This window comes from Sarcophilus harrisii, chromosome 4 (assembly GCF_902635505.1).
Source record: "Sarcophilus harrisii chromosome 4, mSarHar1.11, whole genome shotgun sequence".
Classification (NCBI taxonomy): Eukaryota; Metazoa; Chordata; class Mammalia; order Dasyuromorphia; family Dasyuridae; genus Sarcophilus; species Sarcophilus harrisii.
Window position 1 is genome coordinate 283,943,548 of NC_045429.1, and position 143,549 is coordinate 284,087,096.

General features: G+C 40.4%; 5 protein-coding genes and 2 pseudogenes across 24 annotated transcripts; 2 read left to right on the forward strand and 5 right to left on the reverse strand.

Moving 5' to 3' along the window:
* Positions 1–10,614: 10,614 nt before the first annotated feature.
* LOC111720618 lies at positions 10,615–11,862 on the reverse strand (annotated as a pseudogene).
* Positions 11,863–18,617: 6,755 nt separating this feature from the next.
* On the forward strand, positions 18,618–19,314 carry LOC100916472 (annotated as a pseudogene).
* Positions 19,315–26,476: 7,162 nt separating this feature from the next.
* ZBTB9 (zinc finger and BTB domain containing 9) lies at positions 26,477–29,003 on the reverse strand. Of its 2 annotated transcripts, none has more exons than XM_031965101.1 (2): positions 28,898–29,003; positions 26,477–28,506 (listed from the first exon to the last, which is right to left on the reverse strand). In XM_031965101.1, the coding sequence occupies exon 2, from the start codon at positions 28,413–28,415 to the stop codon at positions 27,021–27,023; it is 1,395 nt and encodes a 464-aa protein (XP_031820961.1). In that variant the 5' UTR covers positions 28,416–28,506; positions 28,898–29,003; the 3' UTR covers positions 26,477–27,020. The 2 variants fall into 2 exon arrangements, with proteins under 2 accessions (XP_031820961.1, XP_031820962.1); XM_031965102.1 differs by lacking the exon at positions 28,898–29,003 and adding an exon at positions 28,575–28,887.
* Positions 29,004–30,259: 1,256 nt separating this feature from the next.
* On the reverse strand, positions 30,260–63,834 carry SYNGAP1 (synaptic Ras GTPase activating protein 1). 10 transcript variants are annotated; one of them, XR_004233719.1, is made up of 20 exons: positions 63,750–63,834; positions 60,168–60,289; positions 57,812–57,917; positions 51,068–51,159; positions 50,566–50,687; positions 48,553–48,706; positions 48,309–48,407; positions 46,043–46,672; positions 45,702–45,846; positions 45,323–45,467; positions 43,693–43,929; positions 43,319–43,520; positions 42,930–43,108; positions 42,403–42,444; positions 40,927–42,010; positions 40,489–40,662; positions 38,339–38,550; positions 37,120–37,210; positions 36,159–36,238; positions 32,519–32,604 (listed from the first exon to the last, which is right to left on the reverse strand). XR_004233719.1 is itself a non-coding variant. In XM_031965067.1 (19 exons), exons 1-19 carry the CDS (start codon positions 63,814–63,816, stop codon positions 32,458–32,460), a joined length of 4,044 nt encoding a protein of 1,347 aa, XP_031820927.1. In that variant the 5' UTR covers positions 63,817–63,834; the 3' UTR covers positions 30,260–32,457. The 10 variants fall into 10 exon arrangements, 9 of the variants coding, with proteins under 9 accessions (XP_031820927.1, XP_031820926.1, XP_031820929.1 ...); XM_031965067.1 differs by lacking the exon at positions 36,159–36,238 and having other exon boundaries at positions 30,260–32,604; positions 38,339–38,544; XM_031965066.1 differs by lacking the exon at positions 36,159–36,238 and having other exon boundaries at positions 30,260–32,604.
* On the forward strand, positions 55,723–68,465 carry CUTA (cutA divalent cation tolerance homolog). Of its 5 annotated transcripts, none has more exons than XM_031965105.1 (7): positions 55,723–56,298; positions 65,938–66,092; positions 67,526–67,722; positions 67,832–67,891; positions 67,984–68,029; positions 68,118–68,167; positions 68,277–68,465. In XM_031965105.1, exons 3-7 carry the CDS (start codon positions 67,550–67,552, stop codon positions 68,377–68,379), a joined length of 432 nt encoding a protein of 143 aa, XP_031820965.1. In that variant the 5' UTR covers positions 55,723–56,298; positions 65,938–66,092; positions 67,526–67,549; the 3' UTR covers positions 68,380–68,465. The 5 variants fall into 5 exon arrangements, with proteins under 5 accessions (XP_031820965.1, XP_031820964.1, XP_012404435.1 ...); XM_031965104.1 differs by having other exon boundaries at positions 55,724–56,298; positions 67,409–67,722; XM_012548981.3 differs by lacking the exons at positions 55,723–56,298; positions 65,938–66,092 and adding an exon at positions 67,066–67,312 and having other exon boundaries at positions 67,409–67,722.
* Positions 68,466–68,569: 104 nt separating this feature from the next.
* On the reverse strand, positions 68,570–74,525 carry PHF1 (PHD finger protein 1). 4 transcript variants are annotated; one of them, XM_031965096.1, is made up of 15 exons: positions 74,246–74,525; positions 72,911–73,084; positions 72,705–72,786; positions 72,491–72,586; positions 72,201–72,304; positions 71,928–72,076; positions 71,645–71,740; positions 71,277–71,345; positions 70,854–70,977; positions 70,687–70,754; positions 70,415–70,519; positions 70,119–70,305; positions 69,727–69,821; positions 69,413–69,493; positions 68,570–69,207 (listed from the first exon to the last, which is right to left on the reverse strand). In XM_031965096.1, exons 2-15 carry the CDS (start codon positions 73,067–73,069, stop codon positions 68,919–68,921), a joined length of 1,704 nt encoding a protein of 567 aa, XP_031820956.1. In that variant the 5' UTR covers positions 73,070–73,084; positions 74,246–74,525; the 3' UTR covers positions 68,570–68,918. The 4 variants fall into 4 exon arrangements, with proteins under 4 accessions (XP_031820956.1, XP_031820957.1, XP_031820955.1 ...); XM_031965097.1 differs by lacking the exon at positions 74,246–74,525 and adding an exon at positions 73,913–74,155 and having other exon boundaries at positions 69,413–69,490; XM_031965095.1 differs by lacking the exon at positions 74,246–74,525 and adding an exon at positions 73,913–74,154.
* A 733-nt stretch (positions 74,526–75,258) lies between these two features.
* KIFC1 (kinesin family member C1) lies at positions 75,259–85,650 on the reverse strand. 3 transcript variants are annotated; one of them, XM_031965089.1, is made up of 11 exons: positions 85,570–85,650; positions 79,443–79,577; positions 79,070–79,163; positions 78,757–78,810; positions 78,469–78,516; positions 77,863–78,254; positions 76,627–77,394; positions 76,088–76,378; positions 75,922–75,995; positions 75,685–75,760; positions 75,259–75,417 (listed from the first exon to the last, which is right to left on the reverse strand). In XM_031965089.1, the coding sequence occupies exons 1-11, from the start codon at positions 85,609–85,611 to the stop codon at positions 75,373–75,375; spliced, it is 2,019 nt and encodes a 672-aa protein (XP_031820949.1). In that variant the 5' UTR covers positions 85,612–85,650; the 3' UTR covers positions 75,259–75,372. The 3 variants fall into 3 exon arrangements, with proteins under 3 accessions (XP_031820949.1, XP_031820948.1, XP_003769017.3); XM_031965088.1 differs by having other exon boundaries at positions 77,863–78,257; positions 85,570–85,646; XM_003768969.4 differs by lacking the exon at positions 85,570–85,650 and adding an exon at positions 83,272–83,465 and having other exon boundaries at positions 77,863–78,257.
* Positions 85,651–143,549: the final 57,899 nt, after the last annotated feature.

The window sequence follows — 143,549 nt, forward strand, 5'->3', positions numbered from 1 at the left end:
GGAGAAAATCTTGAGATTAGAATGGTATGCTAGTAAATGTTTAACATTCAGATTTCTAGAGGCAAAGGGAATATGCATATAACACACTTTTAAATTTAATCTGAAGACATGGCTAATATGGAAATATGTTTTTCATGTCCTTATATGAATTATCAATATCATATTGGTTGCCTTCTTGAAGAGAAGAAAAGGGAGGGAGGGAAGAAATTTGGAAACCAGAATTTTCAAAAATGAATGTTAAAAAATTTACATGTAACTGGGAAAAATTTGATGAAATAAATAAAAATACATTTTTAAAAAGTTGACTCTGCTTACATGACCAATGTGGAAATGTTTTTCATAACTTCATATATAATCAATATCATATTGGTTGGCTTCTCAAGAATGGGAAAGAGAGGGGAAAAGGGAGAGAACTTGGAAATCAGAATTTTTTAAAAATGAATGTGAAAAAAATTTACATGTAACTGGGAAAGAGTTAATGAAATACAAATGAATGAAAAAAAGTTTAATCTGCATTATTAACATTTTCTCCATCACTTTTTAAAGTCTAGACAATCAATAAAATAATAAATTAAGTTTGAGTTATAGTGAAGTATAAATGTTCACACTGACATTTAATTAATTATCTCTAGGTGAGTTGGCTTGTGCTTATTTCAATACATTTTTAGGAAAGATGAAGATTCCTTTCTTGCTATTTCCAGTCAGATGTCTCACATTGAGGAATGGGGGCAGAGCCTCATTCAACCCACTCAAAATTTCCTATTCAAATCCATGCTTCAGAGAAGGAGCCCCACCCTAATTTTGAAAGAGATATAGAAACTAGAGCAAAATTAAGTCCAAATCCTCCTTTCTGGATGCCCTCTCTTCTCCATTAGCATACTGGATTTGTGATTCCCTGGCCTTTGCTGCCCTCTACTGTTGATATGAATATATGCAGAAATAGAAGCTAGAAGAAACTTCTTCCAAAACCCTTTTTTATAGATTAGGAAAAAAAAGTGACTTGCTCAGAGTTACTAGAGAAATAAGTAGCAGAGGTAGGACTGGCACCCAGAATGCCTTGCTCCAATTCCTTTGTTATTTACCATGCTTTAATCCTTTCTTCAAGTCATCTTCATCAGAAATTATGTTCTATCTGTGAATTCTTGGGAGTGTGATCTGATCTCCCTCCAACATTGCAGATTGCAATATATTTATGTTTGTCCATTCTATGCAACTTTTATGTCTTCTTGTCTATCTGAAATAAATTATCTATCCAACATACTGGAATCCCTTCTCTTGTTTTCCTGTCACTTACATGCATAGTGAGAGGATTATCTGCTCACTGAATTCCTCCCCTCCCTTCCCATAGGTAAATGATGTGAGCATTGATGGTATACATATGATGGAAGAAATATCTTCCAGATCCTTCTTTTTTTTTTTAATAAATGAGGAAACTGAGGTCTAAAGAAGTGACTTGCTCAAAGTCACCATGGTCTTTGGTATGGATGGGCTAACAAAGTCATTCTTAAAAAAGAAAGTTCTTTGATTGAATTGGAAGGGTGTAGTGTACTTTCTAGAGCACCCAAATTGGGGGGCCAAAATGTACTGTCCGGAATAGTTCTCTGGAGGAGCTCAGTACCAGCCCGAGTCCTTGGTCTTAATGGAGCAGTGATGAAGCAGGAGATCACGAGGATGGTCAGAAATGGAGTCCATTTATTTCAAGTCCTCTCAGCCTCTAAATACCTAAGTACAATTACATCACTACAGCACACTGAACATGTGCTAACTATAGTAGCATTACCTCATCACAGCACACTGCACAAGTGTTAGCTATAAGCACCCTGCTATTGATATCTAAATGCCTCTTTACTGTAAGTATCTCTTACTTCAAGTAGAACAAAGGTGCTCATGCCCTTCTTGACTTCTCAGGAAGGGTGAGATGCATCAAAGAGAGATGGGGAGCTGAACCAGACATTGTCAGCAGGTTCCCTCTGGGCCGAAAGGTCTTATACTTTACCCAGAATTCCTCCACTATCTGTGGCTCTCTACATCTCCTGCTTTCTTTTGTTTTAGTTGAAACAGGTATACATAAATCCTTCAGCATGGGAGGTATCACAAAAGCAAGTAGTAATACAATACAGGCTAGTAGTGATGTAACAAATAATATGAATCAGCATGAGAGGAATCACACAGGAAAGTAGTGATGTAACAAATAATATGAATCAACATGATATTATAAAAGATTTCCATGAGTCCTAGAAAGAGGTTATATAAATAACAATCACACATAACACCTCCTTCAGCAGCCAAGAGATAGTCCAAAACCAATCTACTGTCCATCACTTCATGTGTCAGGAAATCCAATGATTTTCTTCAGGCTTTGAAGTCCTGCATCAATCTTACTCCTGCAGGTTTTGAAGCCCTGTATAAGTCTTATTCCTGCTAGTTTTAAAATCCTTCAACAGTCTTCTTAACAATTTTTGATGTTCATGAATCAAATGCCATACATATTAGATTAACAGCCATGCTCTTTTAGTGGCACATGTAGTCAGAGATGGAACCATCTGATGTTTCTTGGGTCTTCTTCATTTAGAGGGTCTTCTCTTTTTCTGTCTCTCTCTCTCTCTCCAATGGACAAGGTGGATACAGCTCGTTGGAACTCATTTAATTCCTTCTCCATCTGTACATAAAAGCAAACTCTCTCCCCCAAGCAGTTAATCTATCTGGTCCCTTCCATTCACCACTTTCTGAATCTCTCCACATCACCTAGTGATTATATTGGAGCTGCTCGCACTGGACACTGCCCTTCTGGAGGGTTATGAAACCTGTCTGGCAGAGCTAGGGCATCTTCATTAAAAACCAAAAAATTAATAGTATAAAGGGCTAAGTTTAGAAGTTCTCTAAAGTTACCTGTGGCTCCCCCTCTCTTTTGTTTTTGGAGGAGTGTCTTGATCTCTGTTTCTCTTCTCTACTATTGCCTGTCCTTGAGAATTACAAGGTATTCCAGTGGTGTGCAAAATGTTATACTGTACACAAAAGTGTGCAAAATGTTTAGAAGTATATGCAGGTCCATTATCTGTTTTTATTGCTTGTGGCACACCTATAATTGCAAATGCTTGTGTAAGGAATTCAGTGATCCTTGGGTTGACTCTTTTGCTGCTGGTATTGCAAAAGTAAATCCTGAAAATCTACCACAACATGGATAAAAGACAGACGACCAAAAGATTTATAATGGGTCATATACATTTGCCAAATTTCATTGGGTCTCAAACCACAAGGGCTCTTCCCTGGAGGGAGCATAGGAGTGTAGAAAGGAAGACAAGCTGTACAGATGCTCCTAGCTTCTTCTTTTGTTATCCCAAACTGCAGAGGTAAAGTTTGAGCAGCCTGATGATATTTAGAATGAGATTTTTGGGCTGCCCGAAATAAAGGAGTATTGGCTAACATGGTGAGAAGGTGGTCTGCCTTTGAATTTCCATAAAAAATAGTACCTGGAAGTCCACTATGAGAGTCGACATACAAGATAGAAATCTTACCTGGATGCTTTCTCACTTGCTCTTGAAGTTCCTTAAAGAGCTGATATATATTAGAAGCTACAAATTTTATTTGGGCTGTGGAAATTGTACCACACCTACTGAATAGGCTAAATCAGATATTATATTTACATCTCCTGGATAATAAATAAAAGCTAGCATAATTGCATACAATTCATTCTGCTGAATAGACTGAAAGGAAGTTCTGACTTCTCTCTTTATAGTTAAGTGAGAGTATACAGCTCAAATGTTATGTTTGGATGCATCTGTAAAGATAGTTGGTCCTTTAAGAGGAACTTTAGAAACCTTTTCTTCAAGAATTCATGACCAGTTATGTAATAGCCGGGTTACATTTGAAGAAGATCCATGTGTAAAATTTGGAGCCATGGACAATAAAATTTGCCACTCTGGGATGGTTTCACAGCATACATTAATTTGTGCAATAGTATAATTCGAGGGTCTTCTCAGGTCTTATCTTAGATAATTGTACTACTCACTTAATGGCCTTTAATAAGATTCTAGCTACAAGCACTAGGTAAGGAATAAGGCTTTGGTTATTTTGTGCTTGGAAGATCACCCCCCTCTTTCACACTGTCTCCTTGATGAAGGACTGCTGTGGGTGCCTCTTTTGTAACAAAAACTGATATTTCCAAGGGTTTTTGAGTGACTCAACCACATTGGATAAAGCCAGTTCAACCTCTCTCAAAGCCTCTTGAGCTTCTTTTGTAAGCTGGCATGGTGAGTCTAAAGTACAGTCTCCCCTTAAAATGTCATATAATGGTTGAAATTGATAGGTAGTTAAGCCTAACACTGGACACCTCCACTGGATATTTCCTCTCAATTTTTGAAAGTCACTTAAGGTATTAATTTCCTTGTTCTTAAAGCAAGGTTTTGTACTGTAAGTACCTTAGGATATACTTCATATCCTAAATATTAAAAAAAGCGTGCCTTTGAATTTTGGGGGGGCTATATACAATTTGTATTTCCTTAGCATTTTTATGGTCTTTTGTAGACATGCTTCTAACATTTGCTCCTCAGTTGCACATCCTAAGATATCATCCATGTAATGTAATAACATAACTTTTGAAATGCTTTTCTTAAAGGAATAGAGCAGTAGCCACATATATTTGACACATGGTAGGACTATTTTTCATTTCTTGTGGCAAAACTGCCAATTCAAATCTTTTATAAGGCTCAGCTAAATTAATGCTGGGCACTGAAAAGGCAGATCTTTTCATATCCTCCTTATCCAAAGAGATAGAATAGAAACAATCCTTAATGTCTATAACTCAAAGGGCCATTCCCTAGGCAAGTGAGTAGGAGATGGAAACCCAAGTTGAACAGTTCCCATGGTTTCCATCTATTTATTTACTTTTCTCAAATCAGTTATCATCCTCCATTTTCCAGATTTCTTTTTTATAGTAAATACAGGGGAATTCCAAGGACTTGGAGAAGGTTGTAAGTGTCCTTGGTCAAGTTGCTCCTTTACTGTAACTAATAGAGAATTTTTTCAATGGTTAAGGGCCACTGTTACACCCACACTAGTGTATCATTTTTTCATTGAATGGGAACAGATGAAAGTGCTGGCAGGCCTTCAACAGCAACTCTGCCTAAAAACCCGAAGTACTCAATTGTAATCCTAACTTGTAAAATGTCTCTTCCCCAGAGATTGATGGGGATTTTTGTTTTTACTACAAAAGGAGTAAAAAGTCCTGTTTTATCTTCAAATTTCCATCTCAAAGGGGTAGCATTAAGTTCAGCTGCTATTGATGCTCCTATGCCAGACATATGGATGTCTGCTTTAATCTTTGGCCAGTGACTGGGCCAGTTGACACCTCTAATGACTACGATCTGCACTTGTGTCTACCAACCCTTTCAATGGAATACCATTTACACAGATAGTGAGCATAGGATGGTCAGCTGTAACAGCTGCAGTCCAGTATATTCCTGGATTCTGTTGTTGGGAATCAAAATCTGGAAAAATATCACCAAATTGCATATCAGGAGTGTATATCAGGAGGCCTGATACTACTACTTTTCCTGGGTGATAGATCATTGTTTATCTATATTAGTGACTGGAATATTAGCTACACATTCTCCAGTTTCCCAAATCAGTGTATGGATGGACACTGTTTTGTAAGCACTCTCAGGAGGTGAAATGGTCAAGCCTACTGTATGTGGAGGCAAAGGATCTATAGGCCAGACAGCGGCAGGTTTCAACTCTTTAGGAGATATCTTGACAGTCCCGTGGCATACAACTCTATTCTTCCTAATTGCAATCCCCTTTCCCTCTTGGTTTGCTTAAAGACTATCTGGGTATAACAGCAGTTGCCATCAAGCCCCAAGTGTTTTTTGCCTGGGGCCCTGGAGTCCAGCTCTTCATTTTGTAATGAGGACATAGGGGGTGGTCAAAACTGCTGCATGGGTGGTGCTGATAGTGTCATTGCCCCTCCCACTCCTCCCCCCACAAAGGGGAAATTGAAAGAGGAGGGTCAGGAAATGGGGAATATCCTAAGAGTATGCTCCATGTGTAAGCAGAATTGAAACTCAGTCTTGAAAGTGAAAAATACCACATCCCTTCTCATCAGCAAATACTTAAGCTACTGTTTGGTGGCCCAAATTAAAATCTTTCCTAGTTTTAAAACTTGTGGGATTCCTTAAAACCAATGTTAATCCATTGTATTCACTAGATTGCCCTCAAAAATATACATAAGATACATTTAAAAATTTAATTTATATTATTATAATTTCCTTTATCATTCTCTTTAGATAATAAGTCTTAAAGTTTGTCAATTTCCCTCACATTTAAAATTTTAAATCTGACTCTGGGTTAGAGCTGGTTCCAGTAAATCTTTGCCTGAAAGCCTTTATAAAATTAAATCTACTAAACCCAGGTTAGAAGTTTGAAGTTGTTTCAAAGAAAAACTTTATGGATTATGACTCTCTGCACTTTTACCAAAGAACCTTGTCTTTTCTTCCTTGTTAACTCCAGTTTTCACCACCACCACCCATTGACCATGCCATCCCACAGCAAAACTGCTTATCCAGTGAGAGACACCACTCACAATAGGGAGCAGAAACATACTTTTCAGACACACATAGAAACAGTGAGGCAACATTTAAAGAAATAAACAAAAATCAAGTCTGGCAGCAGAGAAAAGAGCTGAAAATAGATGTACGTAACCATCAGTGTATTCTTGAGTTTATATACTTTTCCCATTGATGCCATATACTCACTATATACTCACCTTATCCTAAGGTCATGGGACTCCTCAGCTAAACTCACCATGTCAGTCAAGCTACACACAGTCTAGGGCCCCATATTTTGGCGCCAAAACGTAGTGTGCTTTCTAGAGCCCCCAAATTAGGGTGCCAAAATGTACTGTGCTATGTTTATTTTGGATAGAGTATTTGTTTTTTAGTTATTTTCCATTCAAGTCCAACTCTTTACAGCCCTTTCTGGGAGTTTTGTATCAAAGATACTGGGGTAATTTGCCATTTCCTTCTCCACCTCACTTTACAGATGAGGAAACTGAAGCAAGCAGGATGAAATGACTTGCCCAATGTCACACAGCTAGCAAGTATTGGATCTGAACTCAGGAAGTTTTCCCGATTCCTAGCCTGGCACTGCTGCTCTCTAGCTGGCCCTGGGGAGAGTATGCCCCAGGTTTATTGGGGGAGTGCTGTTATTGGTACTGTTTTTTACAAGGAATTAATCCTAGTTAATGCTTTTGCTGAGTCCTGGCTATCATGTCTCCTGCCTATCTATTAAAGATAAGTCCACCAGTGAGAAATCCAGGGCTAAAATTTTATGAATGGGGGCTCACAATGTACCTTTTGACCTTGGGATTGAATGGTTTCTTCAGAGGACCCAATATGCAGAGTCAGGTTAGGGGTGATAGCTTTAAGAAGAAGGCACTACCCATGGATACTTCTAGAGCTTGAGGAGTCAGTCAACAAACACTTGAGTTCAAGTTAGAACCAAGCCTTAAACCCAAATCACTCTGGATTTCTACGATTGAGCAACAATAGGTCCTAGGGCAAGCCTCACTTGGTCAATAGTTGCACCCCCTATTGGCTCAGGTCAATGTAAATAGCAATTGTTTCTGTTTTGGCCAGAAACCCTGATATTCTCCCCCTTCCAGACTGATTTTCCCCCTGGGTAGAAGAGGCCATTCTCTGCCTCGTTTCTTAGCTAGCCTTAATCACTGTTTGGGCATTGTTTCAGGTAAACTGAAACCTGTGACATTGCTTAACTTAAAAAGGACAAGGTTTCCCATTTCATCCAGGACCATCTCCAGTTGTCTTGATCTATGGACCCAGATGATTCAAGAGCAGAAAATGAGGCAGGTAACCTTGCCCAGCCCTCCCTCACTTAAATCCAACTCACTTGTATGTCATAGCATCGCCTCCCTGGTGTCAGTGTCGTCTTCAAGAATGAAAGACCAGATGGTGCAGTGGATAGAGTGGACAGAATGAAAAGAATGAAGACCAAAGAATGAAAGTCAGGAGGACCTGAGTTCAAATCCAGCCTCAGACACTCAATACTTTCTAGCTGTGTGAACCTGGGCAAGTCATTTAACCTCAATTGTCTTAGAAAAGAATGAAGGACCAAAATATGGAAATATGTTTGGAAGGATTGTATATCTTTAGCTTACTATATTGGGGATGGGAGAGAAGGGAAGAAGAAAACTTTGGAACATAGGATCATATAAAAAAATGAATATTGGAAAATATTTTTATGCATATTTGGGAAAATAAAATACTATTGAGGGGAAAAACAAAGGAAAGACCAACAATGACAGCTCTGTATCAAGTACATGGGATATATATATATATATATATATATATAAAAGTCAGTCCTCAAGGAATTTACAATCCACACAGAAGGAAGCTAAAAAATGAGAGGGAGAAAAAAGGGAAAGGGAAAGGTACTCAGAATTCTAAAGGAGGGGTCACTAGGTAGGAAACTAGATGGCCAGCCATCCTCAGAACTTTCCTTAAATGAAGGCTTTGGGAGGAACTCCCTGCTCCATCTCCCAGTCAGAGAGGTCCAGGTATGAATAGCAAGAATGATGTATTTTGGAAGATGGTCAGGTTCCTGGGGAATGATGGAGAAATCTAAAAGAGAGAAGCTTGTGGGAAATGAAGAGAGTTCATTGTTGTTTAAACACACTTATTTGCAAAGTGACCTCATCTTTTTCCTATCACATCTCCTTTAAACTGTTTCTTCTATTATTCTTCATTTGTCATAGGTTACAATTGTGTAACATATTTGCATTTTTAGCACAATAAAGTTTTATTGCCATCTACAATGTTTTGAACAAAATAATAATAATATTTACAAAGTTTCTGAGTATTGTTGAAAATTTATTTTAAATTATTTTGAATTTGTTGTTTAAATCTTCCTATACCTTCACTTTCTTTTATTATACCTCGTATATAATGTCTGATCAATTTCAACTTCAATTTACTTAATGAATACTTCAAAAAAATCAGATGAAATAATACATTTTACTCATTATAGTGATGATAGTTAACATTTATATAAAACCTACTATGTCAGATACTGTGCTAGAAGCTTTACAAACATCTTATTTGATTCTCATATAACACTCCGAGACATAGGTACTATTAATATTCCCATTTTACAGATGAGGAAACTGAGGCAAAGAGAGGTTAAGTGATTTACCCAAAAATCAAATAGCTTATAAGTCTCTGAAGCCAAATATGAATTCAGGTCTTCCTCACTGCAGGTCCAGGGCTCTCTCCACCTAGCAGTCCTATATAATAGGATATGAGGGGCTAATTTTAGTAGCTAATAGCCCAGACCACCACTTATGTGTAAGTAAACCTCTTTGACCTATGCCTCTTTATAACATAGAGGTGACCCTGGTTATGTCAATAGAATGTATCTTCTATTTCCTTTTTAGGCAATCAGGGTTAAGTGACTTGCCCAGGGTCACATAGCTAGTAAATGTCAGGTCATATTTGAATTCAAGTTTTCCTGACTCCCGAATGTGCTCTGTCCACTTTGTCACCTAACTGCCCAAATGCTTGTGTACATTTAGTCAAGCATCAAACCTCATTTTAAGCTACTGCACACATCAAAATATAAAAATACAAATCATGAAAAAAAATGCTCAGGGGCTTCCTTACCATAAGGAAATAATTAAAAATGTTAGACTGTCATAAACATTAAACATCATAAATCGCAAAAACAACACAACATTTTATTTTACTAATTTGATTCATTCTGATGAGGTGCAAATGATGAGGTTAATGGGAGCGAAGAGGTGTGAGAATTGAGTGGGAAATCCCCTTTGGTTGGAGGCGAAGATCCTATGCAAAAAGAATTTGAAAATCTGAAATCAATGACAAAAAGGGATTTATTGCCCTGAGAAGCCAGTCTGCTAGGAAGACAGACTTCTTTAGTGGGCAAAAGGTCCTGTTAGAAAGATAGCAACGGTTAATACTGAGAAGAGAATATCTTCACCAGTGGGCATGGTCTTTTAAGATGGATGCACAAAATATCTGTGCATGTAGACCTAGATATATTGGGGCTTGCTTTGATCTTTGGCCTGGAAAAAAGGCCAACTCCTGAGAGATTTTCAACTCAACTTAAAATTGAATGATATTCCTTAACTGGGAGTTTGAATCACTGAGAGTTATTGCTGGCAATTCAATGGACGGTGATTGGCCAAGATCTCCAATTGAATGAAACCACTTAATTGGGCGTTTGCAGACTTTTCCCAGGGAGTTCCCTGAAAAAGGATACACATCCAGTCCCCCAAAAGATTTCAGTTTATGTCATTCCCCCCTTTGGGCCTCTTCCAGAGGAGAGTTTGGACAGTTTCAGGGTCCACCTCCATCAATTGGCTTTTTAAAATGCAACTACTATTCAATATGGGTAGCTAGGTAGTGCAGAGGACAGAGCATTGGACTTGAAATCATCTTCCTGAGTTTAAATCTGACCTCAGATATTTATTAGCTGTATGACCCTGGGCAAGTCACTTAGCCATATTTGCTTCAGTTCCTCGTCTGTAAAATGAACTGGAAATATTATGGCAAACCACTCCAGTAATTTTGCCAAGAAAATCCCCAAATGGGGTCATGAGACAGGACTGAACAACAAAAATATTGAATATTACACCAAAAGCAATAAAAAATAGTATGTTAAGATGATTAAAGTTCTTTACTCATTCACTATTGCATACAAAAGCCAGCATTATAATAGAATATTCACTGGCCCTGATTAACAAATATGATGTAGAATATTGCCTCAAGGAGAATGTTTATTATACATATGAGTTTTTCTTCTCTTTTGAGATGAGTCAAAATCTATCAGTTCTACTTCATCTTTTCTACTTTCTTTCAAGCAGTCACTTTTCCAACAAAGACAGCTTATTTGATTAGCTTATCTTTGGGAAGATTAAATTAAATTATTAGAATCTCTTTTCCAGAAGATCGATGAAAAGTTGGAAAAATTCATTCAGTGCACATTTGGTATCTCCATGTTTGACAATCTCACCAAAATAAGACATAGTGACCTTGGATACTATTGTCAGAAGTTTTTATTAGCTTCTGAAAACCACGCAGTATCACCAACTGGATATCCATATTCACAAAAAAGTCCTCACCTTATTGTATAAATATAGCATTATCCTTTTGATCCAAAACAATAATATCTTCTGGCTCCTAGTCACATTCACCATGGAATATTATTATCTTCTGACCGTTTTTCGTGTCCTTATCAATACAATAAACACTTTTCCTTGCCCATTGCAGCTTTTATATCTACCTTAAGAGATGATTCATTGCTTATGCCCTTGGCATTTGGCATTCCATGTAAACTGATTGAATTTGCTGAACCATTCCAGGTCCTAAAGGATGAATTTTTATTTGCATTCCAGTCCCTCTGCAACAGTTCCTTTCTCATCAACTCATCCTTCATGTTGATGACAATTTATATTCTTTTGCAAAGCCAATTTTCTTGTAGCTTCATTATATGCATTTTCTTTTTCTTCTCTTTCTCTCTCTCTCTCTCTTAGTCACACAGCTAGGAAGTATTAAGTATCTGAGACGGGATTTGAACTGATTTGAACTCACATCCTCCTGACTTCAGGATGGGCACTATCCACTGTGCCATCTAGCTGCCTCTATTATATATATACTTTCTAAGGTGACTGACAACTGATGAACAATATTAAAAATTAGCTTTTTATTTTCAAAATGTGCCAAGATCTTGTGTTCCAAATTTTTCTTCCTCCCTTTTCCCCTAGACAGCAAGTAATCCAATATATGTTAAACATGTGTAATTCTTCTATATATATATTCCCACATTTGTCATAGTGCACAGGAAAAATCAGATCAAAAAAGAAAAAATGAGAAAGAAAACGAAAGGAAGAAACAATAACAAAAAGGTAAAAAATATTATGTTGTGATCCACATCCAATCCTCACAGTCCTGAATCACCTCATTGTTGAAAAGAGCCAAGTCTATCAGAGCTGATCATCATATAATCTTGTTTTCACTGTGTACAATGCTCTCCTGGTTCTACTCACTTCATTTAGCATCAGTTCCTATAAGCCACTCCAGGCGAGGATCCTGTTGTTTGGGATGTTAGAGAGGTAATAGAAGAATAACAAAGGAATAGAATCATCCTAACATATGCACTACTTGCTATTGTTTTTGTGGTAATATTTAAGTATGATTATATTTTTAAAAGGAGGAATGAGAAGGGAAGGGGGAATGGAATGGAGCAAGTTCATGTGCATAAACTTGGGCAAGTAGCCACCGCTTTCTGCTTCTCTGTGAGTATTGTAGAAAATTCCTTGCCATTTTTTTTTTTTAGTGCCTCAGGATAATGTCTATCTGGACCTGGGTTCTTGAATACTAAAAGGATAATTAGGTGCTCTCTGTTTTCTTCCTTATCAAATTTTTTCAACATTTTCAATATTTTCAACAATTCAACATTGAATTTCAATATTTCATTCACCACATTTCATTCATTCAACATTGAATTCAACAACTGAATTCAATATTCAAAAAGAAAGCTATTCTTTCCTGTACAAATATTATACTTTTTAGAAGAAAAACTAGAGATCAAATTAGAGTTGGGTAATTCTGCTTTCTCTTCGTTAATAATTATCATTCCATCATCCCAACCATCTATCCATCTAACCCAATCCATAGTCTTGCCCCATTTTTCATCCTCCTCTTTTCTCCACTATAGCTTTTTTTTTTTTGGCTAAGGCAATTGGGGTTAAGTGACTTGTCTAGGGTCACACAGCAAGGAAGTGTTAAGTGTCTGAGGTCAAATTTGAACTCAGGTCCTCCTGACTTCAGGGCTGGTGCTCTGTCTCCACTGCACCATCTACCTGCCACCTAGCTGTCTCTCCCCCCCACCCCATTCCACCCCACTATAACTTTAAAAAGTCTTGTTCTTAGCTTTTCTCATCAGACCTACCTCAACCTGAGCTATGGAATTCCTGACACTGTCTTCATATAACTTTGCCATACATTTTTGTTAATCCTCTATTAGATACTCTTATTTTATCTTCCTTATATACTCCAAACTAATTCATGAATTCTTTGTGCATCCACATTTATCTTTTTAGGTAATTGCTCCTCATTGGAATACTTTCTCTTTCCCCAAAGGTGACAGCTTTATTTTCAGGATTCTAGTAGTAGCTTTCTGAGTGACTAACCTCCTAACATTAGCTTGTAAGCCCCTACCAGTACATGTCTGTTTAAGAATCAGCCAGTAGACTTAGCCAGTTCTTTTAGCAAAAGCATTTACACAAATGACAAAGCAAAAATAGTATGTACAAAGCATTTCACCTCAAACTACAGGTATACTCTTCTACAAATACAAATGGAGTTTGTCGGGGGAAGCGTGGAAATGCACCTAAAATATTGTGGTGTTGTGGTATCACACCTATAGGGAAGACACATGGCCAAGTAATTCACAATTTCAGAACTACAAGACCTTGAAGTTCTTTCTTTTTCATAAGGGTCCTCATAGAAGTCCATTATAGAGTATGGTATCAGAATTTGGACAAGTCACTCCACTGGTCACTGGTCAGGCTCCTCATGGTGCACAAAATTTTGGTTGGTTGGTGACTTAGCTAGGCTTTTTCCTAATAGGAGGTATTATCTTAGCTGAATAGTTCAGTTCACTACTGGGTTAGGTCAAACAGTTTTTTATCTACTGCTCTGGGTCCTTGGTTAAGCAGAAGGTATTAGCAATTTATTTGAGTTAAGGAAGAGAAAAATAGACTGTTTTCATCTTCAAAATTGGATTTAACCAGTTGGATTATGTCTCATTCTGGGGACACTCAGTTGGTTCCAAAAGCAAGTGAAGAAAGTAATCAAGAGAAATGAATTATCTGGAAGTCTTGATGTACCTAGATGATCTTGTCTTCCAAACACTGGAAAAACATGAGGAGGGGTGTCAAAGCTAGTATTTTATTTCAGAATTGCTATTCATTCAGATACCTGTGCTAAAGTGAAGAAACACAAAACCTAAGGGGGAAAGAAAACACAGAAATGTCTAAATAAAAGAAAGCTCTCAGGAATATCGTAGCCAAAGTCCAGCTCTTCTAAGTCAAAGATAAAACACTGCAAGCAATGATTGTTGAGTTAGTTCAACCCCTTGTGAGCCAGGATATCTAGCGTAGTCATTTCTTTGAATTAGGGAAGAACTATATCCCAGACAATGTATAAAAAGCTCTTTGTGAACCCTAAATAAATCAGGGATTATGTAAGGACTGGCAATAAAAAGACAAAAGTGAAACAATATCTACCTTCAGGAAACTTGCATAAGATTAAGGGATCTAATACATACTCACAAAAGTAAATACAAAGCAACTGGTGGAACATTAAGAGGGTAGGCTATGGTAGAAAAGAATCAAAAGCTTTCTTTTGGAAGTAGTCATTGAGCTGAGCTTTTTTTTTTTTTTTTTTTCCAGAGGCATAGGTATATTCTAGGGTTGGAGAATAGCCAATACAAAAACACAGAGATTAGAGATGGAATGTCCTGTAGGAGGAAAAATAAGCAAATTGCTTTGACTGGAATATAGAGTCCATGAGGGGGAATAATATCTACTAAATCTGGAAAGGTTATCTAGAACCATATTACGATAGACATTGTCACCTATAGAAGTTAAAGACGCAGCTAGGTGGCACTGTAGTGTCTGGCCTTGGAGTCAAGAAGATTCACCTTCCTGAGTTCAAATGTGACCCAAATATGTACCTGGGCAAATCGTTTAATCTTGTTTGCCTCTGTTTCTTCAACTGTAAAATGAGTTGGAGGAAAAAAATGGCAAATCATTCCAGTATCTCTGACAAAAATACTTTGAATGAGATCATGAAGAGTTAGACACAACTGAAAAAAAAAAACAAAAAAACTAAACAATAATAACAAAAGGAACTTGCATTTTATCCTAGAGTTATTAGGAGACCCTGGAGCTTAATGAGCAGGGAAATGACATGGCCAGAACTTCACTTTAAGAATATGCTTTGGGGGCAGCTAGATGGCCTAGTGGATAGAGTGCCAACCCTGAAGTTAGGAGTACCTGAGTTCAAATCTGATCTCAGACATTTAACACATCCTGGCTGTGTGACCCTGGGCAAGTCACTTAACTCCAGTTGCCTCAACCAAAAAAAAAAAAAAAAAAAAAGAATATGCTTTAAAAAAAAGCTAGGTGGTGTCAGATTGGCTAGAATGGCAGGGAAAGATAATGTGGAATGTTGGAGGGGATGTGGGAAAGCAGGGACACTAATACATTGTTGGTGGAGTTGTGAACACATCCAGCCCATTCTGGAGAGCAATCTGGAACTATGTTCAAAAAGGTATCAAACTGTGCATACCCTTTGATCCAGCAGTGTTACTACTGGGCTTATATCCCAAAGAAATACTAAAGAAGGGAAAGGGACCTGTATGTGCCAAAATGTTTGTGGCAGTCCTTTTTGTAGTGGCTAGAAACTGGAAATGAATGGATGCCCATCAATTGGAGAATGGTTGAGTAAATTGTGATATATGAATGTTATGGAATATTATTGTTCTGTAAGAAATGACCAGCAGGATGAATACGGAGAGGCTTGGAGAGACTTACACGAACTGATGCTGAGGGAAATGAGCAGAACCAGGAGATATTATATACTTCAACAACGATACTGAATGAGGATGTATTCTGATGGAAGTGGATTTCTTTGACAAAGAGAAGATCTAACTCAGTTTCAATTGATCAATGATGGACAGAAGCAGCTACATCCAAAGAAAGAACACTGGGAAATGAATGTAAACTGTTTGCATTTTTGTTTTTCTTCCCGGGTTATTTTTACCTTCTGAATCCAATTCTTCCTGTGCAACAAGAGAAATGTTCGGTTCTGCACACATATATTGTATCTAGGATATACTGTGACATATTTAACATATATAGGACTGCTTGACATTTAGGGGATGGGGTGGAGGGAGAGAGGGGAAAAGTCAGAACAGAAGTTAAGTGCAAGGGATAATGTTGTAAAAAATTACCCTGGCATGGGTTCTGTCAATAAAAAGTTAATAAAAATTTAAAAAAATTAAAAAAAAAAGCTAGGTGGACAGTTAGGTGGCACAGTATATTTTGATGTGATTTTACCTTTGGTTTTGAATTCATGTGTGTTTTTATAGTCTGACATGATCCAAAACAGTATACTCACAACCAATTTATATGAATGATCTTGGAGGTGGTAGGAGGGAGAGACCAATAATACACATAAAATATCACTGACTCTGATAGATGTGTACTATATCTATGATGATACACATATAGGAGTACTACATAAATATATATATATATATATATATATGACAAAACTCTAGAAATCTTGCTGATTTGCATTTATATATATTCTAATATATATTGTATATATTACTAATCTACATTATGTAATACTTCCTATATTATACACACAATAAAAGGAGAAATTTGGAATAAAAGGTTGAGGTGGAAGATAATACTTCTAATCCAGTGGTATCAAATTCAAGTAGAAAAAAGAATACTAGAAACTTAGGAAACCATTTAGTAATGTTATCTATATTCAATTATATATTTATTTATTTTGTTACATATTTCTCAATTACATTTTAATCTGGTTGGGCCCATTTTGAGTTGTGACTGCTGGTTCCATATTTGACATCTGTTTATAGCTCTTGTCCTTATTCATCCTTTTATTTTCATGCAAGATTCAAAGAATCTGAAACTTAAGAAAGATTTAAAGAATCTGAAGCTTGGGAAATAACTCCTGTATGGTTTGACAGAACTCTCCATCAAGATGAGCTTGGAATTGCAAGATATCCTTAAAGAATTTAAGCAGCGTTTCCAGACTTTCTAACCCAATGCCAAATAGAGGCTTGGAACAATGATCTTATCACCACTGAGTGGGAAAAGATGCAAAGACAGTTTACATATATATTTACTACTTAGCTACCTGTTCTGTGTTCCAGAATAGCTTGGCCCATGGAGAGAGAGATCCTCTGGAGGAAAGAATCCAACTATAGTTACGGTCCTGGCAGACTTTCTTTTGGGGGTGGAGGGGAGAGAAAAATAGCTGCAGGTTTTTTTCTCTTCTGACTGGGTATGTGAAGACCAGCTAAACTCCTTGATAATAGATGGTAAGGTCCTCCTCTCTTATGGAAAAAGGATAGCATCTCATTTGAAGATTCAACCTGAAGTAAAAAGATGGATGCAGATAGAAATTTCACAACTACAGGCCTAATTAAGCAATGCTTAGCAATGATCAAGACTAGTGCTCAGTTGGGACCCAAGGAACTGCCTGACAGAAACTCTACATTTGCATGAGATTATGTCACCATACTAAAAGGGAATAGGACCAGCAGGAGTAGCCTTATCACATCACTGGGAAACATGGGTGTCCCGAGTTGTCTCTCCATATATGGATCTTGATCTGAAAGATTTGGAAAGAAGAAACATTTTTTATTCCTTCTTAGAATGAGATATCTTCAAATGCTGAAACAAGCTCTAAATGTGGGTTTATTCATTATTTGTTATTTTTAATGGTTTTTTGTATAACCAGTGTTTGGCAGGAAGGGGCCAAACTGGTAGATGTAAGGATTGGAGAAATCCTTCCCCTTTTAAGGAACAATGGCTAGGAAAACAGATTTTTTTTTCCTTTTAAATCAAGAAACTGACATCCTCTAAATTCAGCTTGCGGAAGACATAAATATTTCTGGAATCTTGTCAGTTCCTTATGGAAGGTGATTCATGCCTTGGGGGGAGTAGGAGAAGAGACCATGAGGCTGTCATCTCTCTTCTCTGAGAAAGGGGTACCACACTAAAGTTAAATTCATTTTTCTACCTAAATATTGCTGGTCCAGGCACACAAAAAAAAGGCAAAAAAAATTAGTGAAAAAAGAATTCTTCAATCTGCAATGAAATCAGCAGTTTATTTTTCATTGTAAATCTTTTGAAATTATCTTAAATTATTATATTGATTAGAGTAGCTAAGTCTTTTGTAGTTAATAATCCTTACAATATTGCTGTTACTGTATAGGTTCTCCTGATTGTGCTTACTTCACTTTGCATTAGTATATACTTATCTTAGCATGTAGTAGAAAGTAATAGAAAAACTTATTTTTCCAGGTTTTTCTTAAATTTTCAGGTCTCATCAATTTTTACCTGACATTATTTTTCAAAAAGTGACTACATCATGCTCTCAAATTCATCCTCCTTTATTTTATTTGCACCCATATTCTCTATACAGTTCTTAAAAATCTGAATCATTTCTTGTGCAGCATGACAAATATGGAAATACATTTAGAAGAACTGCACATATTTAACCTATATCAGATTGCTTGCTATTTTGAGGAGGAGGGAAGGAGGAAAAGGGAAAATAATTTGGAACATAAGGGTTTGCAAAGGTGAATGTTGAAAACTATCTTTGTATGTATTTGGAAAAATAAAATACTATTAAAAAATTTTTTTTTAAATCTGAATCAGATTGCAGTACATTGAGCTCCATAGAGACAGCACCAGGACAAGAGCAAGCCAGATAGGCACTGGACTACTTCTGTGTAGCATTGAGGGAAAGTAATAAAAAATGGGCAAAGTTGATCCTAAGAAGCTGAGAAGTAAAATACCTTCATATACCTTCTTTGTGCAAACCTGCCAGGAGATACACAAGAAGTACCCAGATGCTTCTGTGAACTTCTCAAATTTTCTAAAAAATTCTTAGAAAAGTGGAAGACAATGTCTGCTAAAGAGAAAGGAAAATTTGAGAACATGGCAAAAGCTGATAAAATTTGTTATGAAAGAGAAATAAAAACCAACTTACCACCTAAAGGAGAAACAAAAAAGAAGTTTCAGGATCCCAATGCACTGAAAAGGCCTCCTTCGGCATTTTTCTTATTCTGTTCTACTGATATTATTCAAAAATCAAAGGGGAGCATCCTGGTCTTTCTACTGGAGATGTGGCTAAAAAATTGGGAGAAATGTGGAATAATACTGCTTCAGATGATAAGCAACCTTATGAAAAGAAAGCAGCTAAACTGAAGAAAAAATATGAAAAGGATATTGCTGCATCCCGGGCTAAAGGAAAACCTGATGTGGGAAAAAAGGGAATAATTGTCAAGGATGAGAAGAGCAAGAAAAAGGAGGAGGAAGAAGATAAGGAAGGTAAAGAGAAGGAGGCAGATGAAGATGAGGAGGAGGAGGAGGAAGATGATGACAATAAGTTGGTTATAGAGCAATTTTTTTCTTGTCTATATAGCATTTAATCTCACTGTACACAACTCACTTCTTTTAAAGAAAAAAAAATTGAAATATAAGGCTGTGTAAGATTTTTTTAAAACTGTATAGTGTCTGGTTTTTTTGTTTTGCCTTGGTTTCTTTGTTTGTTTTTGTATAATTAACATGCTACTAAATGTCTTTAAATAGTCCTGTCCTTTAGTGGTATTTTCAATGGCTACTAATCTTGCTCAGGACAATATGGGGATTGTAAATTGGCATGGAAATTTAAAGCAGATTCTTGTTGGTGCATAGCACAAATTAGTTATATATGGGGATGTAGTTCATTTTCATCTTCAGTTGTCTTTGATGCAGCATATGAAATAACTGTTGTCCTGTTAATTGAAAACCACTCTGTAATTGTAAAAAAAAAAAAAAAAAAAAAAAAAAAAGTTGCAGCTGTTTTGTTGACATTCTGAATGCTTCTAAGTAAATACAATTTTTTAAAAATTAGTATTGTTGTTCTTTTCATGTTAAGATATAGATCAAATGTCTTTATTTGATCGAATTTCTTTCTTTTACAAAACCAAAGCTAATAGTATATTCACTAAAACAGACCATTTATATATGTTTACCTACTCACCATTTGGAGGACAATTTGGCAGTTTTGTTGTTTTGAAATTATAGTTCTCAAGTGCCAATGTTTTAAAAATAGTATTCTTGTAATTTTACATGCTTTTGTGATGGAGTACTGTTTTGTTATGCAATTTTGACTTTCAGATTCTAATTTCAGTTTTGCATTTGTTTATGTATAATTTCAGGAGGAATACTAAACATCTGAATCCTGAATGATACTAACAAACTAATAATTGCAGAGGTTTTAAATATTTAGTTACATGACTTTCACTTAATAAGATTTAAATATATTTTATTTATTTTGTTTTTCAAAAAATCTGAATCTATTGCATATTCATATTGGTCTCTTCAGATAATTCCTGTTTATACAATTCTTGTTGTATGATCAACTGTGAAAGACCTTTTCTTCCCCAACATGACTAAAATGGAAATATATTTTGCATGATTTCACATATATAATTGTAGTGGTGGTAACATTGCTTGTCTTCATAATCAGTAAGAAAAGAATTCAAAGGAAGAGAATTTGGAATTCAAAAAAAATGTTTAAATTAAGTATGATTATGAAAAAAGAAAAAATGTCATGAGGGGTAAAGTGAAGAATGAGCTGTGGTTGGTAAAGAAAACTAAGGATGACAAAAAGGGCAACCAAGAGTAGGCTTGGTTTCTTCCTTTTTGTTTAAGCTATATTGAGGAAAAGAAGAGGATCAAAAAATTGACAAGGATGAATACTTTAGAGATCAGACAATGTGTGACAATAGAAGGAAGAGCTGCTTAATTCTTATCTTGCTTCTATGAGTTGGCCGTCTTCACAAACTACCAGGAATTGTCTTAACACCACACAAATATCAAACAGCTTCACTGCTCGGTTTTCTAGATCATTGGCTTGTTAAGTCTCTTTTTAAAAAAAAGTTAACAGAAACTCAAGCAAAGATATGATCTGAATATCAATAAATTTTTCGAAACTTTCTCTGTCTCTATCTCTCTATATGTATCTCTCTGGATATCTCTCTGTATTTCTCCAGGTCTCTCTTCTGGCTCAGACCCCCCCACCCCAATCCTTCCAGAAAAATATTGTGGGTTACCTTTCTTATTCTAGATTTCAAAGCATGTATATATAAGCAAATAAAAGGCGTGGCTATATATTTTTGTGGTAGCTCCCAAGAACATAGAAATCCAAATAAGCAGAGGAATAAGGTTTTGAAATTTAGGCTGCAATGACTATAGCTAAAGGGATGTAATTATATATGTGTACATATGTATATACAAATACACACACACACACACATGTATATATATACACATGCACTCATAGTCTCATTGGTCAGAAGGGAAATGGAAAGTGAGATGCTTGCACAGGTAGAGGTTTCCAGAGGTTATAGACTGGTTTCTGGGCATCTCACTGATTATGCAATGTTTCCACCTGTCTTGTTTTCTATTTCTCTAGTTCTACTCAATCAGCATCTGGATCCTCGGTTTTCTCCCTATTGCCATCTCCTTGTGATTATCAGGTGAGCAATAGCTGCAGGTATTTCTTCTCCTTGCTTGGTCTGTCAGATGCAGTCCCAAGGCAATGCTGTCTCCTCCTCCTCCTCCTTCTCCCTTGGGAAAAGTAGTTTTTCCATGGAAATGTCTTTCAAGATGGTACAGTAGCTAGAGCACTAGCCTTGATGTCAGGAAGACACTAGCTAAGTGACCATGGGCAAATCAATTTACCCTTTTTGCCTCAGTTTCCTCAGCTGTAAAAAGAGTTGGAAAAGGAAATGACATACCATTCCAATATCTTTGATAAGAAAATCCCATATGAGTTCACAAAGAGTTGGATATAACTGAAATGACTGAATGACAACAAATCTTTCAAGATCCTAGGGAATCAGAAAAACCGGTAGCTTGGCTTTGGTATACTGTTCAGGTTTCACTGGCATACAACAATGAAGTCAGAACAATGCCTCTGTAGACCTTCATTATGGTAGTCAAATACTTCTCCTATCCCACACTATATTCTTCAGAGCCTCCCAAAGCCTAAACTAGCTCTGGCAATGCATGTGTCAATCTTATTATTAATGTGGATATCCCTGGAAAGTATACTGCCAAAATAAGTGAACTTATCCAAAGTATTCAAAACTTCATTGTAACTTTAATGGTTTCACATATGGTATAATGCTGGCTGATGGAAGACCCATGTTTTCTTGATGTTAATTGTTAGGCCAAAATTACCCATAAGCAGCAGAGAATTGATACTGTCAGACCTTTGATACTGTCAGTCATGAAGGTTTATGGAAAATTGTGTCAAAATTCAGTTGCCCAAAGAAGTTAATAAAGTACATCCATTTCATGATGGCATGCTTGTCTGAGTTCTGAACAATGGGCAGTGCTCTTAAGCACTCCGAAGCAGAGGTGCAACAAAATATTGATCAATTCACTATTCTCCAATATGTCTTTTCCTATTACAATGTAAGCTCTTCAAGGGCAGGGATTATTTTTGTTTTTATAGCTCCTAGACTTAAATTTTCATTCAATCATTCATCACACTTATGTACCACATTTTTCAATGAACATCTTTTGTTGCAGGGTTTTTATTAATATAAAAAAACTGCATTATCTTCTGATGTGGGTCTAGTGATATTTTTCTTTAAATTACTTCATTCTACATTAAGAAATCATTTGAGATTTTAAAAGACAAAAAAGCATCTTTCTTTTCTGGTCCATCTTATAAAAGGAATGATCTTTTGGTACCTTAGCAAAACCCTGGTGTTTCAATACAGCATTATTTGCCTCTTCTTTCTGGGTTACTTTGATCTGGGTGGGAGGTATGTATAAACCTAATAGGTTCAACTGAGCTGAGAATGGAGGTAATAGCTAAAGACAAAAAGAGAGAGAAAAGAACATAAACAGTTGAAAAGTGATCTTCCCAGAGCCCAAAACATACTCAGTAATCTTTCTTGTATCTGCCACATTTCAGCTAAATGAAACTCCAAATCTGGTTGGCTGAGCCAGGTTCATCTGCAACCTCTTATACCTCACCCTTCTCTGCAAGGTCACCCAGTCCACCTAGTATTTCAGTGTCAAGTAATTCTGAAGACCTAATTTGTAAGATACTGTTTTGGTGATCATTGTCTGTGACAAGACCTACCTCCCTCAATTTAATGATTTTCACTAGATCAAAATAGTAGCTGAAATCTACTATGAATAGTAGCTAGATCTGAAATAGTAGCTGGACTTGAGTACTCTAAACTTCTAGTTATCTGGTTATTCCTATGGGGAGGTGTGATAAAACTTTGGCTTGGAAAGTAATTTTGGGCAGTGATCTTAACATTCCTTCTCCAAAACCTAATCAAACAGCTTGTATTACAATATGAGATCAAAGTGATTTCTGTTGACTGATTTCCAATTGGTAGAATGAGTCAAAGTGTTTATTAAATCTTTTGCACCCTAGTAGACTCTAAAAATAATAAGAAAGTGCTTGCAGGAAAGGGCTGGCACATCTCCATTAAATTTAATAAACTGAGAGGCTAAATAGATTTATAAAGATAAATTTAGGTGACACAATGGACAGAGTGCTGGATCTGGAGTAAGGAAATAAGGAAGACCCAAGTTCAAATCCAGTCTCAGACAGTTATGTGATCCAGGCAAGTCACTTCACCTCTACTTCAGTTTCATTTGTAAAATGCTGATAACAAAAGCACTTACATCCTAGGGTTGTTGTGAAGCTCAACAGAGACAATATTTATAAAGTGCTTTGCAGACCTTAAAAGTGCTATGTAAATATTGGATATTATTAGAAACCATTTTAATTGGCTCATTTTACAGATGAGAAAACTGAGGAGGTCACATAGGTAGTAAGAAACAAAAGCAAGAATTTAATCCTGGTCTTCTGAATCCAAATCCAGTGTTTACCACACTATGTCATATAATACTTTTATTCTACAGGATAGTTCCAAAGTAGAATCCAAGACTATTAGCTGGCATTTTTCCCCTGCCAACTAGGTCAGATTTCTAAAGGAAGATGGAAGGGGAGAAAAGATATGATGGTAATACAGAGAAGCCTTCCAAGAAATGCCCCAAATGAAAGAGGTTCCTTGGAACTTGGGGGGAGGGGGGGGAAACGACTCTGGATAGGAAAATAAGCTGTAGAAAGGAAAAAGGAACCCCACCCAGACCAGCTTCCAAGTTCGGACCACCCTTACAATCTCCCTTGACTCATGGGATGATGAAAGGTCATGGCTGCTCCCTGGTCCTATGCCTCTAGTAGCTAAAAGGAAATCAAAGACTGAGTTAGCTACATAACCTAATGGTTTAAGTTTTTCATTGTGACCTGGCTAAAATAACTTTTTTTTTTTCAAAAACTTCATTCCAAAAACAAGACACCCTTTATTAATTAAACCTATACTTGTTTTATACAAATTTGTTGGAAAAAGAGAAGCCCTGATTTTAAGGCTACTATACAATTTCCTCCATCTATCGCCTTCTCTCAAACACTGAATGTTCTTGCTGGGACCATACTTTTGCAGATCTGCAACTTGGGAAGTTGCTAGTACCCAGATTTTGTCTTAGATGGTGTTATTGTTTAGTTCATATACACATCCATTTGTTTTGGGATACTCTTTGTGAGTCTGTTATAATGGAGCTCCCTATTAAATGCTTTGTTTAATGTTGAAAATCATAAATTCTGAGTTGGAAGAGATGTTCGAGGCCATCTGGTTAATCCAACCTGTATTTGTACAAGAGTTCCCTTTGTAGCATCCTGATAAATAGTATTCCAAGCTCTTTTTAAAGACTTTGCTTCACACCCAAGATATTCATCTCCTGATATAGCTCATTGCTGTTTTGGACAGCTCTTTTTAATTCAGAATTAGAAAAACAGAAATAACTCAAAATTGCTTGATGTTGATAAAATGTTATACTTCTTATAGGTCCATACCTGTATTACTTTCAAATATCAAGATTTTTAGGTATCAGATAAATTGTTTTAGAGCTGTAACCAAGTTTTAGATGAAACCTCGTAGAGTGTGTAGAGGCTATACATTGATTTTGTATAGGTTTCATTTATACAGCCATACCTGGGCAGGTGTTTGGCTTTCAGGTTATATTTTCCCTAACTGCTGAAGGGTCCTATTAGTATCGGATTCATCACTGCCTAAGCTGGAAGCACTCTTTATTTCTTACTCCCAGGGTAACCTGCATACTGGTCATCCAGATGTAAACTTAAACCGGGACATAAAAGCACTGGTAGGAGGTTGGGATAAGGGCTTATTAAATGTTTTGTAAATTTCAATTTCTTCTACTAGTAGTTTAACATAGATCATCTGTGGAGCATTTTTGGTTAATGATAGTCAAAATTAACAATGGACAAGTTATGGAAGGCCTACAATATGTATCAGTGGAGTGCCCAAACTTGAATAAGGCATGAATTTTTACAAGCTCCAAAAACAATTTTTATAAAGCATACCTTTACAAAGGATTTTGAATTAAAAGAGAAGAGTAAAAGATGAATAGAATCTGTTGATAAGAATCCAAATTATTTTTATTCTGCTTCCCCTCATTAGGTGATACAATGACAAAATTGAGTGCATCTTGTCTACTCTTCTGGCCTTTGCTCACCTTCTGGTGAAGATGTTAATATAGTCCATCTTTTCACTTTTTAAATTTATCTTTAGACAACTGAAGTGAGTGATAGGACTAAATAGAATTCTCACCTTATTTTCTTTACCTCTTCAGGCAGTGATTCTGGGACTTAATGTTAGAACAAGGGACCTTTGAATTCTGGTAATTCAGTGTGTCCCAAATCAAATTCAGTGACAGAATTTTCTAACAGATTCAGCATAATGATTTCCATGGTTCAGAGTCAAGAACTTGGAGGAATAGATAAGAACAAGAAGAAGGGAGGACTGTTTTTTAAACTTACAAATTTTAAGAGCCCATTGGCAAAAATTTATATACTAGTAAAAAATAATTTTTTAAACTATGGAACCATTTTTCTAATCTGATCTAGTCCAAGCCCTTCATTTTACTGAGAAATAAATATGTCATTTATTTAAATGACATTTTCCTAAGCATTCAGATAGTATAGATGCAGTAGAAGCACATAAGAGTGTTAGTGCATATAATCCCTATGTAAGGCAGGGAAAGCAAGCAGACATAAACACACAATATCTCTACCTCTAAACTATTTAACATTCTTAAATCTCACACACCACTAGTTATCCCAGGTCTACTCTCATATCTAGGCATATGATCAAGTCATATTTACTAGCAGGAGTTCAGAACTATATTTGAAGTAGTAAAAGTTGTGTGAAGATGGGGATAGTGTCACTGTTGTATACTGAGCCTGGGCACTTCTGTCAAATCTTTCTTCAGGGCCAGTCCTGAAGTCTGTCTAAACACAGTCACCTTTTTATGTTCTGTATGCAGTGGTTCGGGACAGGAAAAAATGAGGAATGTGTTCGTGTCCTGGGTCAATGGTTGGCACATTACAGTAAGTGTGACCACTTGTTACTATAACTACATTCTCCAGACTAGTGGAATACACAAGTGTTATAGAAAATAAGCCTTCGGCAATGGAACAACATCATAGATGACATAAGTAGGAACCAGTCCATCTCAGATATAAAAAACTCTAATTTCAAAAGTGGGTCACAGTGTCAAAGAATCATGTAAACATGCAAATCTGCTATAAAATAGTTAGAAGGCAAGCCTTGGTTTTTCTGTACAACAGTCGCCAAACTGGCCTATTAGTTTCTGAGTGCCTGAATTTAATTCCTTCAACAGATCTATCTGTAAAGTAGGAATCTTCTAACATCCAACATAAAAAAACGTTAAACAGATCTTTTAAGACCACTCCTTCATTGTACAAATTTTCTCAACTGAAATTTAGCTTCCTGAGTGGGCATCCTTCTAAGAAAGAATAATTCTTCAATTAAATAGGTATTCTGGTTTGCAAGAGCCAATTTCCCTTGGCCTGGCTTAGATCACCTGCCGGGCAATCTAAGTGGATTGTTTTAAAGATTTGCAAAGTTGAGGGACCATATCCTGGAATAAAGCATATAAGTAACCAACCAAGGCAATCCCCGCTCCTAACACTTAACTCAGCCTCCCACGAGGGAGTCCACTTATTTTAAGGGGAGTCTGTGTCTAACCTTAGCTATCACTTGTATGTCCAATGAGCAGTAGCCCAACCTTGGCCTTTGCAGAGCTCTCGGTGCCGAAGGAAACAGGCATGGACACGGAATCTTCGACCACAGTGGGGACAGGCATGCAGGGCTACAGCATGTGTCTTCATGTGCTCAGTCAGATGGTGCTTGAGTTTGAACCGTTTGTTGCAGATACCACAGCCAAAAGGCCTGAGACTGAAAGTCAGCATTATGTGTCGGTCTCGTTTTGGCTTCACTGCGAACCGCTTCCCACACAGGCAGCCAAATCGCTTGCCATCAGGGGGAGGTGCCCCCCCTAGCTTGACTGGTCCATGCACAGCTTGTCCTGTCCCTCCTGGTCCACCACCCCCTGATAAGATTTCATTCCCATGCAGATCTACTGGTTTCCATGATGGGCTACCTGCACTGGAAGCTCCCCCTGCACCGGGGGGCAGCAGAAATCCAAGATCCCCTCCTCCTGTCCCACCGGAAAATGCTTCTCTGGACTCCTCCAATCCTCTCTCCGGTTGGCCCCCACCCCCCACCACTTCTTCCTCAGGGTCAAGCTTCTCTTGCTTAATGTAAAAAATTTTGGGAGGCATTAGTGTAGAAAGGATGGGAGGTTCGGCTGGAACTCCTTCTCCATCCGGTAGCCTTCGGATAGCGTTAGGTATAGGCAGGGAATTGTGGGCCCGAGGACGAGGGGTCCCCGCTGCCACTCTTGGTGGGACTTGAGGGACAACTGACAAGGCTTTTTGTTCTTCCTCCTCTTCTTCCTCCTCCTCCTCTTCCTCTTCTTCCTCTACCTGAATTTTCAGCACCTCTCCCAGCTCATCCCCCGTTCCTCCCCCAAGGCTCTCGGTTGGTGCCGGGGCTTGCGCAGGAGGCTGAGGAGGAGCTGGGCGGGAGCCCCAGAGCCGGGGAGAAGAGGAAGAGAGGAAGAGGGTGTGGTTGGGAGTCCCTCCCCCGAGCTCCCGGAGGATCTCCGAGCACTGATCCACAACCTGCCACATCTGAAGCCCGCTGGCCACCAGCAGGTGAGACGGCAGCGCCTCTAGCGGCAGGCGGAGGCGCCCCGAGTAGATCAGCTGAAGGAGCCCCTCGAAGGCATCGGCTTCTATGACATTGGGCAGAGTGAGCCTTGGGGCATCTCCCAGCAGTAACTTGTCATGGAAATAGGGAGACGCGGCTGCCAGCACCGCCTTGTGGGCCCGCAGCTCCCGGCCCTGGACTTGGAGGGACACATCGCAGAACTTCCCTTCCAAACGGTGGCGGTTTAGGGCCTCCAGGAGAGAAGAGCTGTGCTGAGGAAACTCAATCTGAACCGTCCGGGGGGTCAAAGCTCCCGAGGGAGCCGGGGCACACCCTGCGGGAGGGGCTACCGCAGCCAAAGGGGCGGGGGGATCCATGGTGTCCGAGGAGGGGCAGGGAGGGGCCGGTAGAGGGGAAGTGGCGCTACAGGAAACCCACGAGGAAAGGCTTTTCACGCCCAGACAGAGGCTGTGGAGGAAAGACAGGGAGTCAGAGATGCCCACGGCCGAGAAAACTCTGCGTCCCCACGGCTTTACCTTGATTTGCCCAACTTTCAGTCCCCCGGACCCTCTCTCTCCCCTCCGCGGCCGCCCACCGGCTTCCTGGGTGTGGCTCTTGGTCTCGGGGTGGGCGGCCGATTCGGACTCCACTCCCGGCAGCGCGTCCTAGCCTCGGACCCCGGCCTCGGCCAGGAATGCCTCGGCCGTCCCCAAGTGGCCGCCCTCCGGTTCCGGAAACGGGAGCCCCACCCGTGCCATCCCGAGCTTGTTCTCAGCTTCCGCGGGGCTCTCTGCCCGCCCCTTCCCCAGCCTCCCGTTACCTGGAGCCTCCAAACCCCTCCTCCCGCTCCCAACTATACCTGCGGGCAAGCACTCCGGCTCTGAGCGAGCCGGAAACGCGCCACCTCCTCCACGCCAGAAAACCAGCTACAACGCGACTGGGCGGGGCCTAGCCCGGCGACCAATCATTAATCAGCTTTTGTAGTGTGTACAAGCCTCTTTAGGATTGGCCACCTTCTGGCAAAGAATTGGAAATCGAGGTGATGCCCATCAATTGGGGAGTGGCTGAACAATTTGCTCCTTGAATGTATTGTGCTTTAAGAAATGATTTCAGAAAAATAATCCTTTTAAAGGCTATGTATATAGGCTGATGCTGAGTGAAGTGAGCAGAACCAGGAGAACATTGTACACTAGCATTATCAGCAACTGTTCCATGATCAATTATGATACTTATCTCTTCTCAGCAATATAATGAGTGACCCATTCCCAATGACTCAGTATGGAAAATGCTATTCACATCCAGAAAAAAAAAAAAAACCCAAAACCATAGGGTCTGAATATGAATCAAACTAAATTTTCACTTGCTTTCCCCCCTCTTTTTCTTCTTTCACAATATTGACTAAGGTGAAAATGTTTTAACATGATTATATATGTATCAAAATTGCATTCTTAGGAAGAAAAATTTGGAACTCCAAATCTCATAAAAATGGATTTTGAAAACATTTATATTGTAATTGGAAAAAATACTGTTAAGGGAATAAATTTTTTAAAAAAAATTAAAAGGCCACCTTTATCAGGCTTCACCAACTGTTAGGGGGAAAAGGACTTTGGCTCGTAGAACCCATTTAAGAGAAGGGACAGTAAGACTTAACCATTGTAGGGGAAGATGAGCTGGGGGGAAGAGAAGAAAGGAGAAAGGAGATGTCCTCTATTATCTTCAGCAGATCAACTCAACCTATTCCAAAGATAGTCAAATTCTGACCCTAAAGCCAAGGCTTTAATTTATCAATCTTTAAATAACTGTAATAAAAATTACCATTATGAATTATATTAGTCTGTCATTAAAGGTATAGGGAACCCATCTTTTGGGAACCTTGGGGATTGCCTTCACAACTACCAACACCAAGATACAAAATGCAAGAGCCTGAGACACACAAAACTGCCAACTACTTGATATTAGTCATGTTTGACTTCATGACCCCATTTGGGGTTTTTTTGGCAAAGATATTGGTTTACTATTTCCTTCTCCAGCTCATTTTGACAGATGAGGAGACAGGTAAACAGGGTAAAGTGATTATTTGTCCAGTCTTAATGACAGTACATGTCCGGGTCACATTTGAACTCAGGAAGATGAGTCTTCCTGACTTCAGATCAGGCACCCTATCCACTTGCCCACCTAGCTGCCCTTACCCAACAATAGAGAAAAAAAAACGTGGGGGTAATAAGTTTTTGAAAAATAAATTTATTGCAGCCCTTTATCCAAATATCAGTCATTCCTAGACCCCTACCTCTTGATCAGTCTGGCCATCCTTGGCATTTGCCCTGATATATACAGGGCAAAGACAAGAAGTTCCATTAGAGGTAAGGCGAGTTTCAAATTTAGGGCAGGGAGACAGCCTAAAAAGAGACTCTTCTGGGTGAAAAGGGAAGATCCTTCTCCCAGAATGCCAGCCCTTAATAACATTAAAATTAATCAAGAGTAGTCAAGTCAGAGAACTTGTGACATTATAGAGGTGAAATAATGTAGCCAATGGCTCCCAGTCTTGCTTTCACTGAGGAGATCTCACTACTACTATGGGGATCCTGCATGGGTTGGGCAGGGAGAAAGTCAGGAGCACAGCAATAAAAGAACAATCTCCTTTTATTAAACATGATTTTCTGCTTCACCACACACTCCAGAAAAAAAGGAAATGGGGCTGGGAGTGGAAAAAATAGGCTAAAGGCAGGGGTGGGGGTGGGTGTGTGTGTGGAGGGGAGGTGGTGAGATGGCTGTGGATGGATTTGGGGCATAGAATGAGAAAAAAAATAACTGGAGGTAGGGCAAGTCTCCCACCCTTAGAAGGGTTAATGGGGAGCACAGGAAATTTTGTACAGAGGAATCACACCCCCCAGCGCGCGCGCACACACACACACACACACACACACACACGCACACACGCACACACCCTGGATATATACAGTACAAACCCTAGATAATTACAACAGCCAGAGGGGACAGGAAAAGGGACACTGAAATGGGGCCTAAAGTAAGGGAAAGCAAAGGAGATAAGGGCACAGGGATAAAATTTCACATATTTACAACTTCTATATACTATAAATTCGGCCCCGGCTTGTTATGTGAGGAGAGTGGAATTGTGGGAGAACTGTCCATACAAAAGAATAATATGGGTAGATGGGGCAGGGCAGTAGAGCAAGGGCCCCAATACCAAACAAAAGAAGAAAAGAGCAAGGCAGGGAGGGGGGATGGCAGTCAGGGGAAGGGGATACCAAAAAGGGGATTCCTCTCCTCCCCCATGGCCCACCTCCCCCAAAACCTCATCCATCCTACCTTTCCCATCCCACCAAAGAGATATGTACAGAGAGAAACACCGAAAAATTGTGGAGCTAGTGATAAGAGAAGGGGAAATGGGGAGGGGAAGAAGGAAGCCGAGCCCTGTCCCACCTCCCAAGGGGACAGAGACTTGGAAGGGGCCCCCCTATGCCACCCTACCCTTGGGGGAGAGAGACATGGCTTTTCCTAGATTAAATTTCCCCCCTCCCCCTGAGAGTAGAGACCAAGGGGAGGGAGACAGAGCAGGAAGGAAGGAGGAGAGGAGAGATTTTAGGGGAGGCAGATAAATTGGTGTCCCCATAAACACACACCACCCTCAGAACCCCCAGACTCTCCCTGTTGCCTCAATTCTCCCACCCACCCACCCACCCACACACCAGGGGAGGCTGGGGCATAAGACCCCTCACCCCGCTCTGGGACCAGCCAAGAGCAGATCAGGTGTAGGAGGAAGGGGAGGAGACACCCATCCCCCCTGCCCAACCCCTCCTTCCCTGCCCCTAGAGGCCCCCTCCTCCCCATCTAGGGTCAAGGCAAGAGGGAGTTAAGTTTAAGAAGAGTGGTGGAAGGAAAGGGAGTTTGTGCGTGCTGAGCCCCCCCCAGGCGCTCCTGAGAAATCAAAGGGGAGTAGGGCCCCCATCTGGGGACCTTTCCCCAAAACAAGGGGGGCAGGGGAGGCCAAATGGGGGGATGGGGGAGTTAGATTGTCGGCTCTGGTACAGCTAAAAAATCACCCTGAAGTTGAGAGTTTGGAGGTGTCACATCCCCCAAGATGGGAGTGGGAACTGTCCCCCAGTGCTCAGGGGAATGGGAATGAGGCAGAAGATGGGGATAGCACCCCAAAGTGGGAAATGAGAGGTGAGGGCCCTCAAAGGAGGGCCTTGGGGAGACATACAAGAGGCATTGCCCCAGCAGAAAGGGAAAAAGAGTTTGAGGGTCCCCAGCCCCCTCTCCAGAAGAATGATAGGTAAGGGTGGAAATCATTCCCACAGAGAAGTCAGTCCCTTGGTCCCTCAGCGACATCTGGTCTCTGTGGTCCAGGGTTGAGGATGACAGCGGTAGGGTTGAGAGATGTCAATGAGGCTGGGTAGACTAGTGGTCCGTGGTGTTTCGGAACTCGCCGTTCTCTGTGATCTGCAGCCGGGGTGGGGGTGGTGGGGGTGGGGGAGCCAGGCCATTCCAGGGGGGAGCCAGCGTCACACGCGGGTTTGCTGGACCCAGGGTGGGAAGCTGCCTCTCCTGCAAGACAACAAAGAAGGAGAGCGCGGACTTATTGAGACGCTTCAAGGGGTTCTCATTTCTGTCCCCACCAACCAACCTGCCCCAACAACTATGTCTTCCATCCCAACCCCAGTACTCACCCTCTATTCCTCCCTCAGCCCTCCCCATGTATCTCATTTCTCACCTTTATCAAAGAAGCTGCATCCTCTGGGGGGTAGAGAGGGGATAGGAAGATTTCCTTTCCCTTTCCTTCAGACCCACATTCCCCTGTGCAAGTTGAGGGCACTTAAACCAAGGAGTCAAGCAAAGAAACTAGCTCAGAGGAATAAAGGACTAATCAAGGACACCCATCTAATGTAAAAAGTTAGGAATCACAGAGTAGCTTATAGAATATTAGATGTAGAGATCAGATAAAACTGAATTTAAATACCACCTCAGATATTTACTAGCTGTGTGACCCTGGGCAAGTCATTTACTCTCTAGGCCTGCCTCAGTTTCCTCATTTGTAAAATATCAATGATAACAGCACCTACTTCCCAAGATAGTTGTGAGAATTAAATATTTGTAAAGCCTTAAAGTACTATATAAAGCTAGCTATTTCTAATCCTACTTCCTTAACAACTAACCTAACCTCCCCATCCTCACCTATTTCTTATATCTTTGCCTGATTACATCCTTAAACTATGATAGGAATTTTGTGACTAGGGAAAAGGGGAAGTATTGGGGGAGAGGAGGTTACATCAAAAAAATCTCATTTATCTGAAATTCTACTGATTTGGAATTTGTGATATGACGAAATCCTGAAGTTTACTTTTTTTCATGAAGAAAGGGTGTGCTGAGCAAATTAATGGTAGAAATGTGACTACAGGAGAGATATTTAACCTATAAAGAAGAATAAACTTTTCTTTCCTGTGTATTCATTAAATCAGGTTTCCCAAGAGCCTTAATCAGTTGTTTTAGTTTTAAAATAATAACTCCATTTCTTTTAAATATTTATCACTCATATATTCCAAAATAGGAAGGGTAGACTACGTGAAAAGAGGGTTTGAGGAGTACAGTTCTATCTGAAAGAAATGGTATTAAAATAACAAGAGGGGCTATTTCCTCCTCATCCTTACATCAGAAATGACTTGGGCCCTGGGTAGTAACTTCTTCCCCTACAATCTCTGTAGTTTCAGAACCTGAATAGACCTTAAACTTTTCAAGCCCATCTTTCCTTCAATAATTCTGCTTAGTCTTAAAATTAAAAAGAGATAGACACATCTAGTGTGATTTCACTAATATAGGGAGGTTCTGAATGAAGAGCCTATCCTTATCTCACTAAGGCATCAAGTGACTTGCCCAGGGTCAGACACTCAGTTGGATGTCAGGTAGGACTTGAACACTAGGCCTTTCTGGCTTCAATGCCTACTCTCTAACTACACTCTCAGTCAAAGAGGGGCTTCTAATTCCCAATCTTGCTTTTATTTCTTTTTGTTCTGAAAGAATGAAAGAACTGTCTCAAATTCTTCCTCTCTGATTCTTCCCTTTTTTTTCCCCTAACTTGAAGTACAAAATGACTCACTTTTATGACAGGGAAAACCATCACAGATAATCCAAACCCTGTGGTCCAAGTTAAATCTCAAATTATTTCTGATTGTCTTTGGTGAGTAAGATTTGGAATGTGAAGCTTATCTGACTATTTCCTGAGGAATCATAAAATTGAAGTGAAGGTATATATTTACCACTGCTTCTACCTGGAGATCAATTTTTCCTTTTTGTACCCTAGGAACAAATAGCCCATCTCTTACAAGGCACCAATCTTTCATTCTAAACTGAGTTATCCTCTTTTCAACTTGCTCTGTGTCTAGCATGCATGTGTCTAGCAGGAGTTGTCAAAAGAAAAGAATAAAATATTTTAGGGAATTCTGGGTGTTTGGGGAATGGGGCAGGGAGGAAGAAGAATTTCAAACCCTATCTTTCCTCTGGAGATTCAGCAGGAAATATCCTAGAGGCATGTCCCCTCTAAACTTCCATACACACAAATTTAGAAAGTAGATAAATGAGGTGGTGATCTGATTATTCACTTGATAAATCACTACAAGTTTTCTTTAAGTAGTGAGATCCTATTACACACTGTTGAATGTGTGTATCATTTAGTAACTACCTGAGAGAAAAGGTGACCTGGCAGATAAAAGTTAAAATAATTTAAGAATTTCACTACCTACTGTAGATAAATAAAAAATTAAAATATCTTAATTATAAGGCCAAAAGTTAACAGAACAAGTTCCCATTTATTTTCATAGAATCATTATTTTAAAGCTGGAAAGAGATCTCAGAAGAGAATTTATAAGTTCCATTTATTTATCTCAACTCCATTTTATAGGTGAGGAACCTGAACTCAGAGAGAAGTGACTGATGCTATCACACAGAAAGTTAAGCAGCAGAGCTGGGATTTGAACCCAAGTCCTCTGACACCAGACCTATCACTCTTTTCACTGGCTTTTCAGGTGCAAAACCCATTTATCTCTTATATAAAATATAGAGAATAGTAATAGGGCTACCAACTACCAACTAAAGGCAGGATGCACTAGGCAAAAGGGAGGTTGGGTTTTTAGATAGTTTTCTCTCCCAGGTATTTCTACCAAGGAATAAATAAGATCTCATAGAGGACCTTCTTCATGTCTACAAATACCTACAAAGTCTATCTTAGCATTCTAGTATCTATGAATAATTTCCTATCTAGACAATTGTCTTGTACCACCCTTTCAAAACAACTTCTAGCAACATTCTATTTTGCTCTTGTATTGCTTGAACACTCCCTGATTTAACTCTTAACTTCTAACACTCCACTTACACTGAGAAATTGAGTTGTAAGTCTCAGATGCTTTCCACCCCTCACATTTAAGGAAGGAAGGAAGAACACGGAGGAAGGAGAGGGAAGGAAGAAGAGAGAGAAGAGAGAGAGAGAGAGAGAGAGAGAGAGAGAGAGAGAGGTTTGGGAAGACACATATAGAAAAGGTAAAGAGAGAAAATATAACCCCCTCCCCATTCACCTACCTGCTGCAATCGACATGGTCCCTATGATGAAGAACCTTCTAACCCTCCAGTACTAGTCCCTATAACATTCTCCCCTCAGTATCTGCACTGGTGAAATGGGGGGTGACAGATGTCAATGGGGGAGGGTAGGCAAGGAAAGGGAATTAGGTTCAGAAATGAGGTGGCAAGGGAAGGGCTACCTTTTGTGTGGGGAAAGGGGATTCTCTCTAGGGTTGTGTAGGGGGAAAAGGGAGAAGATTACTGAATATGTCAAGCAAGTATTTATTGATGTTTTATTTCTGTGAATGCTACTAGAGAATTATCTCTGGGAAAGCATTTTGGAATTTTTTTTTTTTGACTGGATATCTGGATTTATCAATGAGGAATGTGAAGGGCATTCTTTGTAGTATCTCAGGAGGGTTAAGTATCATGAGGAAAAATTTCTGTGGATGTGAACAAATCTAGAGAGAAGGCCCCCTATGTGGAGGGCAGGTATGCTATGTGAGTGAGAAGGGTCTCTGTGGGAGTGGAAAGAAGTGGGCTTCATGACCAACCTGCTGTGGTCCGGAGTCACCTCCCCCTGTGTCCTCCGCCAGTAGCCAAAGGGGAACCAGGAGAATTACCTGATGAGGAGCTGCAGGGGGAGAGAGTGGGGTCATGGGGTCAGGGATTAGGAACCTGAACTGCTGGGCCTGGGGGGGGCAGAGGTATCAGGAATCAGACAGAAGTCAAGTGGGTAGAAAGATGTAAAGTCAGGGAGAATAAGGTAGAAATGGGAGGAGGTAAAAATGTCAAGATGAAAGAAAGATTAGAGGGTAAATGGGGAAAAACTGGAATAGTTTATTTAAAAAGGCCTGGGGAGAGGATGGAGAGGTCAAGGAATAGCAGATAGCTAAGATAGCAAATGCAAAGATGGCAAAGTCCACCAGTAATAAATTAGGGTCAAAGGGATGAAAGATCCCAGAGCATCATTATACTCTCAGAGACTCTGGGAAAGGAGTATGATTATATTTAAATGCTACTTTCAGGGCAACTGAAAGAGAATGTAGACATTGGGAGACATCAGGTAGCCAAGGCAAACAAATTATGAGAGGGATTATTAATCTCATAGAGAACTTCTAACTCCAAAGCGTCATTTGCTACATTCTCTCCTATTACAGGGAATTATAATTTCTATAAAACCCTTTTTCATTAAATAGCTCCGAGAAGGCAGAATTTTCCATCTCTGGTAGGGACAATAATATTAGGGACATGAAAGAGGGGTCTGGGATATAAAAAAGGAATAGGAAAGACAGGAAGGGTCAGAGTACTGATAGTGGATAGATGTTACTGGAAGTGACTAGGGCACAGACAATGGGATGAGAATGGGGTCAACTGGAGAATTCATTAAGAGCACTGGGCACAGATGAAAGTGGGATGACTAGGATGAGTTCACAGGTGGCACTGGGAGCACAGAGGACAGTGGGATGGATGGGGATGGGACACGGAGAAGATAAATGACATTGTAATTTCCACCTGAGCGTCGAGCAGCCTCTTCTTGGGCTCAGGCAGTGGTTCAACCATGGCGGGGTGGTCCCGGCGCAGCTCCTCCTCCACCAGCATCAGCCTGAAGGGACGGGCTTCAGTGGGGTTAATGGGGGGCAGGGTGCTCATATCCCACCTAAATCCCTCCCTCAGAAATATTTATTCCCTCCCACTCCCTTAGAAATATCTACTGCCCTCAATAACATTCAGAAACCATTTATGCAACCTTTACTATTCCTCCCCAAGAACTATAATTATTTGTAAACATTTCACAACCATCTCCTAGTAGCTCCCTGTTAACTATAAACAATCAAAGACTAGATAACTATTCATCTGGGATGTCATAATACTCCTATCAGGCAGAGAAAATGATTTCTTAGGTCCTTCGTAACTCTTGATATGCTATGAAACTATAATCCCTTGCATGTCCCTTCTGGTAATCACGTAAAGATTGTGACTGACTCACTGTCACTCATTCTAGCTTTAGACTACTATCCTCCTCTCAAAGACCCCTTATACTGAAGTCAGCTTCACTACCCCCTGTCCAGAAGCATTTTTCCCCGACATATCCATGTGGGGAAATCATAATACCCTGCCCCAAGAATATCCTCTCCAATTTCTTATCCCTCAGCTCCTACTACTACTCTTCTAGTCTGGCGAGGGTTGCCAAAGATAGGTCTGAGGTTCATAGGGTTCTCTTTACTGAGAGCATCTACTACAGCAAGGTTCAGTGCCTCTAGCCTGAGAATACTTGTTAAGGATAAGAAATCATTGTATGAGGTTTGGGAGAACCTTTCTGAGAGTAGACTGTCTTACTCCCCAGAAACGGGGAAAGGTGGGATTTCTGAGGTTTGAGAATCCTTGCTAAGGCTGGGAGAAGACATTAATGAACAAGTTTTGATTAGGCAGCACTAGGGAACTGTCTAAAGGTATAAAGATAAATTCCATAATACTATAGGGGTTAGAGAAGTTAGGAAACATCTTTTTTCCTGGGAGAACGTTCATCCCTAGGAAGAATTCTTCATTTATGTTCGGTAGTTTTCCCTTAGAAAAGAGAGGTAACTCTTTTCCAAGTGTGAGAGATAACTAGGCTTGGGACATCTCTGTCATCTGGTGTGAACATGACTTTTTGTCCTCTCAAAGGGCTAAATTTGATTCTTTTCTTCAATCACACTCCCTGTGACCCCTCCCTTCCCAGGCCGCCCCTCACCTGCCAATGATGCTCTTAATCTGTGAATCTTTCTCCACTTGCTGCTGCCTCAATCTCTTCTCACTCTGCTCCAGCCTTGCCTGATACTGCAGCAGAATCTTGCTAGTCTGTTCCTCCTGGGACAGCAACCTCCGTTCATACTCTTCCAGCTTTCGGTTGGACATGTGCAGTCGCTCCTTCAGTGAATGGATCTCCTCCTCGTACTCCTTCACCTGCCCGCCGGGCACACCACCCCGCACTGTGAGGGACAGCTCTGACCCTGACCCAACCATGGATTCCTTTTCCCTCCCACTAAATCATTTAAACACTGCTACACTACATTTAGAAAAAAGTCCACACCCACTGTTTTCAGTCCAGAAACTGATTATCCAGAAACAAGGATCTCATTTCTTAATCTGCTAAATACACACATACCCGTTCTTTCTCCTATTAGGGGAAGATCCTGACCACCCTGATGTCACATATCTAGTAAATGAAAATAGATACCCAGCAATGATCTCATAGATGTACATACAGGAACATAAACATGTATACATTCAGACACATATGTATACATACTTAGAGAAACAGAAATGTACCTTTAGATTTATTTGGAATTTTAGAATCTTTCAATCTAATCTAAACTCCTTTTCCAGGAAGTCAAAGACTATTCCCAATTTTTCCTAACATGCCTCACTACCCTAGGCCCAGAATACTTGGAAGATAGGAAAAGATAAAAGTCAAACATAGACTCTCTTATCTGGGCTGTCTCTTTCCCCAGAGGTATCAGGAATTAGGAGTCCATTATTCCTCCATTCAAACAGGTCTGAGACTAGGAAATGAAGCTTTCACATAGCTCAATTTTTCTCAATATTGAAAATCTTTCCTAAATATTGTTTCTCAAGGAGGCCCTTCTTAAACACTGCCCCTCATCTCAGTTCTCCTTAACATCTGAAAATATTTTGGGTTACACTTCTACCATTTGACCTGTCTTTACTGGAAGGAGTTAGAATTGCAAATTGCCCCCTTGGAGACTGCCAAGATTGTTTCAGGGAAACCTTCCTGATTAATTCCTGTTGTTCTGTTCTTGTTCTCCATTCTGCCTCAGTCCACAATCTTCCTTCTAGTTAATCTGCTTTCTTATGAAGTTCTCCCAGCCCTCAGCTTCCCAACCTCACAAGCCTCACTCTTTTGGGCCTTTTTCCTACAGAAGCCTCCCTGATTAGTGTTATCTAATTTTCAACATAATTTTCAACATAATCCTTGACACCCCATCAGCCCTTTAAAATGAAAAATATTTCTGTCATTTATCGTACATCAACTCCATTGTCCATATGAAGTATGGACAAATTATAATGTCCATTATAACATAATATAGAACAAGCTAATTCAAATATATTGCATATTTTGAATGCTTAAAAGATATTAAGAGGTGGGAGAAACTTCCTTCCCTGAGCACAAATTTACTTAAGTTTTAAACTTAGGATTTTAAATTTTAAATTAAACCTAAAATAATCCACAAAATTAATAATTTTCAAGATTAAAAAATTCAAGACTTGATTGTATATTTTCAGTTATTTACACAGATTACCAGTTTAAAGTGGAGATTCCATAGGATAAGGAGTCTAACTTTCTAATTTTACAGATGAAGAAACTGAGGCTGAATAAAATAACATGTCTGTTGTTACACAGATAATAAATGTCAGAAGTAGAATCTGAATGAACCCAGGTCAAACTAAGTTCAGTGCTTCCTCTACCATATTATTCTGCCTACATGTTCTTCCACCTGTCACCTCCTTCCATTCTTTGGCACTCCTCAAAGGTAGGAGATAGGTCCCTTACTAGATTGGGAACTTCCTATATGTAGGGATCATGTTTTATCATCAAATAAGAAACTTCCCAAGTATTAAAACTGTGTCTCTTTAAGCTAGGAATGTCCTGAAAGCAAAAGATTTAATTTTTCTTTACTTAACTCCTAAAACACTTAGTCCAAAACTATCCTTAGGTTACATATAACCTTGTCCTGCCTAAAAATGATAAGTTTCTGATGTGTATAATGGGGTTCAGGAAGACAGCAGCAGCTAAGAGAATAGATAACAAGAAATCCTAGTGGGAAGCTCAAAGAAAGGTCCACAAAAATAGAGAGATCTGAGATGGGGGAGGAGGCGTACCCTATCCAGTCGGCTTTCATCCATAGACTTGGAGTACTCCTTCAGCTTGTACTCTTCTCGCTCAATGTGTGCACTCTCAATATCAGCTGACAGGTGAGGCATATTGGAGACCCAAGCAACTGTCCGTTCTGAGGCTGGCATCGTGGGGTTCAGTGTGGATGGTGTCTGAGAGTGCTGGAGTGTAATGAGAACACCACAAGGGGAAAAATATGGAAGAAACAAAAAAATGAGGAAAAAACAAGAATACATATCAAAAGAAGCACAGCTAATTAGAGGTGAGATAGATATGTAATTTCAAGTACAACCCCAGACTCTCCAAATAATCTACCCTTTTTCAGACCTATACTTTCAGCTCCCACTTCCTGGTCTTAATTGTTTCCTTCCCTCTTTGTCCTTGCCCCACATTTGATTCACCCAATTACCCTTTTGTGCCCTCACCTGTTTAGTGATGGAGGGCTTAAGCCCCCCTCCCCCTCCGCTGCTGCCCCCACTGCCCCCTCCTCCTCCTCCCTCCTTGCTGAGGCTCTGTTGTCGGGAACGGGCAGGACCATAACTGGGTTCTGGTGACTGCAATAAATTTCCACTAGATGGTCGGGGCTTCTGGGCAGCGCTGACTGTCAACTGCTGGGATTTGCCCCTCTGCAGTGGGGGTTGCTGTCCCCCTCCTCCTCCTCCTCCTCCTCCTCCTCCAGAGCCCCCTCCTCCGGGACCTGGAGGGGCTGGCCTCTGAGGACCTATGGTGATCTGGGGTGGGGACAACATGTGCTGGAGGTTGTCCTGGAGTGAGAGCTGCCGTCGAGTGAAATCAGTGCCTGAAGGACCAAACTCATCACTGTAGCTGTGGCTATGCAGGATGGAGGCAGCGGGTGGCTTGGGAGCCCCAGAAGAGAGATCCTCACTCTTGCTGTAGCCATGGAAAGGAGCAAAGGTGTCCCCAGGGGGCTCCCCACCTCGGTGGTGGTGCTGGTGATGATGATGGTGGTGATGATGAGAAGAGGCTGGACCATGGCCACTCCCTCCTCCATGGCCCCCTGGAGGGCCAGGACCATCAGCTGCCATGTGGAAGAGTGGGTTCTGGAAGGACAGTGGGATGCGCAACTGCTGAGCAGGGACACCATCAGTGGTGACACCCATCTGGCTCAGTCGAAGGCCAGCAGCTGTAATAGAGGAGCCACTGCCTTGGGAAAGGCGCCCAGCAGGTGCAGGCCGAAGCCCAAGGGCAGCAGTGAGGGAAGCCTGACTAGAATGCAGAAGGTCTCCAACAGCAGCCAAGTTGGAAACACTGCTGCTATTGAGGCGACCACCTGGTCCATCACCCTGTAGATCCAGCATTGATACACTTTTGTTGACACTTAGCATCTTCTGTTCTGGCTCAGTGATGTCTGAGCTACTTGTGCAGTAGGCTGGGGATGATCGAGCCAAAGGTGGACGGCTCACAAAAAATAGGTCCTTTCCCCCTCCAGGGGCCGGTGGAGGGGGTTTCTCCTTGGTTGGGGAGGGGAGACGGGCCATGTCCATGGAGCTGTAAAAAGATAGGGAAAGGGACGGGGAAAGATCAAGGCAGATAGTGAGTCCAGGGTACCAGAAAGAAACATCCCAAAATGACCCAAGCAAGGATACTCATGGGGAGAAAAGGGAAAATCTAGGGAAAAGAAGTAGAGTTAGGGAAAGGGACATGGGGAAGAGGGGGATGAGGAACTAAAGGAAAAGACACTAGAAGGAGAGAAATGGGGAGAGGATAGGGAGAATAGAACCTGGGAGAGGGGACAGTGGGAAAAAAAAGAAGGAGAAGGGCAGAACTGAGGGAGAGGAAAAGGAGCCAAGGGGTAGATATGGAGGAGATGAGGGGGTTTCAGAAGGAAGGAAAGAGGAAAGGAGAACAGGGACAGGGGAAGGGAGGAGAGAGCCCCTCACCTGTTGAGGCCTCGAACCATGAAGGACTGAAGGTCGATGGAGCTGGAGAGAGATGGATAGAGGAAGACATAGATGGAGAGAGGGAGAGAAGAATGAGCACAGATGTATAGTGGGAGAAGGAATGAAGGGATGGGCATGTATGGTCAGAAGGAAAGTGATGGGTAGAAGGACAAGTATGGATGGACAGAGGGAGAGATAAATCAGAAATAGACTGCTTACTCCTCCCTCCAGTTAGGGTTGATTCCCACCCATGCCCCAGAATTTGATAGTAAGTCTCATAGTGTCTCACATTCTAAGTCTTTGTCACTTAGGATTTCTACCACTGAAAGCTCTTTGTATCAATGAATATATCAGTCTTTATCTTTTTTTCTACCACACAAAGTAGCTCTATCAAGCACAGGAATCTGAGATACAGGGAAGGGGTTCCCTCTCTTCTAGTTGTACATTTAATCAGTACTTCAGAAAGGACCTTGACGGAGGGATCCCTAGAGGATAGAAGGTGAACAACAGAGGATTAAGTTTCTCACCTATTGAGGTCCCTCATCATGTAGCCCTGTAGCTCAGCAGATGGTCCACGAAGTACCATAGGCTTAGCCTGTAGTCGCTCCCCTTGACGACTGGGCTGCCTTTGGATATGAGGATTCCTCAGTGCTAAGCTTATATCATTCAAAAGGCGTGGCAGTGGGCCCAACTTCAGTAGTGCCTCCTAAAAGGATAATGGGAAGAAGTTAACATGTTTTAAGAGTGTCTCCTAGATTGGGAAGGAGCATCTATAACTATATAAACTTTGGCTTATTTTTTGGGATAAGAGATTTAGAAGAAATCTGTGCCTAAGGATTAGGTAGTCTCTGGAGTTAAAGGTGTATTAGAGATAGCAAATATATCTGAAAGGAACCTTGAGGGGAAAGTCTCTTACCTTACTCAGCTGCGGCAACACTTCCCAGAGCAAGGCATGCAATGTGGAAAGCTCACGACCCAGGTCAATGTATCCCTCAAAGCTGCTGCTGTTGGTGAGTGTATCCAGATTGGAAATCTCATATAGGAACTGTTGCATGGATCCCCATTCTAGCTCCAGGAATTCATTCATAAATGCCAGATACTCCTCCTTTGAGCCAAACCTGGCCAAAAAGTCAAGAGTTGGGGATTTATACACACATACTCACACACTCCTATAATCTATAATCTGTCTCAGGGATTTTGTAGGTACAGAATCTGTCAGAATCTGGGTTTTCCCAATGGTTCCCTGATGGGTCATGGTTTCTTTTCCCTCCCTTGTGAAATGTCTCTCACTTGGTAAAGTTAGCCAGGTTTTGTATGACCTTGGCGATGAGGGTAAGAGTACGTGATGTCTGCTCGTCAGGATACTCCTGCATAAGGCCAAAGAGACTGGGGGACATGACAGCTGGGCACAGGAAGCGTAGAAAAAGTGAAGCGCTGATCAGCCTGTCAGCAATATCCTCTCGGCCCCGCTCCGCACATCGAAGTCGCCATGATGCAAAGACTTCTTTCAGTTCCCTCGGGAACACACTGGGGAAGGGGAGAGGAGACAGAGAGAAAGAGAGAGAGAGACCGGGACTGAGTCCCAGAGACCCCTCAGGTCCCAAGGAACATGCTGAGGGGGAGGAGACAATTAAGGGGAAAGACAGGAGGGAAAGACAGGGAGGAAAAGGAGAAAGAAGCATAGGGTGCAGAAGAAAAAGAGATAGGGTGGGACAAAGAAGGAAGAGGAAAAATGGAAGTGAGAAAAAGAGATAGGTATAGAGAGATGAGTAGGAAAAAGAGAGACAGAAAAGTATGTGAGATAAAGCAAAGGGAGAAAATGGGGAGGACAGAAACACAACACAAGATGGAGACAAGAATGAAATAGAGAGGGGGAGTCACTTAATAAAATACAAAGTGCTTAGATAGCCAACTCTTTTGGATTACAAAGAAATAAGGATAAGTAGTCTCAAAGTTTAATCTATGAAGCTCTGAAACAAACCAAAGCTTATTCCTTCCTCTACCCTGTCTCATTCCATGAACACTTCAAAATCAACATTTCTAAAGCCAGATTAATCATCTTTAAAAAAAAAAAAAAAAAAATCCAAATCAGCAGCTTCTTTTCTTGATGTCCCAATTTCTGTTAATGGCACAATCATTCTCCCAATCATTCAAGTTTTAAACCCATAAAACTTTGATTTCCAACTATTTCCTACAAGCAGCCACCAAATCTCAGTTCCTTCATAACCTATCTCACATCTGTCCCTTCTTTTCCATTCACAATACCACCTCTTTAATTCAAACCCTTATTGTCTTGTGGATTTTACAAAAGTCTCTTAGTTGGCTCTTACTACCTCATGTCTCCCCATTCTACTTGGATCTATGTACCAAAGACAAGATTAATCTTACTAACAGTGCAGTGCTTTGGTCATATCCTTAGCCTGCTCAAAATTCATTAATATATATCTCCACTTTACCTACTAAGTAAAGTTCAAACTTCTCTCCAGGAAGTCAAGGCATTCCACACTGCTCCAGCAATAGCTTTCCTATCTCATCTTCTAGATGTATTCTCTAATACTCCAGCCCAACAAGTTTACTTACTGCTCCCCAGACAGATCTCTTTGCCTTTCCCAACTTCCATCTATGGAAATTACCAATTCTTCAAAACCCAGGTTAAATTCTACTTCCTTCATGAAACTTTTCCTTATCACTCTATCCAAGAAGTGGGCTCTGAACTTCTAGAGTATTTTCTTTGTGCCATACACATAAACACTGTTGTTGCTTTGTTTTATAAAATTTTCTGTGAACTTGCATTTTCCTTTACTTAAATTCTTGGGGGGCAGGTATCATTTCTCATATAACTTTGTTTCCTTCATTTGCTCAACATGTGTCAAATGAAATTTTTTCCCTTCCCCACCCATACCAGTACCCCAACTCTCACCAGTGGGAGTTGACCACCTTGCAGAGGGCCAACTCACAGCACATACGAAGGTTGGCCTGATGCTCAGCCAGACTAGATGCCGTGCATTTAATGGGGTCGACCTCACAGTTCTCCTCAGACTCATACAGAGCTCGGATGAACTCTCCTATGAAACACACCATGTAGGAAAGATCACAATATCCAATATGAGAATAGAGCAAAGTATCAAGGCTAAATAGGTCAAAAAGTTAAATGGGTTAGAGGCTGGGGTCCTGGAGGATCTGAGCTAACAAAAGCTTATAATGATTATAGTTGGGAGATTAGGACTGTGAAAGAGAAGGTTTAGGATCTGGAATTAAATAAAGATATCTTGGCTGGGTTTTGGAGCTAAACACCATACCAATGGCATCCTTGAGGTATTTCTGTCCAATCAGTCTCAGATACTCTTCTATGGCTTTAGTAGCAAGGGTGTTCTCTCGGAATATGAGGTGCTCTCGTTCCAAGAACCGATCTACCTCTGTCATGGCCATGTCAGAAAGGAAATCCTGAGTACCAAAGAAGGAAAAGGTCAGTCTGAAAAAATGATACAATCTCTGATCCCTCAACCTAGCTCTGCAAAATGATATTTGTGAAGGCCAAAGCCTCCTTTCCCTAATATCAGCCTCTCCTTTTCTACTCTCTTTATTCCCAGATGTCCTAAGAATTCCTCACTTCCCCTTTCCATTTTGGCCCAATCCTTACCTTAGCCTTGCCTGTACTCTGCAGAATGTGCACCAGGGCACAGGCCACCTCTTCTTTGCCCTTAACACCCAGTGCAGGCTCTAGTACAGCACACAGCATTCGATAGTGATTAGTGACATACTCAGCAAATTCTTTATACAGCTCCATGGGTAGGATGCTCATTGTCTGATAACGTGCTTTCAGTCGAACGGCAGGACAGCCTCCTTTGCCTTTGCCCCCTGAGCCACCTCCTGAACCTCCTCCCCCACCAGAACCACCTCCAGCCCCTCCAGAGCCACCACTGCCTGCTGGCTGGCTAACAGGAAACCATTGCTCAGTGAAATGTCGACCAGCCAAGCTGGCCACAGGCACGGACACCAGGCCCACATAGCCTGCTTTGTCTTTCTTGCGTTTTTTGTCTGAGTCACGATAGAGGTGCAGTCGAAGTGAGCGCACAGCTGGCAGGTTGTTGAACTCAAAGTGTTCACCCCAGAAGACTGTATCACCAGCAGCTGCCCGAGGCTTGGAGGTGGTTCGAGCATACAGCATATCATCCAGGCACAGTTCACAATAATAACGCTTCTTGGGGGGCAGTTCCCGGGCCTCTATGATCCATAGTTTCAACACATTGTCTACACGCCGGCTATTGTCCTGGCATGATGATAGAGAAATATGAGATAAAAGAAATGGGATTAAGAGGCAGAAACATCAAAAGAGAAAGAAGGTCAGGAAGAAAGACAAAGATAGCAAGACAAATTACAAAGCTAGGAAGAGGAGTTAGTTAATATTGCTTGATGACAAAATCAGGATTTAGAAAAACTAGGATAAGCAGAACCTATGGCTCTAACCAAAGAGAATTTAGTGTGGGGAAATGTAAAATCCTACATTTAGATTTTTAAGAATCACTTATAAAGGGGCAGGTAGGTGGTGCAATGGATATAACATTAGCCCTGAAGTCAGGAGGACCTGAGTTCAAATCTGACCTCAGACACTTAATGCTTCCTAGCTGTGTGACCCTGGGCAAGTCACTTAACCCCGATTTTTTCAGCCAAAAAAAAAAAAAATCAGTTATATAAATACAGGATAGGAGATTTGACAACAATTCATACTAAAAAACAGATGAGCAAAAACCTGGAGTTTTAGTTAAGTCTCATTTCAGTAAGAGTCATAATTATGACACAAGTATTTAATAAGAAACTATTATGATGTTAGCCAGGTTGTCAGATTAAAGGAAGTATTGATCAGAACATTCCTAGAATATTCCTGTTCAGTCTGGTTGATATTACTGACTAGAACTTCCAAAAAAGGGTAATCTGGAATTGGGAAATAGTGTATTACATGATAAAACAGTTGGGGAATTAAAGATATTTAAGTTGAATAAAAAAAGACACAAACATTAAACTTTTGAGCTGGAAGGAACTCTAAAGTTCAGTAAGTCCAACTCCCTCATTTTACAGATGAACAAACTGTGAGGCCCAAAGAACTGAATTGTCTCATCCAAAGCCATAGGCTTGGGCTCCAGGTTTCCTACATTGCAGGCAAGTGCTCTTTTTATTATATTGTGCAGCATGGTACCTTCAAAATTTTGAAAGACTCATTCAAAAAAAGGAGTAAAATTATTCTGTCATTCTATCTGTTGTTCCAAATGGCAGAACAAGGACCAAAGTTACAAGGACATAGATTTTATTTTTTTGTTTAACATAAAAGATATAAAGATTTTTAGAAATAATTACAGTTGCCTTATAATAAATGTATTAACATCAAAGTGATGAACTACCCACAACTAAAGAGTGTTCAAGCAGAAGCTAGATGATTGATCTACTTGATGTGATACAGTGAGAAGGCCAATAGCTTTAAAGTCAAGGGACTTTGGTCTAATCCTATCTGTTATTTACACCTGTATAATCCTGTGACAAATAATTTAACCTCTTTGGACCTCCGTTTCTTCATCAGTAAAATAAAGGGTTTGGGCTAAATAGATTATAAGATACTTTTTCAGCTCTATATTTATGGATTCTACTTTTGTTGTAGAACCAATTTCTACATTAGGAGGAAAGTTAAACTACAAGAACTATGAGGTCTAAGAGACCATAGTTAAACAAAGGCAGGGGGAGCGGGGCCAGGGGATAGAGAGGGAGGGAGGAAGTATATTGATTGGGGACAAGGACAGGAAAAAGAGATAGAGGATCCAGAGTAAAATGATATTCTTTTCTATCATCTCTGATTTCTCCTCTTCTCCTGTATTTATTTTTCTCCCTACCTAATACTCTAATTTTCTTCTCAATACCTTGTTGGGTTTCACTGCCCTCTGCAGATTTTCTATCCATTTGTCTCTCTCTGCTGCAGAGCGACAGGCAAAACATTTAGTCCCTGATGATGTTGTCACCTGGAAGAGCACACAGTATAGACAGGTAAGATTTCAAATGGAAGAGAGGCCACAGCAGCTTTCTACTATTTTTCCTCTGATTCTCTAATATAACCCTATATCTTCTTTTTTGGTTCCCTTCCACAACCCATTTTTTGGTTACCACCTCAAAGCAGAACTCTTGGCCCAGGATAGAGCTGTGCACAGGCTTGATGATAGAGTCTTCATCTAGGTTGAGCTCCAAGGCTTCAGCTGCACTGCTAGGACTCAGCAAGGACTCGTGGGAGTGGGATTCTTTAAAGCTTTGCATCAACCGGGCCCTGGATAAGCAGTGGAAAGGGATATAGAATTGAAACACAATAATTTCTTTTTTCAACTAACTCTCTACTTGTATATGCTATCCCTATTCCTTACTAAGAGATAGATACTCAGGAACATAGATAAGAAATTGGTCTCAATTTCATCCATCTTTGGGAAATGGAGATGGGAAGGATGGAGGAAGGATAAAACTCTTGAGATGTTATAAAAATCCCTACATCATGAGAATATTTGAGATCTGAAGGGGGAGGGTGTCTCAAAACATACCATTATATATACAGTCTTAAATACATAGCTGGACACTGGTAGAAAAGAGAACAAGATAAAATTTGTTTGAGAGAGAATTGGGGATGAGAATGGACCAAAAGTATTGTGATCTTAGAAACAAAATTTCAATTCAGGAAGAGTTAAGAGAGAAATCGAGGGAAAGGGTACTAAGAAGATACAGGAAAAAAGAGGAAGGAGACTGACAAGCCAACAAAAAGAGCTGGCACTTGGGCAATGAAGAATTCAGTTCTTTTCTTGGATGAAAATTAATTTGGAGAAAAAAATAGGAGAGAAAAAAGAGGGATGGGAAGAAAAGATGAGAGGGAAATGGAAAGATAAAAGGAAGAAAATAAAAAGAATAGTAAGACAGGCAGGTAACAAAAATGAAGAACAGAAAGAAAGGAAAAAACAAAGGATATAGAAGAGATTAATTTGAAAAGAGAAATGGAGCCATAGAAGAACAATGGAATGATGGAGAAGAGATAGAAGATGGGAGAAGAGAAGAAAGAAATGGAGAGATAGGACAAATTCCTATTCCATGTTCCTCCTGAGAATGGCAAATAATAAAAAGACTCCAGATACTAGAGCATGGGGACTGTGGATGGAAAGGGAAAGAGTGGAGAGTCAGAGAAGAGGGAGGGGGGAACTCGGGTGTGGGAGCCTCCTTGAGACTATTTATAGCAGCCCCGTCATCTCGGGTCTGGCTGCCGTCAGCATCAAGCTCCCCCGGCCCCCCCACCCCGCCCCCGCGGCCAGGAATACCATGCCCTCACCCCCCATTGGCCCTAAATCCACCCTTTTCAGCCTAAGGGGGAGGGGAGAATATGACTCACTTTATCCAAACCTCTATCTGACCAAGCCTGGGGGTGGCTAGACATGGGGGAAGGGTAGGATAGGGCTCTCTCATAGGGGGTAGGAGGGGTTGTGGGGAAGGAAGCAAGGTAGGAAGAGAGATTCCAAGGAATGGAGACATATACTGGTAGATTAACCCCTCTCCCAACTTTGTCAAAAGTATCCCTGTTCATCTATATATTTATCCCTAAATTCAGTCCCTTCCCTCTTAACCTATATCTTCTCAGCCTCTTCCATCTAGACACCCCCAAAAAAAATTTAGCCAAAAAAAAAATCACATCTACTGGCCTTACCATGTCCAACCCCTTCTGTGAATTTTCCATCTCATCTTCATTCTTTTCTGTCTCCATGTAAATTCCTCACAAATTCAGTCTCCCCCTCCCCTTTTAACCATCTGTACAACACCCCAGCTCATCTCATCCACTCTCCTATTTCATACCTTCCTTCTACAACCTGTATATTCTGTTCAGCCTCACCTCTGTTCTTCTGAAACCTATATAGACAAATTAGATTTCTCTTCCCATCTGCCAATATATATTACCACCACTCTCTCCCAGATCACTGTCTACCTATGTAACTAAACACCCCACTTTTGCTATGTATACCTTTAGTATTTTCTCCATTCCTTTTGACTCATAGTAATCTTCCCCTATAACTGTTAACTTGATTTTCCCTAAAATCTCAACCATCTGCCTCCACAATCTGCCCCCTCCCACAATATCATGAACCCTAGCCACTGTACCGGTCATGGTCAGCGCTTCGGAATCGAGGCAGGATCTGTCGAAAGCTGCTAGTCCGGTCAAGTTTGGGCTGCGATTTTGTGCGTTTAATGGAGCTTTTCAGCCTTCGACTCAGGAAGCCTTGCTGGGGGTGGGGTGGGGGGATGCAGAGATTGGGATTGAAAGGGGAGGGGAGAGAAAGGCAAGGTCAGCAGAGCCCGCCCATTTCAACAACTAGGGAGAAAAATCTTGGGAATGAATCGGAACCTTAAAAGGAAAAGAACATCATGTCTGCTCACAGTTCCTATTCACATATAACAGCCAAGAGAAAATGGCAAGGCTGGTCAAAGAAGCACGGGATAAGAGTTGAAAAGAAGGGATATGGAAGAGGTGGGGACACAAGACAAGACAGACACACACTTCTCCCTGCCCCCTTTTCCAGAAACCACAGATACCAGCTAAGACTGAGGGGGAAGGAGAGACTGGTTGGGACCACATCTGGCAGGGGTGCAGTCACTCACTCACCGAGGGCCGGAAAGGGGCTGCGGGGGCGGCCTCCATGCTGTATTGCTTCCCTCCAGGAACGCTCTTCCTCCTGGAGCGGCCCAGGTGGTATTCTGAAGGGGAGGTAGGAGTGAGGGGAAGGGAAAGGAGATAAGAAGGGGAGAGATATCACCCCAGATCTGTACCCTTGCCCCTAAATTCTCCCTTTCCCCCTCCTTCCACCCCAGCCTCACCTACCCCCCGGAAAGCAGCAGAAACAGCAGCAGTGATGGCAGCGAGAAGGTGGGGGTAAGGAGCTAGAGCCGGAGCCCCCAGATAAGGAAGGGGTAGGAGGTCCTATTCCCATCATTTTGGTCTGCAGTCAGTAAAGGGACAGAGCTAGTAGGGTCAGAGAAACCGTAGGTACTGAAATCTATCTGCTGAATAGGCAAGCTTTCTCTCAAATACCCCTTCTCCTACTCCTTTAGGGGACATAGCTGGAGAAGAGATAGGTCAAATGTCAGTCCCCTTAAGCAGCTTGAAGCTCCACAGCTAGGGACATCATCAACCTGCTCCTCTTTCCTGGGGGCCTTGCTTGCTCAGAATGCCAAGGCAGCTCCCCATTTCCCCCCTCCTTGGCCTGGGAAGGGGTGGGAGGCGCTGTCACTAGGTTGGTGGGGGTATATGGGCTAGATGAGGAAATGCAGAAATGGAAGAATGCTAAGAAAAGGAAAAAAAGATTGGAAGTGGGATGGATAGTGAGTAAGACTGATTCCACCTCTATTGCAGTAGCTGGGATTCGGGGGGGTGGGGAGGGGTTGGAGAAAAAAGATGGACAAAGAAGGGTAAGGGGAGAAGAAACTGAGGTTGATTGGATATTGGGGCTCCCAAGTAGGGGGAAGGGCAGAGGAGGTAGGTTGAATGCCGATAAGGTTCTGATCTCTAGGGGTTACTGAAGGATGGTTTGGAGGAATGGATATTGAAGCTAATGAATCCCAAAGAATTTGGAGGGGGCTGAGGTGGGATTGAAGAAATGCTGAGGGATTTAAGGGGGGATGCTAAAGCTCCGGCTCCAGCTCCAGAATGGCTGCCCAGGCCCAGGCTCCCCCCACCCAGCCCCACAGTCACCACTGCAGCCAATGGTGGGGCAGGTGCTGCATCAGGGGTGGGGCCAACATCACCACAGCAACAAGAAGCTACAGGCTGGAGGGGTGGGGGAAAGAGCAGGAACAACCATTTGTTAACTCTCTGTGTTCCACAACAGGGAGAGGGGGAGCAGAGAAGGCCATCTCTATCTTTTCACAAAGATCTGCCTTTGTGGTTTAGAATTGGTCCATACTGGGATATATAGCTTCCACGCACCTCTAAAATACCAGTGTAAGAGACCTACCCTAACATACTAACACCATGACAAGGGACATAGGGTTGGTCTTTGGGAACAGATGTATATATCATGGGGACACAGCTGTACAGGCACATGTGTAGGGAGAACATAGAAAATATGTGAGAATATATTATGTATGTATACTAAACCTACAGACATCCTTAAACACTGGAATACATGCTTAGACCCAAAAACATTAGGTGGCCATACACAGTATGGGAATACATGCTTAAACTCAGACACATAAGAAGTGCTAATGTGGGAATGTGTGCTTAATTGTGTGAATAACGTGGGGAATACATACTTAGCTCTTTAGCTACAAATGTGAGCATGATATGGTAAGACATTTAACCCCATGCAAATACAGTATTATCTGGTATGCAAATACACTGTAACCTCTAACATATATTCCCACAAACAGAATGTACATAACTTCCATTTACACTGCTGATACTCCACTGGTCCCATTTGTTTCTTTCTATCTCTTATTTCATAGTTACTGTTTTAGAAGGGTCAAGAATAATTAGCAAATTCATTATTCTTCTGTTTATACTCAGTTAAACTTTAAAAAAAAACTTAAGTGCTAAGTATATTAAAAGTCAATAACTATTACTAAAAAACAAATTTCATTCTATCAATGTTAGACTAAATCATTAGTATTCTAAAAGCAACTCAGTCAATACTTTTGTCTGAAACATTTCTAATCAAAACATAAAACTTCAAACAGATGAATGTATAGTTTTTGGAAATTAAAGCTAATCAGAAGAATTAATCAATTTGCTAATAATTCACAAGGCATTAGAATGTATTATATCCATATAACAATCATCAGAAACATGTATCTGTGAACTTACACACAGGTCACAGGTATGCAGAGAAGACACATGTAGTAATAAATAAGATACCCAGAAAGACACACAAGGCATGGGGAAGATGGGACAAAAACACAGATTTAAGAACAACGATACCAAATGAAAAAATCCAGTACATACATATATATATATATATATGCATAAAAGCAAATTTGCTTATAGGCATATGTAATTTCATCTCTCCACATCTTATCCTTATACACAATTACATGTACACACCAACTCCACAGACTTTTGTACCACAGGCGTTGTGCAGACACCCACACATGTATAAACCTCATGCACACACAGCTGCACTCACATACAGAGCAAGCACCTGAGTTACCACTTCACCAACCACCCAGCCTTCTTGATCTCATCATTATCTCAGAAGTTCTTTCCCCTGTTCAGGTGTCCAATTCCAAAGCCTTTAACCTTCTTTCTTCCCTTCTCCCTACACAGCTCTTTGCCCCTAAGTTACTTGCCAATGGAAGAGATGGAAAAGGCACTGGAAAAGGATGAACAATATACTGTTCCTATCAGCCTGACAGAAGTAGTGGGATTTGGGGGCAGAGGAAAAATGGGGTTATTGGGAACAGCATCTGTGCTGGGGACAGGAAAGGGAGGAGCTGACAGACCTGTACTGACAGTCTCTGTTATGACAGATCCCACACTAATACAGATCCCATTCCTGGAAGGCCTACAGTAATCTAGTACTCCCCATTGCTTCCCATTGGTCCAACAGTAGACAAATTGCCATCTTTCTTGCTCACCTCCTTCAAATATCTTTTTTCCCTAAGACCTAAGAGATCCCTGCTCTTTTCTCCTTGCCTTTCCTCCTCTTGTCCTCTTACTACCCTTCTTCTTTTAGTCCCTTCGTCCCTTCTCCCGAAAATCGAGCTTCATACTTGAGGCTTTTTCTTTCCTCCTTCTACCTCTAGTTTTAACCCCTCCTCCCCCAGCGCTCGCCTCTCCTTCCCCCCGAGGCAATGGGGGTTGGGTGACTTGCCCGGGGCCCCACAGCCAGAAGTGGTGAGTGTCTGAGGCCACATCTGAACCCGGGCCCTCCTGACTTGAGGGCTGGGGCTCTGCCCACGGCGCCCCCTAGCTGCCCCTCCTCTGACTCTTTTCCTCCTTGACTCTCCCAGCGTCCACTTTTCTCTGGATACCTTCTTCCTTTCCGGCTCTCTCCTCTTGACTCTTCCCCCCCAGCTCTCTCTCTTCTTTCCCTGATTTTTGCCCCAAGCCTTTTCTCCCTTCCTCCTCTGTGTCCAGATTTTTCCTGCTGCCAACTTGCTTCTGCACTTCCCGACATTTTGCCTGCACACACACGGTGCCTCGGGCCCCGAGCTCTGTGTGCGGGAAAGGGCCGCCCGCTGGCCCGCCGGGCCCACTGCCCCTGCCCTGGGCGCCCGAGCCCGCGCGCAGGCACACCCCGGCCCCTGCCGCCGCGCCGGCCCGTGCGGCTACACCCGGGGCCCGTGGGGCACAGGCGCGCAGCCCCCGACACGGGGCACGCCGACAGCGGAGACAGGTGCACAGGGGTCAGGGATGACAACAAGCGCGCTGGGCATGCAGCCCGGCCCACATGCTCGCACACACAGGATCTGTGCATAAGTACACACAGGCTTGAACATACGGGTGGGAAAAACCAGAGACACACGTCCAGACCACGAACATACTATCTCCTCCGTCCTCGGCTGTCAGGACCTCCAACCAGTCTCCTACTCCTCCTGACTCTGCCCCCCCCCCACAAGTACCAAGTAACCCGACCCTGACTCCCGCCCCCCGCAAAAAAGCCCCAGCACTCACCCCCCCACCCCCGTTACCATAACTCCCCCCACTCGGAAGATGCAGCGAGAACATGCGGAGGGAGCAGCCGCCGCCGCCGCCGCCACCGCCGCCGCCGCGCGGCCTCCCGGCCTACCCCTCTTCTCCCCCCTCCCCCGCGCGCGCCCACGCACAAGCGCGCCCCCGCGGGGCCCTCCCCCCCGCACGCCGCTTTTCCCAAACGCCACGCGCCCCCGCCCCGCCCGCACGCCCCAGGCCCGCCCTTACCTCGTACCGTTCCCCCCCCAGTGGGGGGTCAGTAGGGGAGGAGGAAAAGGAAGAAGGAACGGGGGCTCCTGGAGGGGGGTAGGGGCCCCCCGCCCCGAGATGGGGCGGGGGTGGGGGGCACTGAGGGCAAGGGGACTGTCTGGCCAGGCTCGGCTCGGCTCGGCTCCCTCGGCCCAGGACGGGGGCGGGGGCGCCGGGAAGGGCCGCTGGGGGAACGGCCGCCACGGGGACAGCCGCGGGTAACGGTACTAACCGCCGCCGCTCCCGCCGCTGCCGCCGTTGCCCGGGCCCCGCCGCCGTTGCTAGGCGACCGCTGCTGCCGTGGCCGCCTCTGTCACGAGCCCCGTCGCCCGGAGACGGCGCGAGAGTACTTAGGGGGAGGGGGACCCCCAAAACGAACCAGGGACCCCCCACACAGTTCCCCCCACCGTAAGGACCCCCCAAACACTGAGAAACGTGGGGCCACAGCTCCGCCCCAAGGAGGTGGAGTCCCCAAACATTAACCTCCACGCCCTCAAAGGTCCAAAGAATTTCTCCCCCTATGGCCTCCCTTCACATCACGCTCGTGGGTGGACACTCCTCCACAGGACTGGCTCCCAAGGCCTCCCCCTCACTCCAGACACCTTTCCCAACGTATATGCCTCTGTGCTTGAATAGACATCGCTAGTCCACAGGACCCCCTCCCCGGACATACACACCTCGGGTGGGTCCCCCACGCGGACCTGCCCTTTGGAGAAAGGCAACCCCCCCCCAAGCTGATGGCTTCAGCCTTCCCCCTGCCTTGTCTCATACAGAAGGACTTTCCCCCATGGGCGGCTATGCCGGCTCCCAAAGAGCCATAGATACTAACAGCCTCCAACCCAGCCCTTCCCCCACAGATCTCACAACACACGCACACATGCACCTTTCTGGCCGGACTCCCAACCCCCAACACCTCTCAGAAAGACCAAGACCAGAGACCCCCAGGTCCTGAGGAGAGGGTAAGGAGAGGATGTGGGGGAAAGGATGATTGAGGGGGTAGAGGAAGCGGGGAAGCAGGCGGGCAAGGGAGGGGAGAAGGGCTTTATGATTTACAGTAGATGATGAACATACAGTTCCCCCACACACCAAGATGCTTCTTGCGTGGACATCTTGGACATAAGGCAAACTTCCCATTGACACACCACACATCTCCATGACAAGCATGGCATATCTCTGAGACGCACATGCAAGGGATATGCCGTACACAGATTGCTGCCCACACACCCTAGATCCCTTCACGGGCAGAGGCTTTGAAGGCATGTAGATAGATCCAAATCAACATGATTAGTGTACCGAGTCCACGGAAGGAGGGGAAGGGCTAAGCGGAAGGGCTGAGAGGCTGAACCTGTGGGGCTTTTGGAAATGAAAGGGTCCAGCATGCGTGGATGCTGGAAGGGGTGGGGACCGTGAGTGGGGGAAAAGAATGACCAAATAGCTGGCTATTAAATGCCTAGGCCCTAGAAATGGAAAGAGAGGGGGTAGTGACGGAGGTGGAGGTGGGGGCAGTTATGGAGGTGGGGGGTGGTTTCCGCGGGCTGAGGGCGTCTCTCTGCACCTTGGCGGCAGGATCTATGTTCTATGCCTTCATCTCCCCTCACTGTTCCCATGGAAACCTTTTAAGCGAACTTCTCAGGAAGACAAAAATCTTTTTTTAAATAACTAAAGAGGGGGGTGGAGGGGGAAAGAGAGAGGGGAGAGGGAGGGAAAGAGACAGATGGAAAGGAGAGAGTTGGAGAAACCGAGATAGAGGCAGAGGTATAGAGTGACAGGCATTACAGAGACATACGGGTGATTGAATCGAGATTTGATGGGAGGGCAAGATGATAGATGAAATAAGGAAAGGGACAAATGGGTTGGGAGAACGGAGGGGAAGATTTATGGAAGAAGAATCAGGAAGAGGATATTAAAAGTGTAAAGGAAAGTGAGAGAAAAGGAAATAAAAAGAGAGAATAGATTAATCCACAAACCAATAGCCACCCCAGTGGCCAGTTTGGAGGAGAGGGAGGGAAGGTAGGACAGGGTCAAAGGGCTGGGAGGCAAACAAAGAGAATGTTGATAAAAGGAGTAATGAAGGAACTAGGTCAGTGTCAGTAGGGGAGCATTGATGATCAGAACCAAAGGGAGGTGGGGGAAGAAAAGGATTTTCAGGACAGGAAGCATAAGATCTGGGAAGACTATTTTTATAAGCACCCGGAAACCAGGCAAACCTCACAGTTGGGTGGAAAAGGGAAGGTGGAGCCAAGACATAGGCCTTTTATCCTCTACCCTACCCCAAATCAAGAATAGTTACCTTCTTTGAAGCCCTTTGAAGTGTAAGAATCTTCTTTCCCTTGACCCTCTCCCCCGGTCTGAGAACCATCTTCCTCAAGCCACCCTCCCACTGATCCACACACCCAGATCCACCGTTTAGCCTTCTCTCACACAGTTCCCTCTCCTAGGGGCATAAGAGCTTTCTCTTCCAAAGCCCCGTACCATGTTCGCCATGGGGCCGACCCTCCACAGGCACAGAGACTGTTCGTCTCAGTAGTTTGTTTCGACTGGACTCACTCCTCCGGTCTCGGATCAGAAGGGGGTGTATCTATGGGATAGGGAATATGGTCAAATCTTAGAAGCCCACACTCTCCGTCCCTTTCCCCACCAGGAAAACTAACATTTCAAAAAGATGTTGAAAATGATAACTTTGTTTCCCCTCTTATATCTCTTCCTCCTAGTTTATCCTGTGTTTGTCTGTGGATGGATATATTCCTTTGCTATTTTTTATTCCTCACACCTATCCTGTCACTGCTCTCCACCTCCTTCCATACATCAAGATTTATTTCTCTTCCAATTCTTCTAAGATTTTATGTTCACCTTGTCCAGTTTCCCCTTGACCTTCAGTTTCCCTCATTTTCTAGTGTTTCCTCCCCCAGCCCCCTTTACTGCCTGTCACCGGGACAGCAGAAGCTGCATTTATAATCAGGATCACAGCTTGTTTCCCTCCCACAGCCAGGCACTCGGCCAGACTGGGACCCAACCCTCCCTTTCCCCAAAGGCCCCAGTCACCTCTCCCTAGTTTCCCTCTACTATCCACCTGATTCCCCCTCTAACCTCTTCCCCCAGCCTCCATTATGTCTTATTATTCCCCAACCTCTCCCTAGCTCCTCCAAAACCTCTCTCACTCTTATCCCTAACGTTTTCCATTCCTTTTGACAACCTCAGGCTTTGGAGCCCTTATCTCCATTATATTCTTCCACAAACCCCCTTCCCTAATCATCTCTTCTCTCCACCACTAGAGGCCAGTGTCACTTTCCAGCTATCTTCCAATCTCCCATAGGCTTCCCTTGGTCACTGCACACATTTCCTCAATCCACTAACCCTCACCTGAAATTTCCCAATTTCATCAACCTCATCAACCTCTTGAAGGGTCATTTTAAGCAGCCCCTGAGTATCCTGGATATCTTTTTAAATATCAGCTCACATTCCTTCTCTATTTATCCTCCCATTATCTTTAATAATATACTACCATCACTTTACAGAAACATCTGGTCACCTCTCATTAGACTGCTTTCCCTCACTGAATCGGACTCAACTTTTCCCTTCATTGCTAATGCCCCCAATTCTTTCGAGGTAGCTTTAACCCCTGATAACTGCCAATCACTCCACAGATCCACTCCTTAACCCTTCAGCTCCCAAATCAATCTTTTCTTCCCTTATCCTTCATTTCTTCTCAATTCAAATTCCTGGCCCCTAAGTTTCCCTCTATTCCCCTAGCAACTACTACTTTATCCTCTTATCTATCTCTCACAGGGTTTTGTTTTGTTTTGTCTACTCTTTCACTTAGTGACTTTCTCAACCACTTCTTACTTTTCTGGCTACCTATTATACTCTGACATTCTCTTAATTTATCTGGTCTCTCATACCTTTCTACTGTTTCCCTCCATTCATTTGAATGATCAATACACCACTCTCTTACTATCCTTTACATTTGTCCCACAGTCATATTTTATTCCCCCAAACTATTCATTCACCTCTCTAGCTCCCAAATCACCCCTCTCCACTCTTGGGGTTCCAAATTCTCTAAACATCTGTCACTCCCAGTTCCCTACTGTTTCCCAGGTTTCCACCTCTTGCTCCCATCTGCACTTTTACTTCCCTGGGCCTCACAATTTAATCTCTATTGTATCCCTTATTCCCCCAGTTCTCTAAATTATTAGGTCACTACCTTCTTTACTGTTTCACAGCCACCCACAATTCCTCAGATACCTGATTTATCTAGCCCTTGTAATCTACTATTTTACTTTATTTTCTCTCTCCTTGTTCTCCCTGATGCCCTAAACACACAAAGTTCTTTGCATTCACCCTGATTTAACCCACCGTTGTCCTTTCAACTTCCCTTTTCTGTTAATTTCAGTCCTAAATACTCAGCCTAAATACTCGCATTAGATTCAGGAATAGAAACAAAGGTGTTTGGATTAGTGGATTATCTTCCATCCAGTTAGACAATTTAATTTCTCACCCTATCCCACCAGTCCTTCCCATTTTACCTAACACGCCTTCCCCATTATATTTAGCTTATCTGCACTATGATGATGAAGAGATGAGATATGAAGGTTCATTTCTAAATTGGAATCTCTTTTTCCCAACAGGAGGGAATTGTTCAGGTTGAACATCTCTCTTAGCTCTCTCCTGTCTCATGCTTCATTCCTTCTTTCTCCATCTTCATTTGTCTCCTTTCTCTTTCTACACCTTATTTTCTTTCTCTTCTTAATTCATAAATTCTCTTTCCCAACTCTGTTTCCTTCCCATATAAAGAAAGATCCTCTGTGTAACCTCCCTTCCTCTCTCTCACCTCTTCTTCGTCCAGCATGAGTAGTTGATTCCCCGAGATGATGCAGAATCGGGGGTTCCAACCAGGACGTTCATATGGGGAATGAACGTACTGGGTTCGGTGCATAGGGGGTCCCCGTACATCTGAGAAACAGATAAAGAGAAGGGTCAAGGGGCCCCACACATCTGGGAGACAAATATGGAATAAGGGGAAGTTTAAATATTTAAAAGATGGAGAGGGACATGATTGGTAAGGATGCTACACATTTTGAGGGACACAGATAAAGGGATATCTGAAAAATCTGGAGGAACACAAGGTGAACCTGATCATCTGGGAAAACAGGGAGGGTGAAAGAGATCTACATGTCTAGGTGAATATAGGAGATAAGAATTTAGTCAGGGAAGTATATACAAAGTGCCAGTATTTCAAAAGGATAACTGAATGGGGGAAACACAGAAGGTGGGCTGGAGTGGGCAGAGGGAGGGATTGATGGAAACAAAGGCCAATTTGAATATATGAAAAAATAATGCTTACTATGTGCAAAGCAATGTGCTAAGTGATGGGGATAACTAATGAAAAAAAGAATTGTGCTTTTGGAAACAATATAGAATTAACAGAAATATATTCGAGGGAGAATGAAGATGGTGAAACATCTGGGAAGTACAGTGACATGAGGTGGGGAAAGAGTGCACATTTAGGAAGAGTGAAGGTGTCCCAAACAACTGTGTTGTGAAAATCAAATTTTTGGGAAAAGAAGGAGGGAGATAGATACCTGTAAGTCTCAGAAAAGATGGAAGCCATCCCTTCCATGGCTTCCTTAGCCTTCTTAGGTTCCTAGGGACAGTTTTGTTTCTTGGAGAGTGGAAGGGAGGAGGGGAAAGCTCTTATCAACAACTGGCCCAGAAAGTTCAGATCCTTGTTTAGGGAAGGAGGAGAGATCAAATTGGCCTCAACACTACCCCTCAAAAAATCATAACATGAACCCAGGGAACTGCCCCTGTATATATCTGTGGTTTTTCCCTCCCAAAAGGTAGGAGAAGCAAGCCTCTAGTACAGAATATTCCCCAGGACACAGTGTGGAAGAATGGAAAAGGGAAAGAAAGGTAACAGGGATACCATATCTCATGAAAGAAATGGGGAACTCTGTAAATCTGGGGTTAAGACATCTGGGGAAATTATGAAAATCCGAGAATCTATACTTGATGCCCTGAGATAACCCCTTTATCCCATTCTCCTAGTTTCACTGCCTTTTAAGTGCAACCCAACCCCAACAAATCATGGCAAGGAAGTTATCCTTGGTACTAGTAGTAGTATTATCAGCTATGGTTTACATATTGCTATAAGGGCTATAAAACACTTTAGATTATCTCATCTGAATCTTGAAACAATCCTGAAGTTTGTAGTGCAGGTATTGTCCCCATTTTACAGCTGAAATTGAGGCTAAAACAGGTTAATGAGACTATGGAGATATATCAGTGTGGGAAATCAGTCTGCATGTTTTAGTGAAAAAAATGAGGTTACTGTGTGATAAGACTAAAATCAGATTAGGGGCACCTGAGTGAAAAAAAAAAAAAAGAAAAAATGAAGTTCTGAGGGTGTTAGAGGAAGAAAAGCAAATTTTGGAGCCTCCATAGGGAAATAAAACTATAGGTATAGTGGAGTGAAAAACAAGTTTTAGACTCCATGTGATATAGGGCACTTGGTCTGGTGATCTTTCCAAAACCTAATTTCCTTCATGGCCTCTTAATTCACACACTCAAAAAATGTTCCCCTTTCCTCCTGTCTTCTAGGTTGGCTTCTCTGGTTTGCTGGCATGGGTAAGGAAAAAAAAGATGAGTCAGGGTTAAAGATAAACCCTCCTCAACTACAGACACTCTGTAGTGTCTAAATAACCTAATAGTCTCATCTACTAATACCATAATACTTTCCAGACATGAAAATCTCACTTATCAAAAACATATTAATGTTCTAGATAGTACACTTCCTAATACCAGCATGAGCACTTCAGTATCCAAAGTGAGATCTTATCATGCCACTTAGGGAGGGGCTGATTGCAGCAAAAAGGATGAAGATTAAACCTCAAGAAAAACTTCCTTTTGGGAGAAGTGAGGGAAGACATGTATACTCATCTGCCTAATTAGGATTCCTATCTCTCTCATCTTCCCTTCCTCTCCCCCATAGTCCCTGGCCATGTGTCTAGGCTTGAAAATAGATGGGCAGGACAAGACTAGTTGAAGCAAATGTGTATATTTGTGGGGATGGAGGGATAAGGGGAAGGGCCTACAGTGGTGTAATCTCTCTGACTGCTCACATGGAATATCCTAATACTGGCCACTCATCTACTAATACTAATACCTTGATACTTTACAAACATGAAAAATGCCCTTAATCTCACCACCACTAACTCCAAACTTACAAAATAACCTAAGGAGTCAGGAAGGAAGGAAATGAGATAAGGAAAAGGCCATTAGAAGGGAGGGGAGGTAAGGCACAGCTAGGCCTTGGAATAGAAGACTGGGGTAAAGAATGGAACATGTTATGTATGGAATGGGGCATATAAGAAAGACTTAGGGAGACAGACTTAACAAGTACCCTTGGGAAAAGAAGAAATACCTTGAGATAACTGGATATGGACCAGAAAAATAAGCATGATAAGGGAGGAGGGTCCAGGGAAAGAAGAGGGGGAGAAGAGGGGATTAAGAGGATGGGACAGATATAAAGGAGACACCAGGTGGAGGAGGGATATAAGGAACGGACACCAGGAGAGGGGACAGATATAGGGGATGGACATAAAAGGGGACTAATATAAGGGATGTACACCATATGTGTGTGTGTGAAACATAGGTGATGGACAGTAAAGGTGGGATGGGGATTGAATATAGGGAAGTGAGGGGAGGAGGGATGGTGAAATGAAAATGAAGGTAGGACTCTAGTTCTATCTCATTGGTTAGGGACTTGGGGAGGAAGGGGAGGCCCAGTTCCCCACCTCCCAGTCTAGCTTTCTCCCTCCCCCCCATCTGGCCCTCCCTCTGCCCTGGTCTCCCCCCTCCCCCAGCCCACCTTCCCTCCCCACTCTTTTCTCCCATCTGGCCCCTCCATCATTCCCTTTCTCCCCTCCCCCTCCTCCATCTGGCCACCTCTTGTCTTCCTTCATCCTCCAGCCCTTTCTCCATTTACCTGGTTCTCTTACCCCTCTTCATTTTCATCTCTCTACCCCTTCATCATACTATCCTTTTCCTCCACCCCTACCTTCCTATTTCTCCCCCTTCTCTCTTCCCTCTCCATGTCCCTCCCCTTAATACCCTCATATCCTATATCTGTTCTCCTTTATACCTTTCCCTTCAGTGTTTCCTCTTCATCCCTTTATCTTATTCTTAATATTTCTTCTCAAGGCCTGCTTCTCTTATCCCCCTGATTCCCTTATTGCTCCAGTCTCCATTTATACCTCCTTTCCCTATTTCCCCCCACGCCAGGCGCTCCGGCCTCTTTTCTTTCACCCTCTCCCCTTTCCCCCTCACCCCCGGCCTCTCCTCTCCTCCGCCCCCTGCCCCTCCCCCTCTCCCCCTCCCTCTTTTGATTCTCTCCCCTCCCCCCACCTCGTACCTCTGAAGGGAGCATAGGACATCGCAGGGATGCTCCCCCGATGGATGGAGGCTCGAGACCTGCTCATCAGGCCTGGGGGGAGGGGGTGGGGGGGGGGAAACAGGGGAGAAAGAGAAGAGAGAGGGGGAGAGAAAGAAAGAGGGGGAGAAGGAGGAGGAGGAGAGGAGGAGAGAGGAGCAGAGAGGAGCAGAGAGGAGGAGAGAGGAGGAGGAGGAGGAGAAAAGGAGCCAACAGCAGCGGCAGCAGCAGAGAGAGAGGGGGGCGGGGGAACAGAGAGGAGAGAGCAGGAGGAGGTGGAGATGCACTGCAGCCCCCACCCCTACCCAGAGAGAATCAAAGACAGGGACCCCTGACTCAGAAATAAGAGATGCCAAATAAAGAGACCCCAGGCCCAGAGAAAGATAGAAACCTGAAGAAAAGAGAAACCAGATCTGGAGAGACTAATGACAGAGACTCAAAGGGGGAATTAGGAGAGATTTCAGAGCCAGTGAAAGATCTGAGACATCAGACCCAGAGATTTCAGAGACAGATCTCTAATACTGAAACTCTAGACTCAAGGGGAGATCTGTGAAAGATTTAAGAAATTAAGCCCCTCAGATGCAAAGAGAAATCTCAGACATTTTAGATTCCAGATTTAGGATGAGTTGGATTCCCCTGACACAGATCCCTCTCAACCAAGGAGACCTTAAGAGAGCTGCTTAATCCAAGAGAGATCCCGGATCCAAAGACTTTATTTAAAGATAAAGACTAGAGACCAGTGATATATTAGACTGTTATTTGGGGGTAGGAAGCTTCTCTCCTGCCTCCACCTCTCATCTAACTTGATTCCCCCTCTATTTTGGGGTCATGAGATGTGCCTGAGTCCCAGGGAAAGAATGTAGGGCAGTCCCTGGATCCATATGGAATATGGTAGGTTGAAGACCCTAAGTGGGGGAAAGAGAGGGTAGCTGGAATAGGCGGAGTTCAGGAAGGATGGGGTTGAAGGATGTGCTGAAGCACCATTATCACCCCAGTCTCCGTATGTGATCTCTCCAATATTTTCTCTTTCCTTTTCCCGCAATCTTCACAAAGTTGTGGTCTAGTTCAAATGCCACCACCTCTATGCTTTCCCAACCCACTATGGGCCACAAAGTTCACAAAATATCAGAGCTGGAAATTTCAGATGAAGAAAATGAGGCACAGTGACTTGTTCAGTTATGTCCAATGATTTATGACGCCATGACAGACCATGAGAATTTTCTTGGTAAAGATATTGGAGTTGCTTGCCTTCATTTCCTTCTCCAGTGGATAATCTTTTGTCAGCTAGGACTATCACCAAGATGAGGCAATAATCCATGCAACAGTTAAGGGTCAAGTGATTTGCCAAGGGACACATCTGGAGGAAGTATATGAGGGTGGATTTGAACTTGGGCTTCCTGGTTCTCTTGGTGTCACAGGCCCAATGCTCCATTCATTTTTCTTAAATTGTCTTAATTCTTCCTCTTGTCTCTTATATTGCCTTGTATCAATTTTTTGTGCATATTATTCCCCTCTACTAGATTTAAACTTGTGTGCAATGAGTGTGATTCTTCATCTTTCTTTCCATAGTACCCAATTGCATAACATCACAGCTGGTCCTTAATATTAGCTGAATTTAATTTCACCTAAATTGTATTTATGGCAAACCTATCTCTTATTAGACTGTAAGCTCCTTATAATCAGGAAATGTGAAGATTATTTTATATTTTCTCTGTGCCTAGCAGTACTTTTACCACAAAGGTGCTACCAGTATTTACAGCATGCCAAGAAACCTTAGGGAGAAATTCTCTTAGGGGATAAGTTTCATTTCATTTTAATTTTTAATTTTATTTTTGCAGGCAATTAGCGTTAAGTGACTTGTCCAGAGTCACACAGCTAGGAAGTATTAAGTGTCTGAGACTGCATTTTAACTAAGGCAGGCCTAACTCCAGGGCCACAGCTCTCTCCACTTCACCATCTAGCTGCCTCTGGGGATAAGTTTTAGAGAGTTTTATGACCCTCGGGGCAAGTGACTTGCCCAGCGTCACACAGCTAGTGTCATTAGCTATATTTCAACTCAGGTTCAGATTTCACTATTAACATGTTGCTTCTATCTGCCATTTGCATCATCACCATAGTTACTTAAGATTTGCAGCACCTCGACTATTACCGCTACCTCTTCATCTTACAGATAAGGATACTGAGGCTGAAAGAAGTGATTTGTCCATGTTCGTGCAGTAAATGTCAAGTAGAATTTGAACTGTCTTCCTGACTCAAGGTTCTGTCCACTGCACCCTAGGCTTATAGTTAAGAGTTAATGGGTTTGTTCCACAGTAACCCTGAGAGGTAAGTAATATAAAGCTTTTTATAGCTAAGCAAAGTAAGACTCAAAGAGGTTGACTTGTTAAAGGTTATAATAAATGACAGGCAACATTCAGAACTCAAGCCTTTTGGGTCCAAGTCTTGTTCCTTCTACCCTCCAATACCTAACTTTAAAATGTTCAAAGAATTTGCCTTCAAAGAATTCTGAAATCTGGCTGCGGGGAAAGGAGGCACAAAGCCCGTCTCGCCAATCACTGGGAGATCTCGAGCTCCGAACGCATGCAAAGCCCTCTCCCCTCCCGTCACACTCCCCGATCCCCAAAATGCGCTCTGGACTTCTCCCTAATGTTTTCTCCCTAGCACTGAGCCATTTGGGTTTCTCCCGGGTCACCCCTACGGCTACAACATTACAGTATTCAGAACTCGCCCCTTTCAGTGGGCAGATTAGGGAAATGAGGCCAGAGCCTGAACCTTCTCTTCGCCAAAGGTGTGACTCCTCCCTTGCAACTCCGCGCCTCCTCCTTACTCCTCAGAGCTTATCACTCTCTGGACAGCTTTACTAATTGTTAGTGGGAAAAGTTAGAACCAGCCAGTTCCAATCCATACTGGACGTCACGATGGCCCGCCCAACAGTGACGCAGCGACTGGGCGGGGTTTCCTGCTCCTGTCCCTCCGCCCCAACCCATGTCACGTGGCACGAGGAATTGGTTTAGGATTAGCTGGCTCCCATCTCACGCAGAAGTCCTACTTTGGCTGGAAATAACTATCAGTCCCTCCTCTTCCCTCCCCGAGGACTGTTTTCGTCACTCTCCTGCCTCCCACGTCACGTGACGAGAGAAGCCCGCAACGAGTCCAGTTCTCGGGCAAATGATTTTTAACGGTCATTCAGAGGCGGAGGAGGGGATGGCACGTGTCAATGATTCATCTCCTGATTGGCTAATTCTTGCTCTTTCCTCTTCTGGTTTTCCTCCTCTTGAGAGCGGAGGAAAATCGAGAAAGAGGGACTTCTGGGATTGGGGGGGGGGGGGCAGCGAGCTAGACGCCTCCTTGGTCACATTGTGTGGTGAAGGTTCGGGCTTTCCTGTCACGTGGCCGCCTTACAGGAACGGTTTCTTTTTTTTCTGGGCCAGCCTCTGGGACGTTTTACTCCTTTTCCGTGACGTGACCTTTAACCCCGTCTACCTTAGGTGGGCCTAGGCTGCATGTTGGTGGGGCGGGGACCCCTTATCTGGCTCGGCGGAGTGGTGAGTGATGACCCCCACCCCTTTCCGAAGATCTCTGAACTAGCCCATCCAGCCTCAAAATCGATCTCACCATCCCCTTTTTGGCTTGTTTACCAGCCTAGGAAATAATCCGGGTTGCGGAGGGACAGGGCGCTTATCGCTTTCGGCGTTCTCAGGCCAGAGCTGGGGACCCGGAGGTGGGGTTCCTCCTTTCAACGCGCCCCCCACTTACAGGCAGCGCTTCTGGCCTTCCTGTGGATGCACTCTCTGCTCTCCACCCACCCCTATCTACGCCTGCTCCCCCGAGCTCTCTCCATGGCCACAGGGTCGCCCGAAGCCTCGGTCCCCACTGGCTCGGACTACGTCGCTGGCTCCGTCTCTGTCGTCTTTGTCACCTGCCCCAATGACAAGATCGCCAAGAATATTGCCAGGTGCGGGGGGAGGGGCGCGGAGCGGGCTGGAGGTCAGGGGTCCGACATTTAGGGGGAAGGAGGAAAGTTGGAGACAAGGGATCCGATATAAACTGGACTTCATTTCCAGGTCTGTGGTGGAAAAGCGACTGGCTGCCTGTGTCAATCTAGTACCTCAAATTACATCAGTGTAAGTCATGGGAAGGTGTGGAGAGATTTCCTAGAGAGTGCGTAATTCCCCCTCCCTTCACCCCCCCAACAATTCGTCCTGTTGTCTTTCAGCTATGAATGGAAGGGGAAGATTGAGGAAGACAGCGAGGTGATGATGGTAAGTGCTTTCATCTTGCAGCTCTTTCCCTAACATTTTAGCTCCTGTTCTCATCCAGTTTACTGATCTAGTCCTCTATATATTCCAGATGATGAAGACTCAAACTGCCTTGGCACCATCCTTGACAGAATTTATTCGGTGAGTATATCAAGTTTAGTTTTTTGTGGGAGTTAGACATGAATCCTGGGAGTATTTTCAGGTGGATGAGAAAATACTACTCAACTTTTGATCTTTCCTCTTCCTCCAGTACTGTTCACCCATATGAAGTGGTTGAAGTCATTACACTGCCTGTGCAACAGGGCAATCTACCATACCTTCACTGGGTAAAAGATAGCACCACTCATCAATGATGACTATTTTGATGGACTTCTGAGCCTATTCTGATACCTGATAACTTCTACATTTTCACTTTCTTTAAATAAACCCTATCCCCAGATGCCTCTTGACCTTTTCCTTATTTGCTATTAGTATAAAGTGAGGGTACAGTAATAAGCCCCAACCCATTCCTTCCATCTTCTGTATCAATATAATTCAAGTTTCTGAAGGGGTATATTTATCTTTATTTCCAACCATACAGAGCCTAGGATTCCCTATTCTGTTCCCCCTCCCCTTCGGGGTTAAATAACTTTTAAAAATATAAAAAAAGCTGTAACAAAATATGAGAAATGGGAAAAAGGCTGTAAGGTCAGGAATATGGAAGGGTGGTTGAGGAAGAAAGGGGCCCCTCCCCACCTGACTCCAGTCTGACTAGTAGGGAAGGATTCCTACTCCAGACCACCCCCCAGGTACATCCCAGCTGCAGGTGAGGTCAGAAGTCAGGATGTGAAAGTGCCTGTTGTATGTATGTGAATTAAGGGTCAGGGAGAGGAGGAACAAACAGCTCCTCCTTTCAGAAGATACCTCCCCCACCCCACTCTACAAGGTACTGCACTGAGCCATCTGGTCGAACCCTCCGGGCAAGCACACGGACAGGGTCTCCCCGAGACAGGTACCCAGCCCCTACCCGAGTACCCACACTAGCTCCAGGAGATAAGCCACGACATAGAGGGGAAGGACTCTGGGGAACTGATCTTCGGGAGGGAACAGGGGAGGGGTCTGGGGACGAAGATGATGTTGAGTGGGGAACACTCCTTGGGGAATCTGAAGGAAAACCAGCAACTTGAAGGTCCAAGGGTGACCTATGGGGAAAGGGTAAAAGCAGATTTATCCTACTTCAAACAGAGAATATGGTTTTTGTTACAGAAAAAAAAAAAAAAAAAAATGAAATCATGGGTAGATATATATTTAGGGATTCAAGTATATAGGAAGAGAAATGGGAAGATACCCGAGAATTTGAGGGAAGGGGGAATCACAAGCACATAGGATTGGGGGGGGGGTCCTCACCTGTCTGGGGGCTCTCCATCCCCAGGGGTTCCTGCAGTGCTGGCCGAGGGATGGAAGGAGGCGAACATCCGGATGGGGCTGCTGAAGTTGTGTGGGGTAGGGTCACTTGGGTAGGATGGGCTCAACCTCCCCATAGCAAAATAAAGATTCAAAGGGAAAACTAGAGCCCAAACACTGCCCTCCTCCCAATCAATATGGATAGGTGAGGAAGCTGCTGAAAGTCTCCCTGGACTACTATCTATGGGAATGATGGGAGTGGTATGTGCTTGGGTAAGGTTCCAGGGAGTTGTAATTGAGGAAAAGGAACAACTCACCTGGGCAGGCAGCGGGCATCTGTGGGCCGGAAATTGTAGCCACTGCTGCCCTGGTAGCTCTGGTTAGGGCTGGGAGGAGGTGGAGACACTGAAGCCTGAAAAGAAGTTGGAGGGGTGAGGGTAGTGAGAGATTCTCAACCCATTACTTTTTACATTACATTTTCAAAATAATTTTTATTGATTTCATTTGAGCCTTACAGTAACCCTACTGTGAATGTGCTAGAGCTAGTATCATTTTACAGAAAAGGACACTGAAGGTCATAGAGGTATTAAGCCCATGGTCACATACTTAGAAAGTTATCAGAAGCCAAATCAAAATCCTGACCCAAATCTAGCACACAAGTATGCTACGTCTTTCCTAATTGCGTTCTAGTGTCCCACATCCTTTTTACCTGCAGCGCCCTCCGAAGACGAGCCCGCTCCCTCTGCTCCCTGGGCTCTGGTCGATGCCGGCTCTCCTGGGGTTCCCCCAATTCTTCTTCCTTCCCCTTTGGTGATTTCTTCTTCCGAGGCTCCAGTCGCTGACGCTTCCCCAGGGGGCATGAGACACCCACCCCCGGGCCCTGCCCTGAAGGGAAGCTGTAAGAGGCCTCCTTACCCCCCCAGCTCCCGCCTGAACACCGCCAGAGATATATTTTCCCCAAATAAATCCCAGAGAATGTTCCCCCTCCCTCCCTGGGCCAGTGACCTGGTATGTGCTCCATCTCCAGTAGGGGATTCCACAGGGGGAGGAGCCCGAGCATGAAGCCCAAATAGACATTTTCGTTTTTTTATCTCTTTCCCAGAGATAAACCTATATAGGAAAAATAGCAGATCAGAAAAGACTAATATTAGCCTGTCCCTTCCAGAGACAAAACTTGTCTCCATTTGTAGCTAAATATCTTCTCAGTTCTAAACCTCTATCTCATTCTTCTGTGGACTCTAAGATGTATTACCCCACCCCACGCTGCTATCACTTACCGGTCTTTGTGGCTGTTTAGAGCAGAGAGAAGTTGGGAGGAACGCTCTCCCTTAGGGGTATCTGAGAGCTGGAGGAGAGGGAGCAAGTTAATAGCTGTAATAAATCCTCTCCTAGCTTTTCCTCCCACCTTGTCCCACTCAAATAACGCACCCCCTTCCCATTTTACCTCCCCCAGGAGTAAGCTGTCCCAGTTCTCTGAAGTGAATGGCAGGATCTCACGGTCAAAGTCAAAATATTTCTTTTTACAGCAAACACTAAGGTGATAGAGGACAAGATGTGCAACATCCACCCTACAGAAAAATATAGGACCACAGTTAAGTGGTTGTGAGGAATAAATTTCACCTTCTATGCTCCTTTAATGCTATTATCTCCCGAGATTATCTCTAGTTTATCCAGCTTTTATCTGATTCATCCATGGTTGTTTGCATATTGCCTTCCCCTTTAGACCATAAGCACCTTGAGGGCAGAGACTCTTTGTACAGGCAGCCCAGAGCCTGCAGGCCCAGAGAAATTACTTGATGAATTTGTTGACATGAAGGTTGGTAATAGATAGCAAAACCTCAAAGAGTATCCCCCAGATCTAGCTCACCATCGAAGCTGAAGTCTCTTGACACTTTCAGGTCCCCCTCTGCAGACACAACACTCAAACTCATAAAACCTGGAAATGAGTAGTGAATAAAGAAGTGGAGGAGTTAATAAAAATAGGGAAAAGAGAAGGGGCCAAGGGAGATAAGGTAGTTGGAAGTAAGGAAGAAAAGAGAAGATGTAGTCTGGATCAATGATAAGCATTAAAGAATTAGCCCCCTTTTGTCCCTCTATTGCTTTACAACTTGCTCTGAAACTCACATGTGCTCCCTGTCTCCCTAGTGACCTGCAGCCGACCTGCAGTCGTGCTGGGGAAACCCAGTGCCTTTCAGCCCACATGTGTCCCATCTCCATCTGTTCCCTGAAGCTCACCTGTCCCCATATAAGAGAGGTTTGCTTAGACATTGAGTGCAAGCCTCATGAAACCACTGGAGGCAACTCCGACATTGTAGCATCTTTAGATTCCACCTGAAAGAAAATACAAAGTGAGGCCTGAAGTTATTCAACCTCCATGGCCAATCATCTGCCATGTTGCTTCCATTATTATAGCTAGGTCCCCTTCCCAAAATCTCTTCCTAGCACCCACCTTGACTCTCTGCCATTACCGCCCCTCCAGAAACCCCTCCCCATTCCTTTCTTCCTTTTTCTGACTCACTCCCCAGGACCCCCGCAGTAACAGTAGCTCTGTTGCCGGTTGCTCAGATGTCCTGCATCCCAGTCCAGCCCTTTCAGCCCATACGGTAGAGACAACTTCATGCCCAGCATTGCCCGTGCATAAGGACCCTTCTTCAGGGCACCTCCCCTCTGCAGAGACAGATATATCAAAATAATTCGGTGGCACTAAAAGAGAACAGCTTGGGGATGAGGTGAGAGGTCACTATAGACAGAAGTCAGTATTATCTACCATGGAGAGGAGTGATCCCTGTACCTTGGTGGCAATTGCAAAGACACACTGTCTGCAGACCCAAGGAGATGGGCCGTCGCCTTCTCCTGGGGCTGGGGCTCTTGGAATGTGGCAATCCTGGTGATATGCTGAGGAAGAAGAAGAATCATGGAGGGTTGAGGTTAAAGTATTGAGAAGAATGACTAGGGGAAAAGATTTAGGATTATAGGCATAAGAAATGGAGGAAAAGGGAATTATGGAAAGAAAATCATAGAAATATGCTATGAAGATGTTACCCCAAAATGGATTCAGAGCAGTCAAAGGTCATTCCTTACCATGTCTACATTTCTCACAGCTGACCAACCGGTTCCCAGGGACAACGGATTCAGATCGACAGACACAGCACAAGAGTTCTTCTCCAGGGAGGGCAGCTATAGATGAAAAAAAACAAAGGCTTTCTGACTCTGGCCCCTTCATTATGCTTAAAATTAAGGCTTCTGGTCCCCAGTCCCTGCTTCCTTTTAGGGACCAAACTCCCTTGCATCTCACCAGGACTAATGTCTTTCCATAGAACCAAAAATTGGGAATCATCTTCAAATTGGACTAGACACACCTCTCGAGCACTATCCACCTGAGAGAGGAGAGAAAGAATGAATGCTGAGAAAGGGACAGGCTTGAACTAAAGATGGAAAGGAGTTAATAATATTGCAGGAGAAAAGTGAAATTGAGGTTGAGGTCAGAAGTTTAGATTTCACCTTCTTGATAGTTCCCAGGTATAGCAGTCCATCAGTCCATCTGGCCAGAACATCTTGCCCCTCCCAAAGCCGTGGTCTGGTACCTGGGGAAGGGGCTGGGGGAGTGGTTTCCCAGGGTTGTGGGGCAGCAGATCGGCTCAGCCGGGAGGGCTGCGCCATTGCATCCTGGGGAGCCTGGCAGGACAATTGGGGAAGAGTTACCTCCTCCCGCCTCTAACCACCATTCCCTGCTTGGCCTCTTCAAAAGTATGCAAGTAATCAAGATCCCAGACTTCTCACTATTGTCCCCCAGTTGGACATCACAAAACTACAGATTCTTCTCTTTTAGTTCCTCCAACCCCAGCGAGCAAGATTTAAGATTCTAGAGAGAGAATACAGACACCTGATTTTCTAGTCTTTCATCCCCATGATTCCCAAAGGGATTGGTTCTCCCAGGCAGTTTCTCACTTGGGTGCAAGGATTTTAAGAGGATGATGAATTGGAGAAAGAGAGGCCTCCCCTCAGGTCCTTGTCCCATCCCTATATCCTAGATGGCTTAATCTCCGATTTCTCTGTCTTGAAATGTCAGAGTTCGGACAACCTGCTTTTCCTGGGGGGGAGGGGGGGGTCCTCTAATGAAATTCCCTCCAATTCATTCTAAAGAATCTTCCTATTCCTAAACCCCCCTAAAATGAGGCTCTCTGATGCGGGGGTAGGCGGGGTAGGGTAAATAACTTCCCCGAGTACCTAGGGAGGGGGGTGTGTCCCGCTCCCAAGCTCTACTCCCCGAGATAGGACAAACCTGGAGGTAATATGAGGCAACCTCCATCAGCAAGGGGGTCTCGGGATGCAGGTGATAAGAGAGGTTGGGTGGGGAAGATAAGGGGGAGGGGCGGGATGGGAGCCAAGGGGAGCCTCTCACCCCCAACCTAGGACCAACGCCTCTCCCCTGGGGGGGGGGGGCACCTCGGACCGGACTCCCTCTCCCCTCTCCGCCTCCCTGCCCCGCGCCCTTCCCCTTACCGGTGACAGCTGCAGCCGCCTGGGAGCTGGGGAGGGAGAAGCACTGGGGGGAACGGGAAAGGAGTCGAGGTGTCCAGACGTCCGGAGGAGGGGGCAGAGAGAGGCTGGAGGGGTCCCCAGGCCCTGCCCCTCAGCCCGGCTGTTATGGGGCGTATGACGCAGCAGTCAAAGCAGTGGCGGCGGCGGCGGCGCGGCAGCAGCAGCAGCAAGAGGAGGAGGAGGGAGGGGCAGAGGAAGGGAGGGAAAGAGGGAGGAAAACAGGGGAGGGACCGACTAGTGAGGAGGGGAGGCCTAAGGAGGAGGAGCTGGGGAGGGGGGAGGCGGAAATCTCACCCGACCCTCTACGCTGCTCGGGAAGGCCAAGCGGGGTGGGGTGGAGCTGGGTGCCCGCCCATCTCTCAGGACCTGACAGCCGAGGCCGACGGGGAATCCCTCCGAGTGGCCCCGGCCCGCCCCCGGCAGCAGGGAATCCCTGCTCGGCTCCCGCCCCGGCACCGCCCCCGCCGAGGCCTCGGGGCCTCGCGCCACGACCCGAAACAGTCCTGGCACCGTCCCCACCAGGCCATTCCCGCACCTTAGGGCCGCCTCACTACTGCCCGCGCCCCACCCTCCTCTAATTGCCCCGAGGCCCGCCCCCTTCCCCCTCCGGTTTTGCCATCCAGCCTCTCCGACTAAGGCGCATGCGCGGATCCACCTCTCCGCTCCGAACCCTTGCGCGATATCCGCGGAGCCAGCGCGCCCCCTTCTCCCCGACGTCCTGGCCGTTGGGGGTCGGCGCGGCGTTCCCTTACTCAGCTGCCCCAAGTCCCCGAAGGGCGGAGGCGCGGGGCAAAGAGGAGCAGTTGGACAATTGCCAGAGGCAGGGGCGTTAACGCAGAGGAAGCCAATGAAAAGGCAGCGGGGCGGGGCCCGGGGCGTTTGAATGAGGTGCTCCAACGGGGAGCTCGCGGGCGGTCGTCGGGGGGCCGCTTCGGGAGTCCTACCAGCCCCTCCGCAGCGGCCCCGGCCGGACCTGCCCAAGCCAGCGCCCGCCGCGGAGCCGCCGACGCGCCAGGCCTCCTGACAAATTACACGTAGCCGAAGGGCGGGACGCTTTCTCCAGGCAGCTTGCCGAGCCACTTCGAGGCCCTGGGCAAAAGGGAGTCCCAGGCTAGCCGATCGGGCCCTCACCCCAATTTTCCCGGGGAAGCTGTGGGAGGCAGCAGCTTCTCGAGGGATCTCTGCTTTGTGCTCTACATCCCCTTCGTTTCTGAATATCCCCTACTCGGCCATCCCCTTCCTGAAAAACGAGGTGGAGATGGGCGGGGGTGAAGGGCAATTTAGCAAAAGTAACTAACACATGGAAGTACTGAGACAGCATGTGAGAAGATATTTATTTTGCGATTCATGGTTATGCGTTAAAATACCACCTTCTGTACAGACATAAAAACCAGAGACACAAGACATAAAGACTGGCCCTCTTATTTCTTGTTGGCTCGGGCAGTGCCAATAACACACTGGTTTACCTGGAAGGGGAAAAGTAGAGAAAGATGCCTGTGTCAGGCCCAGAACGATTCCTTTGGCAAGGAGGCAACTGTTCTACAACTCCTTCAAAGGAAATCTGGAAGTAGGTGCTCAAGCTTGGGTCAAGCCCTGGGAGAGAAGGGAGCTATGGGGAGTCCCGAGGGCAACCTGGGCAAAAATCCAGGGGCCCAGCCTTTCAAAGAGCCAAGGACCCACAGGACAAAAGTCAAAACCTAACTGCTGGTGTCCGAAGCGGGAAGGGGACATACCTTGGAGGCAAATCGCAGTGAGTTAAGGGATTCTGAGAAGTTTTCTTCCAATGGGGAGATATTCACAAACATCAACCTAGGTGGGGAGATATGGGTCAGTAAGCACAAGGACAAAATTCCCCAGCCATTTATCTCTCCCTTGTCCACGCCTGTTAGTGTTACTCATAACCAGCCCTCAAGGCCCTTTAACAACAGAGTGTATCAGCTGCTATTCCCATTAGTGCCAGACCCACTCACATTTTAGAATTGCCCCTCAGAGAATTCTGCAACAGGTAGGTGAGCTTGCTGTTCCGGTAGGGCACATGTGACTCCTAAATTGTGGGGAAGGTGACATTAAAAGGGACAGGTCAGCATTTTCAAATTTCAGAACAAATGGCTCAGCTATAATCTCCCTGGTCCCTACCTTATTGCTCAGGGCCATGATGACAAGACCCAGAGTAGAAAGGCTGCTGTTGATGGCCTGGGTCTCCTTTAGTCTTTCTCTATCTGCAGGGCCAGTGGACAAACCAGGGTCCAGTCTTTCACTCCCAGCCAGGTCCACTAGATTGAGAGGAGCTGTACAGTGTAAGTTTTGCCCCATGTGCCTCCCTGAAATCTGCAGCTGGAATACACTATGGCTTCGGGATGATTGTTCATTTTGTGTTGTTCGAGCCACTGCCCGATTCTGCCGCGCCAGATGAAGCAGAGACTCCACCTGATTTGGGACAGCAAGACTGTCATTGCCAACATCTGTTCAATGGACACACATATATACTCTTTCCCAACTCTTGGTTTCTGTAGAACAAATAATCCCCTGCTCCCAAACTCTTGTACCTAATTCCAACAATTTCCCAGAGCCTCAAATTTTTCCTATAACCACCCTTCCTTGCCTCCACCCACCCCCAACTTTATTTTCCCACTTTCCAGTCTATTATCTCCCATCGATCAATTTCAAACCCTTACCTCCTCTTCACAGGAAACTGGGACATATTGGGCATTGGTGACAATGAGATCCTTACTTCCAGGGCCAGCCAGTCGAATCTCACACTCACCCCCTTGGCACTTTTGAGGCCCACCCACACGGACCAACAGGTCCCTGATGGTTTCATTATAGATCTCCACATAGCTAGCCACAAAGGTATAGCTCCAGCCTTGGACCTCCAGCTTCTTGGCTACTGAAAAAAGATGCCTTACAGCTCGTGGGATCAGCCCTTCAACCTGAGGGTCTCCCCCTGGCCCTCCTTCCATTGTGAATGTCTTGCCACTGCCTGTCTGGCCATAAGCAAAAATGCACACAGGGTAACCATCCAGGGCTGATTGCACAAGCAGGGAGACTTCTTCAAACACCTCATTCTGTCTGCTGTCTGGAAGGAACACTTGGTCAAAGGAGAAATCATAGCGAACAGGAGGACTTGGGAGCTTTCCTATGATGCTACACCGGTCATCAGATGGCCGAGTAAGGCTGAGTTGAGTGGAAGGCTCAGAGGCTCCACGAGGCCCAGGAGGAAAGGAGATGAGGCCAGGAGGTGGTACAGGCTCTCCAGGTAGGACAGGGCGGACTCGGCAAAAGACCCGGATGTTACCCTTGAGCTCTTGTAGCTGGTTGAGCAGATGCCGCCTCTCCATCTCAAGACAGTGCAAATTCTCTGTCCTCTCAGCCAACAAGGCTGCCTGGGCTGTGATCTCTGCCTGACTCTTGGCCAGGGCTGCCACTGATTCTTGGAGTTGTTTCTGGCACGAGATAGAGACAAAACAGAAATGTGGAGGGAAGAGTTGAGGCTGGGCCAGTGTGACAGGCAACACAGTTACTGATGGAAAGGGAGTCAAAATGGAAATCAGAATAAGGAAGAGATGCAGAAGGAGGAATGGAAAGATGTAGGTAGAATGGAAGAAAGGGGGTGATGGCAAGAGAGGAGAAAATGAAATCAAAATCAAGTTGAAAGAAACTGCATGAGGCAAGGAAAATTAATTATGCTTGAAAGATGCAGGGTCAAAACTGAGGAGAGGGGTCCTCAGCTCTGATGAGGGGTACAAGGAAAATGAGAGGGGAGGGGAGGGCTATGGGAAAAATGTGAGGGGAGGGGGGCACACATCCAAGCTACAAGGAAGAGGGAAGAAGTCAAACATCCCCAGGAAAAGAGGAAGAACTGTATACAAATGTATATAGGATGAGCCTTTGCCCACTCCAGGGTCACTCACCTCCTGATTCTCTAGCCGAGTGGCAAGGTCCTTTCGATCCTCTTGCAATTGTAACTGCTTTTCTTGCATTGATTGAATTAAGCTTTCCTGAGTACGAAGAAATTCTTCTAGCTCCTGAACCCGGGCACCCAGCTTCACCAGCTCCAGCTGATCTTCCTTAGTTTGGGCCTGAGCCTCAGTCAGCTCCCTAATCAGCGATTTGTTCTCAGCCTCCAGAGTTCTGGCAGCTTGTTCAGCTGGCCCAAGCTGGCTCCTTAGTTCCAGATTCTCCCTGGTTAAAACTTCAGCCTGTACCTGACAGGCACTGAACTCCTTACGTAAGTCACACAGCTGTCCCTTCACATCCCAGGCTGGACGTTTGTCAGCTCCCTTCCTTGCTGTTGTAGATGATACTGCTGAAATTAGGAATGGGAAAAAGGAACAAGATGAGTGAAAACGCTAGCTCCGTTCTCTTATCCTTTCAATCAGTAACAAACACCATTGCCTCCTATTCCGTCCTGCTTATCCCCTTTTCAGGGAAGACAGAAATGGGTTACTATAGTAGAGTACTCAGTAAATCTCCTCTTCCCTCTACACATGGTATATTCCTTAATCCTAGTCACTTACCAGGTTTGGGTGCAGAGATGGTAGATATTGGCTTCCTGCTCTTCACATCTGTACAAAGATAAGAGGTAATATAATATTCAGTAATTAACAATGAATTTGAACCTGGTAATGATTGACTCCCTCATATTATAAATAAAACTAAGATCCAGAAGTTTAAGTACCTTGTCTAAGGCATAAACTGTAGAGCTGGTCAGACCCAAATTCACAGGGACCTAAATACCTCCATCATTCTTCCCTTTCCAACTCATGCTCCTGGTCCCTGAGCTCTAGCTGATGATACCTACTCACCTGTGGTGGCAGCTGGAGTATGCCAGGGTCTAGATTTCAGGGGAGCCTTCTGGGCTGTGAAGAGGTAAAAAAGAAGATAATAGGGAGGATCCTCAGGCCAGTTTCTAGGCAGTTGGAAGAGAATAAGGGAGCTAGCCGAGGGTTGACCTCATGTTCTGAAGAGGAAAATGTACTCAATTCCTCTCAGATTTGTTCATCTCCTTCTGCACATAAAACCTAAGACAGATCACTCTGGCTATATAATGACAGGAAAGAGAGAAGATGAAACTTTGGATTCTTTTCTCATTTGTCAAACCTACAGGTATTTATTTACCTGTTACCTGTTTTTTTGCCCTGGGAATAGTGGCCACAGTGGGTTCCTTAAGACAAGACATAGGTATAGTTGTTCCAGTACCTCGAATCCGCTTCTGAGGAAAGAGAATAGTTTTCATGTATAACTTATATCAAATTGCTTTTATGTATTATCTCAAGAAAGGGGGAATTAGGGAAGGGAAAGAAAATTTGGAACTCAAAAGTTTTACAAAATGAATATTAAAAATTGTATTTAATTTGGGAGGCAATAAAAAATATTTTTTAAAGAGAATAATTTTAGAAAAGAAATTCTTCAGCCTCTCCATTTTTCCCAACTAACCCAGGCCTCTATTCTCTCTGCCCAAACTCCCATGTTATCTATAATCCATTCTCACCTTCTCAGGTTCCGGAGCATTCTCTTTATCTAGCCTTCTCTTTCTACCAAGGCCTAGGACAGGCAGTCGAGAAGATGAGGCTTTGTCTGAAGGCATCTTCAATTCCTTGCTTCCCTTTTCCATCAGTGACAACTTCTAAAATAAAAAAGCCACTCAGACCTCCTGGATTCGTCCCACCACTCCCACATTTTTATTTCCTGTCTCACATTTTTCTTAACTGCCTCCCTGCAACCCTTTTGTTATTGGCAGCAAATGTCTACTGAAAGCTTACTACAAGAAAAACAATGTACTAGGAAATAAAAATGAGAGACTCTGTCTTCTAAGAGCTTATGATCTACTTAGAGAAATAGGACAGATATTGAAATATATTCTGGTATTCTTTTCCTTTTTATAAATGTATTCTCTTTAATTCAGGTACTCTGTTCTCTGCAGATATCATAACCCACACCTTCATATCCTTTAGTAAACAAATAGTATAGATAATAAGTTCTATAAGAATTCAGAAGAAAGAATCATCAAGCTTGAGAACACTTAAGGAAGACCTAAAGAAAACAAGACTTGAGTTGGGCCTTGGAGGGCATTTCAGGTAAGGTTCAAATGTAGGAGATAATAAACTCCATAAAACAGATATGGGTAAAACAGTTTGGAGCGTAGTAGCTTTAAATAACATAGTTAAGGTATGAATCTCCAGAGTTGGAATAGAAATGTAGGCCAACCTAATAAATGAATAGAAATTCCCCCTACAGCATCCCTACCAAGTGGTCTCTCGATCACCCATTTCAAGTAATGGGACGTATGAAAAGAAACTACCTCTGGGCAGCCTATTCTAAGGGCTAAGAAAGCTTTTCAAAAATAGTTTTATTTTGTAATGTTTAACATTCTTATTTTTGTTCTCTGGAGTTAAAGAAAACAAAAAAGGCTTAATCTCTCCTGTGTAACAATTCTTCACAATTCATTAAATGGTTGTTAAGTTCACCGCTAAATCTTTTCCTCTCCTGGCTAAACATTCCTGTTTCAACTAATCATTAAATGAATGGGCTACCATATTTTCACCATCCTTGTTACCTTTCTCTGGGTAAACTTGAATTTGTCTTAAGTCCCCAAATGTAGCCTCCTTAATTAGACACCAAATTCCAAATACAGACTAATTAAGGCAGAGTACCATGTGGATGCAATGGCTTAAAGTGCAGAAGTACATTCATGCTTCATATAAGACAAAACTTCCTAAAAAATCTAATTAAATGGGCTGCCTTGGGAGATAGATTTCCTTTTATTAAAGTTCCTGGAGCACTACAGGCTTGATAGTAATTCTTGTTTAGGTATGGTTCGAATAGTATCTTCTCTGAGATCCCTTACACTTAAATGAATTGTTCTTAATGTTACACGTGTACTGATGCAGTCTACATCCACATTAGTCTTTTTTCCCTTGCAATAATAGACAGTAAATGCCATTGAACTGGCAGGCTGCTAAAACACCCCACCTCTTTGCAAGCAGACAGAACCAGATTATATGCAAGGCATTGAATATGAGGCTAGAGAGTTGGGTTTTTATCCACCACATAAAGGCAATCTTTTAAAGGTTTTTGTGTAAGGCAATATTTACCAAAGAATATTCTAATATGGCTAATTTAATGGTATCATGGATTAGAGGGAGAGAAGACTGCTAGGAACCAAATCATAATTCAGGTATAAAATAAAGGGCCTAGACCTAAGAGTTAACAGTAAGAAAACAGAAGGAAAGCAAGAATATTTATTAAAAGACATCCCAGCACTCCCCTCCTCCCCTTTTTTTTAAATTCAAAACTCATTCTCCTACTACAGTTTCAGTTGTCTTCCCCCCAAAATATGTGTGTGGAGGGGAAAGAAAACGACCAATGAACAGAGACATTGTGCTAATTGATTTACATATGTCTCATTTGATTGGCTCTTTTCCTCCAAAGCCCCTTTTCTAGATTTAGGGCTCATAAAGAAGGGGCCAATGAAAAAGACCACAAGGCAAGATATTTTCCCATGATAATAAAAGAAAGATAAATGATCTTCTCCAAAATAGTAAGACAATCTCTTATTCCTTGATCAAAGTTAACTGAAACAAATTTGTAATTCATATACAGTTGGCTTCTCTAAACCATCCACCTTGCTTCTGGATCCAAACACCCTGCCCTCAATCTGCTGGAGTGTGTACAATGAAGAATTTAATACAGCCCAAATTTAAACTGAACAGTAATAGGTTTATTTTGCATGTATATGTAAAGTATTTTGTAGAATGATTAAAATCGATATTAGAAATGATATTGTTATTAAAGGAGCTAAAGAGTTATTCTTCCCATTATAAATTCAGGATACAGTCACCACTCTCCCACTCTCCATTCCCTTTATCTTAAGTTGGAAAAGGATCTTTAAGAAACATTGCATAAAACCATTTTCCTTTAGATTTCTGGGGGCCTCGATAAGACAATACACATCCTACTTGATGTTTGCTAGGACTTTTATTAAAAACTAAGAGGGAAACCAGATCCTAAAATCTAGAAATCATATGAGTTCCAGTTGAAGTTATTTGTGGTATTTTATCTAGAGAAGAAAAGATGAGAAGCTAAGACTTTTTAAAAATATATATGAAAGGCCGGGGCAGCTAGGTGGCTCAGCGAATAGAGCACCAGCCCTGAAGTCAGGAGGACCAGAGTTCAAATCCGGTCTCAGACACTTAATATTTCCTAGCTGTGTGACCCTGGGCTAGTCACTTAACCCCAATTGCCTCAGAAAGAAAGAAAAATAAATAAAAGGCTGATTAGAGAAAGAAATATCCTGCAAAAATTAGAGAAGCAGAGTTCAGCTGCTCAACAATGACATTATGGACACTATTAGAGATTTCTCCAAAGGCTGAAAAGCTGGACGGACACCTATGTTTCCATCCTGTATCAGGTATCCTGTATTCAGGACACCTTGGTCCTGCTCTAGTAAGGAAATCTGTGCGAGAGCATGTGTCCTAGTACCATATATATCCTCATGTTAACAGTCCCCTCTCCTCCATTCCTAGTCAGAGAGAAGGGAGCTTTAAATCAGGAGCCAGAGCCCCCCAAAATGCACATCCTGGTCCGGATGCCTACCTCCTGTAAGATCTCAGGCAAGTCACTTAACTATTTTTTTCGTGTCATTTAAGAGTGTAGACAAACTGAGGTTTATGAGGTACCATCTTAAAGAAGGACTTTGATTTAGAACTGGGAGAAATCCTGGAGGCTATCTCGCCCGCTTCCCCCCTTCAACAGCACAGAGGGCAGCCTGGGCAGCCCAGAGCCTTGCCTGGAGCCACACACCGGGCCAGAAAAGCAAGCCCCGGATGCACAAGCCAAAGCAACACGTCCGAAGCCCTGTTACTTCCTGCACTCCTACGTGCCGGCCCTGAGCACAACACTACAGCCGGACACAAAGGCACCCCGGCACTCCTTCCCCGCTTTTTTTTTAATTCAGAAATCATTCTCCGATTCCGGTTCCGGCGGTCTTAGGCCCAAAAATGTGTGCGGCGAGGGGACGAGCACGATCTTCCCTTTCTGCCACGGACGGAGCGCGCGCGCGCCGTGGGGAGTGCAGCCCGCAGCTTGCGACTTCGGAGACCGCCGGGGGCTCCGCGCCGCCTCCACACCCACGAGGCCCGGGGGGCGTCCCTCGGGCAGCCTCGCAACGTCTCGCAACGGCTTGGCCCGCTGGGAGGGCAACGGGAGGCAAGGAACTGGGGCTTGCGAAAGCAGCCGGCGGGTTGGCTCCGCGGAGAGGCTGCCGCGAGCCCCGGGGGACGTCGAGGCCGGAAGTCGCGCGTCGCGGGTCCTTTACTCACCTGCGACTCAGGCTCCGGCTCCATCGAGTCCCAGCGCGGAAGGAGGGAAAGCACCGGGAAAGAGGGTAGCAAGGCAGGGCTGCGCGCGGTGGCGCGGGGAGGAAGCCCCCCCAAAATACACAGGCTAGGCTACCAAAAGCACATACCGACTTCCCAGTCTCCCGTACAGTAAGAGGCTCGCCAGACGCTTTTAAATTCAAATCTGCGAGTCTCCAGCCAATTAAACGCCACTAGCAGCTTGTGGCCAATCACAGATCCCGCCTCGGCCTCTATGCCAATCGCTGTGTCTCCCTGGCCATTCTCCCCTCCCCCAAGGGGAGGAGAGCTCGCCCTCTGGAATTTCCTACCGAACTCTCCTGCGGATTCTTCTTTCTTTTTGCCCCCCCTTATTAAGCTTTTTATTTTCAAAACATACGCGTGGATGATTTGACGACATCCACCCCTGCATAGCCTTGTGTTTCGGATTTTCTCCTCCTTTCCCCCCTAGATGACAAGCAATCCACTATATGTTAAACATGTTAAAATATATGTTAAATGCAATATGTGCAAACATTCATACAATTCTCTTGCTGCAGAAAAAAATTCAGACCGAAAAAGGGAAGTAAATGAGTAAGAAAACAATGTACAAACGAATAACAGAGTGAGGATGTTATTTGTCATCCACCAGTTCCCACAGTCCTCTCTCTGGGTGTAGATGGCTCTCTTTGTCACAAGATCATTGGAACTGGCATCGGTCATCTCATTATTGGAAAGTCACATTCATCTTAGAATTGATCATCGTATAATACTGATGTTGCCATGTACAATGATCTCCTAGTTCTGCTCATTTCACTTAACATCAGGCCTCTCTGAAATCATCCTCCTGATCATTTCTTCATAGAGCAATAATATTCCATAACATTCATATACCATAACTTACTCAGCCATTCTCCAACTGATGGGCATCCACTTAGTTTTGAGTTTCTTGCCACTACAAAAAGTGCTGTAACAAACATTTTTGCACATGTCCCTTTCCTTTAAGATCTGTTTGAGATAATATAAGCCCAGTAGAAACACTGCCTATGCACAGTTTGATAACTTTTTGAGCATAGTTCCAAATTGCTCTCCAGAATGGTTGGATCCGTTCACAACTTCACCAACAATGCATCAATGTCCCAGTTTTCCCACATCCTCTCCCATATCCCTCCCTGTCTTTTCCTGCCATCTTAACCAATCTGAGAGGTGTGTAGTAGGGTTTTAAGAGTTGTCTTTATTTGCATTTCTCTGATCAATAGTGATTTAGAGCACCTTCTCATATGATTAGAAATGATGTTAATTTCTTCATCTGAAAATTATCTGTTCATATCCTTTGATTATTTATCAATTGGAGAATGGCTTGAATTCTTATAGATTTGAGTCAATTCTCTATTTTAGAAATGAGGCCTTTATCAGAACCCTTAAATGTAAAAAGGATTTCCCAATTTATTAATCCCCTTCTCATCTTGTCTGCATTAGTTTTGTTTGTACAAGACCTTTTTAACTTAATATGTTCATAATTATCTATCTGGTATTCAGTTATGAGTTCCAGTTCTTCTTTGGACACAAATTCCTTCCTTCTCAACAGATCTGAGAGATAAACTACCCTACGATCCTCTAATTTGCTTATATCACTCTTTATGTCTAAATCATGAACCCATTTAGATCTTATCTTGGTATGTGGTGTTAGGTGTGGGTGGAGCCCTAATTTCTTCCATACTAGTCCCAGCAGTTTTTGTCAAATAGTGAATTCTCATCCCAAAAGCTGTTGTCTTTGGGTTTGCCAAACACTAGATTGCTATAGTTATTGCCTATTTTGTCCTGTGACCCTAACCCATTCCAGTAATGCGACTTTTCTATTTCTTAGCCAGTACCAAATGGTTTTGCTGACCGCTGCCTTTTTTTTCATTAATTCCCTTAAAATTCTTGCCTTTTATTTTTCCAGATGAATTCTGCTGTTATTTTTTCTAGATCTGTAAAATAGCTTTTCTAGGGGACTATTTTCCATTAGGAACCAGCCTTCCTCACTCTCTCTCACCCGCTGCCACTGTAGCTCCCTCCTCCTCCGCCCCAACCTCTGCAGACCGCTCCCCCTCCCCAGCGCAACCGCCGGCTATGTAGTGCATGCGCACTCTTGGGAAGGCTCAGCGGGCGGGCCGCTGGCGGCCATGAAAAGGCGCGCCGCCATCCCGCCCACCCCAGGTACCTGAGCAAAAACCGGGAAAAGCGGTCGCTTTATCTCTGCGGCCGCGCAGCTCTGGGAAATCCCCAATTGAGCCTCACCTGGTCCGAGACTGCCCAGGCGTGCCGGGAATAGAGTGACATATCAAGGTCAACCGTCCCGAGAGGCAGAAATTGAGCGCTGTCAGAATCCTGCTATAGGGTCGCTAGGTGCCATCCCAAAGTTGCCTTCAGGTGCAAACTAGATCCAATAACTGGAAGGCTTTGTGAGGTCACTGACTCGTAGGTTAGTGAGCTATCCTTCGTAGCCACCCAATTAATCCCAACCCTTTCATTTTCTTTTTGCCCCCAACATTCATTTTTTTAAAATAAGATTTTGAGTTGCAAATTTTCCTCCCTCCCTCCCTTCCCGCTTCCCCAAGACTGCAAGCAAGTCAGATACAGGTTATACACGTGCAGTCAGGTTAAACATTTCCACAATAGTCATGTTGTGAAAGAAACAAAATAAAGGAGGAAAACCACAGGTCACTTTCCCTCATCCCCATACACATCCACATCCACACATAACCACTTTTGTTATATACACATTACATAGTCACATTCTTTCTCTCTCTCTGTGTCTCTCTGTCTCTCTCTGTCTCTGTCTCTGTATCTCTCTGTCTGTCTCTGTATCTCTCTCTCTGTCTCTCTGTATCTCTCTCTGTCTCTGTCTCTCTCTGTCTCTGTCTTTCTCTCTGTCTCTGTATCTCTCTCTCTGTCTGTCTCTCTGTCTCTGTCTCTGTCTCTCTCTGTCTCTGTCTCTGTCTCTCTGTCTCTGTCTCTGTATCTCTGTCTCTCTCTCTGTCTCTCTCTGTATCTCTCTCTGTCTCTGTCTTTCTGTCTCTCTCTCACAGACACACATACACACACACACACACACACACACACACTAATGTGCTTTGATCTGCCTCCAGAATCCATCAGTTGTTTATCTGAATGTGAATTGAATTTTATATCACCTTTCATTTTCATAATAGTTAATATTTATATTCATAATATTATTATATAATATATTAATATAATAATATATTATTATATTTATATTCATAATAGCTAATATTTATGTCATTCATTGTACTAAGAAATACTTTTCAATTATAACTTTCAATTTTATATTTCAATTATAACTTCATTTTTATACTCAACAACCCTGGAAGGCAGGTGCTATTATTATCATTTCCATTTTATAAATAAGGAAACTGAGGCAAATAGAAGTTAAATAACTTGCCCCGTATTACACAGCTTTTAAATGTCTGGGGCTGGTTTTGAAACAGGTCTTCCTGATTCCAGACCTAGCACTCTATCCATGGCCACCTAGCTGCTCCCTTTTAGATAGAAAATCCAGACTCAGAGAAAGATACCTATCTTTTAATAAATGTTTAATAAATGTTGAATTTGCTCAATTGTTACAAGACTAGTCAGTGGGTGCAATGGAGAGGAAATGGGATTGATTACCTCCATCACACAGATCACTAGGCAACCTCTAGGAATCTATTTAACCTTACACCTAATCTAGTCATCCTTTCAAAATATTCACCTCTATATTCACATACTAGCTAGAGATATTTGTCAGCAAATTTTTATGTCTTTTCACCCTTACTAAAGTCTAAACTCTCATTCCTTCATCCAAAATACTTATTAAACAGCTAAGACGTAGTCTCCCCTTGAGAATTGGAGTCTGAAAAACCATTACATTGAATTCTCAATCCCTATATTTATGCACACCTGCATTTTTGATTTCCTTCACAAGCTAATTGTACAATAATTCAGAGTCTGATTCTTTTTGTACAGCAAAATAACGGTTTGGTCATGTATACTTATTGTGTATCTAATTTATATTTTAATGTATTTAACATCTACTGGTCATCCTGCCATCTAGGGGAGGGGGTGGGAGGTAAGAGGTGAAAAATTGGAACAAGAGGTTTGGCAATTGTTAATGCTGTAAAGTTACCCATGCATATAACCTGTAAATAAAAGGCTATTACATAAAAAAAAAAAAAATAAAAATAAAAATGAAATCTGGATTGTTAAAAAAGAGAGAGAGAGAGAGAGAGAGAGAGAGAGAATTGGAGTCTGTTTTTGTTTTGTTTTTTTTAATCTTTATATTCTCACCAGAACTCTACCCTCAGTCCCAATCTAGCACTGTGCATGACACTTTTTCAGTCTGACTCTTCCTGACCCTGTGGGCTTGACTCCAGATCTAGCACTCTATCCATTGAGTCATCTCGCTGTGTCATATTTATACATAGTGGAATCTTAAGATCCTTAAGATTGTTTAATAATTAAGATTTAAGATTGTTAAATAATTTTCAACACATACAAAGTACTGTGAAGGAGAAATAAGCAAGTAAAAGAAAGGCATAGTCCCTGCCTTCAGGAAGCTAATCTTTACCCTGACATTTGTACTCCATTTTGTTTTTTTAAAATTCCTTTCTGTCTTTGCATTCAGTCATTCATATGTTGGATTACAGCATGATAAAAATAAGAAGCATCTGTGGTATAAGGAAAAGTCCTTAAAACTTTCTCAGAAAACCAAGAGATGAGTCCTATAGTGAGGGAATTTTAGGAAAGTCACAGCGTGTAATGGTTTGTTTATTGTAATACATAGCCTAGCTATTTCAAAGAACTGAGAAGAGGATTAAATGAGATAATGTATATGAAAGATCTTGTGACAATAAAAGAAATCAAAGTCAGATCTGATCAAATAGATCTGCAACATCTTCAAATTCATCTAACTTCTGTTGAAATATGCCTCCAGTGATCTGCCCCTGACCACCTGGGTTCTCTATCTCTGTGCCTTCCCCAACTTCTTTATATGAGAGGATCCTACATGTTTGGGGCAATCTTGTCACTTCCTCCCTTCCACCCCTGCTTTGGTTAAATATTTTTAATTAGGAACTTAGGTTTTTGCTGACTGATAGCCGTAGAGGTGGAGATGGGGTGGGAAGAGGAATGTATTTGGTATAGCCTCCCCACTTGCAGAGTTTGACTTTAATTTTTATAGTACATTGCAAGGGTGGGAGGGAAGGACGAGTATTATCTCTAATGAGGCAACTAGGTGACTAGGTAGTACATTGTACAGAACATGGGCATGGAGTCAAGAATGATGAAATTCTGCCTTAGAAATTTATTAGCTGTGTAACCTAAGCAAGTCACTTAACTTCTATCTGGCTCAGTTTCTTAATTGTAAAATAGGGATAATAATGACACTTACCTCCTAAGGATATTGTCAGGATCAAATGAGATATTTGTAAAGTGCTTAGCATGATGCCAGGCACATAGTAGCATTTAACAATATTTAATAAGCATTAAATTATTAATCAATAAGCAGGTCTTTTTGTAGTGGTAAAAAAGTCAGAAACTGGGAGGGTTATTAATTGGGAAATGGTTGGATAAATTATAATATACTATTGGGTTATAAGAAAGGATGATAGAAATATAAGATATATAATATAAATATAAGAAAACTGAGGAAGTTCATATGAACTGATAAATCAAGGTGATGTTAAATTAAAAATAATATTTATAATACCTTTAATAAGTATTTGTTTTCTTCCATTTTGTAGCTGATAAAAATTGAGCCTCAGAGGGGTTGCCCAAGTTATGTATTGGAAATATGCTATATTGGGAACATCTGCTGGGAGCTTGGATTAAAATTCTAGTTTTTGTCATTTACTTGCTATGTGATCTTAAGTAAATCACTTCACCTTTTTAAGTCTCAATTTTGTCAACTGTAAAGTGGGAATCATAATAATTACACTACCAAACAGAGTTGTGAGGTATTTATTCACCTTTCCATTATCTTTTTAAACTCTTTCCTAACACTGTCTCTTCCTTTTTCCAGCCCCACTTCCCTATCCTTTTCCCTAGATAACCCTCAATTTCTTGGCTTCCCTTAGCTAAAAGCTCTAGATTGTAGATCAGGCTTTCTTGGGCAGTCTGAAAGATTTTTTTTTTTTTTTCTGAAGCAATTGGGGTTAAGTGACTTGCCCAGAGTCACACAGCTAGGAAATGTTAAGTGTCTGAGGTCAGATTTGAACTAGGGTTCTTCTGACTTCAGGGCTGGTGCTCTATCTACTACACCACCTAACTGCCCCTGAAAGATTTTTTTAAAATAAATTTTATTTATTTTCAATGAAAATCTACTTTATCTTCTTCCAATTTACTCTCTCCCCAAAGAAAAATAAGAAAACCCATTACAAATATGCAAAAACCCCAATACATACTGTCCCATTGTCCCAAAAAATGCCTCAGAAATTCTGAGACTGTGTAGGATTGTCAGAGCACTATTCTAGGTTTTCAGAGCCATACTCGCCAGTCTTTGGAGCCCACCCGGATACACATGGAGAGGAACTGATCAGGAGGTGCAAATAGCCTATCTTTATTTAGTAATTATCTCAGCAGAGGTTAGCAGGAAGGAAGAGCAAGGGAGTACAAGAACAAGTGTGTTTGTATATGTGTGCATAGGCAACATGTGTGTCTGGCTCAAAGCTGGCTATTTGTGCTTCCTCTCTTCTAGGATTACCCTGTGCTCAGCCCACTTGGTACTGTGTAGGTGGAGCCACAGAAGGGAGACACCTGGAGTTAACATTGCATCCCAGGAGATCTAGCAAGAGGAAACACTCCTGGCCACCTCAAGGAACCTATTAGCAGTTCCTTAACTCCTGCCAGACACAACCTCCTGCCTCAGAGGTCAACCCCTTTTTACCTCCTGGGCCCACCCTACCAGCTGATGTGGCATGCAGGCTATGTGGCGACTTGGAGAAAGAGAGAGGGATGTCCCTAACATGAGACTATTTCCTCTCTATTAGGAGATAGCATGTCCATGACATTTTATGATGCCTCTGGAATTGGACTGATTATCAATCATATGGTAATCAAAGGTAGTCAAAAGTACAATGGTAATCAATCATACTGATGATCAGAATTGATGAGTCTTTCAAACTTGTAAAATATTTTTGTATTACATATAATATTCTCCTGGTTCTGTTCCCCATACTGCATCAGTTCACATGAGTCTTCTTAGATTTTTTGAAATTGTCCACTTAATCATTTCTTATAATACAATAAATAAATTGTATAAAAACTTGTTCATCCATTTCCCAGTTGATGCCCTCCAACCTCTTGTTTTCCAATTCTTTGCCAACACAATCCCCAATACTACGTCTATAAATGTTTTTGTACATGAGTCTTTTTCTTCTTTCTTTGAATTCTTAGGGTTATAGGCTTAATATCATATCCCTGGATCAGAGAGGTTTAAGGGCAGAAATTGCTTTCCAGAATGACTAGACCAATTCACAGGTCCACCAACAAATTGCTTTAACGTATCTATTTTCTCACAGTCACATCAGCACGTTAAAAAAAAAAATAAATTTTGTCAATTTGAAGGATGCTAGGCAGAACCACCTGGTGGTTTTAATTTACACTCCTCTAAATATTCACGATTTAATCATTCCCCCTCCCCCCCATATAGCTATTGTTGACCTGGATTTCTTCCTCTGAAAACTGTTGGTACATAATCATTGATTATTTGGCATACACAAGAACTATTTGCAAGGGTGAAAAGGAGTTGGGAAAAAACCCTTTGGTGATTGGAAGAAATGAGGGTGAGGTGGAGGAAGAGAGAGTCTGGGAGAAGAGAGAGTGTGGCTACAATGGATGGATTTTGAAGGCTTGAACTTATGACAGGTGAGAGAAACTTGGGGGAGAGGAAGATGTTGAGAGAGAAGGATTGTATAGTCCTCAGCCCCCAGTCAAAACCTTGAATGAGTGTTTATCATCTTCATGCGCAGGTCCCTGTTTTAGCTCAGGGACCAAGGAAGGACCTTGCACCCTTCCTAAAAACTCAGGTTGGGGACAATGAAATCTTTGCATCATGAATCTAGAGGAAAGGGTTCCTCACTAGGGGATATTAACCAGCTCTAGATTCATGATGCAAAGATTTCATTGACTGAGTGGAAACTTGTCCAATTTAGTAAATTGAAATCCATTCATTTAAAAAAAAATTTTAGGGTATTACCTGATGAGATGAAGTGACTTGACCAGGCTAAATACTTCTGTCAAATACTTCAGAGGCTAGATTCTATGCTAAACTTCTGATTGTTGTTGTTAATTTGTTTATTTGTTTGTTTTGGCATTTGGTGAGGCATAAGTGACTTGTAAAGCTAGAGAGTGTTGTGTCTGAGGACAAATTTGAACTGGGGTCCTTCTGATTTAAGGGCTGGTATTCTATCTACTGCATCATTTAGCTGCCCCCACTTCTCCGGATTCTAAGGAAGGTACTCTTTCTTGTTGATAACACAGTCTTTTGGGTGGCCCTAGTGATGAAGTTTTTCTTTATATTAAGGTAAAATATTCCTCTCTACTACTTCCATTCCTTGATCTAATTGTTCTCTACCAAATGAGACTACCATGTCTCCAGCTTCTGCCTACCCTATGTTAAATGGTTAAATGTCTCCAAGTTCCTTCAACAAATTTTTGTATCCAATATTATTTAGTTCCTCCATTGTGTTTGCTGTCCTCTAAATTCTCTCCAGATTGTCAAAATAACAAATGAGGTAATGATATTAATCTGGAATGACCTGATCCTTTAAACAATGTTTTTGATTTATTTTGTCTTTATATTGCTTTTATTTCTCAATATATATTCCTTTGTAATGAAGAATAAAAAAAAAGGCGGGGGGAGGACAACTGATGCTGAGTGAAGTAAGCAGCACCAGGAGAACATTGTACAGAGTAACAGCAATGTTGTGAGAAACTTTGCCCTTCTCAACAGTACAATGATCTAAGCTAGTTCCAAAGGACTCATGATAGAAAATGCTATCCACATCTAAAGAAAGAACAATGGAGTTTGAAAGTAGATTGAAGCATTTTTACTATTTTTTTTTCTTTCTTTCTCATGGTTTTTCCCTTTTGTTCTGATTCTATTACATTGTGGAAATATGTTCAAAAAAAAAAAAAATGAGGCCCTTCTCATATGTTCTGTCATTGTTCCCTGGCATTACCATCTAATCTTTTGGCCTTCCAAAAGGATCCCTGAGCCTTAATATTCATTTTATCACTAAAACCTTATGGGAGGTTTTTTAGGCTTTTTTTTTTTTTTTTTTTTTTTTGCCCCTCAATTGAACTCTATTATGTGCATAGTTTCATCCAATTAGATTGTGTGCTCTTTGAGAGTAAGGATTGTCTCTTTTCCTATTTGCATGGTCAATGCACCCCATCTTGGATTTTTGAACTTATAAGATTAAACATATGACAATAAGAGGTCAGTGACACGAGTTTGAAAGTAAAGAAATATGTAATTCAAAATGCTTATCATAATACAGATTCTTTGATACTTTGAAAAATCTGTGATTTTATTAGTGTGTACATGTATACAAACAGATTGTTAACTCTTCTATGTCATCCCATCTTCTTCATGTGCTGTTTTAGGTCCTGCTTTGAAGATCTACCTAAAGCATATGAGGCATTTTTATTTTTTATATTTTGAAGGGCTACAAGTGTATCAAGTTATTTATCCATTTGCATATGTTCAAAGATTTAGGGCTTAAATCTTTGCATTTTATATAATCCAGCCCCATTATTTTATAGATAAAGAAATTGAATCCCAAAGAAGGAAGGTGACTTCCTAATTCCATGTCACACTGGTAACTAGTAAGTGGGAAGAGAACTAATAATTAAAGTCTGGCATTCTGACTGAATGGAGTCTTTTCTCCACAACTCAAGCCCACTTCCTTTTTGGTCATACATAGCCTCAACTATGTTTTTTATACCATTCCTTGCATGCTAGTTTTTGTTAGTAATATGCAATAACCTACTTATTTTCATGATACATCTTTCTATTGCTTTGAGGGTTATTTATAATAGTAATTGTTTTGAGATCATGGTATTCCGTGATTTATATACAAAAAGCAATACTATAAGAATATTGGTGGCTTTAAAGAGAGAGAGAAAAATGGCTTTTTTCAGTAGTAAAGTGTTCAGAATCCTTGTGAAGTACAGTATTTAATATAATAAACTCTGCTTGATTAGAAGAAAAAAAAAGCAGTTCATTAATATCAAATGCAGCAATAAAATTTGACAGATACAATATTCCACATTTTATACCACCTCGGAATTTTCTTCTCTAGGATCAAACTGGGTCATTATAATTATACAACATTCAATTTGAGTGCACTTTTTCTTATTGTTATTTTTATTATTATAGTCATGCATTTTTTCCTTTATTCTGCTTGCTTCACTCATTGTCAATTCACATGTCTTCTCATGCTTCTCTGTATTTATTTTATTCATCATTTCTTATGACACAATAATAGTATATTCATATGCCACAATAAAAATAAGGAGGTGGAAATTCAAGGGTACAGATGTTATATATTTTTTTCAGATTTTTTTCAATGTATTTATTGGTTTCACTGATTTTGTTTTTCTCTTTTTTCTATATTTTTCCTTGGAACAGATTTATCTGGAAGAAGTCATAAGCCAATGAAAAATAAAAGAAATGACTTAGTTCCTCTAAGATCTTAGACTAACTCAAGTGAGACTGCAAAGGGAAATCAGAAGATACAGGGAGGATCACATACAAGAAGGAATACTGCTGAAGCTTCATCTAAAAATTAGTAAATGCTAATAAATGTTCAACAACTGGGCTTCTGGGGGAAAATGTATACAGACACACTTTTAAATTTAACCTGCAATATTAATATTTCCCCATTACTTTTAAAAGTCTATACAAAACAATAAATTAAGCCTTGATTTAGTTTGCTCATTTCTAAGGTGTAAATATGCTCATGCTGAAAATTTAATAATCAGCTGTCAATTACCAGCTAGCTTTAGCACACTTCCAAATTTCATCCACACTGTAGGAACATCTTTATTGCTGGGGATATTGTTTCTTGTTACTAGGTTGCATCTGAGTCCCATATAATACTTTATCTCTTTTTGTAATAAAAATATATTTTTAAATGCTAAGCTTAATGTTTGGTTGCTATCAGGAAAATAAAATTGAATAACTCAGAAGGGACCTAACTTCATTTTTTTCTTCTTTGAAGGAGCTAATTTTTGATATTTCTAGATTTAACTGGGAGAGGTACAAAACATCACTCATGAAGGGCTAGTGATAAGTCTCCAAAACTGAAACCATTCAGTCTGTTTTCAGTTATAGCTAAGTTTTCACAACATTTATGAAATGGCAGCTTTTTTTCAGGAACTGTATTACACATGCCATTAATACTACCATCATCAATTCTTACTAGAACCTTGGAAGAATTTGTTTTTAGTTTCCCAAAATCTTGAACTTTTGACTTATCTCATCAAGATCTGTACCTCCATGCTATATCCTGGCTGGTGGGAGCTAAGTCTCTCCCAACATCAATAAAAATGCTCAGGATTATAGTAGGAAATCCAAGGAATTTTGCTACTATAAGCAGTGAATCCTCTGAGGTATTTAAAATCCAGCTCATCCTTATGAGTTAAATCTCCAGAACTATATCCTATCAGGGTTCTAGTGTTAGCTTGAGGGGCTTAGGTTCTATGCAATATATCTTCTAAAACTCATGCATCCCCATTAGTATGCTTCTCCTCAAGATGGTAAACTAGGAATCATTTTAGTCAGCCAGCCTGAAGTAGCTTTTAGAAAACAGTATTTATGAAGATGTACCAGTAAGAACAACTGGTACAAAGAATTCCCATCACAAGTCTGTGACACATTTCCAAGGAAAACTGACTTTGAGCTTAGAGACTACAAGTCCTTTTCTTTCCATTGCAGAGTATTCAAATAAGTTATCATGTAGTTTGCTGGTCTCCTTGTGGAGCTTCAAATCTGAGTATTGTAAACAATACTCTCAACTGATCTAAGGATGACACTAGGAAACAGATGGGAAATCCAAAATCCTTCACACTTGAAACTCTCAAGGTCCTCTTCTGGCCAAAACAAGAGGAAGAAAAAAAAAATCAAGGTACACAACAAAGCCAAGGCCCCAAGTCCAAATATATCCCAAATAATTTCTCCAATAGGGGTTTTATAACCATGCCACACTCTATGTCATCTCTGGAAGAATTCTTCAAGTAGCTTGATATTTTATATATGACCCCTAGATCTGAACACTTTAATTCCAGTACTTTCCACAGTTTTCTAGACTTCTCCAAAGTCTAGATGTGATTGGGAGTGATTTGATTTACTCAGCAGAGCCCCATCCTTACATTATCTTATTAAATTTGATATACCTATTTCTTTAAAAAAAAAAATTTAGTAAAAGAAATTAACAACTTCTTATATTATCTAGTAAAGATCCTTATTCTGAAATAATATTATTCACATGTGCATGTATATCCATATAATATATTTTATGTAGATTACATGAGTTGACAAACCTCACAAATCTACTTAATTATTACTTCTCAGCTTACTACTTGATACACTTCCATGGTCATTTTCATTATCCTGAATTCTAGGGTAATCCAGGTGTATGTTTGGATATTTTTTTTTCCCAATTTTCTGATATTGATTTATTAAGCAACATATGACAATTTCCTAACAAAGGAACACTAACCAGAACACTTCATCTTAGGTCTAGAACTTAAATACCAGGGGAGATAGACTTTTATACATGAAAAATAATTAATCATACAAGGCTAATTAATGAAACTATAACATTAGGTAACTTGATTTCTTTTTTTTTCCAACATCAATAATTTTATTTCAAATCTCTTTTTTGTAGGTTTTAAAAAATATTTTCTAATTAATTAACAAAATCACTAACATTTTCTCATTAGTTAATCAAGTTAGCTCAGAACCACCAACCAAATGTATTAGATATTATTCAATAAACTAGAGAAACCTTATTCCTTAAAGGGTTGTCCCCAGTCATCTTGACTGTCCTGCCACTGGACAGTGATTATTCTGAGAGAGTGAGGCCAATGACTTCATGCAACTCTGCCTCATTTGAATTCAAATCAAAAGACACCACCATACTTTCTTACCATTTCTTCCCATCTGAAAATCCTATGGCAACAGGCAAGGGAAAGAGTAGCAGGGAGTTGTGATCACCACCCTGCAAACAGGTGGCCCGGGCCACAGGGCCTTCTTTTCACCGGAAACAGCAGTGGGATCCAGCAGCCCCTTGGGTGTCTGAGAAGACTTTTAAGGACTGAACTGCTCACTTCCAAATGTGAGGAAGGAGCTACAAAAGGTGCCTTTAAAATTGTCTGCTTATCCAATCTTGGCCTGGTTACTGTGGTAAGCAAGAATCCCACCTGTGGGCAAGACACTAAAAATGTACAAAAACTACTGCAAAATTTACTCTACTCATCAATACTTGGAATATGTGCTCACACATAGAGAACGCAACATCCAGTAGACCTGAAAGATGAACGACTCTTGTTGCAAGAGAACTCAACAGGTATTGCATGCAAAGAGCAACCCTAAATGAAGCAAGGTTGGTGAATGAAGGCCAGCTTTTTGAAATGAAAGTCAGATAAACATTTTTCTGAAGTAGCTGTAGTGAAGAGAAATGCTGTGAAGTTGGTGTAGGTTTTGCAATTAAAACTCATCTCTAATGTTGTTGGTTTTCTGGAGGTCTCTGGACCAGCCTTAGTTTCAGTAGAGTAATCACCACGAGAATAGCCAGGGATAAAGTCCAAATTCTTTATTTTTTCCTTGCCTGGGGCTGAGCAGCTTTCTGGAGGCCCTTCAGACAGGCCTTGGTCTCAGTGGGGGAAGAGCAGGAAGTTTTGAATGCTATTAGTATACTTCTGCATGGCAAAGCACTTGGTACTGATTCTATTACAGCTGAGACTTACAAAGTAAGTGGGAGGGGTGTCCATTGCTCATACAAAAGCTGACTGAAATTTTTTTAGATTTTACAGCAAGAAAAGCTTATGCCTAAGAGTGCAAGAATGCCTCCGTTGTACATCTCTGTTAAGATGTAAATGGATTGTCCTGTGAGAATCCTGGTTCAGGGGGAGGTTAAGGGAAGGTGAAGTGACATAGATCTCTGTTACTGCTGGCAAGATTTTTGCCAGAGTTCTCCTTAATAGATTGAGCCTAATCTGGAAGAAGATCATCTACTAGAGAGCCAGTGTGACTTCAGAAGGGGCCAAGAAACAGTTGATAAGGTGTTGGCTACCTGACATCCCCAGGAGAAATGCCAGGATCAGAATAGAGGTCTGTCTACAACATTTATAGATCTGATCAAGGCCTTGGATACTATTAGTGATGAGGGATTATAGAACATATCAAAATTTAGTTGCCCAAAGAAGTTTATATCACATTAATTTTGTGATGATCTGCTTGCCAGGATTCTGGACAATGGCTCATGCTCTCAAACTTTACCAACAGTGCAGCTGCTGACTTTGATTTCATGTTTGTTCTCATTGAAATTGTCTAACAACATGGGAGCAAGCATGGAGCCTTGTTTCACTTTATGGCTGAAAGCGGAGGAAGTACTGGTACATGATTTTTTGTTTGCAAATGATTGTGTACTCAATGCAGCCTCTAAAGTTAAAATGCAGCAAGTATGGATTGATTCTCTGCTGCTTGTATTAATTTTGGCCTAACAAAAAAACACTGATATTCCATTAGTCAGCACACCATCCATAGGTGGAATCATCAGTTGCAGTAAATGGAAAAGTTCTGCATACTGTGGATAAGTTCAATTATCTTGGCATTGTACTTTCCAAGGATGTACATATTGATAATGAGGTTGACAAATGCATTGCCAGAGGTAGCTCAGTGTTTGAGAGACTCTGAAGGAAAGTGTGAGAGGAGAGAAGTATTGACTGACAGCCAAACTGAAGATCTGCAAAGCTGTTGTGCTGACCTCCTTGTTGTATGCCTATGAAACCTGAAACCATCTCCAGGTCAGGAAATTGAAGTGCGTCCAAGTGAATTAATTGTCTTAGTAAGATTCTGAAAATCACATGGCAGGAGAAGATATCAAACACTGAGGTCCTTTCCCAAATTAAATTGCCAACCATTCAAACACTACCATAAAGAGCACAACTCCATTGGGCTAGCCACATTATTCAAATGCCAAATGTATGCTTTCCAAAAAGACTATATTATGGAAAATTCATACAGCACAAGCATTCACAAGGTGATCAAAAAAAGTGATACAAGGATACCCTTCAAGGTCTCTCTTAAGATCTTTAGAATTGATTGTATGACTTAGAAGACACTGGTATAAGAACACCCAGCATGGTATGACCTCATTAGAGAAGGTGCTATGCTTTATGAGCAAAGCAGAATTGAATTAGCTCAGAAGAAACACGAGATGCACAAAATTAGAGAATCCACCCTAAATGTTCATAGAGACTATTTTTGGCTGACCTGTGGCAGAGCATTCCAAGTTCACAGTGGTTCAATCAGCCACAGCCAGACACACTACCTTGACTGCAACATAGTGTTGTCATTTTGGCCCTGTTTGAGAACAAAGGACACCAACCAATCAACCAATTAATATGTGTGCATATATATTTTTGTTGTTCAACTATTTCAGTCCCATCTGACTCTTTGTGGCCCCATTTGAGATTTTCTTGGTAAAGATACTGGATGTTTGCCATTTCCTTCTCCAACTCATTTTATAGATAAGGAAAATGAAGCTAACAAGAGTAACATATCTATTTAAGTGTCTGAGGCCAAATTTGAATTTAGGAAGATGAGTCTTCCTGAATTCAATCCTAGGGCTCTATCCATTGTTCTACCTAGTTAAACTTATGCACACACACACACATGTGTATGTGTGTATTATATATGTATATGTATATACTTACATATATTGCAAATTTTTTATGAATTCCTAATCTCCTAGGATTAACTCAGTATTAGAATTACTAACTAAATTTGTTAGCAACATAAAAGTAAAAACATAAATACATAATTATCTATAATAATTCAGCTGTGAGAAAAATCACTGACATAGACACCTCTAACACATCATTGTAACTGTATCTTATTTCTGGAAAAATGGTGCAACCATTCAGTTGACTCAAGGTAAGAAGCAAAATCTCTTCTTAAGAATTCTCTTTATCCTCTTCACAAGATGAAGGCTGAAGTAATGTCATTCTTAGGAAACAAGTGATGAGTCTCTCCTCCCTCTTGTCTAGAGAGAGGATGAGTATGGAATGTTGCATATATTATATTCAGACATGGTTGCTCTGATGGTTGATTTTATTTAACAGCTTTTCTTTGTTACAAGGGGCGATTCAATTTGTTCAGGAGAAGTTCTACCAGCAAGTGACTATGATGTAAAAACAAAAGGCATCAATAACTTTTTTAAAAGGTGATATATGCATTAGTTTTTTTTTAATTGACAAAACATATGCATGGGTAATTTTTCAATATTGACCCTTGTGAAAACTTCTGTTCCAACTTTTCCCTTCCTTCCCTCTACTCCCCACCTTTCTTCCGCCCTCCCCCCCATGGCAGGTAGTCCCATACATGTTAAATGTGTTAAAGTATATGTTAAATACAATATAGGTATATATATTTATACAGTTGTCTTGTTACACAAGAAAAATCAGATTTAGAAAGAAGGTAAAAATAACCTGAGAAGTAAAAACAAAAATGCAAGCAAACAATAACAGAAAGAGTGTAAATGCTGTTGTAGTCCACACTTGTTCCCAGTGTTCTTTTGCTGGGTGTAGCCGTTTCTGTTCATTACTGATCAGCTGGAACTGATTTGGATCCTCTCATTGCCGAAGATAGCCACTTCCATCAGAATTGATCATAATACAGTATTGTTGTTGAAGTGTATAATGATCTCCTAGCCCTGGATGTAATGGGAGACCTTGGACTTTTTAAGCTAGGAACTTCAAAAGGTCTCAATTTGACTGAGGCCTCATCAATATTATATACATGTGCATGTAATTTACAGGTTGCTACTATTTAGAAAGCTGCAGATCATGTTACATACAAGTTTCTACTATTCTTTATGGGGCAGATAATGTGGTTTATAAAATACTATTGTTATGAATTTAACATTTTAAAATAATATAAGCATATATTATGTTTACAATATTTTGTATGGTTTATATATTTTAAAGTATATATTTTATAATAGCAAAAGTTTCACATAAAATTTTTAGAATATTGCAAGATAATTGAACAATCGTGACTATATATATCAGCTATAATTATCTCTTTTTTAGTCCCAAGTGAATTACCTATATACATGCATTTATTCTGAAAGCTCTATTTTCCTCTTTTCAATATTATTTTAAGGGGGGGGGGAAGAAAATGCTTTCTTTTCTTTCTTTCTTTCTTTATTTATTTAATAGCCTTTTATTTACAAGTTATATGCATGGGTAACTTTACAGCATTAATAATTGCCAAACCTCTTGTTCCAATTTTTCACCTCTTACTCCCCACCCCCTCCCCCAGATGGCAGGATGACCAGTAGATGTTAAATATATTAAAATATAAATTAGATACACAATAAGTATACATGACCAAAACATTATTTTGCTGTACAAAAAGAATCAGACTCTGAAATATTGTACAATTAGTTTGTGAAGGAAATCAAAAATGCAGGTGGGCATAAATATAGGGATTGGGAATTCAATGTAATGGTTCTTAGTCATCTCCCAGAGTTCTTTCTCTGGGCGTAGCTGGTTCAGTCCATTACTACTGGAAATGATTTGGTTGATCTCGTTGCTGAGGATGGCCAGGTCCATCAGAACTGGTCATCATATAGTATTTTGTTGTTGAAGTATATAATGATCTCCTGGTCCTGCTTGTTTCACTCAGCATCAGTTCATGTAAGTCTCTCCAGGCCTTTCTGAAATCATCCTGTTGGTCATTTCTTACAGAACAGTAATATTCCATAATATTCATATACCACAATTTATTCAGCCATTCTCCAACTGATGGGCATCCATTCAGTTTCCAGTTTCTAGCCACTACAAAAAGGGCTGCCACAAACATTCGTGCACATACAGGTCCCTTTCCCTTCTTTATAATCTCTGGGATATAAGCCCAGTAATAATACTGGTATCAGTATTGGATAATGCTGGATCAAAGGGTAGCACAGTTTGATAACTTTTTGAGCATAGTTCCAAACTACTCTCCAGAATGGTTGGATTGGTTCACAACTCCACCAACAATGCATCAATGTCCCAGTTTTCCCGCATCCCCTTCCAACAATCATCGTTATTTTTTCCTGTCATCTTAGCCAATCTGACAGGTATGTAGTGGTATCTTAGAGTTGTCTTAATTTGCATTTCTCTGATTAGTAATGACTTGGAGCATCTTTTCATATGACTAGAAATAGTTTCATTTTCTTCATCTGAGAATTATCTGTTCATATCCTTTGACCATTTAAGAAAATGCTTTCTTGAAATAAACAGTTCCATCCTAACCGGTAATATTTTATATAAATGATAAGCTAGAAAGAACTCTCTAGAATACTCTGAATATATAAAAACGACTAATTCATGTTTATTACTCAGAGTTCTCTCTGATTGCATGGTGTTAATATGTCTAATTTTGGAGATCACTCTTTGCAAACTGTCTTATATATACAATGAAATTTTGATTCTAAACAGATCTAATCCTAAACACAATGTAGAAAATTTGGGGATTTGTTTTTTTGCTTAGATAGTATGATACATTGGAAGAGAATACAGAAACTAGTCTTTTCCAGAGTCTCTCTCGAACTTTTTAGTAAGAAAACTGTTAAAAGGATGATGTAAAGGGAAATGCATGAAGTGGTATGAAATCATGACAGCCAGAATTTATAAGGAACTGCTACAACTCTACAAGGGCATTTATTACCTAGTTCCTATAGACAAATAAAAATATATGAAGAGAAAGTGAATAAAAAACAAAGCAAACAATTGATTGAGCCTCACTAATATTTAAAGAAGCATACATTGAAGTGATTGTGAGTCCATATTGCCTACTCATCAATTGATTAAAAAAAAAAGAAAAAGAAATGGTAAAATGTGATGTGACTGGAGATTTTAGGAAATAGAGTCGAATACTGCTAGGGATTACTGAAATTTGGTGCAATTTCTCCAAAAAACTATTTGACAATATCCAATGGAGGCTATAAAAATGGTCATATCCTTTGACCTCATTATTTTCTAACTGAGGAAAATATATACTCATGAATTAATATAAAAAATGAAAATACTAGTTATTGCAAAGTATTTCTGCTGTTGCTATCTAGACAGTAAAACAAACAAACAAACAAACTGGAAATATTAAAGTGCCCAACATAACAATAAAAATTGGTTAAAGTGATTGTGATTTATCAATATAATGGAGCACTCTATGGTTATAAAAATAACAACATAAAATAAATAAATGAAACAACATAACATTTATAAAGTGCCTTAAAGTTTGCAATGCATGTTTTAAATATTACTCCATTTTATCCTCACAACTACCCTAGGAGGAAGATGCTATTATTAACCTCAATTTGCAAATGAAAAAACTGAGGTAATCAAAGGACTGGAGATTGTTATTGATCACAAAATAGATAATTTTGATTATATTAAGTTTAAAAGTTTTTATGCAAACAAAACAATGCAGACAAGATGAGAAAGGAAGCAATAAATTGGGAAAACATTTTTACATTCAAAGGTTCTAATAAAGGCCTAATTTCTAAAATACATAGAGAATTAACTCAGATTTATAAGAAATCAAGCCTTTTTCCAATTGATAAATGATCAAAGGATATGAACAGGCAATTTTCAGATGAAAAAATTGAAACTATTTCTAGTCATATGAAAAGATGCTCCAATCACTATTGATCAGACCAATACAATTAAAATGCAAATTAAGAAACTGAGATACCACTACATAGTTTCTAAGGAACTGCTACAACTCTACAAGGGCATTTATTACCTAGTTCCTATAGACAAATAAAAAGATATGAAGAGAAAGTGAATAAAAGACAAAGCAGTGAATAAACAATTATTCTCTCTCTCACGTTGGCTAAGATGACTGGAAAGGATAATGATCAATATTGGAGGGGATGTGGGGAAAACAGGGACACTAATACATTGTTGGTGGAATTGTGAATGGATCCAACCATTCTGTAGAGCAATTTGGAACTATGCCCCAAAATTCATCAAACTGGGCCTACCCTTTGATCCAGCAGTGTTTCTACTGGGTTTATATCCCAAAGAGATCTTAAAGGAGGGAAAGGGATCCATATGTGCAAAAATGTTTGTGGCAGCCCTTTTTTGTAGTGGCAAGAACCTGGAAATTGAGTAGATGCCCATCAGTTGGAGAATGGCTAAATAAGTTATGGTATATGAATATTATGAAGATTATTCTGTAAGAAATGATCAGCAGGATGATTTCAGAGATGTCTGGAGAGACTTACATGAACTGATGCTGAGTGAAATGAGTAGGACCAGGAGATCATTGTTCATGGCAAAAACAAGATTATATGATGATCAATCCTGATGGACACGGTTCTCTTTAAAAGTGAGATTATTCAGACCAGTTCCAATGATCTTGTGATAAAGAGAGCCATCTACATCTCAAGAGAGAACTGTGGGAACTGAGTATGGTTCATAACATAGCATTTTCACTCTTTTTTTTATTGTTTCCTTGCATTTTATTTTCTTTCTCATTTTTTTCTGGTTTGATTTGATTTTTCTTGTGTAAAATAATCATATTTATATGTATGCATATATTACTATCATGTTTAAAATATATTGAGGGGATAGAGGAAGGAAGGTAGAGGAGGGGATAGAGGAAGAGAGGGAAAGATTGGAAAACAAGGTTTTGCAAGGGTTAATGTTGAAGAATTATCCATGCATATGTTTAGAAAAATAAAAAGGTTTAATAAAAAAAATGAATTTTTTTAAAAAAGAAAAAATTGAGGTAAACAGAAGTTAAGTGACTTATACTCTATCCACTGCATGACCAGATTACCTGTAGAATGACAAGTACAAGTGATATTAAAAATTTGGAAAGATCTATATGAAATATTATAAAATGAAAAAATAGTAGGACTTAAGAATAGTTACAACTATATTAAAACACATACATTCATAAGTACTGGAAAGGTAGAATTTATTACTAATCATTGATACCTACCTATCTAATCTTATTTTTTACTATAAATTTAATGAAACATAACTTCTCTTCTTCACCAAATTGTCACAGACCTGTTTGCATACTTTTCTCCAAGGATTATTTATCCCAGATGAACTCGGGATAAAGTATATGAGTACTGAAACTGACTTCCCAGAAATCTATGCAAGGGCATGAAAAGATATTCATTTGGTCCTCAGACTTTCAAGGGGAACGTTAATGGGCTTAGGCGAGATGGAAGCATGCATAACGGTGGTCAAAATAGGGTAAGCAAGGTTGTATGCAGTTACTCTGATGAGTAAAATGTTCAAAGAAGCAGCAAAAGTACTCTTCAAGACTTTTTACAGTAAACTAAAGCAGGAGAACAAGTTTATTAGCTGGTGTAGACTATCATGACAGAATCTATCCTTAGCATCTATGGATGACAGGAGATTTACTTTACACACTACTTTTCTCTTTCATCAAAAATGTGAACCAGCTCCAGTGAAAATTCAACATAAGGGATGGCAGGGAAGTTGTGATGCTTAAAGCTTCTGTGATGTATATGTGTTATTTTATATTTTACTATACCTTAATTCCTTGTTAAAATGATTACTGATAATAAGATCTTTGCACAGTGTTTTTGATTGATATAATAAGTTGGAAAGGAATGAAAGCAGGGGACAGGTTGGTGCAGTACATGGAGAGCCAGATCTGGAATCTGACCTCAGACACATACTAGCACATCATTTAACCCTATTGGCTTGGTTTCTTCATCTATAAAATGAGCTAGAGAAGAAAACAAAACACTCTTGTTATCTTTGCCATGAAAAACCCAAATGGGGTTGTAGTCAGACACCACTAAAAAACAATAACAAGGAAAGCAGGGTTGTAAGTTGGATGGTGGAATAAACTGTTAATTGAATGATTTATACTTTGTTTACTCAACACCAGTGTGGGATTGACTTTGGACAATATGATAGCCATTTCTCTCCAGGGTCCTGACTGAGTAGTTTGCCACACAAACTAATATATATATATTAATATATATATATATATATATATATATATATATATATATATATATAATGAAATTAATGATCTGCAATTCTGCAATTTATTCTTTTTTGGAGGAAAAAGAAGTTTTGTTTTTTTTAATTTTAAACAGTGTTTATTTTAAAATTGAGTTTCAAATTCTCTTCCTCCCTCCCACCACTTTTCCACCCACTGAGAAGGCAAGCAAAATATCAATCATATTTGTAAAATCATGTAAAACATATTTCTGTATTAACCATGATTTATGTTTCTTTAAGCAAGAAAAATAAAGTGAGAAAATGATACTTCAATTTACACAGAGTCCATCAGTTCCTCTCATGAGTCCTTTGGAATTGTCTTGGTTCACTGTATTGATGAGAATGGATAAGTCTTTCATTTGCAGATTATTACATGCTGTTATATAATCTCCCAGTTCTTCTTCACTTCACTTTGCATCATAATATAGGAATTTTCCCAGTTTTACTTGAAACTATCTTCCTCTTCATTTCTTATTAGCACTTATACTTCATCACAATCATAGAACACAATTTGTTCATCCATTCCTTAATTGACAATCATCTTGTTAATTACTAGTTCTTGACCATTACAAAAAGAGTTGTTATAAATATTTGTATGAATGGGTCCTTTTTCTTTTAATATCTTTGGGATACAGCTCTCTAATAATGGCATTTCTGGATCAAAGGGCATATACAGGTTTATAACCCTTTGGGTATATTTCCAAATTGTTCTCCAGAATGGTTGAACTAATTTACAACTACATCAACAATTTGCCTACCGATTTTATCTCATCTTTCCTAGCATTTTTTATTTCTGATAAATATTATGTGATATCTCAAAGTTGTTTTCATTTACATTACTCCAATCAATAGTGACTTAGAGCATTTTTTTCATAAGACAGTTGATAGCTTTGATTTCTTCTTCTGAAAACTTCAATTGGGAAATAGCCTTTTTATATATTTGATTCAGTTCTCCATATACTTGAGAAATTGGGCCTTTAGCAGAGAAACTTAATTTAATTTTTTTTATATTACTTCATCATTTATGGTACCTGTTATCAAAATGTAGTTTTCTTAATTGTCTCTTAATTAGGACTATTTTTGCTTTTGTTATGTCAAAGATCATAATTTCTACCTTTGCCTTTTTTTATTTTACTGGAACACAGTAGATCCAGCATTTTAACCGTTTCTCTTTCTGCTTCAAAATATCTCTTAAATACAACATATTGTTGGATTCTGGTTTCTAATCTATTCTGCTATTCACTTCCATTGTATGAGTGACCACATCTCATTTCCAGTTATGATTATGTTTTCCACTCTTTTTTCTGTTTATCTTTCTCTAACTTTTTATTTTGTCCCTCCTCAGAAGTCTGTTTTGCTTCTTACCACTGCTTCCCTTAATCCAATCTCCATTTTATCATCTATACATATATGTATGTTTATTTGTATGTATATATTCTTATAACTATCTGGTAGATATGATATGCTTATTATATATATTAGTAAGTTGTGTGTGTGCATATGAAATAGTTCTATAGTAGTCTAAAATTTAGTAAATGCCTGAGAAAGAGGTAGTACAGATATTATCATCTTTAATTTGAAGATGAGGAAATTATGACCTAGACACTTTAAGTAACAAGGTCATGGCAATATAGCTAGTGTTGCAGCTGGAATATATAGAGAGTTTCCAGGCTTCAGTTCTAACACTCCATTCCACCACTATACTACTTATCTTCCTTGGTCAATTATTAACTATATGTATAGTCAAAAGGTATAGAGCACCAGTTAGGGTATAGGGGTATAGGAATGGTCTCAGGGAGGGTATAGGAGAGACAAAGAAACCTTAAGTGAGTGAGAAGGCACAGTCTCTCTAAGAGAGAAGTGAGCCAGACTTCAGTAATATCTTTCAATTTTGCACTCAAACCATGTTTAGAAACTCATGCTAATTAGTTAATATCTTCCAGGGGCATACACTTTACATACAAGGAACATAAAGATCTTAAGTCAAGAGGTAGAGAACACTTTTCCCATTGTCAGTGACTAGTAGGAAAAAAAATTAATCTTGTCATAGGGCTTAGTGTAGTAAAGAATCTAAAAAGTCATATAATCCAACATTAATTGAAGTATAAATTAATTGCCTTTCTTATGAAGATCTCCAGTGATGGGAATTTCATTACCTATAAAATTGCCCATTTCATTTTTATTAAAAAAGGGAAAAGTAGTATGTAAAATGGAAAGAGCTATTACTCTGGAGTGAGAGAACCTGGATTCAAGTATAACATCTAAAACTTACTAGGAGATCTTTGGTTGGTCACCTAAATTCCTTAGGCCTCAGTTTCCCCACCCATAAAATGAAAAGTTTGGGTTAGATGGACTCTAAGGTCTCTCTGCCTCTATATCTGAGACTCCATGAGTTTATGAACTCTGTTAATTAGGCAGTTTGTACTAATATAATATTTGCATTTTTATACTATTTCAAGGCTGAGAGTCAGAAGACCTGGATTCTAGAAGTAGCTTACCCACTTATCTCTACTTGTTTCCTCATCTATATATAACCCAATAAAATCTTGTTTTATTTGTATGCCTTTCTTGAGCTCCCTAAAGTTCTAGCCATTCAGAGGGAGACAATATGATAAGACAAATTCTGGAACTTTTCTACCATAAAAGGCCCACTCTTGGACTCATGTTTTGCAGTTGTTGATTCATTCAGTCATGTCTGATTCTTCATGACCCCAGGAGTTTAGCATGACAGACACTTTTCTCTTCCACCAACTTCCACTAAGTCTGTACAGCTTCATGTTCCCTGATTCCCATGATACTATCTATCCATCTCATACTCTTCTGTTCCTTTTTCCTTCCCCTTTTGCCTTCAATCTTTCCCACCATCCAGGTCTTTTTCCAGTTAATTCCATCTTCTTGTTATGTGGCCAAAATATTTAAGCTTCAGCTTCAGTATTTTACCTTCTGGTGAATTAATGATTTTAACAATTGAGTGATTTGACCTCCTGGCTGTCCAAGGGACACTCAAAAGTGTGTTAATCTTAATTCAAAAGCCTTGATTTTGTGCGGTTCAGCCTTCCTTAGAGTCCAATTTTCACAGTCATACATTGTTACTGAAAAAACACAGCTTTGACTATACACACTTTTATCAGCAAGGTCATGTCTCTGCTTTTTAGTATGTTGTCCAGTTTTTCCATACTTCTCTTCCATGGAGCAAACACTTTTTAAATTCATGTCCTCAGTCACCATCTGCATGCCCCACAAGAAATGTGTGTGTATGTGTGTGTGTGTGTGTGTGTGTGTATAAAATATAATACTGCTTCAATTTCTTCTCCCTCTATTTTCCTCTTTTTTAGTGCCAAGCTTCAAGGTGGCTTTTACACTCTCCTCTTTTACCCCTTATCAAAAGGCTTTTTAATTCCTCTTCACTTTCTACCATCAGAATGACATGATCTGCATATCTGAAATTGTTCTGGCAATGTACTGATGTACTCTGCATAAATAAATAAAGTGACAATACATAGTTCTGTCATATTCCTTAAAACAATTCTTCCAATTTTTGTGTTGCAGAAATTTTCAAGGAATTTTCCAGAATAGAACAGGTGACAAAAAAGAAGAGAAAGAATAAGATAAGGATATCTATTTTGGTCCAAGTGACTTTTGGTTGTATGGCCTAAGAGAATGTATCTTACTTTCACTTCATTTAAGAAAGCAAATTATTCCAAGGAGGTGGGAGTAGAGCCAAAATAATTGCAATTTGTCTATGAATATATTTTAAAGTTTTAAATACATTTTATTGCTGTTTTGTTTTTTCACTGCTATATTTTAACCCTTTTCCCTACTGAGAGCCATCTCTTATAACAAAGAATTTTATGCATTTATCTAATTTTAGAATTTTAATTATTTAGTCCTTATATAGAGAACAGCTACTTTCTTTTTTCTCTCTTCAGGAACAAGTTGTTTTTCCTTCAAATTTGCCTCCCTCTTCTCTTTTCATAAGTATTTCCAGCTATCACTTTGTTTGAAAACTTGGTATAATTTTTAAGCCATTTAACAATAGAAAAATTTGATGTTCAAATTTTAATTTTTTGCTCCCATTTAATTTTTTTATTAAATAACATTTTTCTTCAGTTACATGTCAAGAAAAATGTTAACATTCAATTTCATAAGATTATGAGTTTCAAATTTTTCTCCCTTTTTCTCTCTCTTCCATATACCTCCTTCCAAAAATGGTAGGCAATTTGTTATACTTTATACATGTGTTATCATATAAAAATTTCCATATCAGTCACAGTTGTAAAAAAAAGAAACAAATTAAAAAGGAGGAAAACATGAAAAAGATTATCACTTTAATTTTGTGTTCCAAATTTTCTCCCTCCCTTCTATTCCTCTTCCCCTTATTAATAAAGTAAACAGTAGATCTATATTATACATGTAAAATCATGTAAAACATCTATATTAGCCTATTGCAAAAAAAAAAAAGAAAGAAAAGAGAAAGAAAATTTTTAAAAGAAAAAAAAAAAAAGCTTTAATCTATTCAGAGTTCATCAGTTATGAGAGAGCCACTTTCAAAGGGAAAAAACCAGGGACAGTGAGTGAACAGTGGAAGAAAAATAACCTTTTATTACCCTCTTGTGGCCATCACAAGTATTGCAGCCTGCTGAAAGCTCCATAATTTTGCTTAGTCAAGCTGAGAGCAGGTATTGCATTGTCAGGTAATCAAAATCTCTTGACTAAATTTTAATCTATGTAAAAAATTTCTCGTATGTTTCAAGGAGACAGCCTGATCTATGCAAACAAATAAAAGTGAAACATGAAAAAATGAGAGGGGTTGAACTCTTTTTTTATCCATTTCCAAACCATTCTGCTTGCATTTTGGCCATCTTTCTCAATCTCTGCACGCTGCCATTAAGAAACTTAGCTTTGAACATTGAAAATTTACATTATCTTTCCTAAAACCTGATCTTAGCATTATTTTTTTCCATACATGCTGCTGTGCCTTCCCTCTCCCTTCTTGCTGTCCTTTATGTGTGACCATTTCTCATTAGAATCTAAGCTTCTTAAGAACAGAATCTGTTTTGCTGGCTTTTATTTGTATCCTTGGCAATTAGCACAGAGACAAGCATGTAGTAAAAGCTCAATAAATGCTTGTTCATACATTCATGTTCAGAAATTCCTAACATCAGGTTCATTCATGAACTTTAAAAAAAATTAGAGTCAACTGTTATTTCTTACATTATTATTAATAACCATGTCTAACTGAAGGGGCAGGTCAATTCTCTGAAAGCCTCCACAGTTGTGAATCATAACACTTGAAGGAGTGGCAAAGCAGCCTTTAGAGGCAGATGTTCCTTGTGGATTGGGAATGAAATAAATTAGAGGGAAGAGGACAGAGATCAGTGAATGCAAATAGACAAGCGGGAAGATTTGGTAAGGGCTAAACTAGTTACTTTCATTTTTCAGCTCAAAATGGGGCAAATACTAAGAAAAGAGCCTCCCCCACCCGAAGGGAAGTATGATGCATGTGTAGTTAGGTTAATAGAGAAGCAAAGGTTGTTGGTAACTCGGAAGCAGATCACTGGGCTCTTAAATATATTAGAGTGCGGACATCTCCTTGGCTCTGTAAGGAAGAAAAATTAGAGCCAGAGATGTGGAAAATAGTGGGACAGCAACTAATTAGATATTACCAAGCTATGGGTCCTGATTCAATTCCTGAGGAAACATTCCTTATGTATAATATAATATAATTGGATCTAAAGAATACCACAAGTTTTAAAATAAGGAAAGATTTTAATGTAGACAACCAGACAAGGAAGTGTGAGGAGAAAAAGCAGGAGGGAGAGGGTACTGATAACTCACTTGCAAGGCAGGAGAGTTGGGCAGGAAAAGAGTTAAGTACCTTAAGGACTTTAAGGGGTGTGGTGCTTCTCACTTTCACAACTCAGTTTCACTTCCACCTACACCCAAGTATTCACCCTTAGGGTATTCCCCCATCTCCTGACCCTGCTCTCTCCACCTTCAAGGGAGTGAGGAGTAGTGGGAGGGGCAGTGACACCACTAGCACCACCAGCACTTTTGCCCACCCCCATGTCACCATTACAAGAGGCATTAGTTAAAGCTAAAGACAAAGGACAGGATACATCTGGCTTGAAAATAAAAGCATACCCTGTGATTGAAGAGCTTGACTCTTCAGGTCAAGTTAAAAGAGGATACACTTCTTTTAATCTGGAAACTATCAAAGATCTGAAAAAGGTTTGCACTCTTTATAGTCCAATAGTCTTATGTTAAGTTGCTATTAGGGAATTTGGCTTATGAAATTTGAATTCCTAATAATTGGAAATCTATAGCAAAAACATGTTTAGAATCTGGACAAAACTTGTTGTTGCTTTCTGAATATAGTGAACTCTGTAGAATACAAGCCCAATGAAATAGGCAACCTGGAGTTAATGTACCAGTTACCTTTGATCAACTAGCAGGTGTAGGTCCTTAAGCAGAAACTTTAGTGCAGATTAATTATCCTTTGACAGCATATGAGCAAATTGCTTCTGCTGCTACTAAAGCATGGGGCACCCTCCCAGGAAAACAAGATAAAGGGGAAGCCTTCACAAAAATAGCACAAGGTCCAAATGAACCCTTTGCTGATTTCGTGGGATGTCTACAGCTGTCATACAAACTACTGGTGAAAATGTAGCAACAAAAATTATAAGACAACTTGCTAGAGAAAATGCTAATAAGAATAGTAGAAAAATTATACTAGGACTAAAAAAGATGCTCATTTAGATGAGGTCATAAGATGCTGTGCCATAGTGGGCACAAATACCTTTTATGCTTAAACTATGATGTAGGCTTTTCAAAATCTGAACATGGGAAAACAAGGTCCCTTTTGGGAAGGGACTTCCAAAGAGACTTGTCAGTGCTTTCAATGTGGTAAAGCAGGGCATCTGAAAGTTCAATGTTGGCAAAAAGATAAAGTGAAAAAACAGGGTGGGAGAACAAGACCCAAAACCCCATATCCAAAATGCAACAAGGGCTTCCACTGGGCTTTAGAATGCAGAGTGACTCAGGAAAATGAGAAGCTGGTCTCGGCTCCAGGGCCCTACGCAAAAAACAAAACAAAACAAAAAACCCCAAAAAACAAATACTTGGGGCATTATGACAGGTGCTGTTACATCCAGAGTCTTGAAGTCTTTAAAATACTCCAACATGATCAGTCAGCCAAGAAGCAACTGATGGGGGAAGGAGATTGCAATCAGGGAGAATAGAGCTGTATGCTGCTGGAACTACTGAGATAGGGGTTGGAGAGCTGAAACCTGTGCCTGTCCAACCTATAGATCCCTTGCCTCCACACATAGTTGGCTTGACCATTTCACCTCCTGAGAGTGTGAACAAAACAGTGTCTATCCATACACTGATTTGGGAAACTGGGAAATGTGTAGCTAATATCCCCGTCACTAATACAGGTAGACAATATGTGATCTATCACCCAGGAGAAGTAATAGCATCAGGCCTCCAGATACACACTCTTGATATGCAATTTGGTGATATTTACCCAGATTTTGATTCCCAACAACAGACTCCAGGAATATTCTGGACTGCAGCTGTGGTAAGGTTCCTCTCCGGACCCTTACACCCATCAATCTGTGGTATACCACTGAAAGTGTTGGAAGACACAAGTACAGATCATATACTCATTAGAGGTGTCAGCTGACCCAGTAATTGTCCAAAAATTATGGCAGATACCCATATGGCTAGCATAGGAAGATTCCAATAGCAGCTAAACTTAATGCTACCCCTTTGAGATGGAAATTTGAAGATAAAACAGGAATTTTTACTCCTTTTGTAGTTAAAAAAAATTCCCCATCTATAACCTCCCCCTCAGAGGTTACTGATTGCTAGTCTTGCCTAATCCCAGGCCTTCAGAAATCTCCAGCCACTGCCTCATTGAGCAGGAGTTCTTTACCAATTGCCAGTTTTATCTAATTCCAGGCCTTTAGAGGGCCTCTGGCCACTGCTTCACTGAGCAGTGGTTCGGTGTTAAACAGAGCACCAGAACACAGTGGCTTGCAAGCTTAAGTCTTTATTCCATGCAATCACATCCTGAACTACTGGCACTATTCCTTGCACTCCTCTGCACTCCTCCTACTTCCTTGTCCCTATTACTTATATTGAATCTATAAGGTTTCACGCATAACCAATAAAAAGAGATGTCTCCCATTGATGATGTGTTCTCAATGCAACTAAAGTTCCCACTCACAAGGAAGTCCCTACTAGCTGCAGAGATCACATCTGGGTGCCTCAGGCATCAAAGCTTTTGTACTTCCTCATTGCATTGTGCGAGGTTCCTCTCTGGACCCTTACATCCATCAATCTGTGGGGAAGAGACATTTTACCAAATTAGAATTATAATTAAATACTTTGGCTTTTTAGGTAGGGCTGCTGTCGAAGGCCTGCCAACACTCTCACCTGTTCCCATTCAATGGAAAACTAATACACAAGTGTGGGTGGAACAGTGGTCCTTAACAAGTGAAAAAATTCAGGCATTAGATATAGTACGGGAGCAACTTAACCAAGGGCATTTACAACCTTCTCTAAGTCCTTGGAATTTCCCTGTATTTGCTATAAAAGAAATCTGGAAAATGGAGGATATAGACTGATTTGAGAAAAGTAAAGGAACAGCTGGAAACTATGGGAACTCTTCAACCTGGGCTTCTATCTCCTACTCAATTGCCTAGAGAATGGCCTTTTTGGGTTATAGACATTAAGGATTGTTTCTATTCTATGCCTCTGGATAAGGAGGATATGAAAATATTTGCCTTTTCAGTGCCCAACGTTAACTTAGCTGAGCCTTATAAAAGATGTAAATGGACAGTTTTGCCCCAGGGAATGAAGAATAGGCTTACTATGTATCAAATGTATGTGGCTGCTGCTCTTATTCCTGTAAAAAATGCATTTCCAAAAATTATGTTATTACATTACATGGATCACATCTTGGGATGTGCATCTGAGGAGCAAATGTTAGAAGTATGTCTATGAAAGACCATAGAAACATTAAGGAATTACAAATTGTATATAGCCCCAGAAAAAATTCAAAGGCATACTCCTCTTCAATATTTAGGATATGAAATATATTTTATGGTGCTTATAGTACGAAAAGTTTAAGTACAGAGAAGTTGAACACCTTAAATGACTTTCAAAAATTGATAGGAGATATCCAATGGATGCATCCAATATTAGACTTAACTACCTATCAATTATAATCATTGTATGATATTTTCAGAGGAGACAATGCTTTAGACTCACCATGCCAGTTTACAAAAGAAGCTCAAGGGGCTGAGAGAAGTTGAACTGGCTTTATCCAATGTGGTTGAAAGGGTCACTCAGAAACCCTTGGAAATATCAGTTTTTGCTACAAAAGAGGCACCCACAGCAATCCTTCATCAAGGAGACAGTGTGAACGAGTGGGTGAACCTCCCAGCATAACCAGAACAAAGCCTTACTCCTTACCCAGTGCTTGTGGTTAGAATTTTATTAAAGGCCATTAAGGGAGCAGTACAATTATCTGGGATAAGACCTGACAAGATATATACCTTTTATACCAATACACAAATTAACTTATACTAATTATACTAATGCACAAATTAATGTATGCTGTGAAACCATCCCAGAGTGGCAAATTTTATTGTCCACAATTCCCAATTTTACATATCCTTAAAGATAACCCAGCTATTGCATAATTGACAATGGATTTTTGAAGAAAAGGTTTCTAAGGTTCCTCTTAAAGACCAACTATCTTTACAGATGCATCCAAACATAGCATTTGTGCTATATACTGTCATGACTTAACTATAAAGAGAATAGTCAAAACTTCCTTTCAGTCCACTCAGCAGAATGAATCGTATGCAATCATGCTAGCTTTTACTTATTATCTAGGAGATGTAAATATAACATCTGATTCAGCCTATTCAGTAGGTGTGGTACAAAGAATTGTCACAGCCCAAATAAAATTTGTAGCTTCTAATATATATCAGCTCTTTAAGGAACTTCAAGAGCAAGTGAGAAAGCATCCAGATAAGATTTCTATCTTGCATGTCCACTCTCAAAGTGAACTTCCAAGTACTATTTTTTTTATGGAACTTCAAAGGCAGATCACCTTCTCACATGTTAGCCAATACTCCTTTATTTCAGGCAGCCCAAGAATCTCATTCTAAATATCATCAGGCTGCCTAAGCTTTACATTCACAATTTGGAATAACAAGAGAGGAAGCTAGGAGCATAGTAAAAGCCTTACAGCTTGTCTTCCTTTCTACACTCCTATGCTCCCTCCAGGGAAGAGCCCTTGTGGTTTGAGACCCAATGAAATTTGGCAAATGGATGTGACCCATTATAAATCTTTTGGTCGTCTGTCTTTTATCCATGTTGTGGTAGACACCTTTTCAGGATTTACTTTTGCAATATCAGCAGCAAAAGAGACTGCCTGAGTAGTCACTGAATTCCTTATCCAAGCATTTGCAATTACAGGTGTGCCACAAGCAATAAAAACAGACAATGGACCTACATATACTTCTAAACATTTTGTACACTTTTGTGCTCAGTGTCAGATTTTACACACCACTGGCATACCCTTTAAACCTCAAAGACAGGCAATAGTAGAGAGAAACAGAGATATTAAGATGCTCCTCCAAAAACAAAAGAAAGGGGGAGCCACAGATAACCCTAGAACTTTTAAACTTAGCCCTTTATACTATTAATTTTTTTTACTTTTGATGGAGATGCACTGGATCTGGTAGACAGATTTCATAACCCTTCAGAAGGGCAGTGTTCAGTGTGAGCAGCTCCAGTATCTTTAGATAATCTCTAGGTGATGTGGAGAGATCCAGAAAGTGGTGAATGAAAGGGACCAGATAGGTTAACTGCTTGGGGAAGAGGGTTTGCTTGTATTTATATAGATGGAGAAGGAATCAGATGGGTGCCAATGAGCCATATTCACCTTGTCCATCGGAGAAACAAAAAAAGAGAAGACCTTCAAAATGAAGGGAAAGACCCAAGAAACATCAGATGGTTCCATCTCTGACTTTTCAGTGTGCCACTGAAAGAGCATGACTGTTAACCCAATCTGTATGGCATTTGACTCATGAACATCAAAAATTGTTAAGGAGACTGTTGCAGGACTTCAAAACCTACATAAGACTGATGCAGGACTTCAAAACCTGAAGGAATCATTGGATTTCCTGATACGTGAAGTGATGGACAATAGATTGGTTTGGACTATCTCTTGGCTGCTGAAGGAAGTGTTATGTGTGATTGTTATTTATATATCCTCTTTCTAGGACTCATGGAAATCTTGTTGATTCATTTTGTTTGTAACATTATTACTTACTTGTGTAATATCTCCCATGCTGATAGATTTATGTATACCTGTTTCAACTAAAACAAAAGTAAGTAGGAGATGTAGATGGGCGCAGATAGTGGGGGAACTCTGGGTAAGGTATAAGACACTTCAGCCCAGAGGGAACCTGTTGACAATGTGTGGTTTGCCCGCCCCCCCCACCTCCCTTTGTTCTCTCACTTTTCCTGAGAAGTCAGGGAGGGCATAACCACCTCCTTTTGTATTCTTACCCTTCTCAAGAAGTCAAGGTGACCAACTGTGTTCTACTTGAAGCAAGGGATACTAACAGTAAAGAGAAACATTTACATATTAATAGCAGGGTGCTTAAAATTAGCACTTGTTCAGTGTGATGTGAGGGATAATGGTTCTCTAGTTGGCATATGATTAGTGTACTGTAATGATGTAATCGTACTAAGGTATTTAAGAGCTAAGAGGACTTGAAATAAGGACTCCATCTTTGGCCATCCTCATGAGTCTCTTGCCTTCTTCACTCCTCCACTAAGACCAAGGCTGGGCTGAAGATCCTCCAGAGAGCTAGTCTGGACAGTACATTTTGGCACCCCAATTTGGGACCTCCAAAAGCACACTACATTTTGGCACCCAAACAGGGACATCCAGAAGGACACTATATATTATCATAGTTATCCTATCACTCTCCCTCTTCCACTATAATAAAAAGTGATATTACAAATATTTTAGTGTATATGAAGACTTTCTTCTTATAGATGGCTCCCAATGGGACATAAGCTGGAGTCTCTCTTTCAAAGAGTATAGATATCAGCAAACATCATACCTAATGGAGATAAATTGGAACCATTTCCAGTAAGATTGGGGTGGAACAAAGTTGCCCACTATTACTGTTACTATTTAATATTGTATTAGAAATGTTAGCTTTAGCAATAAGAGAAGAAAAAAAAATAAAAGAATTAGAGTAGGAATGAGGAAACTAAATTGTCAAAGAGAATGAACATTCTGGTCACTTTTTTTTTTTTAAACATAATTTCAAATTGTCTTCCAAAATGGTTTACCATTTCACAGAGTCATCAACAATGTATTGGTCTAATTAACATTCTATAACGCCTCCAACATTAATGATTAATATTTTAATTTGTATTTTCTATTAGTAGTAGCAATTTAGAGTATTCATTTATGTGATTGTGAATACTTTATAATTCTTTTGAAAACTGTTCATATCCTATTGAGGGGTTGCCCATTATTTTGGGAATGGCCAAACAAATTGTGGTATAGGGTTAGGAAGGAATATTATTGTTCTATAAGAAATGATGAGCAGGATGCTATCAGAAAAACCTGGAAAATCCTCCATGAGCTCAAGAAAAGTAAAATAGCAAAGTTGTGGGATTATCAGCTGTGAAAGACTTTGCTATTCTAAGGCACTGAACTCCTTATATAAATCACACAGCTGTCCCTTCACATCCCAGGCTGAACAGTTTGTCAGCTACCTTCCTTACTGTTGTAGATGATACTGCTGAAACTAGGAATGGGAAAGAGGAAAAAGATGAGTGAAAACTCTAGCACCATTCTCTTGTCCTTTCAATCAGTAATAAACACCATTGTCTCCTATTCCCTCCTGCTTATCCCCTTTCAGGGGAGACAGAAATGGATTACTATAGTAGAGTACTCAGTAAATCTCCTCTTCCTTCTACATATGGTGTATTCTTTAATCCTAGTCACTTACCAGGTTTGGTAGATATTGGCTTCCTGCTCTTCACATCTGTACAAAGATAAGAGATAATATAATATTCAGTAATTAACAATGAATCTGAACCTAGTAATGATTGACTCCCGCATATTACAAATAAAACTAAGATCCAGAAGTTTAAAGTACCCTGGCTAAGAAACTCGGCATGAAGCCCTTTTCTTTTAGATTTCAGAGAACCTCTCCCAGACAATACATATCCTATTTGCTGCTTGCTAGGACTATTATAAAAAAACTAGGAGGGGAACCAGATTTTAAGAAGTCTAGGAGTTATAACATATAAGTTACAGTTGAAATAATTTGAGGTGTTTTACCCGGAGAAGAGAAGATAGTAGGAAGATATGACAGTTTTCAAATATATGAAAGTTGATTAGAGGAAGAAATTCCCTGTAAAAATTAGAGAAACATCTTTCAGCTTAAATAGGGAACAATCAAAGTTGTCCAGCAAATGAAATGTGCTGACACAGTTCAAAAATTCATGGACACTATTAGGGATTTCTCCAAAAGTTGGAAGGCTGGACACCTATGTTTCTATGAGGTACTGGTACCTCATCTTCCCCACAACAGAAATGAATCACAGGGGCTGAAACCTGTATTTACCACTTCTTGGTCTTGTTCCAATAAAGAAAATTGTGCTAGAGCATATGTCTTAATATCATATATTCCTCATATGTTAACAGTCCCCTCTCCCCCATTCAAACTCAGAGGAAAGGGAGCTTTAGATTTGGAGCGAGAACACCTGGGTTCATATACTGATCAGGATGCATGCCTGTAAGACTTTAGGCAAGCCACTTAACTACTGTTTTCTCATTTGTCAAATGAGAATCTAGACTAACTCTGAGGTCTCTTCCAATGCTATATCTAGGATCCAGTTTGTGAAGTGCCATCTTAAAAATCACAAAGGAGGAATTTTGATCTAGAATTGGAAAGAATCCTGGAGGCCATCTGGTCCATCTCCGTCCTTCAGCAGCAGAGAAGAGAAAGGCCCAGAGAGAATAAGTGCCTTGCCTGGAGCCACACACTGGAGCCATGTTTTTATTAGCAGAAAAGCAAGCCCTGGATTCACAAGTGAAATCAACAAGCATTTATTAAGCACCTACTCTATGCCAACACTAAAGATAAAAAGAAAGTCATCCCAGCACCCCCTCCCCCATTTTTCTAATTAAAAATAAATCATTCTCCAATTCCAGTTTCATTTCCCTGATCCCAAATGATAAATGGACTATGACAGGAAAGAAAAAGATACATCCACAGGCCAAAACAATTAATGACTATAGTAATTTAGTGTTTGACAAACCCAAAGACCCCAAATTTTGGAATAAGAACCCACTATTTGACCAAAACTGCTAGGAAAATTGGAAACTAGCATGGCAGAAACTAGGCATCAACCCACACCTAACACAGCATACCAAGATAAGGTCGAAATAGGTTCATGATCATGATAAAGAATGATGTTATAAACAAATTAGAAGAACAAAGGATAGTTTACATCTCAAATCTGTGGAGGAAGAAGGAATTTTGACCAAAAAAGAACTAGAGATCATTACTGATCACAAAACAGATAATTTTGATTATATTAAGTTTAAAAAGTTTTTGTACAAAGCTAATGCAGACAAGATTAGAAGGGAAACAACAAACCAGGAAAACATTTTTACATTCAAAGGTTCTGATAAAAGTGTCATTTCTAAAATATATAGAGAATTAACTTAAATTTATAAGAATTCAAACCACTTTCCAATTGATAAATGGTCAAAGGATATGAACAGATGATTTTCAGATGAAAAAATTGAAACAATTTCTAGTCATATGAAAAGGAGCTCCAAATCATTATTGATCAGAGAAATGCAAATTAAGATAATTACACACCTCTCAGGAAAAGATAATGATGAATGTTGGAGGGAATGTGGGAAAACTGGGACACTTGATACATTGTTGGTGGAATTGCGAATGGATCCACATTCTGGAGAGCAATTTGGAACTATGCTCAAAAAGTTATCAAACTGTACATACTCTTTGACTCAGTAGTGTTTCTATTGGGCTTATATCCCCCAAAGAGATCTTAAAGGAGGGAAAGGGCCCCACATGTGCAAAAATGTTTGTGCCAGCCCTTTTTGTAATGGCTAGAAAATGGAAACTGAGTGGATGCCCATCGGTTGGAGAATGGCTGAAAAAGTTATATGTGAATATTATGGAATATTATTGTTCAGTAAGAAACGACAAATAGGATTTCAGAGAGACCTGGAGAGACTTACATGAACTGATGCTAAGTGAAATGAGCAGAACCAGGAGATCATTATACACAGCAACAAGGAGACTATATTACCAATTCTGTTGGATATGGCTCTCTTTAACAATGAGATGATTCAAACCAGTTCCAATTGTTTAGTGATGAAGAGATCCAACTGCACCCAGAGAGAGTCCTGTGGGAACTGAGTGTGGACCACAACATAGCATTTTCATGCTTTCTGTTGATGTTTGATTGCATTTTGTTTTCTTTTGTTGTGCCAAAGTTCCCTTTTAATGTTGTGAACCAGTTTCTCCAATTGCCCTATTTTGTTATTTTGCCTCAGTTTATAAAGTTTACCTCTTAATGTTTGATGAGATAAAGGTCTACGTCAGTTGCTCTGCCCCAAAACCCCAGGCTATGATTCCCTCTGAAATGGTCCATGAGATAAAGGTTTTATATCTTTAGGTTATAGACATTTCTTCTTAATGTTTGACAGAATAAAGGTTTATCCATTTTAGATGTCATTAGAATATCAGTAACCTCCCTCCATTGTGTCATCCTAGGGGCCTCCCCCACCATTAGTTTATCCCCACCTAGGTACCTCCTCCATTATGTCATTGTTCTTGTTATCCTACGAAAGGCTTGCCCTCTGATGCTTCAGTGCTGGACCAGCCCTGGGATCAAATACGGATCCATTGGTCCCATTATTTCTCTCCATTTAATAAACTATTGAATTGGTCTCTAATCTCTGTCTTTCTCAGTTTCTCCGGCATTACACCTTCTCAGGTTTTTTTCTTCCTAGATCTAATTTTTTCTTTGCAGCAAGGTAACTGTATAAATATGTATACATAATATTTAACATGTATTGGACTACCTGCTATCTAGGGGTCTATGTTGAAAAATTACCCATCCATGTGTTGTAAATAAAAAGCTTTAATTAAAAAAGAAGAGAAGAGAAGAGAAGAGAATCCATGTGTTGTAAATAAAAAGCTTTAATTAAAAAAGAAGAGAAGAGAAGAGAAGAGAAGAGAAGAGAAGAGAAGAGAAGAGAAGAGAAGAGAAGAGAAGAGAAGAGAAGAGAAGAGAAGAGAAGAGAAGAGAAGAGAAAAAGAAAAAAACTAGATCTTCCCTTTCTACTAAGGGCACCAAGCAAGCACAAGTCCTGAGGGATGCAATCAGATAGTTTTCAATTTCTGCAGAGATACACCTGAAGCCAAACTCCCTCCTCCACACTCACTCTCTGGCCAGATGGGATCCCCTGCGGACATCCACAGAATGTCTGGGCGGGTTGGGAAGGAGAGAAAGGGAGAAGAAAGAGATAATGACTTGGGAAAGGAAGGGCTGATTACCCCAGGCCCTGGCTAGGCTTCTACCAGCCCAGGTGGAAACCGCTAGTCCCACCGTTCCGAGACCAGCAGTCGCACATCGCAGCCCCATTCACTAACCAGCTGCTCAGACTCAAGTCCTGTCAAGTCCCAGCGTTGAAGGGAAGGCACCATTGGGAAGACCGGGCGACCAGGCAGGATCATCGCGGGTTGGAGAGGATTCCCCCTCCTACCACCTAACAATATACAATCTAAGGTCCCTTCGGGGCCAACTGACAATTTTAAAATCAACTCTGAGGCTTTTGTGTTAATCGAACTGTACCAGCAGCTTGTGACAGATCCCGCCTCTACCTCTGAACCAATCTCAGGATCATCTTGGCCCAGGCTTTTCCTTATTTCTTATTTTTGACAAGGACCCACCCTTGGGGCACTTAAGTGGTTTCATTAAGATTGGCCCAGGACCACTACCTACTTAGTTCGAACTTAAGTGGTCTTTATTTAGCTGGAGATCTCAGCCATGGTGCATCTATTGAGCAGAAAATTAGTCCAGCTCCACTCCTATACAGCTCGAACTTAAGTGATCTTATTCAGTCGGCCTAGGGGCAGTGACAACATTGAAATAATTTCATTCAATTGAAACTTCAGTCTCGGATTTCCTCTTAAAGGGCAATTTGGGCCTCATTTCTTTGCAGAATGTCTGAAGCAGGATTATGCCTTGTCAAGGAACCTCTCTCTCCTTAGCATAGCAACAGGCTGCTGTGAAGACTTTCTCTTCTCAGTGTTAACACCTCTGTTTATCTCTCTGCCAGGATTTCTCGGCTAGGGCATTTATACCTCTGCCAGGACTTTGACACTCGGAAATCAGTCTTCCTAGCAAAAGCTGACTTCTGCAGTGCCAACTTCCTTTTGCCAGTCTGGTTCCTGACTTCTTTCACACTGGACCTGTGCCTACCAAAGAGGGGTTCCCAATGTTGTGCCACAGATCCCTTTTAATGTCCTGACCCAGTTTCCCTAATTGTATTCAGTTACTCTGCCTCAGGTTATAATCATTCCCTCTTAATATTAGGATAAAGGTCTTACATCTTAGACCTTAGATTATAATCATTCCCTCTTAGTGTTTGATGGGATAAAGATCTTTATCCATTTTAGACATTAGAATGTCAGGAGCCTCTCCGGTACCTCCCTCCATCTCAATCTTGATAACCAGCTCCCCACCTCACCCCCAAATGCTATATAAAATAGAGTTCTTTACATCGGTTAGTTTTCCTGGACTCTTCTTGCCTCTTTTTCATTCTACTAAAGGGATGACCTTCTGGAAAGGGAGAGGAGAAGGGATATATTGAAAAATGTAGGTGATTTAAAACCAAAAAATATATCCTAGGTGTGAAGACCGCGTATTTTAAAATCAGCCGGAGTCAGGAATTCAGGTTAGGGGAAAATCATCAGTCTTTATTCTCAGTGAAGAAAGATCGGAGGTGGAAGGGAATCGGGTGATAGCAATGTGTGCAGCTGAGTCAAGAAGCTAGAGCAGCAGCCACATGACCAGCAGCTGTGAGCATAGAACCCAGGCCAATCTCTCCCAGCCTCTCTTCCTGTCTCTCTGCCTCCACCCACCAAAATCATCATTTCTTATACAACACATCAGGACTTGCACAGAGTGGGCGGGGGCCATTCTTTATCCAAGCATGTATATTAATAGAGTGTAGTCCAATTACTATTTAGCCTCACGTGCTTGGGACCTCAGTGCATCAACTCAAACCTCAGCCCATTACACCTAGGTGCCTGCCCCCATTATGTCATCCTCATCCTAGGTGCTTCCCCCCATTAGGTCATCCCCATCCAGGTACCTCCCCCATTATGTCATCGTTCTTGTTACCCTATAAAAGAATCTGACATTCACTGCTGGATTCTTTGAAATGATAGTCTCATTCAGCCCTGGGACCAAACCATGGATCCATTTCCAATAAATCTCTCCCATTTAATAAATTATTAAATACTCTCTAATTTCTATCTTGCTCAGTTTCTCCAGCATTACATCACAACTCTCCGCACTGCCACTAACTACATCAATATGACACAGGTTCCAAGTTGTTTTATGTTAGAAATACTGTATTTCAGCCTTTAAATGATCTGGTCCTAGTTTACATTTTATGTCCAGGACAATGGCTCCAAAAGAATGTTAATTACCCCTAACTTTTCAGAATTTATATTTTGTGGCCAGTTATAATCGAGTGCTTGGAGTGAGATGCCTAAAATAACCACTCTTGAATTCTTCCTTTAAGCCATAAAATTAGCATAAGAGAACATCCAGAAGCTAATGAATATTAATTGTGAAATACCTAATCTAATCACTCCCTGACTCCTAAAAAAATTTTCCTATGAAAATACCTGTTTTTCCCCTACTTTTTTGCTAGTTCCATTTTGGAATTTAGGCTCTAGCAACAGCTTTATCATAATAACAGCTTTGCCTCTTGATTTGAAGATGATCTAAGCCTAAAAATTCTTTTGAGACACCTGCAACACCAGTCTGGAGCCCAAATATTTTGGGGCTGCTCCAGAACCTCAACATTTTGTGGCCCATAATGGAAAGTCTGGCTTTACTCCCTTCACTTCCAGGTAAGCCCCCCATTTTCTTTGTCATCCTAGGAGCATTTGTCGGTTTGTTGGTGAGCTCCATACTAGGCATACTTCCCCCCGACTAGATTCTCCTATTTTGGTAGCACTTGACTGTTTTCAACCTCACTGGGACACCAAAGAAGATGGGGGCTGGGGTCTATTCAATCCCCAATTCAATCTATTCAATCTAATTCAATATTAAATAATAGAGACAAATTTGATTTAAAAGATCTCAAAAAGAAAAGGCTCATTTTCTTTTGTAATACTGTCTGACCTCAGTCTACTCTGGATTATCAAGAAAAATGACCCATTAAGAGACCTCTAATATTTTTCTTTTTAAATTAGTAATTTAGCTAAATCTTTCATTATAAAAGTGCCAAGGTGGGACCCTCTCTTGCCTGCTGTGAAGAGACCCTCTTCTCAGTGATAAGATGCTGTTATTTTTCTGCCAGGACCTCTTGCCACTCAGAAGTCTGTCTTCCTAGCAAAGCTAGCTTTTCAGCCAACAATAAATTTCCCTTTTGCCAGTCAGACTTTTCAGGTTAGTGAATTCTTTCATGTTAGACCTGCATCTTCAACCAAAGAGGGGATTCCCACAACTCTCTGCACTGCCACTAACCACATCACTACTATTCTATAAGAAATGATGAGAAGGCAAATTGCAGAAAAACCTGGAAAGACTTATATGAACTGCTGCTGAGTGAAATGAGAAGAACCAAAAAAATATTGTACATAGTAACAGCAACATTGTGTGGATGGATGATCATCTTTGAGAAAATTTGTTCTCAGCAATACAATGATTTAAAAAAATTCCAAAAAACTTATAGTGGAAAATGCCACCCATATCCAGAAAAAGAATTATGGAGTCAAGCATATTATTTTCACTTTTTGTGTTTTTTCCCCTTTTTTCTGGTTTTTCTCTTTTGTTCTGATTCTTCTTTCACAACATATCTAATGGGGAAATATATTTAATATGATTATATGTATATAACTTATATCAGATTGATTTCCATATAGGGAAAGAGCGAGAGGAAGAAGGGAGAAAAATGCAAGTGAAGATATTATAAAATTAGATATTGAAAACCAATAAATACATTTTTAAAAAATGCTTTTCTCTTATCTTTACATTTAATTGGAAAAATACAATACTATTAAATTGAAAATTGAAATAAAAAAGAAATCTTAGAGGATTTTTACACATGTATGGGAACTCTACCCTTACCACAATTAATATAATAAGAGATTTAAATGTGAAGACTTTAACATATCTGAGAGAATCCTGAAAAAGGATGAACAATTATGTACTTGTGGAAATACACAGAAAATATTATGGAGGAAATAGGAACATTTTAGGAAGGATATTATATGCAAGTTCCTATTATTCTCCATGTGATTTATAAGTTATTTAGAATGCTGCAGATCATGTTATATACAAGTTTCTAATATTCTTTATGGTATATAAATTACTATTGCTATGAATCTAATATTTTAAAATACCATAAGCATATAGTATGTTTGTTATACTTTATATGTAATTGTTTGGTTTATATATTTCAAAGTATATTTTTCAAAATAGCACAAATCTCATGTTATACTTTTAGAATGTTGCAAGATAATTGAGCAATGATGACTATATAAAATCTGCTATTAACTATCTCCTTTTTAGTCCCAAGTGAATTACCTATATACATGCATTTATTCTGGAAGCTTTCTTGAAATAATTCTATCCTAATCTGTAATATTTTACATGTGATAAATGAGAAATAGCTGCCTAGAATACACTGAAGAATATATAAAAACTACCAATTCACATCTCTCAGAGCAATCTCTGACTATATGTTGTTACTATATCCAATTCTGGAGACTATTCTCCTGCAAATTGCCTTAAATATATGCAATGAAACTTTAAGTCTAAATAGATCTAACCCTAAACACCATGCAGAAAAGTTTGGAGATTTGGTTTTTGCTTACTTAGATACTGTACTAAGAGAGCAGAGAAACTAGTCCTTGCCAGTGTTTTTCTCAAGCTTTTTTAGTAAGAAAAGTATTTAAATTATGATGAAAAGGGAAGTGAGAAAAATGATAGAGAAAATTTTGTTATTTCATCAGAAGAAAACATGACTGTCAGAACTTTAAGGAGCTGTTACAAATCTACAAATCTACTACCTAGTCCCTATAGACATATAAAAAGATATGAAGAAAAAGTGAATAAAAGACAAAGCAGTGAATGGTTCAGCCTTACTAATAATTAAAGGAGTACACATTAAAGTGACCATGAGTCCACGCTGCCTACTCATCAATTGATAAAAATATATAGAAATGGCAAAATGTGATATGGCTGGAGATTTTAGGAGTCAGAGTCAAATACTGCTAGTGGTTACTGAAATTTAAAGTGCAAATTTCCCAAAAATCTATCTGGCAATATCCAATGGAGGTCATAAAACTAGTCATATCTTGTGACCTCATAATCTCCCAGCTGGGGAAAATATATACTCAGGAATTAATATAAAAGATGAAAATACCAGTCAGTACAAAGTGTTTCTGCTGTTGCTATCTAGTCAGTAAAAACAAACAGTAGAAATAGTTAAAGTGCCTAATATAACAAAAATTAATTAAGATCATTGTGCTATATTAATATAATGGAGTACTCTATGGTTATAAAAATAACTATACAAAATAAATAAATAAATGAAACAGCATAACATTTATAAAGTGCCTTAAGGTTTGCAATACACATTTTAAATATTACTCCATTTTATCCTCACAACTACCCTAGGAGGAAGATGCTATTACTACCCTCATTTTGCAAGTGAAAAAAGTGAGGTAAACAGAAGTTAAATGACTTACACTCTATCAACTACATGACCAGATTACCTTTAGAATAACAAGTGCAAGTAATATTAACAATTTGGAAAGATCTATATGAAATATTGTAAAATGAAAAAATATCGGGACTTAAGAATAGTTACAACTATAATAAAACACACACACATACATTTGCTGAGGTCAGTGATAGTTATGATGTGAGAATTAGGGTGGGAAATCCCCTCTAGTTGGAGCCCCAGCTCCTATTAAAAAAAAATCACAAATCAAAAATCTGTGTGGCAAAAGGGATTTATTGGCACTGAGAAGAGAATATCTTCACCAGTGGGCAAAAGTCCTGGCAGGGCAGCTTGCCAACACAGCTTCCTTATTAGCCATCTGAGGCTGGGGCTTCAATTCAAAATTGAATGAGATTCCTTCAATGTTGTCAATGCCCAGGGTTTATATCTCTAATTGAAAAGAGATCACTTATCTTGGGAGTTTCAGCTACTGGGAGTGGTTCTGGACTAATCTTCAACTCAATAGAGGGTGCAACCATAACTGAATGAGACCACTTAACTGTCCTGAAAGGTGGGCTTCTTTCAGGGAAGAGTTTGGACAATTTTAGGGTTCACCCTCATCATATTCATAAGTACTGGAAAGGTAGAATTTATTACTAATCATATATATCTACCTATTTAATCTTAGTTTTTACTATAAATTTAATGAGACATAACTTCCCTCCTTCACCAAATTGTCGCAGACCTGTTTGCATACTTTTCTCCAAGGATTATTTATCCCAGATGAATTTGGGATAGAGCACATGAGTACTGAAACTGACTTCCCAGAAATCTATGTAGGGGGATGAAAAGATATTCATTTGGTCCTCTGACTTTCAAGGGGAATGTCAATGCGCTTAGGGGAGATGGAAGCATGAATAACGGTGGTCAAAACAGGGCAAGCAAGGTTGCATGCAGTTACTTTGATGAGTAAAATGGTCAGAGAACCAGCAAAAGTACTCTTCAAGACTTTTTGCAGTAAACTAAAGCAGGAGAACAAGTTGATTATCTGGTGTAGACTATCATGAATAAGTGACAGAATCTGTCACTAGCATCTATGGATGACAGGAGATTTGCTTTACACATTACTTTTCTCTTTCATCAAAAATGTGAACCAGCTCCAGTGAAAATCCAACATAAGGGATGGCAGGGAAGTTGTGATGCTTAAAGCTTCTGTGATGTATGTGTATTATTTTATATTTTACTATACCTTAATTCCTTGTTAAATGATTACTGATAATAAGATCTTTGCACAGTGTTTTTGATTGATATAATAAGTTGGAAAGGAACGAAAGCAGGGGACAGGAGGGTGATGCAGTACATAGAGAGCCAGATCTGGAATCGGCAAGACCCGAGTTCTAATCTGACCTCAGACACATACTAGCAGATCATTTAACCCTGTTGGCCTTGGTTTCTTCATCTATAAAATGAACTAGAGAAGAAAACAAAACACTCCAGTATCTTTGCCATGAAAAACCCAAATGGGGTCATAGTCAGACACCACTAAAGAACAATAACAAGGAAAATTGTAAGTTAGATGGTGGAATAAACTGTTAATTGAATGATTTATATTTTGGTGTTGATAGGATCTGAGATTGAGTAAATAATGTGGGGTTGATCGTTGGACAATTTGATAGCCATCTCTTTCCAAGGTCTTTACTGAATAGTTTGCCACACAAACAACCATGCCTATATCTTATTAAATAAATGACCTGCAATTTATTTTTTTTTGAGGGGAAAAAGAAAGGTTTGGTTTTTTTTAATTATTAAACAGCTTTTATTTTAAAATTGAGTTTCAAATTCTCTTCCTCCCTCCCACCACTTTTCCACCCACTGAGAAGGCAAGCATATCAATCATACTTGTGAAATCATGTAAAACATATTTCTGTATTAGCCATGATTTGTGTTTCTTTAAGCAAGAAAAATAGTGAGAAAATGATACTTCAATTTGCACTCAGAGTCTATAAATTCTTTCTCTTGAGGTAGGCAGAATTTTTTCATCATTATTCCTTTGGAATTGTCTTAGATCACTGTATTGATCAGAATCGCCAAATCTTTGAGTTGATGATTATGATAAGTATTTAAAAGTACAATCAGTACTTAAATGAAAAGGGAGATGGTTTCAGATAAAAATGTGGCAAGACCTATATAAAGTACTTATGTAAGTACTTCATCACAGTCATAGGACAAAATTTGCTCAGCCATTCCCCAGTTGAGGACCAACTTTTCAAATGCCAGTTCTTGCCCATCACAAAAAGAGTTACTACAAATATGTCTGTAGAAAATGGAACCTTTTCTTTTTCCTTTAATCTCTTTGAGGTACAGATTTAGTAATGGCATTTCTGAATGAAAGGAAATGAAGTTTTATGTTGCTTGGAGTATATTTCCAAACTGTTCTCCAGAATGATTAGAATAGTTCATCAATTATTTAGTATATTGATTTCCCCTCATCTCCATCATTTGTCATTTCTGATTGGTGTGATATAATATCTCAGAAATGTTAATTTACATTGCTCCAATCAATGGTGATTTTAGAGCATTTCTTTCATATTATGGTTGATAGTTTGATTTCTTCTGAAAACTTCATATATTTTGACCATGTATCACTTGGGAAATGATTCTTATTTTTCATACATTTGGCTCATTTATTTTATATATCTGAGAAATTAGGCCTTTTTCAGAGAAATTTGCTGTGAAAACAAACAAAAGAATGTAAGGATGCAAGCTCCTTAGGGGCAGGGACTGAGTTTTGTTAAGAAGGGGGATTTTGTTCTTGTTTTTATCCTGAGCTTTGCTTTGTCGAAGCTCCCTCAATGCATTCAAGATGGGAGAAGAATGAGACTACAAGTCTCCCTACCTGTTGAGAAAACATCTTATTTCTCACTCTTGTTGCTGGGGAAAATTTTCACCAGAAGCTCAGAGTGGGGGAGACACAGATTACATTCTAGGATATATATATATATATATATATATATATATATATATATATATATATATATATATACACACACACATACCTGCTGAGGACGGTTCACCCTTTGTGATCCCATTTTGGTAAACAACACATTATTGGATTCAGATTTTTAATCCATTCCGTTATCCATTGCCTTTTTATGGGTGAGTTCATCCCTTTCACATTCATTATCATTCAAGTTATCATTACTGGTTGTGTATTTCTCTGCATTCTATTTTTCCTCATTGTCTATTCTTCTTTCTTTTCTTTCTTTTTTTTTACCCTATTTCTCCTCAAATTTCTTATTTCTAAAGACTTTCATTCTAATCCTCCTTCCTTATGATTATTCCCCTCCCTTTTCCTGTTCCCATTGCCCTCCTATTTCTTTGTAAATTAAGAAGACTCCCCCCTCTATCTCTGTCTCTTTCTCTATATACATATAAATATGTTTATATATATATATATATATATATATATATATATATATATATATATATATATATAAAGTGAGAGAGACAGAAACATATATATATAGAGAGAGAGAGAGCGTGTGTGTGTGATTTCCTCTATAACCCAGTTCTGATAAGAATAAGGTTCTAGTACTACCAGTCCTTCACCTCCTGCCTACATTATAATTATATAAAATAACACCTCATTTTTATGAGATAATTGCTCTATTTTATCTTTCACTATTCAATTTTACTTTTTAGGATCATCCATCATATTTAATTCAATTCCAAGCCTTCTATCTATGTTTACTCTTTCAAATTATCCAAGTATTGATAACATTCTTAAGAGTTACAATAAGTTTTTTTTCCATAAGAAGTAAACATTCCCTTATAATTTATCTTTAATGTGAAAGGGATGAACTCATCCATAAAAAGGCAACGGATAACAGAATGAATTAAAAATCAGAATCAAATAATGTGTTGTTTACAACACTTTTTAAAATGAGAGATACACATAGAGTAAAAAGAAAAAGTTGGAGTAGAATTTGTTTCAGCTGATGCAAAAAAAAAAAAAAGCAGGGGGTAGCAATCACGATCTCAGACAAGAGTAAAGCTACAATCAATTTAATTAAAAGAGAAATGCATATAGTGAAATGACATTGTAATAAAAGACACCAGAGATAATGAGATAATACCAATACTAAATTCATAGGCACCCAATATAGCATCTAAAATTTTAAAGGTAAAACTAAATGAATTACAAGTGGAAATGAATAGCAAAACTATAATAGTGAGAGAGGGACTTCAACCTTCCCCTCTCAGAGATTTACCATCTAACAAAAAAAAAAAAAAAAAAAATCAAGGAAATGAATAGAATTTTAGATAAGCCAGATATGATTAATATCTGGAAAGAACTGAATGGGAATATAAGGAAAGAAACATTTTTCTCAACAGTATATGGCATCTTTACAAAAATTAACCATATGTTATATGTCATAAATTAAAAGCAGAAAAATTAACTGAATACTTTTCAGGTCATAATGCAATAAAATTATATGAAAAAACTATTGGAAATAGAAGTTAAAAAGTAATTGGAGACCAAATAACCTAATCTTTTAAAATCTTTTTTATTTCTTTAATTCTTTAATATTTTCCCCAATTACATTTAAAACTTTTTTTTACATTAAAAAAAAAAAACTTTTCAGTTCAGATTCTCTTCCATATCTCTACTCCCAACTCCCATTTCTTCATGCAAACTTATGAAAAGTTAAATAACCTCATCTTAAATAATGAATGGGTTTTTTAAAAGTCATAGAACAATATATAATTTTATTTTAAATATGATAATAATGTGACAACAAACCAAACCATCTACGAGATGCAGTTAGAGCAATAATTAAATGAAAACTTATATGTCCATATGCTCACATTAACAATATAGAAAATGAGCAGACCAGTGAATTGGGTATGTGATTATTTAAAAATCATTTAAGGGGCAGCTAGATGGCACAGTGAATAGAATATCAGCCCTGAAGTCAGAAGGACCTGAGTTCAAATGTGACCTCAGACACTTAACACTTTCTAGCTGTGTGGCCTTAGCAGAAAAACAAAAGCACAAACAAAACACAAACAAAAAATCACAACTAAATGCCAAATTGAAAAAAGTAAAAATAAAAAGTGACATTTATAAAACTGAGTGTAAGAAAACCCATTGAATTAATAAATAAAACTAGAAGCTGGTTTTACTGGGAGAAAAAACAATAAATAAACCTTTGAGTAAGTGGTTTCCACAAAGAGGGAAGAAAACCAAATTACTAGTTTCAAAAATGAAAAGGGTGACTATATCACTAATAAAGAAGAGATCAAAGCAATTAGTAAGAGTTATTTTTGCCTAATTAAATGGCAATATATTAAACAATTTGTAGTGTTCTGATTAGTTTTCTGGAGGTCTCTGGAGCAGCCTTCATTTTAGCAGAGTAATTACCATGAGAATGGCCAGAGATAAAGGCCATTAATTTTTATTGTCTCCTTCCTAGTCTATCTCCTTATCTGGGGCTAGACTAGCTTTCTGGAGGTCCTCCAGAATGTGTCTTGGTTTCTGTGGGGGAGGCAGGAGGACCAACCACCATGACGATCTCTGTCTTGAAGTCTGTCTCAGTCCAAGAACTTGTGCTCCAGCCTCCACCCACCACAAAGGTGGGAGATGGAATGAATATCTCTGGCTAAGTTTGTCCCAGCTTATATAGTCTATTATAATTACATCATTGTAGGTGTGAATCTTGTACAACTATATTAAGTACTAAGTACATGTACTGAACTAGAGAACTATTAAGCACCATGCTAAATTAGATAACCATTGTCTCATCAATTCCACTGAGTTAGCACCTTGTTTAAATCATACAGAGTTTCAGCCCTTTACAGCAATTGAAGTAAAAAGGAAGAATATTTATAAAAATATAAACTGCCTAGATTAATAGAAGATGGAATAAAATATCTTTAAAAAAACCTATTTTTAGATTTTTTTTTGGTGAGGCAATTGGGGTTAAGTGACTTGCCCAGGGTCACACAGCTAGGAAGTGTTAAGTCTCTGAGGCCAAATTTAAACTCAGATCCTCCTAAATTCATGGCTGGTGCTCTATCCACTGTGCCCCAATAAACATATTTTTAAAAAAAGAAATTGAAAAGGCTACAAATGAATATCCTAAGAAAAATGCATTAGGACAACATGGATTTGCAAGTGAATTCTACCAAACATTTAAAGATCAACTAAATACAATATTAAATAAATCATTTGGAATAATAGGCAAAGAAATCCTGCCAAAATCATTTTATAAAACAAATATGGTGTTGATAACTAAACCAGAAAAGTAAAAACAGAGAAAGAAAATTATAGACCGATTTCAATCATGAAAATGGATGAAAAAGTACTAAATAAAATACTAGCCAGGAGTATTAGTAGATTAGTAGATTATACATGGTGACCAAGTAAGATTTATAACAGTAATGTAGGGATGGTTTAACATAAGGACAACTAATAACAGAATTGATTACATCGACAGCAAAAGTAAAACTATATCAACTTTTGAAAAATCCAACTCATGATTATTAAAAATGCACAGTTATTGGGACATTGATGCATTGTTGGTGGAGTTGTGAACGAATCCAACCATTTTGGAGAGTAGTTTGGAACTATGCTCAAAAAGTTATCAAACTGTGCATACCCTTTGATCCAGCAGTGTTACTACTGGGTTTACATCCCAAAGAGATTATAAAGAAGGGAAAGGGACCTGTATGTGCACGAATGTTTGTGGCAGCCCTCTTTGTAGTGGCCAGAAACTGGAAACTGAGTGGATGCCCATCAGTTGGAGAATGGCTGAATAAATTGTGGTATATGAATATTATGGAATATTACTGTTCTGTAAGAAATGACCAACAGGATGATTTCAGAAAGGCCTGGAGAGACTTACATGAACTGATGCTGAGTGAAATGAACAGGACCAGGAGATCATTACATACTTCAACAATACTATATGATGACCAGTTCTGATGGACCAGGCCATCCTCAGCAACGAGATCAACTAAATCATTTCCAATGGAGCAGTAATGAACTGAACCAGCTACACCCAGAGAAAGAACTCTGGGAGATGACTAAAAACCATTACATTGAATTCCCAATCCCTATATTTATGCCCACCTGCATTTTTTATTTCCTTCACAAGCTAATTGTACAATATTTCAGAGTCCGATTCTTTTTGTACAGCAAAATAACGGTTTGGTCATGTATACTTATTGTGTATTTAATTTATATTTTAATATATCTAACATCTACTGGTCATCCTGCCATCTGGGGGAGGGGGTGTGGGGGTAAGAGGTGAAAAATTGGAACAAGAGGTTTGGCAATTGTTAATGCTGTAAACTTACCCATGCATATAACCTGTAAATAAAAGGCTATTAAATAAATTTTAAAAATGCACAGTTATAAATGAAGCATCTATCTAAAATCATCAATAAGCATTATTTGTAATAGGGGTAAGCTAGAAGCCTTTCCTATTGGAAAGGAATTTATGAATAAATGAGATAGAGAGCATTGTATGATAACAAAATGCATAATTTTGATTATGTTAAATTTAAACGATTTTATACAGGGGCAGCTAGGTGATGATGCATGCAGTGGATGCAACAGTCCTTGAGTTAGGAGGACCTGAATTCAAATCTATTCTCAGACACTCAAGATACAAAATAGCTATATGATCTTATTAGATCATGATAGACAGCTAGGTGGCACAGTGTTTAGAGCACTGGTCCTGGAGTCAGGAGAACCTCAGTTTAAATCTGACCTCAGACAAATCAATTACTCCCCACTGCCAAAATAAAATAATAAGCAATAATGTCATAAGTGAAACAGGGATGCCCATTAAGATCAATATTATTCAATATTGTATTAGAAATGCAATAAGATTTTAAAAAAAAGAAACTGAAGGAATCAAGAATGGGCTTGTGAGAAATAATTCCATTAGATTTGGGAGGAATGAAATTAAAAATCTTTAATTACACAACTGCAGAGAAGGGCATCCTATCGAATAGAAATCCTTGAAATCAATACTTGTCTTTTGGTCTGCCTGAAATTCAAGTCCCTCTCCTAATGCTTCATTGACAAATTATCAGGAGTGGAAATCCCCTCACATGAGGGTGAATCTCCACCCTTGATTACATCACTACTCCTCCCTTGGCAGTCACCTTATTTGGACATAGTTCAAATTCTTCCCCTGATTTCCTATGGGCTGAGTACTATCCTATCTAAAGAATATAACTGTTCCACATGAGTCTAAATCTAACTCTACTCCTCTGATCACACCATTACATTTGCCCTCCACCTCTCCAAGTGCAAGTGGTTTGGCACCTGTAATTACACCTTACCACAGTTTCTTATTCTAAATCTCCACTTCTGTTCTTTTTCCTATATCTCCACCCCAGATTACATTCTCCTTTCCTTTTCAAGTCTGAATCTTCTACCCCAGATTACATTCTCTTTTTATTATTCTTTTATTTTCTTGTTTAATTTTATTTTTCTAATTTAAATTTCATCTCTATATTTCTCTAATTCAGTTCCCATAACTCTGTGGAAACTAAACTACTGTTCAATTCTCACAGGCATGAGGTAATAAAACTCTTTTTGTAAAGCATGTGACAATATACTTGGAAAATCCTAGAGACTCAAGTAAAAAAATAAGTTGAAATAATTTTAGCAGAATAGTAGTGTATAAAATAAATCCAAGTAAGTCAGCATTTCTCTCTATCGCCAACAAAGCACTGCAAGAAGGAATAATAAGAGATACCTTATTTAAAATAACTATAGACAATAAAAATAAATGGGAATAAAGCTGCCAAAACAGGAACCCAGGAACAATTGAAAATAATTATGACACTTTTTTAAACAAATAAAATCAGATTTAAATAATTGGAGAAATGTTCATTGTTCACGAATTGGCAGAGCCAATATAATAAAAATGACAGGTCTATCTAATCTACTTAATGTCATACCAATTAAATTACCCCCAAATTATTTTATTGATCTAGAAAAAAATAACAATTCATTTGAAAGAACAAAAGTTCAAAATTATCAAAGGAATCAATGGGAAAAAAGTACTGTAAGACAGTAATTATAAGAACTTTCAGGTACTAATTAAGAAAGAGAAAGGTGGATCAGTGGAATAGAGTAGACATATAATACACAGTAGTAAGTTATTATACTGACCTTGTATTTGACAGATGTAAAGATTTAAGTTTGGGGAATAAAAATATACTATTTGGTAAAAATTGTTGGGAAAATTAGAAAGCAGTCAGGCATAAATTGGATACAAACCAATATTTTACACCATTTCACAAAATATGATGAAAATGGATATAAGACATAGATATAAAAAGAGATATCATAAGAAAATTGGAAAAACACAGAATAGATTACTTGTCAGACTCATGGATAAGAGAATTTATGAATAAACGAGATAGAGAGCATTGTATAATATTATGCGTTTTGCATAATTTTGATTATGTTAAATTTAAATTATTTTATACATAGGCAGCTAGGTGATGATGCATGCAGTGGATGCAACAATCCTTGAGTTAGGAGGACCTGAATTCAAATCTATCCTCAGACACTCAAGATACGAAATAGCTATATGACCTTGGCCAAGTCACTAAACCCCATTGTTTCCAAAACTAAGGGAGTGGGAGTAGATTTTGTACAAATAAAACCAATATAGACAAGATTAAAAGGAAAGCAGAAAATAGGGGGAAACTTTTATAAACAGTTGCTCAGATAAAAGTCACATCTCAACTATATAAAGAACTATATCAAATTTATAAGAATGAATCATTCTTGATGATACTGATAATATTGATAAATGGCCAAAGGATTTGAATAGGTATTTTTTCTTTTTTTTTTTTTTTTTTTTTTTTTTTTTCTTTTTTTTTTATTTAATAGCCTTTAATTTACAGGATATATACATGGGTAACTTTACATCATTAACAATTGCCAAACCTCTTATTCCAATTTTTCACCTCTTACCCCCCCCCACCCCCTCCCCTAAATGGCAGGATGACCAGTAGATGTTAAATATATTAAAATATAACTTAGATACACAATAAGTATACATGACCCAAACATTATTTTGCTGTACAAAAAGAATCAGACTCTGAATTATTGTACAATTAGCTTGTGAAGGAAATCAAAGATGCAGGTGTGGAATAGGTATTTTTTCTATGAAGAAATCAAAACCACATATATATTCATATCAAAAAATGCTCTAAGTCATTATTGATTAAAAAATACAAATAAAAATAACTTCAAAATATCATCTCACTGACAATTGAGGCCGGTTCCAATGATCTTGTGATAAAGAGTGCCATCTGCACCCAGAGAGAGGACTGTGGAAACGGAGTGTAGACCACAACATAGTATTTTCACTCTTTTTGTTGTTGTTTGATGATTGCATTTTGTTTTTTCTCATTTTTTCCTTTTTGATCTGATTTTTCTTGTGCAACAAGATAATTGTATAAGTATGTACACATATATTGGATTTAACATATATTTCAACATGTTTAACTTATATTGGATTATTTGCCATCTAGGAAAGGGGGTGGAGGGAAGGAAGGGAAAAATTGGAAAACAAAGTTTTGCAAGGGTCAATGCTGAAAAATTATCCATGCATATGTTTGAAAATAAAAAACTTTTAATAAAAAAGAAAAAGGAAAAAGAAATATCTTACCACTGTCACATAGAATGGGAATGACAGAAGGGAACATGATAAAGTTTGGAGGGAATATGGAAAAACTAGGATATTTGGATACACTGTTGATGGAATTGTAACCTGATCCAACTAATTTTTTTTTTTTTTTTTTTTTTGGCTAAGGCAATGGGGGTTAAGTGACTTGGCCCAGGATAACACAGCCAGGAAGTATTAAGTGTCTGAGACCACATTTGAACTCAGGTCCTCCTGACTTCAGAGCTGGTGCTCTATCTACTACATCAAATACTTTGTTCTCCAAAATGTTTGCATCAGGGGCATCAATCTGCAATTATATCTAAAGAGTTATACAATTGCATACATTCTTGTATATTGGCAAATGTGAGGAGTATGAAAAGTTAGGTTTCCACAAAACAGAATGAAGAAAAGTGAACTATCTTGTTAAGATATCGCCAACCAATCACCTTGTGAGTCAAGAAACTGTTTAAACAACAAGTGCAACATGCTATCATTGCATTTGCTATTGCCAGTCTCTCCTAATTCCCAGTGATGTGGGAAAGATTCCTTTCTTTGCGATTCCCAACCCCCCCCAGTTAAAGTAATTACCCTTTAACTCACAAATCCTGGTCCCTTTGAATTCCAATAGAAGATCCGGGCCTGTCCCAGCCCCCATCCCAATCTGAGCCTACTTGGGGTTACACCCGCAGGCCCCTTTAGCTAAATCTCCCATTATAAAAGGGCCACACTGGGACCCCCTCTTTGCAGAGATCCCAAAAATGTGAGCCATGTCAGGACTTTCTGTCCACTGGACCCTCTGCCCGGTGCCCTCCTTATCTCTACCTTCGCCTATACTTTAACTGCGCTTCCAAACCCAATAATAAACCTCTTTTAACAATCTAGCTTTTCGGACCAATAAATGCTTTTATTGGGGACTCACGCCACTACTAGACTTCATTTACCGCCCGTATTCTTGCGCCGAATCCAAGGGGGTTGCAGGGGAGCTCCATTTGACTCTCTGTACCTCAAACTTGCCACTAGACCTCAACTAAACCCTAACCTCATTTAGGTCCCCAAATCTAGGCCTCATCACCAGGGCTTCAGAGAACTCTCTGGTAAATATTAATATCAAGCTTACCTCTTTCTGAGGTCGTCAGAAATCCTCTGGCTGCATCTCACAGGCACGCAATTAAAACACAACAGAGCACCCGAGGGTATTGGCAGGCAAGCTCAGGAACTTTATTCATGTGGGTTGCATCCTACTCTAAGACCTCCTGAACTCTCTTAGTTCTTACTCCTAGCAGAACTCCAGGTGAAAAGAGATGAGCTCCTCCCCCACTGAGTTTATGTTGGGTCCATGAGATCACAGGTACAGCCAATCAGAGACAGAGGCACTTCCCGTTCCTAACTCCACTTCAGAGGGTTCCCGCTGTGGCTTGAGGGCTTCCTGGAGCCCACAAAGATGGTCCCTGTTTACTCATAGCCAGTCATGTCTGGGGATCTCTAGGCCTCTTAGGCCTCTGTTCCATCCTAATTTTGTTTGCCTGACCTTTCTTTGACCCTAACAAGTTTCCTGATAAACTTCTAAACTGACCCAAACCAGCTAGGGTCAATAATAGAGCACAAGCTTTTTGCAAGTATCTTATACCTATGATCTGACACACCCCATGGGAGAAGAGAGCCATCATTTTCTGACATGGAATGAGTGAATAAGGAGAATTGTAACTCGGGTTTCAAATGCAACCAATTATAATTCAGATGATAAATTCGACCTGCTGTAGCTAACTGATTGTAAATCCGACCAATCTGAACCTTGAAGAGATAAGAAACCAAACTAACAACATAAAGCTTGTTCTCCATTCTGTATTCAGTGTATATCACACTCATGAGCATACCTGCTTCACACAAGAATTGTAGAATAAGGGATTCTTCTCTCATTCTAAAAGAGCATCCACTACTACAGGACTAGCTTGCAACTGGGAAAGCAGTGGGCAACAGCAAAGGCATGCCAGGGAGTCCTCACTTGCATCTCACTGGCTCTGTTTTAGGGATTCCCTTCTTCTGTACCTTGCCTTTGAACAATCAGGAGCCTCGACCCCAGGCCATTTTCTTTCTTTCTTTTTTTTTTTTTTAAAGCCAATCTGATAGGTGTGAAGTGGTATCTCAGGGTTGTTTTAAATTGAATTTCTCTCATTTGAATCAATTTGAATTTTTGTAGGATAGCTTTCATTTCTTCATCTGAAAATTGTTCATATCCTTCCACCATAACACTTGGGGAATAAGTTATATTCTAATAAGCTTGACTCGGTCCTCTATACATTTTAAAAATGAGGCCTTTATCAGAAGTTTTGACTATAAAAATTATTTCCCAATTTCTGCTTCCCTTCTAATCTTGGCTGTTTTGGTTTTGTTTGTGCAGACACTTTTTAATTTAATATAGTCAAAATTATCCTTTTTGCATTTCATAATGTTGTGCCACAATTCCCTTTTATTGTTCTGATTAGATTTCCCTAATTTTCCTGACCCAGTTTCCCTAAATTGTTCTTCCTCAGTTCCTAATTGTAATCCTGCAACACCACCCTTCTCTCTTAATCATCAGAATGTTTGATAGGATAAAGATTTTATATCTTAGATATCATTAGAATATCAGGTGGCTCTCCCTCTCCAGTGCCTCCCTCCCATTAGGTCATCCATTGCTCTTGTTACCCTATAAAAGAATCTTTATATCTGACATTTGTTGCTGGATTCTTGGAGACGATAGCCTCAGCTATGGATCCATTTGGTCCCAGTAAATCTTTCCCTTTCAAATAAAATATTAAAAACTCTCTAATCTATCTTGCCTCAGTTTCTCCAGCATTACAATAATGTTTTCTGTATCTTTTTTGGTCATAAATTTCTTCCTTTTCTAAAGATCCAACAGTAAACTATCCCTTGTTCTTCTAACTTGCTTATAATATCACATTTTACATCTAAATCATGAACTCATTTTGACCTTATTTTGGGTATAGAGTGTGAGATATTGATCTATGCCTGGTTTCTGCCACATTATTTTTCAATTTTTCCAGAAGCTTTTGTCAAATTGTGAATTCTTAACCCAGAAATTAGTCTTTGGATATATCAAACCTTTGGATTATAAAGGGTTGCAAATTTAGCAAAACTGAAAAGCACTGTATGAATAAATTATTTGGTGTGATAATGATGATTATTAAATTTTTATATTACAGATGAAAAAAACTTGCTATGGTCACATGACTTAATTCATAGGAAATTCATAGGGGAAAAAAAGTGTAAAAGAAATGGACCATGTATTCCTACAGGGACCCTTAGACTACTATATCCTTAGCAACTTTCCCACTCAAAGTGCTGTTTTAAAGAGAGGGATGAAAGGATCAGTTCTGATGTCAAGTAACCAACTCCACTACTAAAACAGTGAAAGCAAAAGAAAAAAATGAAAAGTTAGATGAGGGTTTTGGAAGATGATCTGGCTTGTCACCCAATCACCAGCCTATGTGGCTACATGGTGATCTTTGGTTGACTGCTTATGGCACCAGTATTAGTTATCCTTCCTTTTGAAAGAGAACCCAGTGACATTAAGAGTGGTGTCTTGATTCTTGCACAAATTATATTTAAATGAGGCAGAGTTACACAAAGTCAACAACTTCACTCTCTCTTTCAGAATCATCAAAGCCCCAAAGTCAGGACAAATGGAGAGAGTCTGAGATGACCTTATTTGAGCAAGCTCTAAGCATTCTACGGCACCTTCTTCAATCACCTTCATGGTCATTGACTCCACTAGGACAGGTCTTCATGTGCCTGGCATAGACACCTCCCTAACTCGATATGTAGCCCATCAGTTATCAGTTATCAGGTGGTTTAGCCCACCTGCTGAGACAGTTTTAATGGGATGTGGCCACTGTACACTGTAAGCTTTTTGGAGTCATAGATGAGAGCTGAGTATAAGGCGAACACCAAGGGTAAATGAGCAACCTTAAAAAGGACTTGGCAGCCCTCATAGCAGCCCTCATACTTAGGTCCTACTCTTGTCTGAACATCCCATACCTGTGTTTGTTCAATATCATCTCTCCTGCTTTATCTCTCAGTGTGGGCCAAAACAGGCAATCAATAATTATTACCCACACAGCCTTCCCAGAAATTCTTGGTCTTAAGGACAAAATGGAAAAATGCTGACTGTGACTCTGAAGACAAAAAAAGGGGGGCGGGGCGGGGGGAGAGAGAGGAAAGGAAAAGCAAAAGAAAGGAAGAGAAAAAAAAAAGAGAAAAAAAGGAAAAAAAGGAGACAAAAGAAACTTTCTTTTCCACATATTTTACCATTTTTCCAGCCTACATCTAATCACTCTGTTTCTTTTTGATATCACAAGGCTGATACTGATGAATATTAGCTGAAATGTTAAAGATGCCCTTAGTAATGATTGTAAAGATCTCTGCCTTTGCGTGGAGCTTTGTTGTAGTCCAGAGAATAGCTGGCTGCCTTTGCCATGATCTGAACTGGTACTTAATAGTTTCTCCTCTACTGTGACCTCTCCCAATGGCAAGGAGCAGCCATCACCTTTTCCTGGTCCCCTTTCTGAATACTCTTCCTTTCTGGCCGGGTCCCTCACCCCTACCCAGAGGACCCCATATGGTCCCATACTGCCCCATGACTAGAAGGAAAACTTGTACTTTGCAATCACTACGGTTGAGGAGCCTCCCTTCTCAGACCTGCCTAGGCCTTGGCCTCCCTTCCACAAGGTCCCTGAGGGGCTCAATGCTCCCTGTGGGATTCAGGAACAGTCTCTATCCCTGAGAGCCATTGATTTCCTCTTCTGCCATCCCCACCCTCACCTCACACCTAAACTCCATCTGCTAACCTCCCCACTCCCACATTGTAGCCTTTTCCCCAGTATGGACACCTTGGCTACCACCCCCAGAATGCTGGCAAAGTCCAACCCATCAGGGGTTAATGAGTACCAAGTTCCCATTGATAAAATCCCACTGATAATCCATCCCTCACCCAGGGGCCCCAGTGCAATTATCCATTTTGCAATTTTTGCCAATGACAAATTTCTAGCTTGGTTTCCGCTGTGATTTTATAATCTGCACCATAATTTCTCTGCCCTCCTCACCAAAACAAAAAAGGAAAAAACACCATCACTATCACCAACAAAATCAACTGTTTACATTTC

Bases quoted from the DNA above. Each gene is read 5' to 3' on its own strand.
- CUTA (XM_003768965.4), top strand. From the start codon at position 67,271: ATGTTGGTGGGGCGGGGACCCCTTATCTGGCTCGGCGGAGTG. The intron at 67,723-67,831 runs GTGCGGGGGGAG...CTTCATTTCCAG, and splicing joins ATCGCCAAGAATATTGCCAG to GTCTGTGGTGGAAAAGCGAC. The intron at 68,168-68,276 runs GTGAGTATATCA...CTCTTCCTCCAG, and splicing joins TCCTTGACAGAATTTATTCG to TACTGTTCACCCATATGAAG.
- PHF1 (XM_031965096.1), bottom strand. From the start codon at position 73,069: ATGGCGCAGCCCTCCCGGCTGAGCCGATCTGCTGCCCCACAACCCTGG. The intron at 70,978-71,276 runs GTGAGCTAGATC...ATTTTTCTGTAG, and splicing joins AAGAGACTTCAGCTTCGATG to GGTGGATGTTGCACATCTTG. The intron at 70,755-70,853 runs GTAAAATGGGAA...CCTCTCCTCCAG, and splicing joins ACAGCTTACTCCTGGGGGAG to CTCTCAGATACCCCTAAGGG.
- SYNGAP1 (XM_031965066.1), bottom strand. From the start codon at position 63,816: ATGAGCAGGTCTCGAGCCTCCATCCATCGGGGGAGCATCCCTGCGATG. The intron at 50,688-51,067 runs GTGAGTGAGTGA...CCCCACCCCCAG, and splicing joins CAGCCCCTTTCCGGCCCTCG to CAAGGCTTCCTGAGTCGAAG. The intron at 45,847-46,042 runs GTAAGGATTGGG...TTTGGTACTCAG, and splicing joins AGAGTACAGGCAAGGCTAAG to GATTTCCTTTCTGACATGGC.
- KIFC1 (XM_031965088.1), bottom strand. From the start codon at position 85,611: ATGTCACTCTATTCCCGGCACGCCTGGGCAGTCTCGGACCAG. The intron at 78,517-78,756 runs GTGAGTAGGTAT...ATCTTTGTACAG, and splicing joins TACTCCAGCTGCCACCACAG to ATGTGAAGAGCAGGAAGCCA. The intron at 76,379-76,626 runs GTAAGGGTTTGA...GTCCCAAATCAG, and splicing joins CAGTTTCCTGTGAAGAGGAG to GTGGAGTCTCTGCTTCATCT.
- ZBTB9 (XM_031965101.1), bottom strand. From the start codon at position 28,415: ATGGATCCCCCCGCCCCTTTGGCTGCGGTAGCCCCTCCCGCAGGGTGT.